Below are 144,179 nucleotides of genomic sequence, written 5' to 3' on the forward strand. Positions count from 1 at the left end.
ATGATTCTTGCAATGGGAGAAGTGTTTGGTTTTGGGTTCAAACCGTGCAGTGACCTCACCCAGTGACAGATGGGGTAGCGAGGCACGCATCGTGTTGTTGCCATCAAGGGTAAAAAGATGGGGTTTTCATCATTGGTTTGAGTTTATCCCTCTACATCATGTTATCTTTCTTAAGGCATTACTCTATTCGTCATGAACTCAATACACTAGATGCATGCTGGATAGCGGTCAATGTGTGGAGTAATAGTAGTAGATGCATAAAGCATCTGTCCCGTAGGCGGTTGGAATCCACGTCGCTTTGACCCTCCCATCGGGAGGAGTCGTGCACAACGCGGGCCCGGAGGCTACTGTCGGGCCCCTGGGACCATGGGTGCCCAGGCCCGTCGGCCTGTTGCCCACGCGCGGTATGGCTACTCAAGCCTAGCCCAGCCCATCGACGGTCCAAACAAGGAAGACCCTCGCGAGGGTCCGAGCCTCGCGAGGCGGGCATCTGAGGATCATTGTCAAGAACCGCAAGAGGGCGCTCGCTGCGAGGGCGCACCCTGGGCTACCCCCGAGGCACTCGCAGTGTGGGCTCGCCAAGGGCAGCCTCGCAGGGGCCCGTGGCCGTGTGCCCCGTGTGGGTGATGCGAGTTGCGCAGTAGGTATAGGAGCTGTGCGAGCGGACACGGACAAGAGAACTTTCCACTTTCGTGTTAAGGAAGCGACGTTAACTAGTGGGCCCCCAAAATCAACCCCAAAAGGTTTCCTATTGGTTTCCTAATTGGTGCAAGAGGTCTAAGTCTTGGGGCTCGGCCGGACGGAGGTTACCCCTGAGCGCACGAGCGCGTCATGGGGAAGAGCTTTGGCACGTGAAGACCACTTTTGTCTGGATGATGTATACTCCTTTCCCCTTTCAAAATGGTCGTTCTGGCAACCCTTCCCGCCAAGTGTAAAAGAGAGGCCCAGCCTCTATAGAGCAGGTGGATCTGATCCCCATCATATCCACTAGGGCAAGAACCCACTTTTGTAGTCGTTTTCGACCTCAAGCAATCCAGACAAAAACGAGTAGGGTTTTACACCACAAGGTGGTCCGAAGCTAGGTAAAGTTGCTCGCGTGTTCTTGTTTGCTTCCTTAGATCGAGCCGCCGGCGATTCGCAGTGAAGTTGAGAGGTAAAACACGTGAGGAGGGCGAGCGCACCCCAGAGTCCGAACCTTTCTGGGTCTGAAGAGCCTTGATTCCGATAACCGAGGGAATCATGGTGATCATGGCAAGGAAGAACAGAGAGAGAGAGATAACCATCTAGGTACTAACTACAGACCCTTAGGTCTATGGTGAACTACTCACACATCACCATGGGAGCATCAAGGTTGATGTAGAGGCCTTCCACGATCTACCCCCCCCCCCCTCTAGCAGGGCACAAGAGCAGGGCTATAGATGCGCACATGGCGGAACAAAGACTCATAGCGGCGGAAAAAGTGTTTTAGGAGGTTCTCTAGGGTTTTGGGGATATTCCCGAATTTATAAGCCACACAATGAGGGTTGGAAGGCTGGGAAGTGTCCCCAAGCCATCAGGGCATCGCCACCCCCCATGGGCGTGCGTTGTTGGCTTCGGGCGACTCGTGTGCCCTTTGTTCTTCCTCTGAAGTTTATAGGTCTTTATTTGATCGGTCAACTATTAATCGGTCATTTTTGGCAAATCCCAGGTTCCCAACACTAAAGTATGCAATATTCAATACCCAAATAGGACAACTATACATAGTGCATAACAAGGTCCGCAAAACACAAATAAACAAGGTTTTGTGAACAAAATGTTGTGCACATGCCCGATTTATCAATAAATTCCTGATAAGTTGCTTGTCAGAGCGATAAATGGTTCAAACAATAATTGGTGAAGATAAGGCATAATCTTAAAGGTCGCCCCACAAGTAGCGACAAATCGGATGATAAATCGTTCAATCGGATGATTTTTTGAATAGTGGTTGGATCATATGGTGTTTGTCCCTTGCTATGGTGTTGATGAATTGAATCTTTCCCTTTAAGATCTCGTTATGTTGGATTGAATATTTTGGTTTGAGAACACTTGATGTATGTCTTGCATGCGGATACTCATAGTGACATTGGGGTATTCAAGTGGTTCACTTGATATATGTTATGGCATCAACTTGCGGATTCCGGTGACCTTGGGTATCTATGCATAGGGGTTGATTGTGTGTTTTCATACTATGTTCTCCAATGGAAATATTGGGGTGCTCCTTGAAGTTCTTTGTGTTGGACTGAATATGAAGAATCTGAAATTGTTGTACGCATGTCGTATAATTAGCCCATGGATACTTGAGGTGAAATTGGAATATCTAGGTGACCTTAGGGTTGATTGATATGTATCATGGGTGTTATTCCGATACGAACTCTAGGGATGTTTGTGACACTTACAGGAATAGCTCAAAAGATTGATTAGAAAGAATAACTTTGTGGTGGTTCTACTATCTACACCTATTTCATCTTATTGTCCTCCACTAGATAGGAACTTTGGAGTGATTCTATGTTGCATGTTGAAGGATGATCATATGATTCTATTACGTTAGCATTGTTCACAGATTGTACTAGTGAAAGTATGAACCATAGGACTTATTATCAAGCATTTATACAACATTTTGCTCACTATTTTACACTTTCTACCTTATTTTTTTAGATTTTCAGATTAAAAAATCCTATATCTACTATCCATACTACACTTGTATCGCCATCTCTTCGCCGAACTAGGGCACCTATACAATTTTCCATTGTATTGGGTGTGTTGTGGACACAAGAGATTTTTTGTATTTGAATGCAGGGTTGCTTGAGAGAGACCATATTCATCTTACAACTCCTGAATTGTTAAACCTTAGGTTATACACTTGAGGGAAAATTGCTACTATCCTACAAAACTTTGCGCTTGGAGGCCGAATATAGTCTACAAGAATAAAGTTGCATAGTAGACATCAAGATCTTTTCTCGCTCTGTTGCTGTCGGGACCCCGATCCTAAGCCATAGGAATCCAACCTGTAACACATCGCATCTCTTTACGGTCTCACGCACGGTTATCCCCACGGCTGCAGCCTTACCTTAGCCGGGACCATTTGCACCTTTTGACTCGCATATGCAATTGTCTCGCTAGCAATCCAATGACAAAGAATCCGGATCCACATGTCTAGTCATAAACCAAAGTGGCAGTTCCGCACAGGGACAAGCATACATGGCCCAACAAAGCAGGTGTCGGTCACCAGCGAATGTAGACGAGTTGTAGCAAGCTACAAGGACTCCATTACATCACGTGACATTTCCCCAACGGGGACAGACACAGCACCTAAGAAGGACACATGCCGGTCAAACAATGTGTCCGGAGCAGTAGCGAACTACCATGGCTCATTGGATCACAAAGGGGCATTTCCTGTAAGGAATGCTACTAAAGCCTACGGCTAGGTAATCGAACCCCATACATATCAAGTACGACACACGTACGCATGGCATACTGATATGTATAGATACATCGATGGCATCACAACATAACCATAAACATACGAGCTTTATTTAAAAGGCTCGGAAGAGCCTCACACATAATATTACACAGTAGGGGTCTCAGGACCCATCATAACAGTCATTCAAGTTACAAGCCAGCGGAAGTAGATAAACTGTCTGAGTACAGACAGATGCAAATAGAAGGCACATGGCCTGACTATACTACAGACCCACCCTAGGGCCAGATCGTAGCTGGGATACCAGCTACTCATCGTCGTCGATGTCTAGGAAGAACCCTCCATTAGGTTCATTAACAACCTCTACAACAAATTATTAAGAAAACATAAGTACGGAGCTACTCAGCAAGACTTTAGGATAAGCTATCTACTCATGCAATGTATTAATAAGGAATTGTGGGGTTTCATGCGGAAAGCCAGCATTTGACTCGTGGCTAGACAACTTGCATTTTTAAATAATTTTTGACAACTTGATTTCTTGCACATGAGTCCACTAACACCACAACAATACTCCATCGTGGAATCATTCCGTCTCCATACGGAAATGCCATCCACGACACTCACGCTTATCTTGACAATTTTATGAGTAGCCATTAAAGTTATCTAAGAATAACATATGTCTCCAAGTAGTCCGTATCTGCGGACGCGGCTATTCGAATAGATCATAACCCTTCACAGGTGTACTTCTTCACACACGCTCTCGCCACTTATCGCCATGTGCACGTCATGCACCTCGGCAACCTTCAAGCGGAAGCCCAGCGAGGGAGTCGGCCACGACCGTTAACCACGCTAATACTTAGTCCAGGTCTATCGCCTATCTGAGGGTAACCCGCACGAAAGTCCGGCCGAGGTTTCCGCCACGGCCACAAACGATGTGCACAGGGTTCCCAAGCCCACCATCCGGGTGCCACTTGGTACACCTTGCCACTGCCTACCGCATCACAGCCCACCTCTCAGGTCAGCGCTATGCACGACCTCCAGCATGACTATAAACACCAGAAACTACTTGCAACTCCTGGACCGAGTACTAGACGATTAATAAGTCGAGCGGGATCATATTTCAGGGCCCAGCATGTGGTAGTATCTCGTCTTGGATTACATACACGGAACTTAGTTCCTAAAGACGGTTCCAATGAAACAACCCGCCATGTACTCCTACATAGCCTTTCACCGGTACCTTTACTAAATCAGGTTCAACACACAACCTTTACTTACTGAACACATTCTCACAATTCTGTTCATCTCCCAGATGACAGACCATACACAACTCTAAGCATAGCATGCATAGTAGGATAAGGCACATCGTGACTCAAGCATCTACCAGGTATGCTAGGTTGCAAGGTTCAGCTATTTACTGTGACAAAGACCGATGATGCAAAGTAAGTGGGTTCAACTAACGTGGCAAAAGCATTTGAAGCATTTGATCCTAATGCAATAAGTAAGTGCAGGAGCGAGAACATGGGATTTATCGGGATGATCAAAATGGTTGCTTGCCTTGTTGCTCAGTAGAGGGACAATATCCGTCAGTCGGATATTTGATAGAATCCTGAGGAGCGGAGCCTACCGATAGAAATGACATCAATCAATATCAATCATATGCAACAAAATGATGCATGAGCATGGCATGAAGATGCAAGGTGGTATGCTAATGTAGCTATTATTTATTAAGTTTGAAGTTGATTTGAATCAGATCCAAATATCACTTCAAACGAGGTATTCTCGAATACCATTTTAATTGATTCGACCTGATGCTCAGATCAACTTGTTTTAACATGCATGGCAATGATATGTTAAGTTGCTGGTTGTGATTGAACATTGTTTGATCATAGCATTTGAAGTGGGATTCAAATGATTTTCAAATTCTAACTCCAAAGCATTTATTAAATTTAACCTATTCATCACTTTACATGTTTGGTCTAGTGACATTTTCAAACATGTTTGAAAATGACATATTCAGATTCCTTGGATTTTTTGACACTTTTTCATATATAAATTATTTCCATTGGAGTTACAGATTAATTTCTATGATTTTTAGAAGTTTTGGGCATTTCGTGGAATTCTTTTAAATCAGAAAAACTACTTATTGCGTCACGCCCACGTCAGCATGGCGTCAGCCGTCGGCCGACCTGGTCAGGTCAAACCCGACAGGGCGGACCCACTGGTCAGCCTCACAAGGTTAACCCCGCACTGACCAGCCCCTGATTGCGTTTGACTTGCGACTGGGGCCCACTGTCAGCGACTACGTAGCGTTTAAACGGGTGGATTAGCGAGGCCAGGTCAGATCCTACCGGAACTGAACGGCGGCGACCAGATCCGTGGTAGATCTTTGCCGGAGAGTCGCCGGAGATGGCTGTGGTGCTCGGGAACGAGGACCGAGAGCACTGGGAGGATCCCCAGGCTCGGCCTCATCCAGTTCTGGCCTTAGGGAGGGCTGGGGAGACTCGGAGGTCACCGGCGACGAGCTGAGGCGACGGCTCGAGCTCGGGCTCATAGCTCTAGTGGCTGGAGTTCACGAAACCGAGGGGAAAAAGAGGGGAAACGAGCGCGAGCTCATGGTGAAGGCAGTGGAAGGCTTAGACGGCTCGGGGAGGCGCTGTGGGCGATGAATCCAACGAAGCTCGCCGGCGGCTGAAACTTGAAGACGACGGTGCCGAGGGCGTTGCAGGGCTCGGGGGATCTTCTTCTTTGGCAGGGACAACCAGCTCGTCGAGGTGGAGCGAATGGAGCACTCGGAGGGAAGAACCTGTGGCCAGAGGCTTAGGCAGCTCGAGCTCGAGCTCCTGTCAATGGCGGCAGGAGGAGAGGAAGGAACCGAGAGGAGAGGGGAGCAATAGGTCACGGGGATAGATAGGGTCATGCTCTAGGAGGTTATCCCCGCCTTGCCAGCGCACCGAGACGTCCAGGCAAGAAGGAAGCTGCGTGGAGGCGCCGGGCGTCGCGGCGGCCAGCTCCTGCTGCCCATTGGCGAGGAGGAAGACGACACGGGGGAGCTGGGCCTGGGCCAGGTGACCGACAGGTAAGTGTTTTGCTATTTTTTTTCTTGTTTGGTTTTCTGTTTTGCTAACTATTTTGATTTGCTATGTATTTCAGCTCCAAAATAGTTTATAAAAATATTTTGAACTCACTAGAATAATAGTTTGAATATTTCCAGCCATTCCTGAAGTTTTCAACATTTTTGAAAACTTAAAGTTTTTTATTTCAAATTTAAACTTGAATTCCGTGGTTTTTTGCATTTAAATAAAATGCCGAATGTGTTTTGAAAATAGTTTTCTTCCCTGATTATTTGCTTTCAAGAATTATCAGTAAAGTTGAACTTTTCTTGAGGCCATTTTGGGTTCATTGATTTTAACAAGTTTGGAATTTCTTTGAATTGAGAAGTGGCTAGGGTTTTAGAGTTTTACTTCACCACTAGCTTTGATCTTGTTGCAATTTATTGGATGCAATGCAATGAAGATATGAGCACAATGCTAAACCTTGGTTTGGGTTCCAGGGATGTGACAACTCACCTCCACTCAAAAGAATCTCGTCCCGAGATTTAGAAGTAGTTGGGAATAACGCGGGATACTCAAGTCGGAGACGATCCTCTCTCTCCCATGTTGCCTCCTTTTTGGAATGATTTGACCATTGAACTTTAAGAAACTTGAGGTTTCGAGGTCGAGTGGTACGCTGATCTTGATCAAGAATACGCACATGGTATTCTCGGTATGAAAGGTTATCTTGGAGATCAAGTGTTGCGAGACGTGGAAGACATCATGAACCTTGGAAAGATGCGGAGGAAGTTCCAACTGGTAGGCAACTTCTCCTCGTTTGGCAAGAATGCGAAAAGGACCGATGTAACAATGAGCCAATTTTCCCTTGATACCGAATAGATGGGTACCCTTCAAAGGTGTAACCCAAAGGTAAGCCTTCTCATCAACTTCAAAGGTCACAGCCTTATGGTGACGATCATATTGGCTCTTTTGACGAGACTGGGCTGTTTTCAACTTTTCACGAATAATGCGAACCTGCTCTTCTGCATCCTGGATCATATCCGGGCCAAAGAGTTGCCTCTCTCCTGTTTCTGACCAATTAAAACGTGTTCGACATCTTCATCCATAGAGAACTTCAAAAGGGGCTTTGCCCAAGCTTGATTGATAACTATTGTTATAAGCAAATTCGGCGAATGGAAGACACTTCTCCCAATTCATACTGAACGATATAACACAAGATCGGAGCATATCTTCTAGGATTTGATTCACTCTTTCTACTTGACCACTTGATTGAGGATGCAAAGCAGTGCTAAAAGATAAGTGAGTCCCCATAGCATTCTGAAAACTTTCCCAGAAGCGAGAAGTTAAGATACTCCCACGATCTGAGTTAATCTCCAGGGGAACACCATGAATAGACACTATTCGAGAGAGATATAACTCTGCTAGCTGGCTAGCTGTTATACTCTCACGAACTGGAAGAAAATGAGCTACTTTGGAGAGACGGTCAATGACCACAAAGATAGCATTCTTTCCTTTCTTGGTCTTGGGAAATCCGGTATTGAAATCCATACTGACTTTATCCCATTTCCATTCAGGAATAGCTAAAGGTGAAGGGTGCCAGCAGGCCTTTGATGTTCTGCCTTAACTCGACCACAAAGGTCGCAGTTAGCAACGAACTCAGCAATTTCTCTCTTCATCCTAGTCCACCAAAACCTCTGGCGTAGGTCCTGATACATCTTAGTACTACCAGGATGAATGGTGAGAGGAGAATCATGAGCTTCCTTGAGGATTAACTGCCTTAGATGTGGATTCTTAGGAACCACTAGACGATTGTGGAAGAACACAACACCTTGATCATTCATGGAGAATTTATTTTTTTGAAGGAAAACTGTAAGGGAAACCCCCCAGAGCGAGTTTTTTTTAAATAATAAGAACCCAAATTCGCGCCCGTGGGGACTTGAACCTGGGTGGCTGGGTTGTACATCCACTACAGTAGCCAAGTGAGCTAGGCTCACTTCTTCATTCAAGGAGAATTCATTAGCGTTTCTGCTAATAATATTCTCCTTGATCCGTGATATACCCTTATCACGCTTCTGGCCAGCTATAATTTGATCCTTAAGAGTAGGCTTCGCCACCAGGGTAGAAAGGAATCCTTGAGGAACAATATGGAGATTTAACTTTCGAAATTCCTCATAGAGATATGGTTGACCTTGCTGTAGCATCAAATTGTTACAATAAGATTTATGACTTAGTGCATCAGCCATAACATTGGCCTTCCCCGGGGTGTAAGTTATCCCTAAGTCGTAATCCGAGATCAACTCAACCCACCGTCTTTGCCTGAGATTCAAATCCGGCTGGGTGAAGATATATTTCAGACTTTGGTGATCAGTGAATATTTCACAACGATTACCAAGAAGGTAATGTTGCTAGGTTTTAAGTGCATGGACTACAGCTGCAAGCTCAAGATCATGTGTGGGATAGTTATCCTCATGTGGATGCAACTGTCGAGATGCTTATGCAATCACATGACGATCTTGCATGAGAATGCAACCTAATCCTTAGAAACTATGCTGGTGGTAGCAACAAAGTCCTTAGAAAAATCTGGTGGTAGCAACACAGGTCCGGAAGTCAGGCGTTTGTTCAGTTCCTGGAAACTATGCTCACACTGTCGTGTCCACTCGAAATTTTTATCTTTGTTGAGGAGTTCAGTTAGAGGCTTTGCAACCTTGGAGAAATTCTCGACAAAGCGGCGGCAATAGCTCGCTCGACCATGAAAACTCCTAACTTGCTTAACCGATTCAGGTTGAGTCCAATGAAGGACAGCTTGAACTCTTTCAGGATTGACAACAATACCCTTACCAGAGATTATGTGACCTAGATAGGTCACTTCTGGTAACCAAAATTCACATTTTGAAAACTTGGCATAAAGGCGATGCTCTTGAAATTTCATCAATACCAGCCTTAGATGCTCGGCATGTTCTTGTTCGTTCTTCGAGTAGATGAGAATATCATCGAGGTATACCACGACGAATTTATCCAAATACTCCAAGATGATTGAATTCATCAAGCGAGAGAAGGTGGTTGGGGCATTGGTTAAACAGAAGGACATGACGGTGTACTCGTATTGGCCATAACGAGTAACAAAAGCCGTTTTTGGAATGTCCCCGTTCTTGAACTTGATTTGATGTATCCCAACCTCAAATCCATTTTTGAGAAGACTGAGGATCCAGCGAGCTGATCATACAGGTCGTTGATCCTGGGGAGCGGATACTTGTTCTTTATGGTGACCAGATTAACTGGTCGGTAATCTACAACCATCCGATCCGTTCCATCCTTCTTCTTGACGAAGAGGATGGGACAAGCCCAAGGAGAAGAGCTAGGACGAATGAAACCTTTATTCAAGGCCTCATATAGTTGCTTCTTAAGTTCGGCTAGCTCCAGGGGTGCCGTCTTATATGGTCTTCTGGCTATTGGAACAGTTCTCGAAACAAGATCTATTACGAACTCTACATCTCTGTCACGTGGAATTCCTGGCAGTTCCTCTGGAAAAACATCCGGGAAGTCACGAACTACCGGAATGTCTTCAAGTTCCGGAAGAGGGTTGGCATTGAGGGAATAGAGTTGGCATTTGGCAACTCGAGTTGAGACATTGACTATCTCACCCGAGGGATGGGTAAGCTGAACATTTCTGGAATGAGTATCATTCTTGGCATAGTGAGCTGACATCCGGTCCATACCCAAGATGATATTAATATAAGAAGATTTCAGGGCTATCAATGATGCTAGAAAAACTAGCCTGTCTACTAGAATTTCATTGTCATAGGTTATCCTAGAGGTTTGCCACTTACTACCAGGAGTTTGGACAACCAATGGGATTGGCATATCACAGAAAGACATGTTATGCAACTGTGCATAACTTTCTGAAATGAAGGAATGAGAAGACCCAGTGTCAAAAAGAACAGACGTTGGGTGATGATTAACAAGAAGCATACCCAGCATGACGTCGGGATCCTCTGCAGCTTCTTCTGCTGAAACATAGTTCACACGGCCACGTGCAGGAGTTGGCTTCACATAGTAAGCTTTGCCCGACTTGCCTTGCCCGACGGACTTTCCGGGTTGCTTGGCACCCACATTCTGAGGACACTCACGGGAATAGTGCCCTGGTTCTCCACACTTGTAACAGATCACTTGGTTGGCACGTGGTGCAACGTTGCTAGCTGGACCACCATAGGTTTTTGCTGGATGGTTGGACTGATTCGTCTGAGGCGCCACATAGGATGGCCTCGGAGTGTATCTTGGCGGCAGAGAACTGTTTGGAACCCACAGCCTGTGTTTTGGAAACGCGGAACAAGACGACGAGCCAGAGTCATGGGAGTGCTTCTTTGTGGCTTCATAGTCGGTATGACCAGTCTCGGCACTGATCGCCTTGTTGACCAAGGCTTGGAAGCTTGTACACTCATGGAGGCGCAAATCACGACGAAGCTCAGGGCTCAAACCCTTACGGAATCTTGCTTGCTTCTTGGCATCAGTAGATACCTCCTCTGTTGCATAGCGGGAGAGGTTACCGAACTCGCGGCTATAGGCATCCACGGTCAACTTTCCCTGGGTGAATGCACAGAACTCCTCTCTGTTTCTATCGATCAGGCCCTCTGGAATATGGTGCATACGGAAGGCTGCACTAAAGTCTGCCCATGTGGCTGCTGGATCAGCAGGACGCATAGCTTTAAAGTTCTCCCACCAAAGATTGGCGGGTCCTTCCAGAAAATATACCGCAAAGGTCACCTTGTCAGCCTCAGAAACATTCGCAGAGCAAATCTTACGTGAAATACTACACAACGAATCATCAACGTAGAGGGGATCGACGGAGTGATGGAACTTTGGAGGATTCAGCTTCACAAAGTCATTGAGGGACACTGCAGCATTGCTAGGCTGACGAGCCGTATTTTTCTCAATACGCTCTAACAGTCGGTTGGTCTCCCTTTTGTTTCTCTCTGCCTCAAGCATGACTTCCGCCAGAGAGGGTGGGTGAGGCAGTTCTTCCTACAACGCTTGACTACCCTCGCCTTGCTCATGAGCAGGAGCACGGTTCAACCTGGTGAACACCATCCTGACAAACAAACTCACAGCTTAGACCAATATCAACATCAATACTGGCTATGGATTAAGAATGCACTGAACACATGAAATGCGGAAATGAATATCCGAACAGCATGGTAACAAGCAACTGCTATATATACACCATGGTTCATACACACCATTATATAGTTCAGTACAACCTTAACCGAGGAGCAAACTACTAAAGATATGAAACTACTCATTAGAGGCTTCCAAGCTTCCTATACATTATTTATCTATGCCTCCGGAATTCATTTCACGACACAAGCATACTTCACAAGTCACATAGGACTGTGAAAGTACAGCTACTACCATACTATCCTTCCACTCACGGTTCAGGCATCCGCATAGAACATCTCATAAAGATTTCCTCCATGGCCTGGAAGCTCAACCTGCGGATCAGGAAATACTCTAGCCTGAGATCCCTGGGATCCATAAGGACACGGATGTCGCCTTGGTCCCCTGACAGGTGGTAGTAGGGGTCCCCGAAGAGGGGTGACTCCTCCTATAGCGGGCCAGTCAACATGAGCCGGAAGATGGGTTCTAACAGGGTTCATGTCACGCCCAAGATGCGACCCTATCCTCAATTTGGCGCGAAGGCCTCGTCAGGGATAGAAGCGCATCTCGTCGTGTCGCAAGAATGGATATTGTTACAAGTACATGTACTGAAAAGAAGAGATATATATAGAATTGGCTTACACTCGCCACAAGCTACATTAGAGTCACATCAGTACATTACATAATCATCAAGAGTAAGAGCAGGGTCCGACTACGGACGGAAAACAAACAAGAAAAATAAGAACGACGTCCATCCTTGCTATCCCAGGCTGCCGGCCTGGAACCCATCCTAGATCTATGAAGAAGAAGAAGAAGAAGCAACTCCAAATGAACAATCAACGCGCTCGCGTCAAGTAACCTTTACCTGTACCTGCAACTGGTGTTCTAGTAATCTGTGAGCCATATGGGACTCGGCAATCTCATTTCCAAAGGTATCAAGACTAGCAAAGCTTAATGGGTGAGGTATGGTTAAGTGGTGAGGTTGCAGCAGCGACTAAGCATATATTTGGTGGCTAAACTTACGAGTACAAGAAATAAGAGAGGGAAGATCTACGCATAACGGACGTGAACTACTGATGATCAAATGAATGATCCTGAACACCGACCTACGTCAGGCATAATCCCACCATGTCCTCGATCGGAGAAGGAACTCACGAAAGAGACAGTCACTGTTACGCACACAGTTGGCATATTTTAATTAATTAACTTCAAGTTATCTACAACCAGTGTTAAACAAAGTTTCCACGTTGCCACATAACCGCGGGCACGGCTTTTTGAAAGATTTAACACTGCATGGGTGCTCCAACTAGTCCATCACAAATTACCACAAGCCGCATAGAAATCCTCAATCATGAAGCTCGCAATCTCGTCGGATTCCCTAGTGGAAAACCTCAACTCTCAGATTACCCAAAGCATCACCGGAATACCGATGCACAAGATATCCCATCAAAGGTAAAACTAATCCACCAAGGCCGCCCGGCGTGTCGACAATCCCGATAGGAGCCACGTATCTCGTTCTCAGGACACGACGGATGGAACTAGCTACGGGTGCCAAACCTCGAGTTTACCCATGGTGGCCCCGCAGGCAGACCATTTGGGACCAACACCATCAGCACTGGCCCCCCTGTTTATGTAAAATCACTCCTCGGTTTCATGACGCCCTATGCATTTCAATATTAACAAAATTATTATGTTCGGCAAATGTAGAACCAATGTTGGGCCTTGCCGGACCAGCTTTAATCTAAAACAAATTATCAAGGGGGTCCCCATAACAACCCCGATCGTGTTAGGAGCGCTCATTTATGGAACATAACACCGGTAGCCGAAACTAAGGGGGCAAAGGTGGAATAAAACACCAGGCTAGAAAGGCCGAGCCTTCCACCTTTTACCAAGTATATAGGTGCATTAAATTCAATAGCATTTAATATGGTGATATAACAAAGAAACCATGTTTTCACATGGCAGCATCTACACGTGCAACTAGCAACGCTAACAACAGGGTCAAGCAAGCGGTAACATAGTCAATCAGTGGTTTACTAGGTCGAACAGGTTGAAGATAATCATGGCATTGTTGAGAGGCTGATATTTAACATGTGGTAGGCAACAAGACATAAGCGATAGACGCGATAAAACTAGCATGGCAATGATAGTAATGGTATCTGGGGAAATGGTCATCTTGCCTGAGATTCCGCTTGGAAGAAGAACAACTCGGTGAAGCAGACGAACCAACGTAGTCGAACGGGTCCTCACATTCCGACACTCTTGTGGAACTCTATCGGAACGGAGCAAACCGGAAACAAACATCAACACAACTATTCACCACACGATGCACAACATGATGCATAACCTACTATGATGCATGATTAGTTCAAAGGTGCAAGGGATGGCATGGCAACTCATCTCACGCAAACTCTACACATTAAGTGAAGCTCGATATGCAACGAGTTGCATATCGACGAAACTCCACGATTAATTATTTAATTCACTCTCGCTAATTTACACGACAACATTAAATTGTTGTTAACATGGCAAGGGTGTAGCGATGATCCTACATGTCCTAGTCGGTTAACACGCGGAGCATAGAACGGAGCTACGGCACGAGAGACATGCAACACAAGATAACATGCCATGAATGCGACATGCATGCAAGTTCAAACATCACGGGCAAGAAGAGAAAGAAACAGGTGTCGCCATGACGAGCAAGAGGGATCCATGGCCGCAAAACGGAAACGATGCCACGGCAACGTTCCTATCCCGATGACTTGTCGAGATATCGTGCCAACGTACTGGGAACGTGTGCGGGAACGGTAAATAAAGAATGGGGTGATCCCGTATATCGGGTTCCCATGTGTCGGGGCGCGACGGAAAGAAGACAACGTGCAACGGGCTAATATACGGTGCATACATACATATATTCATGCATCACTTGTACACGGTACACGACAACGTCTCAATGTTATACCTTCGGAGCGTGCACATCGGAGCGGTTCGGTTCGGTGAAGGGGAACAACGATCGTCGTGGACGTCATGGAAGTAGTGGTACCCGGTCTCGTCGACGGTAGTTGTACACGGTTCTTCTCGTCGGGACAGGGTCTTCGGCGTCGGTAGTCGAACACGTCTCCGTCGATGTTCGGGGTTCGTCGAGGACGTCGTTGTGCTCGTGAATCTTCTCGATGACCCACGACAGCGGGGATGGTGCACGCGGCGGCGGCACGCGACACATCAGCAACTAGCTAGCAGCTAACCAGCAACTAGCAACTGCAACATAAAGCGGCGACTAGCACTAGCAGCAACACTCTGGCAGCAGCACGCTATAGCGTCGGCTAGCAAGGGCAACAACTAGCAGCGGCAAGCAACTAGGCAGCACGCATCGGCACAACTATCAGCAAGCCTAGCAGCAAACGGCTAGCAACTAGCTACGCAAGCACCAAAGCATCTACAGCAAGCACTAACAGCAGCTACACGGCAAGGCAAGCAGCAACTAGCAACATGCATCAGTCGGCACAACACTAGGCAACGCAACGCGGCAACAACATCCGGCACAACAACCCGGCAGCGTCAGCAGGAGAACAACACAAACAACAATAGCACAGCCACAGCAAACGGCAGCAAGCAGCAGCAAAAGACATAGCAGCAGCAGGCAGGCAAAATGCAACAGCAGTAGGGCGCAGGCGACGGGCGGCCATGGCGAGCACGTCGGCCGGCGCGAGAAGAGGCGAGGGCGAGGGGCGCGGCGACCTGGGCGGGCAGCGAGGCGACCACGCGGGTACGGGCCAGCACGGGGGCACGGCGAACACCAGCGAGCTTGGCGGCAGCAAGCCATCTCGAGGCCATGGCAGGGCAGCACGGCGCGGGGAGGGGCGAGGTCGGGCACGGGGAGGCGGGTGAGCGCCGGCGGCGGGCATCGGCGCTGGAGACGGCCACCGGCGGGGAGAGGGAGGCCACGGCGGGGCACGGGCGAGGGGCTCGAGGAGGAGGGGCGCAGGAGAGGGAGGCGGCGACGGGGGCTTGGCGGCGACCGGGAGGCGAGGCCGAGGCCGGCGGCGCGCGGAAGCCATGGCGAGCGAGAGGCGGCGGGGCCATGGTCGGGGTGGATCGAGGAGGAGGGAATCGGGACTTGGGCGGCTGGGGGTGGACGACGCGCGCGGAGGACATGGATCGGGGACTGTCGCTTAGGGCAGGGGAGGGAGTCCGCTGGGCCTGGGCCGGCTCGGGAGGCTGACTCTCTCCCCCCATTGTTTTTAAAGCTTTTTTTAAATCACACAATTTAAAATGAAGAAATCTTTTAACAAAAAAAAATAAAATAAAATAAAGGCTTTTGACTCTTTTGAAAAAATATCCCCAACTATAAGAAATAGTTGGGCATTTTTAAAAGAAATAAAATAAAAACTTTGAAGAATTAACATTAAAACCCTTTTTTATTGAAAGAATAAAATAAAAGCGCTTTAAAAGAGAAAATAAATGAGACGGGTTTTTTAAATAAAACAAAAGGAGAAAATAAAGAAAACCCAATGGGTTGTCCCCACATTTAATAAAATTGATTTTTCTTTAAAAGTAGACGAATCTTTATTTTTAAAATAGGGGTTGAAACTAAAGTCTTTAGCCAAACCACAAAAAGGAAATAAGAGGGGAGAGAGGGAGCTACTATCGCACTACGACTCGGTGATCACTCGAAGCACAAAACTCAAAACACCGCACGTGACAGACGATGCAAGATGCCATGCATGATGCGACGGTGCAAACAAAATGACGATGCCACAAATAAAACTAATCACATGACGGAAACGGAAATAAAGGGAGAATCTTCTAGAACGTCGGTCTCGGGCTGTCACAGTTCAGCATCTCCATATCTCTGTACCCTGTCTGGACTACCGGTGCCAGCTGCATCAAAACCGTCCACAGACGCGCACGTGTAGCATAAAGCTCCATGCGGAGGGCACGAGCATCCCTGTCTCTATTCTCTAGCATCTCAGCAGTGGACTGCAGCAGCGGATCCTCCATAGAGGAATCAAAGTAGACCCCGCTAAGGTATCCTTCTTCATCTTGCTGAGAAGCAGGAACATAGCAGAACTCTGAATTCTGCAGCAGTGCATGTCTAGCCCTCATGATGGTCAGCATTGAATAGGCAGCATCTTGTACTTCCATGTGAACAGTGACTCCCAATCCATAAGACAAATGGATTGGCTCCTTAGCTCCAGGGTATTCTGGAAATACCCTAACAGTGCAGATATACTGGCTCTGGTTGAAGTCTCAGTACTGTTCCTCCACTGTGTACTCTGGGTACCAGCGGTAACCGCACACCGACATCACCCTGACTAGCATGGCCGTATGAGCCGGCACATAAATGCACCTAGTCAGACGAACCACCTGACGAGAAGGACGGCCAGGCATCTGGAAATAGAGAGTAGTGCAAAAGCATTAGATCTCTGAATGCAAAATTGGGCAGCATAACGGATGTAAATGCTCAAAAACAATTTTGAGGCAACCCAAAAAATAGAATAGCATAACCACTCAACTATCAAGTTCAATTCTCTGGTCATCAAACTTACTTCCTTATCCTAGGGATAAAAGAAACCAAAAATAACTCTCGACCCGTTGTCCTATAATCTACCGATGAGAAACACGAGCCTAGAAGAAGATGAGTAACCTAGTCCTTAATCCCCGCAGAAAAGACAAGGATGACCAGAATAGAATAACTTGAGAAGAGAACAAGAGTCTTATGTTCCCTTCCACAAACAATTCCCTTATATATAACTAAAGCAATTCTAGACTCAACTTCGACCAGTTTGGCTTAGTAAGCCTACAGTCAGTCAGGCTCTGATACCAACGCTGTCGGGACCCCGATCCTAAGCCATAGGAATCCAGCATGTAACACATCGCATCTCTTTGCAGTCTCACGCACGGTTATCCCCATGGCTGCAGCCTTACCTTAGCCGGGACCGTTTGCACCATTTGACTCACGTATGCAATTGTGTCGCTAGCTATCCAATGACAAAGAACCCGGATCGACATGTCTAGTCATAAGCCAAAGTGGCAGTTCCGCACAGGGACAGGCATACATGACCCAGCAAAGCAGGTGTCGGTCACCAGCGAATGTAGACGAGTCGTAGCAAGCTACAAGGACTCCATTACATCGCGTGACATTTCCCCAACGGGGACAGACACAACATCTAAGAAGGACACATGCCAGTCAACCAATGTGTCTGGAGTAGTAGCGAACTACCATGGCTCATTGGATCACAAAGGGGCATTTCCCTATAAGGAATGCTACTAAAGCCTACGGCTAGGTAATCGAACCCCATACATATCAAGTACGACACACCTACGCATGGCATACCGATATGTATAGATACATCGATGGCATCACAACATAACCGTAAACATACAAGCTTTATTTAAAAGGCTCGGCAGAGCCTCACACATAATATTACACAGTAGGGGTCTCATGACCCATCATAACAGTCATTCAAGTTACAAGCCAGCAAAAATAGATAAACTGTCTGAGTACAGACAGATGAAACTAGAAGACACATGGCCTGACTATACTACAGACCCACCCTAGGGCCAGATCGTAGCTAGGATACGAGCTACTCGTCGTCGTCGATGTCTAGGAAGAACCCTCCATTAGGGTCATTAACAACCTCTGCAACAAATTATTAAGCAAACATGAGTACGGAGGTACTCAGCAAGACTTTAGGATAAGCTATCTACTCATGCAATGTATTAATAAGGAATTGTGGGGTTTCATGTGGAAAGCCAGCATTTGACTCATGGCTAGACAACTTGCATTTTTAAATAATTTTTGACAACTTGATTTCTTGCACACGAGTCCACTAACACCACAACAATACTCCATCGTGGAATCATTCCATCTCCATACGGAATGCCATCCACGACGCTCATGCTTATCTTGACAATTTTATGAGTAGCCATTAAAGTTATCTATGAATAACATATGTCTCCCAGTAGTCCATATCCGCGGACGCGGCTATTCGAATAGATCATAACCCTACAGGGGTGTACTTCTTCACACACGCTCTCGCCACTTATCGCCATGTGCACGTCATGCACCTCGGAAACCTTCAAGCGGAAGCCCAGCGAGGGAGTCGGCCACGACCGTTAACCACACTAATACTTAGTCCAGGTCTATCGCCTATCTGACGGTAACCCGCACGGAAGTCCGGCCGAGGTTTCTGCCACGGCCCCAAACGATGTGTGCAGGGTTCCCAAGCCCACCATCCGGGTGCCACTGCCTAGCGCATCACAGCCCACCTCTCAGGTCAGCGTTGTGCACGACCTCCAGCATGACTATAAACACTAGAAACTACTTGCAACTCCTGGACCGAGTACTAGGTGATTAATAAGTCGAGCAGGGTCATATTTCAGGGCCCAACATGTGGTAGTATCTCGTCTTGGATTACATACACGGAACTCAGTTCCTAAAGACGGTTCCAATGAAACAACCCGCCATGTACTCCTACATAGCCTTTCACCGGTACCTTTACTAAATCAGGTTCAACACACAACCTTTACTTACTGAACACATTCTCACAATTCTGTTCATCTCCCACATGACAGACCATACACAACTCTAAGCATAGCATGCATAGCAGGATAAGGCACATCAAGACTCAAGCATCTACCAGGTATGCTAGGTTGCAAGTTTCAGCTATTTACTGTGACAAAGACAGGTCATGCAAAGGAAGTGGGTTCAACTAACGTGGCAAAAGCATTTGATCCTAATGCAATAAGTAAGTGCAGGAGCGAGAACATGGGATTTATCGGGATGATCAAAATGGTTGCTTGCCTTGTTGCTCAGTAGAGGGACAATATCCGTCAGTCGGATATTCGGTGGAATCCTGAGGAGCGGAGCCTACCAATAGAAATGACATCAATCAATATCAATCATATGCAACAAAATGATGCATGAGCATGGCATGAAGATGCAAGGTGGTATGCTAATGTAGCTATTATTTATTAACTTTGAAGTTGATTTGAATCAGATCCAAATATCACTTCAAACGAGGTATTCTCGAATACCATTTTAATTGATTCGACCTGATCCTCAGATCAACTTGTTTTAACATGCATGGGAATGATATGTTAAGTTGCTGGTTGTGATTGAACATTGTTTGATCATAGCATTTGAAGTGGGATTCAAATGATTTTCAAATTCTAACTCGAAAGCATTTATTAAATTTAACCTATTCATCATTTTACATGTTTGGTCGAGTAATATTTTCAAACATGTTTGAAAATGACATATTCCGATTCCTTGGATTTTTCTGATACTTTTTCATATATACATTATTTCCATTGGAGTTAAAGATTAATTTCTATGATTTTTAGAAGTTTTGGGCATTTTTTGGAATTGTTTTAAATCAGAAAAACTACTTATTGCGTCAGGCCCACGTCAGCATGACGTCAGCCGTCGGCTGACCTGGTCAGGTCAAACCCGACAGGGGGGACCCAATGGTCAGCCTCACAGGGTTAACCCCGCGCTGACCAGCCCCTGATTGCGTTTGACTTGCGACTAGGTCCCACTGTCACCGACTACTTAGCGTTTAAATGGGTGGATTAGCGAGGCCAGGTCAGATCCTACCGGAACTAACCGGCGGCGACCTGATCCACGGCGGATCTTTGCCGGAGAGTCGCCGGAGATGGTTGTGGTGCTCGGGAACGAGGGCCGAGAGCACTGGGAGGATCCCCAGGCTCGGCCTCATACAGTACTGGCCTCAGGGAGGACTGGGGCAGATCGGAGGTCACCGGCGACGAGCTGAGGCGACGGCCGGAGCTCGGGCTCGTTGGTCTAGTGGTTAGAGTGCACGAAACCGAGGGGAAGAAGAGGGGAAACGAGCGCGAGCTCACGGTGAAGGCAGTGGAAGGCTTAGATGGCTCGGGGAGGCGCTGTGGGCGACGAATCCAACGAAGCTCGCCGGCGGCCGAAACTTGAAGACGACGGTCCGAGGGCGTTTTAGGGCTCGGGGGATCTTCTTCTTTGGTAGGGACGACCAGCTTGTCGAGGCTGAGCGAATGGAGCACTCGGAGGGAAGAACCTGTGGCCAGAGGCTCGGGCAGTTCGAGGTCGAGCTCCTATCAATGGCGGCAGGAGGAGAGGAAGGAACCGAGAGGAGAGGGGAGGAATGGGTCACGGGGATGTATAGGGTCGTGCTCGGGGAGGTTATCCCCGCCTTGCCAGCGCACCGAGACGTCTAGGAAAGTAGGGAGCTGCGTGGAGGCGCCGAGCGTCGCGACGGCCACCTCCTGCTGCCCACTGGCGAGGAGGAAGAAGACACGGGGGAGCTGGGCCTGGGCCAGGTGAGCGACAGGTAAGTGTTTCGCTATTTTTTTCTTGTTTTGTTTTCTGTTTTGCTAACTATTTTGATTCGCTATTTATTTCAGCTCCAAAATAGTTTATAAAAATATTTTGAACTCACTAGAATAATAGTTTGAATATTTCCAACCATTCCTGAAGTTTTCAACATTTTTGAAAACTTAAAGTTTTTTATTTCAAATTTAAACTTGAATTCAGTGGTTTTTTGCATTTAAATAAAATGCCAAATGTGTTTTGAAAATAGTTTTCTTCCTTGATTATTTGCTTTCAAGAATTATCAGTAAAGAGGAACTTTTCTTGAGGCCATTTTGGGTTTATTGATTTTAACAAGTTTGGAATTTCTTTTAATTGAGAAGTGGCTAGGGTTTTTGAGTTTTACTTCACCACTAGCTTTGATCTTGTTGCAATTTCTTGGACGCAATGCAATGAAGATATGAGCACAATGCTAAACCTTGGTTAGGGTTCCGGGGATGTGACAGTTGCCAAGGAGGTGAGTGCTTGAAGGTATATCTTTAGGTCTTGGGATTAAATATTTTGGTTTCTTTTTTATCACGAGTTTGATTTATAAACTAAAACTACAAAAATTGGAATTTAGCTTACCTCATTTGCTTCGTATCTATAAAGTCTTTTGTGAAAATGCTGCTTTGGAAAATTGTGCTCAATTGTAGAGGAAGAATTTATGAAAATGCTTCATGTGAAGTCCTCGAATGATTAGGATGATAGAAATATTGTTGTTATGAATTCTCTGAATATCCATGATGCCAATGATATGCAAAGCCACAAGATTGGGGATGCTATGCTTGATGAAGAAGCTATTTTTAGTCCCCCAAGTTTTGATGAGCAATTTTATTATGATGAAATCATACCTCCTGCCTATGATGATTATTGTGATGGCATTTGTGCTATAAATAATAAATATACCCATGAAACTTGTCATGATTATTTTAATTTTCACATGGATTTTATCAATCAAATATCTCATGATATTCATTTTGTTGAGTTTCCTCCCACTACTATGAATGATAAGAATTTTGCTTGTGTGAGTAGTAGTAAAAGTTATATGCTTGTGCATCATGAAAAGAATGCTTTATGTGCTAGTTATACTGTTGAATTCCTTCATGATGCTACTAAAAGTTATTATGAGGAAGGAACATATGCTTGTAGGAATTGCAATAATACCAAGTTTCCTCCCTATGTGTTCAAAATTTTGAAGTTATGATCGTTTTGCCTACCTATGCAAGAAGATTCTTGCTACAATAAATTGTTTTCTTGCAAAATTCATATGCATAGGAAGTGGGTTAGACTTAAATGTGCTTGTCATGTGATTCATGATCCTCTCTTGCATGCCTCAGTTACTACTTTTATACGAGCAGCATTGAAGTCATGATGCTTAGCTAAAACGAATTGAAGAAAAGCACATGTTGGGAGACAACCAAACACTTTTATGTTTTGTTTTTGTGAGTTCAAATGATCAAACTACTGTTGTAATCTTGTTTTGTGTCCTTTCTTTCAATAAACTGGCAAGTAAACCCTTTGGGATAGTGTGGATACTTGGTTGTTTGATTTTGTGCAAAAACATAAACTTTTACGTCCACTGCAGGATTTCTCTAGTTTTACTGGAGCGCCAAAATTTCTGAAATTTTGATAGAGTTGAGGTATGCAAATTTTCTGCGCTTTCCTAGTTTTTCAGAATTTTTAGAGCCACAGCAGTATGGTGTTCATTCATATCGTCACACACTATTCTATTTTTGACAGATTCTGTTTTGCATGCATAGTTTGGTTGTTTGAATGTTCCCATAGCTTATATTTGGTGATAAAAATTATGGGAATTATATAATATAGTAGGTATCCTGTGATAACAATTATGAATCTTTTCATGATAGTACCTAACTGAACTTTCTATCTTTATTACACTAAATCATCTAACGATGTTCCGTTAAGTTCTGTGTGATTGAAGTTTTCAAGTTTTGCGTGAGATACTAATAGCAGGAGAATAAGGAGAAAAAATGACCTAAGATTGGGGATGCCCAAGGCACCCCGAAGGTAATATCCAAGGAATACTCAAGCGTCTAAGCTTGTGGATTCCCCGAAAGGCATCCCCTCTTTCGTCTCCAAAATTATCGGTATATCTTACTCGGGGCTATATTTTCACATGATATGTGTTTTGCTTGGAGCAGCATTTTATTTTTTATTTCTCTGTTAGATGTCATTAAAAGTCTTGTTTTCCAAAAAAAAGTTCCAAGAATTTCCTTTAGAATGTTTGAATTGCGTGTGTGATGTGTGTTGTACAAAACATAAACTTTTGTTGTCGTATTTGAATTATCAGATTTTACGGGACGTGAAAAGTTTCTGAAATTTTTACACAGGGCTGTCATACAAATTCTTTATCATGTCCTAAATTTTCATAATTTTGGAGTTATAGAAGTACATTGTTTAAATAGATTGCTACAAACTATTTTGTTTCGACAAATTGCTGTCATAGTTTTGTTATCTACTTATCCTAGAGTTTTCATGGCTTATATTAGTGGATATAAATTGTGGAAATGATAGTATACAATACTTAATGTTTGAAAATTATTATGCAACTTGCCTTGGAAGTACATGAGGTGTTGATTTACTTTTATGTGTGCTAATATATCTCACTATTTCTTTTCAAGTTTTATGTGGATGAAGATTTTGAGACTTAGGTGAAACCGGGATATGAGAGGATTGAACGAGATACAAAAGCTCAAGCTTGGGGATGCCCAAGGCACCCCAAGTAAATATTTCAAGAAGTCTCAAGAATAAATTTTGAATGAATGAAATATCATAAATCTGAAATTATCATTGTGCTTTATGTTTAGTAGTAGTTCTACATTTCGTTTAGAAAGTAAAATCTATTTAAGTTTGACAATCATCAAATTCGCCATACAAGCAATTCATAAATGATTAGTATAAGAAACATACCTTTCACATACAAATATATTATCTTGGACATCTTTTATGATTGTGAATTCCCATTAACTATTTTCAAACTTGATCAAACATTGTACAAGGAAGACAACGTAATGGTCATGTTTGGGTATATTTTCATAGAAGTTATATTGTTATGGATCCTCCAACGTGTGGTACTTGTTTAGAACCTTTTGCTAGCCAAAACTTTGTACTAAGTAGAGATACTACTTGTGCATCCAAATCCCTTATCCAAGTTTATTCCATGAGAGTCCACCATACCTACCTATATATGGTATTTCACTACCATTCCAAGAAAATTTGCATGTGCCACCTCTAAACATTCAAATAAACATCAGTTTTGTGTGCTTGTACCGCTCATGGAGCGACGGGGCGGTCTTTATCTTCCATGCTAAGAGAGTTATTCTCATGTTGAGTGTTTATTTACATGTCATTGCACAAGAGAGGCTGGTAAAAAAGGATTTCTTGTCCTACATAATACAAAAATAAATAAACAAGAACTCCCCCTAGAATTTTAATTGTTTGGAGGGCACCCGTGGATATGGCTAGCCATGGAATGTGATTGAATGGTTGAGGGGGAGTAAAATTTTAATTCTGTTTGGGAACCGCCAATAATGTGATTAGCATGGAAGATATTGAAAACTCTTTAGTGAAATTGACATGAAAGCCACACCACCCAAAATTACATATTCATCTCTATTTTAAAACAATGAGCTCTCTCACCTATGTGAATGCTTGCTTCCCTCTGCGAAAGGACAAACTATTTTCTTTCATGTTGAGTAAACTTCTTGTTCCTACATCAATCTATTTGTTGGCAAGCATCATGTGGTGGGGAAATCCAAACATATATATCCACTCAAATTTATTTGATCATGATTTTATTATTGTTGGCATTTATCTTTATCATAATTATGTTGGGAGGCAAAACTGTAAGCCCCTATCTTCTTTATGTTTAATGAATCTGGTTTGTTCTAAAAATATACCTTGAATATTAAAAATCATAGAAGACTATATGATAATTGAGTATGTGGAGCTCTTATTTAGACTTGATGATGCATCGAATGTGTTTGATCACTTTCAATAGAATGCATTGTTTAAACCGTGACATGTGAACTGATTGATACTCAACCATGATAATTTTTATGAAAAAGTTGCTAGTTATGATGTTAGAAAAAGTGACTGAAATTTTAATGATCAAAACTATTCACTATGCTAGCATTCACACTTCATATATTATTTCTTTTCTCATTTTCCTACTCGAGGACGAGTAGGAATTAAGCTTGAGGATTCTGATACGTCTCCAACGTATCGATAATTTAAGAAGTATTCATGTCATGTTTGCCTATGTTTACAATACTTTTATATGGTCTTGATGCACTTTATATGATTTATTTAGAACTAACCTCGACTGACGTTGTTTTTATCAGAATTACCATGGTGTTGTTTTTCTGTAGAAAACAAAAGTTATCAGAATTGCCCGAATTTTTTTTATAATTTTTCTCGAGGAAGTAAGAAATAATGGAGGGAAGAACCACCGGAGGGGAGCCACTTGTCAACCACAGGCCAATAGGGTGTGACCCCCCCCCATAGGTCACGCCCTGATAGCTTGTGGGGACCATGTGGCTGTTGGAAATATGCCCTAGAGGTAATAATAAATTAGTTATTATTATATTTCCTTGTTCATGATAATCATTTATTATCCATGCTAGATTTGTATTGATTGGAAACTCAAATACATGCTTGGATACATAGACAACACTCTATCCCTAGTGAGCCTCTAAGGACTAGCACATTGATCAAAGACGGTCAAGGTTTTATAACCATAGACATGAGATGTCGTTTGATAACGGGATCACATCATTAAGAGAATGATCTGATGGCCAAGACCCAAACTATGAACGTATCATGTGATCGTGTCAATTTATTGCTACTCTTTTTTCTGCATGTCAAGTATCTATTCCTATGACCATGAGATCATGCAACTCCCATGCACCGTAGGAATGCCTTGTGTGTATCAAACGTCACATCATAACTGCGTCACTATAAAGGTGCTCTACAGGTATCTCCGAAGGTGTTTGTTGGGTTGGCATGGATCTAAACTTGGATTTGTTACTCCGGTGACAAAGAGGTATCTCGGGGCCCACTCGGTAATACAACATCACAACAAGCCTTGCAAGCAATGTGACTAAAGATCTAGTCATGAGATTTTTTATTACGGAACGAATAAAGAGACTTGCCAGTAACGAGATTGAACTAGGTATGGAGATACCAACTATCTAATCACTGTCAAGTAACATACCGATGGACAAAGGGAATAGCATAATGTGACAGCCCGAGACCGACGTTCCAGAAGATTCCCCTTCTATTCCATTTTCGCCGTGTGTCTATTTTCTTTTGTCGCATCATCATCGCATCATGCACATCATAAGCATTGCATCGGCATCTCCGTGCCGCCAGTTTTCAAACTTGCATCCGTTGTTAGTTGCCGGTTCGCGTCGTTGTCCGTTCTGTGCCCGACCGCACTCGCACGCGCCCGCGGCATCGTCAAATCTTGTTTTTAAAGTGTGCGTAAAAATTTTTCTGATTGGCGAGAGATTTGAAGTGCGGTGGTATTTTTATTTAGCTAGGCCGCCTGTCGAATTTCGTCGCGATCGGAGTTCGTCTGGTACCCGAGCGGTCGACCATAGAGGCACCGTCTACGGTTATTCGTCGAACGTGTCCTGGTGTTTTTGAATATCGTGTGTTGATTTGTGTTTCCGGTGTGCTTCATCTCGATAGAGTTCCGCAAGCGTGCCGGATTGTGAGGACCCGTTCGACTACGTCGGTTCGTCTGCTTCACGGAGGCATTCTTGTTCCAAGCGGGATCTCAGGCAAGATGACCATTTCCCCAGATACCATTACTATCATTGCCATGCTAGTTATTTCTATGCTATCGTTATGTCTCGTTGCCTACCACATGTTAACTATCAGCCTCTCAACAATGCCATGACAACCTTCAACCTGTTCGACCTAGCAAACCACTGATTGGTTACGTTACTGCTTGCTTAACCTTGTGTTAGCGTTGCTAGTTGCAGGTGCAGTTGCTTCCATGTGAAAACATGGGTTCCTTGTCCTATCACCATATTAATGCTATGTAATTTAATGCACCTATATACTTGGAAAAAGGTGGAAGGCTCGGCCTTTCTAGCCTGGTGTTTTGTTCCACCTTTGCCCCCGTAGATTCAGCTACTGGTGTTATGTTCCATAATTGAGCGCTCCTAACACGATCGGGGTTGTTATGGGGACCCCCTTTATAATTCGTTTTAGATTAAAGCTGGTCTGGCAAGGCCCAACATTGGTACTACATTTGCCCAACATAATAATTCTGTTAAATTGAAATGCATAGGGAGTTAGCGCTATCCGAGGAGTAATTCTACATAATACAGGGAGGGCCAGTGCTGATGGTGCTGGTCCAAAACAGAGCACCGTGCGGGGCCATCGCGAGGAAACTCGATGTCTGGCACTCGTACGCTTCGCTTATCCGTCGTGTCCTGAGAACGAGATACGTGGCTCCTATCGGGATCGTCGACATGTTGGGCGGCCTTGCTGGATTAGTTTTACCTTTGACGAGATATCTTGTGCATTGGGATTCCGGTGATGCTTTGGGTAATCTCAGAGTCGAGGTTTTCCACTAGAGAATCCGACGAGATCGCGAGCTTCGTGATTGAGGATTTCTAGGCGGCTTGTGGTAATTTGTGATGGACTAGTTGGACCACCCCTCGAGGGTTAAATATTTTCGGAAAGCCGTGCCCGCGGTTATGTGGCAACGTGGAAACTTTGTTAAACACTGGTTCTAGATAACTTGAAGTAACTTAATTAAAATATGCCAACCGTGTGCGTAACCGTGATTGTCTCTTTCGTGAGTTCCTTCTCCGATCGAGGACACGGTGGGGTTACGCATGATGTAGGTAGGTGTTCAAGATCATTCATTTGATCATCCGTAGTTCACGTCCGCTATGCGTAGATCTTCCCCCTCTTATTTATTGTACTCGTAAGTTAGTCACTAAATATATGCTTAGCCGCTGCTGCAACCTCACCACTTAACCATACCTCACCCATTAGGCTTTGCTAGTCTTGATACCTTTGGAAATGAGATTGCTGAGTCCCCTGTGGCTCACAGATTACTACAACACCAGTTGCAGGTACAGGTAAAGGTTACTTGACGCGAGCGCGTTGATTGTTCATTTGGAGTTGCTTCTTCTTCTTCTTCATCGATCTAGGATGGGTTCCAGGACGGCAGCCTGGGATAGCAAGGATGGACGTCGTTCTTATTTTCTCGTTTGTTTTCGTCCGTAGTCGGACCCTGCTCTTACTCTTGATGATTATGTAATGTAATGTCGTGACTCTGATGTAGCTTGTGGCGAGTGTAAGCCAATTCTATAATATATCTCTTCTTTTCAGTACATGTACTTGTCACGATATCCATTCTTGCGACACGATGAGATGCGCTTCTATCCCTGACGAGGTCTTTGTGCCAAATTGAGGATAGGGTCGCATCTTGGGCGTGACAAGTTGGTACCAGAGCAGTACCGACCTAGGAGCCCCCTTGATTGATCGAACTTGGCCGAGTCGAGTCTAGTGAAAAACTACTTTGAGTCTAGTTATATATCGGAGAGTAGGATTCTTTTTTCTCCTCTTCTATGCTCTGGTGAGGAATCTTGACGTAATAATTTATTCTACTCCTCTTCCCACTCAAAAAAAATTTAGGATCACGCGGATATTCTTGGAATCTATATGATGCCGATGTGACGGAGTTCTTTCTTGGTGCCTCCTATCTGCTTTGAGTTTCACGGGAGTTGAGCTCTAGGAGATTCTTGAGCACATCATTATCATTCAGATTTCTTAGTATCTCACAACGAAGGATGTTCCTAATTGCTTCAATACTAGTAGTGGCGAGATAACCCCGATGTCCCCTGTACTGGTGCAGATTGTTCGAGAGTACTGCCATACTTTGTATCATTGTGATCACGAGGGTCTGTAGTAGATGAAGGTCCGAGATTCTGGTTGTGTGTTGACGAATGTGATACAGGTGACGGGTTATTATAGGAGTTGTGTGATATTACTCCTTGTATCTGTGTACCAGATTGCATGACCAAAAATTTCGGGAATTCATAGGTGGGAATCCAATTAGTTGCTTATAGGACTATCTTCCAACAAACGCATGATGTTAGGTTGGGGTTCGACATCTAGTGGATTCCTGTCCACGAAAATATCGAACGAAATCTCTCTCATGAGTTTGTTCTGGCTTGTTTCATAAGCCTCATCCCTTTGTTTTGCTGAATATGGTAATTCGTTATGCTTTGGTGTCAAATGATTATTTCAGATATTTCCGCAGAGGTGTTCTCGTATTTTTATGTGAGAGTGCTAATCCTTTTGCTCAATCAATTGTCTCATCAATTTTGTCAACCGGAGTCGTCATGTTAATTCTTTTCCAACCGGTGTGCTTCTCTGTAACTGAATTCAATCTTCTCCAGTTGTTGCAGATCATTCTCTCATTTTATTCCGGAGTTCATCTCATCTGTCCCATGTTGTCTTTGTTTTTTCCCGCCCTCCCACCCTTTTCTTCAGTGATTCAATTTTCATCCAAGAGTTTTCTTTTCATTGTGCTTCCGCTATGTGTTCTTTTCTCCCTTACCCGGTGATTCGTTGTGAAGAGTCTCAGGAGCTTCCTGTTCATCTTTATTCAATATTGTTATCTTTTCCGGTGAATTCAATTCAGTTATCCGTGTTCATCATATCCCTGTGATCCTTTAAATTCTCTCTTGTGTTATAAATTCTTATCAGTCTTCTTGTTATACATTCCTCTCTTTTCTACCCGGAGTGTTAAAGATATTTCAGTAGTTTCTCGTTTTCAATTCTTTTAGTTATTTCGAGGTGCTAACCTCATCTAGTTCTCTTCATACCGGTGCAATATCTCTCTTCTAAGCAATCTTTTCTAACGGTGGTTTCTTTGAGTGGGCCCATAACCCACAGGTTCTTTCCTAGGATCTTTCCTGGCTCTTTTAATTCTTGCCCGGAGATCATTAATTCTATTCAACTATGACGTAAGTATGATTTCTATCAGTCATATCCCTTCGTCAAGATCTATTTGAATTAATTCTCATATTTATCTCAACCTTTCATTCTTCATTATTCTGGAGTGTCTTAGTAATTCTTGGTGTTGTTCTCGTAATCATTCTCAGCTTGCAATTTGAAGGAGGTTTGTCTCGAATTTTGGTCCTTTCTCTTCGATATTCGTCATTTCAGCCTTGTGGCATCATCTTGATTTGTTCCCAATCATGGGAATCTATTTCTTGCTATCCGGTGCATTTTTGAGTTGTGTTCATTTCTTGATCCTCCGAAGGCCATCATTTTAGAAGAATCTTCGTTCTCGGCTTTTAGGTTTCATCCTCAATTCTTCTCAATTGTTTTCTATTCGTTCATCTCTCGATTGTCCGGTGCCTTCTTTAAGTTGTGTTCTCTCAGGTGGCTTATAATCTCTTCATTCTCTTGTATCTCCATTAATTCGTGGTGTTCCCATTTATTTGCGAATTCTTACCGGTGCGTCCGTCAATTTTGCTTCAAGTGGTGCTTATCTCTCTATCTCTTCAAGGTTCCTTCAAGAATAACAAGTTGTATATTAAATTCGTTGCTTGTCATCAATTTAACTTGATGAAGGATAAGCATAACATAATTCTTATTCTTGTTCATAGTGATTTAATTCTTCTTCCGGATTGGCTAACGATATAAATTCTTTTCTCAATTGTGCTTATCTTTCTTTTCCAGAGTTTCAAGTTCTTTTAGTATCTCTTTGTGAGGCTTCATCTAAATCTTGGCAAGGTCATAATCTTATTCTTTCATCCTTTATATCTTTGCATCATTCATTTGTATACGGAGGTCCTTCATGGTGGTTCCTCATGATATCAATTCATTCTCAAGTGTTCTTCAAGATTCTTGTTGGAGTACCTCAAGTATCCGTTCTCTTGCATTCCCAAGTGCATTTGTTCTTCCTTTATCCTTTGAGGTGGTATTATAGCATTCTTGTTACTGTAGGAGCCTCGAAGAGATTTCCTTTCAAGAATGAGATAATTAAATCCACCAATGCTATGTTCATGAGACATATTTCAACCCATGATTTCTTCATTGAGCTATCTTGGTTTGGATTTCACCTAAAGCTTTTCCTATGGATTTTTGCTATCATGGTGCTTGTCATTAATCCAAGTTCTCAGTGTATCCTCTTGGTGTAAGAATTGTTCATATCTTGTTTCTCCCAATCAATCCTTGTTTCTTTTAGTGGTTGGTTGTCACCTCATATTTGTTGAGCTGATTTTCACAAGGCCACTACTATCTTGTACTTTTCGTTGTTGGTTTTCCAACTACTAAGTCAATTCTCCGTTCGGAGGCTCTTCAATTCTATTATGATGATAGTTGTCATTCTTTCGTTCATTCTCTTCTTCCACTTGAGTTAGTTCATATTCTCTTGTTCCGGAGGCATTGTGATGTTGCTCTTTGGGTCAATCATGTTATCCTATCAAGTTCATGGTGTTCCCTTGTTCTATTTACTTGTTTGTTATGAATATTGTCTAATTCTCCTATCTTTTTGAATTTTTGTCCCTTTTTCCTACCGAAGTGCTACTGAAATTTTCCGTGAATTTTTGCTTGTTTCTCATATCATTCCTCATCGCTTTGCAACCTTCAAGGATAGTTGGTTTCACTCGTTTGTCAAAGAAGCAATTAATTTTTACCTCTTGTTCGTTCTCATCCTCTCCCCCTTTCATTCTTGGATCTCAGGGCGAGATCCTCTTGTAGTGTAGGAGAGTTGTGACAGCCCGAGACCGACGTTCCAGAAGATTCCCCTTCTATTCCATTTTCGTCGTGTGTCTATTTTCTTTTATTGCATCATCATCGCATCATGCACATCATCAGCATTGCATCGGCATCTTCGTGCCGCCAGTTCTCAAACTTGCATCCATTGTTAGTTGCCGGTTCGCGTCGTTGTCCGTTGTGAGCCCGACCGCACTCGCCCGCGCCCGCGGGATGGTCAAATCTTGTTTTTAAAAGTGTGCGTAAAACTTTCTCTGATTGGGGTGAGATTTGATGTGCGGTGGTATTTTTATATAGCTAGGCCGCCTGTCGAATTTCGTCGCGATCGGAGTCCGTCTGGTACCCGAGCGGTCGACCGTAGCGGCACCGTATTCGGTCTACCTTCGGATGGTTGTCGGTGTTTTCAAAATCGTTGCCACGCCACCTGTTTTCCCTCTCATCTCCGCCTAGCCCCTCTGCACAGTGCATCGACCCTACGCGCAGCCCAGTCCAAAACCTCCCGGAACCCGAACCCAGTGGTCGTAACCGTTGGGTCCGGATCAACCCCATTTTACCCTAAACCATCATCGGTTTGTTAAATGGTCTCCCTAACCTAGCCATTTCCGACCGTCCGATTTAATCAGAAGGTCCTAATGCCCCTTAAGCTAATCCATTTCCGGCATTTAGTCCAAACCCTAGATCCTAGGCTCTTGTCCCATCGCCCGCCACCACTCCTCGTTTTTTCCATCGGGCCAACCAGAGCCACTCCCCCGCACCCGCAGCTTCCCTCCGCAAGCATTGCGTGCAGCAGCAGCTCCAGCAAGCCGTCACGATCCTGTGCTCTCGCCGTTCCTCTCCTCCAGTGCTCTCTCTTTTCTTCCCCTGATTCTTCCCCTCTCTCTCTAACTGCTGGTTGCTCCTCTCTCTCTTTTCTACAAGGGAACGAGCTGGAGCTCGCCCATGGCTGCCTCAACCTCAGGGCCTGTGGAGTCGTCCATACATCGCGGGATCTGGCTATGCCCTGTCCGGATCTGGCGAGTCCAAGGCCTCCGCTTCCCTCTGGGACCTCGCCCCTCTCCCTCCCATAACACGTTTTCTCTGTCTCTCTCTGTTCCTCCAGGATAGTCATGGTGCATCCAGACGAGGCCCCATCACCGGATCGAGCTCCCGCGGGCGGGAATGGATTTGTGCCGACCGGGCCCGTCTGTTCTGCCGCTCAAGACCTCGCCTGCATCTGACCTTGCCCCGCGCAAGCAAGCTGCAGCCATGTAGACATTGCCCCGTCGCCGATCTGCTTCCTGCGCTAGTAGAACAACGAGAGCTCGCCTTCGTCATCGCGTGGGTGGGCTGGGATGATCCCCAGCCTCCACCGCATCCCGAGCCATCCCAGCGCTCGCCGGCTCCTGTTTTCCCCGCTGCAGGTAATCCCGTCATGGCTGGAACTTTGGTTCTTTCCTAGATTCGTTCTATAACGCATAAATAAGATAGATCATATTAGCACTACTTTTTTGTACACGAGCATGCCGTAGCTGAGCTGGTCAACCCACAGCTCTACCAACCTGGAGGTCTTCGGATCGAGTCCCGGGCGACCATATTTTTGTGCAGCCTTTGTTTTTTTTTCTCGAACGTTGTCACATGCTCATGGGCGTGATATGCTGCTGGGTGGCACTATGCCTCCAGATTCGGCCCACTTATTTTTTTCCCTCTGTTCTTGTGAATTTGTCTAATTTCAGTATAAATGCATTTTTTTCAAACCGTGCGGCGGATCACGACAAGTGATATATGTATATCGTGTAGAATTTTGCATAGAGTAATATTTTCCCAACTCTCATGCATAATTAGAACTGTTTAGTGTGTTGTTTGCATCGGTTTGCGTGTCAATGTGTTGAAAACGGTTTAGGTCGTAAGTATTTGTCCGTAGCTCCGTTGGAGATGTGCCATATATGTAAATGCAGCAGAACAACGAGTAGAATCACGTGAACCACTTTGTTTTTCCGTTTAACAAACCTAAAATGTGATTAGGACAAATCTGGACAGAATTAAGATTTAACACGTGGGGTCATTTCGGAGATGCTATATGTCATTTCCGGTCTCATTTAAAATGCCTAGTTAGGTATATTAATATGTGCTTCACCCTCGTGCCATGTTTAACAACATTTAATATTGTCATGGACCTAATCGGGATAGAACTAAATAATTAACGTGGAGTTTCGTCAATATGCAACTCGTTGTATATTGAACTTCACTTAATGTGTAGTGTTTGATTGTGTGAATTGTCATGTCGTGTCTTGCATGTATTCAGCTGCTCATGCATCATTTGTGTTGTGCATCGTGTGGTGAATATCGTGTGTTGATTTGTGTTTCCGGTTTGCTTCGTCTCAATAGAGTTCCGCAAGCATGCCGGATTGTGAGGACCCGTTCGACTACGTCGGTTCGTCTGCTTCACGGAGGCATTCTTCTTCCAAGCGGGATCTCAGGCAAGATGACCATTTCCCCCAGATACCATTACTATAATTCCCATGCTAGTTATTTCGATGATATCGTTATGTCTCGTTGCCTACCACATGTTAAATATCAGCCTCTCAACCATGCCATGACAACCTTCAACCTGTTCGACCTAGCAAACCACTGATTGGCTATGTTACCGCTTGCTTAACCTTGTGTTAGCGTTGCTAGTTGCAGGTGCAGTTGCTTCCATGTGAAAACATGGGTTCCTTGTCATATCACCTTATTAATGCTATTTAATTTAATGCACCTATATACTTGGAAAAAGGTGGAAGGCTCGGCCTTTCTAGCCTGGTGTTTTGTTCCGCCTTTGCCCCCTTAGTTTCGGCTACCGGTGTTATGTTCCATAATTGAGCACTCCTAACATGATCGGGGTTGTTATCGGGACCCCCTTGATAATTCATTTTAGATTAAAGCTGGTCTAGCAAGGCCCAACATTGGTACTACATTTGCCCAACATAATAATTCTGTTAAACTGAAATGCATAGGGAGATAGCGCTACCCGAGGAGTAATTCTACATAATATAGTGAGGGCCAGTGCTGATGGTGCTGGTCCAAAACAGAGCACCGTGCGGGGCCACCGCGAGGAAACTCGAGGTTTGGCACTCGTAGGCTTTGCTTATCCGTCTTGTCCTGAGAACGAGATACGCGGCTCCTATCGGGATCGTCGACACGCCGGGCGGCCTTGCTCTATTAGTTTTACCTTTGACGAGATATCTTTTTCTTCGGGATTCCGGTGATACTTTGGGTAATCTCAGAGTCGAGGTTTTCCACTAGGAAATCCGACGAGATCGCGAGCTTCGTGATTGAGGATTTCTATGCGGCTTGTGGTAATTTGTGATGGACTAGTTGGAGCACCCCTACAGGGTTAAATCTTTTCGGAAAGCCGTGCCCGCGGTTAAGTGGAAACGTGGAAACTTTGTTTAACACTCATTCTAGATAACTTGAAGTAACTTAATTAAAATATGCCAACGGTTTGCGTAACCATGACTGTCTCTTTCGTGAGTTCCTTCTCCGATCGAGGACACGGTGGGGTTATGCCTGACGTAGGTAGGTGTTTAGGATCATTCATTTGATCATCCGTAGTTCATGTCCGCTATGCGTAGATCTTCCCCCTCTTATTTCCTGTACTCGTAAGTTAGTCACTAAATATATGCTTAGCCGCTGCTGCAACCTCACCACTTAACCATACCTCACCCATTAGGCTTTGCTAGTCTTGATACCTTTGGAAATGAGATTGCTGAGTCCCCTATGGCTCACAGATTACTACAACACCAGTTCCAGGTACAGGTAAAGGTTACTTGACGCGAGCGCGTTGATTGTTCATTTGGAGTTGCTTCTTCTTCTTCTTCTTCATCGATCTAGGATGGGTTCCACGCCGGCAGCCTAGGATAGCAAGGATGGACGTCGTTCTTATTTTCTCGTTTGTTTTCGTCCGTAGTCGGACCCTGCTCTTACTCTTGATGATTATGTAACGTACTGCCATGACTCTGATGTAGCTTGTGACGAGTGTAAGCCAATTCTATAATATATCTCTTCTTTTTAGTACATGTACTTTTAACGATATCCATTCTTGCGACACGACGAGATGCGCTTCTATCCCTGACGAGGCCTTCGTGCCAAATTGAGGATAGGGTCGCATCTTGGGCGTGACACATACAGGATTAACTGAATCCTTGACATGTAGGAGCCAATTTGGGCATCCATCTCCCCCTATTGGTTATTGATCAGAGAGTGTCTCGATCATGTCTACATAGTTCTCGAACCCGCAAGGTCTGCGCACTTTAGGTTCGGTGAAGTTTTGGTATTATTGAGTTATGTATGTTGGTGACCGAAAGTTGTTCGGAGTCCCAGATGAGATCCAGGACATCACGAGGAGCTCCGGAATGATCCGGATGTAAAGATTGATACATAGGAAAATTGCATTTGGCTTCTGGAAATTTTAAGGCATTACCGATAAAGTAAAGGGAGTGACGAATGGGTTCCGGGGTTTCATCGGGATGGGCCACCCACCCGGGAGGGGACCTAGCACGCCTAAAGGTGCCGCACCAGCCCCTAGTGGGCTGGTGAGGCCACTCAATAAGACCTATTTAGGCCAAGTGTAAAAAAAGCAAAAAGGAAAAAATAGGGAAGGAGGAGACCAACTAGGAAGGGAGTACTCCACCAAACCGAATTGGAGGAGGACTCTCTCCCTAGCACGGCCGAACCTCTCCTCCTTCGAGGAGGAGGTAAGGCAGCCCTCCTACCTCTTCCTCCTATATATAGTGGTGGTTTAGAGGGCAACACACACCTGAAAAGCCATATGATGCCCTCTCCTCCATAGATTGTCTCCTTTGTCTACATTAGTCCGACATAGCTTGGCGAAGCCCTGCTGGATTAGTCAGCACCACCACCACCACGCCGTCATGCTGCCAGAGATCTCATCTACCTCTTCGCCCCTCTTGCTAGATCAAGAAGGAGGAGATCGTCATCGAGCTGTACATGTGCTGAACGTGGAGGTGTCGTCCGTTTCTGTATTATTGAGTTATGTATGTTGGTGACCAAAAGTTCATCGGAGTCCCAGATGAGATCCAGGACGTCACGAGAAGCTCCGGAATGGTCCGGAGGTAAAGATTGATACATACGAAAGTTGCATTTATCTTCCAGAAATATTTAGGGAATTACTGGTAAAGTACCGGGAGTGACGAATGGCTTCCGAGGTTTCACGAGGAGGGGCCACCCACCTAGGAGGGGACCTAGTAGGCCTAAAGGTGGCGCACTAGCCCCTAGTGTGCTGGTGAGGCCATCTCAATGAGACCTATTTAGGACAAGTGTAAAAAGAAAAGCAAAAGGGGGAAAATAGGGAAGGATGAGACCAACTAGGAAGGGAGTCCTCCACCAAACCGAATTGGAGGAGGACTCTCCTCCCTAGCTCGGCCGAACCTCTCCTCCTTGGAGGAGGAGGTAAGGCAGCCCTCCTACCTCTTCCTCCTATATATAGTGGAGGTTTAGAGGGCAACACACACGTGAAAAGCCACATGATGCCCTCTCCTCCATAGATTGTCTCCTTCGTCTAGATTAGTCCGGCATAGCTTGGCGAAGCCCTGTTGGATTAGTCAGCACCACCACCACCACGTTGTCGTGTTGCTAGAGAACTCATCTACCTCTTTGCCCCTCTTGCTGGATCAAGAAGGCGAAGATCGTCATCGACCTATATGGGTGCTGAACGCGGAGGTGTCGTCCGTTTGGCACTAGATCGGGATGGATCGTGATGGGATCGCGGGACGAATCGTGATGAGATTGCGGGACGGACTATGATTCGGATCACGAAGATGTTCAACTACATCAACTGCGTTATATACGCTTCTGCTTAGCGATCTACAATGGTTTGTGGATCCACACTCCCCCTCTCGTAGATGGTCATCGCCATGGATAGATCTTGCGTATGCGTAGGAAATTTTTTGTTTCCCATGCAACGTTCCCCAACAGTGGCATCATGAGCTAGGTCTATGCATAGATGACATCTCGAGTAGAACACAAATGAGTTTGTGGGCATTGAAATTCAGATTGCTTCCCTCCTTCGTTTTTCTTGATTCGGCGGCATTGTTGGATGTAGCGGCCCGGACCAACATTACTCATACGTTTACTAGAGACCGGTTCCATCGACTAACATGCAACTTGTTGCATACATATGGCTGGAGGGTGACTATTTCTCCTACTATAGTTGAATCGGATTTGACAAAGGCCGTCCTTGGAGAAGGTTAAAGAGAAACTTGTGTATCACAATTGTGGTTTTGCATAGGCAAGAATCGTTCTTGCTAGATACCCATAGCAGCCACGTAAAACATGCAACAACAAATTAGAGGACGTCTAACTTGGTTTTGTAGGGCATGCATGTGATGTGATATGACCAACGACATGATGTGATATATTTGATGTATGAGATGATCATGTTGTAATAGTTAAATATTGATTTGCATGTTGATGCTACGGCAGCTGACAGCAGCTATTGGGTTGTCTTTAATTTATTTTGGTGCTTGGTGATGCTTTTCTATATTGCTAGTTCAGTAGCTTTAGTAGCAATAGCATAGTTAGCATGTCAACCTCGATGACAGCACAATGATGGACATCATGGTGTGGCGCCGGTGACGATGGAGATCATGCCGGTGCTTTGAAGATGGAGATCAAAAGCACAAGTTCATGACCATATCAAGTCACTTATTTATTTGCATCTGATGTTAATCCTTTTATGCACCTTATTTTGCATAGGACGATGGTAGCATTATAAGGTGATCCCTCACTAAAATTTCAAGACAAAATTGTGTTCTACCCGAGTGTGCACCGTTGCGAAAGTTCATCGCTTCGAGACACCACGTGATGATCGGGTGTGGTAGACTCTACGTTCACATACAACAGGTTCCGAACAGTTGCACACGTGGAACACTCAGGTTAAACTTGATGAGCCTAACTTGTACAGACATGGCCTCGGAACACAAGAGACCGAAAGGTCGAACATGAGTCATATAGTAGATATGATCAACATTGAGATGTTCACCGTCTAAGCTAACTTAACTCACGTGATGACCGGACTTGAGTTAGTGAATTTGGATCATGTGTCACTCGAATGACTAGAGGGATGTCAATTTGAGTGGGAGTTCTTAAGTAATATGATTAATTGAACTCATTATCATGAACATAGTCAAAATGTCTATGCAAATTATGTTGTAGATGATTAGCTTGCGGTGTAGCTCTCCTATTTTTGATATGTTCTTCGAGAAAACTAAGTTGAAAGATGATAGGAGCAATTGTGCAGACTAGGTCCGTAAACTGAGGATTGTCCTCATTGCTGCACATAAGGCTTATGTCCTTAATGCACCGCTCGGTGTGTTGCCCCAAGCATCGTCTATGGATGTTTTGAACATCTAACATACACGTCTTGATGACTACATGATAGTTCAGTGTGTCATGCTTTACGGCTTAGAATTGAGGAACCCAAATGTTTTGAATGTCATGGAACAGATGAGATGTTCCAAGAGCTGAAATTAGGATTCGAGTATCATGCCCGTGTTGAGAGGTATGAGACCTCCGACAAAATTCTTTGCCGGCAAAGTAAAGGAGAAAAGCTCAATTGTTGAGCATGCGCTCAGATTGTCTGGGTGCTACAATTACTTGAATCAAGTGGGAGTTGATCTTCTAGATGAGATAGTGATTGACATAGTTCTCCAAAGTCAGTTCCACCAAGCTACTCAGATTCGTGATGAACTATACCATACCAGGGATGGAGATGATGGTCCTTGAGCTATTCGTGATGTTTGACAACGTGAAGGTAGTAATCAAGAAGGAGCATCAAGTGTTGATGGTTAGTAAAACCACTAGTTTCAACAAGGGCAAGGGAATCAAGGGAAACTTCGAGAATGACAAGTCAATTGTCACTCCAATGAAGAAACCCAAGGTTGAACCCAAACCCGAGACTATGTGCTTCTATGATGAGGGGAATGGTCACTAAGGCGGAACTGCCCTAGACACTTGGTATATATGAAGGCTGGCAGCGTCAAGAGAAGTATATTAGATATACAAGTTATTGATGTGTACTTTACTAGTACTCCTAGTAGCACATGGGTATTATTTACTGGTTTAGTTGCTAAATGCTAGTTACAAGAAATAAAAGCTACGGAATAATCAGAGACTGGATAAAGGCGAGGTGACGATGTGTGTTGAAACTGTTTCCAAGGTTGATGTGACCACCATCGCACGCTCCCTTTACCTTCGGGATTAGTGTTGAACCTAAATGTTGTTTGGTGTTTGCGTAGAGCATGAACATGATTGGATCGTGTTTATTGAAATACAGTCATTCATTTAAAGAGAATAATGGTTACTCTATTTTCTTGAGTATAATACCTTCAATGGTCATGCACCTAATATGAATAGTTTATTTAATCTCTATCGTAGTGATACACATGTTGATAGTATTTATGCCAAAAGATGCAAAGTAGTAATGGTAGTACCACTTACTTGTGGCACTGCCACTTAAGTCATATTGGTATGAAACGCGTGAAGAAGCTCCATGCTTATGGCTCTTTGGACTCACTCGTTTTTCAATCGTTTGAGACATGCGAACCATGCCTATTGGTGTAAACGCATGAAGAAACTCCATGCAGATGGAACTTTTGGACTGACTTGATTTTGAATCACTTGAGACATGCAAATCATGCCACATGGGCAAGATGCATGAAGGCCTCGTTTTCTAGTGAGACGGAACGAGCAAGTGACTTATTGGAAATAATACATTTTGATGTATGCAATCCAACGAGTGCTGAGGCACGTAGTGGATATCGTTATGTTCTTACTTCACAGATGATTTGAGTAGATACATGTGTATTAGATTTATGAATCACGAGTCTGAATTATTTAAAATTTCAAGCAATTTTAAAGTGAAGTTGAAGATCGTCGAGACAGGAGGATGAAATGTCTACAGTGTGTTTGTTGAGATGAATATCTGAGTACATGGCTGGAGGCCATGAAATCTGGGATAGGATCTATGTATGAAAACAAAGTGTGGACTTTGGAAGAACTACTTGATGGTCAAAAGACTATTAAGTACAAATGGGTCTTCAAAAGGAAGACAAACAATGATGGTAAATGTCACCATTTAGAATGCTCGACTTGCCGCAATGAGGTTTCCGACAAGTTCAAGGAATTGACTACGATGAGACTTTATCACTCGTAGCGATGCTAAAGTATGTTGGAATTATGTTAGCAGTTGCTGCATTTTTAAATTATGAAATCTTGCAGATGGATGTCAAAACATTGTTTCGTCGATGGTTTCCATGAGGAAAGGTTGTATGTGATACAACCAGAAGGTTTTGTCGATCCTAATGATGCTGACAAGTACGCAAGCTCCAGCGATCCTTCTTTAGGCTGAAGCAAGCATCTCGGAGTTGGAATATACGCTTTGATGAGATGATCAAAGTTTTTGGATTTATACAAAGTTTATGAGAAACTTATATTTACAAGAAAGTGAGTGGGAGCACTATAGAATTTCTGATAAGGATATGTAGTTGACATATTGTTAATACGAAATGATGTAGAATTTCTAGAAAGCATATAGGGTTGTTTCAAAGTTGTTTTTCAAAGGAAAACCTGGAGTAAGATAATTGAACATTAACATCAAGATCTATGGAGATAGATCAAGATGCTTGATAAAACTTTCAACAAAGACATGCCTTGACAAAAAAATTGAAGTAGTTCAAAATGGACCAGTCAAAGAAGGAGTTCCTGATTTTATTGTAAGGTGTGAATTTGAGTAAGACTCCAAACCGACTATGACAGAAGAAAGATAAAGGACGAAGGTACTGCCCTATGCCTTATCCATAGGCTCTATAGTATGCCAAATGTATACCGCACCTCATGTGTACCTTGCCATGAGTCTATCAAGGGGTACAAAGAGTGATCCAGAAATGAATCAGTGAACAACGGTCAAAGTTATCCTTAGTAACTAGTGGACTAAGGATTTTTTTTCTCGAATATGGAGGTGATAAAAGAGTTCATCCTAAAGGGTTACGTCGTTGCAAGCTTTGACACCAATCTGGATGACTCTGAGTAGCAAACCAGATTCATATAGTGGAGCAGTCATTTGGAATAGTTCCAAATGGCGCGTGGTAGCAGTATCTACAGGATGACATAGAGAGTTGTAAAGCACACACGGATCTGAAAGGTTGAGACCCGTTGACTAAAAACCGCTCTCACAAGCAAACAAGATTATTGGGCGTAAATCACATAGTGATGTGAACTAGATTACTGATTCTAGTGCAAGTGGGAGACTGTTGGAAATATGCCCTAGAGGCAATAATAAATTAGTTTTTATTATATTTCCTTGTTCATGATAATCTTTTATTATCCATGCTAGAATTGTATTGATCAGAAACTCAAATACATGTGTGGATACATAGACAACACTCTGTCCCTAGTGATCCTCTAAGGACTATCTCGTTTATCAAAGATGGTCACGGTTTCCTAACCATAGAAATGAGATGTCGTTTGATGACAGGATCACATCATTAGGAGAATGATGTGATGGACAAGACCCAAACTATGAATGTAGCATGTGATCGTGTCAATTTTTTGCTACTGTTTTTTCAGCATGTCAAGTATCTGTTCCTATGACCATGAGATCATGCAACTCCCATGCGCCATAGGAATGCCTTGTGTGTATCAAACGTCAGAACGTAACTGGGTGACTATAAAGGTGCTCTACATGTATCTCCAAAGGTGTCTGTTGGGTAGGCATGGATCAAAACTGGGATTTGTCACTCCGTGTGACGGACAGGTATTCTAGGGCCCACTCGGTAATACAACATCTCAACAAGCCGTGCAAGCAATGTGACTAAAGAGTTAGTCACGGGGATTGTATTACGGAACGAGTAAAGAGACATGCCGGTAACGAGATTGAACTAGGTATGGAGATACCGACGATCTAAGCCCGGGCAAGGAACATACCGATGGACAAAGGGAACAACATACATGATTAGCTGAATCATTGACAAAGAGGTTCAACCGATAAAGATCTTCGTTGAATATGTAGGAGCCAATATGGGCATCTAGGTCCTGCTATAGGTTATTGATGGAGAGTGTCTCGGTCATGTCTACATAGTTCTCGAACCCGCAGGGTCTGCGCACTTAAGGTTCGATGACGTTTTGGTATTATTGAGTTATGTATGTTGGTGAAAGAAAGTTGTTCGGAGTCCCAGATGAGCTCTAGGACGTCACGAGGAGCTCCGGAGGTAAAGATTGTTATAAAGAAAAGTTGCATTTGGCTTCCGGAAAGATTTCGTGCATTATCAGTAAAGTACCGGGAGTGATGAATGGGTTCCGGGGTTTCACTCGGAGGGGCCACCTACCCGGGAGGGGACCTAGTAGGCTTAAAGGTGGCGCACCTGCCCCTAGTGGGCTGGTGCAGCCAGCCCAATAAGACCTATTTCGGCCAAGTGTAAAAACAAAAGTAAAAAAAGGAAAAAAGGGAAGGAGGAGACCAATTAGGAAGGGAGTCCTCGACCAAACCGAATTGGAGGAGGACTCTCCTCCCTAGAACAGGGGAACCTTTCCTCCTTGGAGGAGGAGGCAAGGCAGCCCTATTGTAACTATGCCCTAGAGGCAATAATAAAGTGGTTATTTTTATATTTCCTAGTTCATGATAATTGTCTATTGTTCATGCTATAATTGTATTAACCGGAAACCGTAATACATGTGTGAATATATAGATCACAATGAGTCCCTAGTGAGCCTCTAGTTGGATAGCTCGTTGATCAACAGATCATCATGATTTCTTGATCATGGACATTGGATGTCATTGATAACATGATCACATCATTGGGGAATGATGTGATGGACAAGACCCAATCCTAAGCGTAGCACTAGATCGTGGTGTTCGTCTGCTAAAGCTTTTCTAATGTCAAGTGTCATTTCCTTAGACTCTGAGATTGTGCAACGCCCGGATACCGTAGGAGTGCTTTGGGTGTACCAAACATCACAACATAACTGGGTGATTATACTGCAAGGGAACCGGTCACTGGAAGCGGAATTGCCCCAAGTACTTAGCGTACAAGAAGGCCGACAACATCAAAGGTATATATGATATACTTGTTATTTATGTGTGCCTTAACAGCGCTCGTAGTAGCTCCTGGGTATTTGATACCGGTGTTGTTGCTCACATTTGCAACTCTAAGCAGGAATTGCGGAACAAGCGTAGGCTGGCTAAGGATGAGGTGACGATGCGCGTCGGGAATGGTTCCAAGGTCGATGTGATCGTCGTCGTCACGCTACCTCTACATCTACCTTCGGATTAGTTATAAACCTTAATAATTGTTATTTAATACCAGCTTTAAGCATGAACATTGTATCGGGATCTCGCTTGATGCAAGATGACTACTCATTTAAATCTGAGAATAATGGTTGCTCTATTTATATGAGTGGAATGTTTTATGGTCATGCCCCGCTGGTAAATGGTTTATTCCCGATGAATCTCGATCGTGATGATAATGTTGGGTAACGTAGCAAAATTCAAAAATATTCCTACGCCATATTCAGATCTTCCTATGGTGAAACCAGCAACGAGAGAGGGGTGAGAGCATCTTCATACCTTCGAAGTTTTCTAAGCGGAAGCGTTGCTAGAACGCGGTTGATAGAGTCGTACTCGCTGCGATTCAGATCGCGGTGTGATTCTGATCTAGTGTCGAACCACGGCACCTCTATGTTCAACACATGTGCAGGCCGGTGACGTCTCATGCACCTTGATCCAGCAAGGAGGAGGGAGAGGTTGGGGAACAGCTCCGACAGCACGACGGCGTGGTGGCGATGGAGCGACGAGGTCTCCTGGAAGGGCTTCGCCAAGCACCGTGGGAGAGGAGGAAGAAGAGAGGCAGGGCTGCGCCGAGAGAGAGAGAGAGCAATTGATGTATCTCCAATGGCCAAAAACCCCACTATATATAGGGGAAAGGGAAGGGTGGTGCACCCCTTAGGGTTCCCCCCTAAGGGGTGCGGCAGCCCTAGATGGCGCAGCGAGGTGGCGGCCAGGAGGGGAGGAGGGGGTGGCGCAACCCCTGGTGGGCCTAAGACCCACCTGACTTAGGGTTTCCCCCCTTCCCTCTCTTGGGCACCTTGGGCTGGTGGTTCGCTCTCACACTTGGCCCATGTAGACTCCCAGGGCTGGTGGCCCCTCCTGGTGGACCCGACACGTTGCCGGTGGTGTCTGGATATGACCGACACACCTCTCCGGCCAATAACCATCAGTGGGATCTGGATACCCATGGTGGCTCCCACATGTTCCACGATTATCTCATCGGATGAACCACGATGTCAAGCATTCAATCAATCCCGTATACAATTCCCTTTGTGTGTCGGTATAGAACTTGCCCGAGATTCGATCGTCGGTATCCCTATACCTTGTTCAATCTCGTTACCGGTATGTCTCTTTACTCGTTCCGTAGCACATCATCACGTGACTAACTCCTTAGTCACATTGAGCTCATTACGATGATGTTCTACCGAGTGGGCCCAGAGATACCTCTCCATCACACGGAGTGACATATCCCGATCTCGATTCGTGCCAACCCAACAGACACTTTTGGAGATACCCGTAGTGCACCTTTATAGTCACCCAGTTACGTTGTGACGTTTGATACAACCAAAGCACGCCTACGGTATCCGGGAGTTGCACAATCTCACGGTCGAAGGAAAAGATACTTGACATTAGAAAAGCTTTAGCATACGAACAACACGATCTAGTGTTATGCTTAGGATTGGGTCTTGTCCATCACATCATTCTACTAATGATGTGATCCCGTTATCAATGACATCAAATGTCCATGATCAGGAAACCATGATCATCTATTGATCAACGAGCTAGCCAACTAGAGGCTTGCTAGGGACACATTATGATCTATTTATTCAGACATGTATTAATGTTTCTTGTTAATACAATTATAGCATGAACAATAGACGATTATCATGAACAAGGAAATATGATAATAACCATTTTATTATTGCCTCTAGGGCATATTTCCAACAGTCTCCCACTTGCACTAGAGTCAATAATCTAGTTACATTGTGATGAGTCGAACACCCATAGCATTGTGGCGTTGATCATGTTTTGCTCAAGGAAGAGGATTAGTCAATGGGTCTGCAATATTCAGATCTGTGTGTACTTTACAAATATCTATGACTCCTCTGTGGACCTGGTCCTGGATGGAGTTGTAGCGGCTTTGGATGTGATTGGTCTTCCGGTGAAATCTGGGCTCCTTGGCTACGGCAATGGCTCCAGTGTTATCACAGAAGAGTGTCATTGGACCAGACGCGCTTGGAACTACTCCAAGGTCGGTGATGAACTCCTTCATCCAGATGCCTTCATGAGCTGCTTTCGAAGCAGCTATGTACTCCTCTTCACATGTAGATGCTGCCAGGACGTCTTGCTTGCTGCTGCACCAGCTCACTGCCCCACCATTCAAAACATACACGTATACGGTTTGTGAATTAGAGTCATCCAGATCTGTGTCGAAGCTAGCATCGGCGTAACCCTTTACGACGAGCTATTCGTCACCTCGTAAATGAGAAACATCTCCTTAGTCCTTTTCAGGTACTTAAGGATATTTTTGACCGCTGTATAGTGTTCCCTATCGGGATCACTTTGGTACCTCCCTACCAAACTTATGGCAAGGTTTATATCAGGTCTGGTACACAGCACGGCATACATTAGAGAACCCACGGCTGAAGAGTAGGGGACAATACTCATCTTCTCTCTATCTGCTGTCATGGCTGGTGACTGAGTCTTACTCAATCTCTTACCTTGCAAAACTGGCAAGCACCCCTTCTTTGAGTTTTCCATATTGAACTTCTTCAATATCTTGTCAAGGTATTACTTTGTGAAAGACCTATGAGGCGTCTCAATCTATCTCTATAGATCTTGATGCCTAATATGTATGCAGCTTTTCCAAGGTCCTTCTTTGAAAAACTCTTGTTCAAGTAGGCCTTTATGCTCTCCAATAACTCTGTCATCCACATATAGTATGAGGAAAGCTACAGAGCTCCCACTCCCTTTCTTGTACAAACAGGCTTCTCCATAAACCTGTATGAACCCAAACGCTTTAATCACCCTATTGAAGCAAATGTTCCAACTCCGAGATGCTTGCACCAGCCCATAGATGGAGCGCTGGAGCTTTCATGCCTTGTTAGCACTCTTAGGATCAACAAAACCTTCTGGTTGCATCATATACAACTCTTCCTTAAGATACCCGTTAAGGAACGCTGTTTTAACGTCCATTTGCCAAATCTCATAATCATGAAAAGCGGCAATTGCCAACATGATTCGGACTAACTTCGGCTTCTCTACGGGAGAGAAGGTCTCATCATAGTCAACTCCTTGAATTTTGTGAAAACCCTTTGTGAGAAGTCGAGCTTTATAAATGGTCACATTACCGTTTGCGTCAGTCTTCTTGAATATCCATTTATTTTCTATTGCTCGCCGATCATCGGGCAAGTCCACCAAAGTCCATACTTTGTTCTCATACATGGATCCTATCTCGGATTTCATGGCCTCAAGACATTTATTGTAATCCGGGCCCGACATCGCTTCTTCATAGTTCGAAGGTTCACCGTTGTTTAACAGCATGATTTCCATCACAGGGTTGTTGTACCACTCTCGTGCGGAACGTACCCTTGTGGACCATCGTGGTTCAGTAGCAACTTGAGCCGAAGCTTCATGATCATAATCATTAACTTCCTCTTCAGTTGGCGTAGGCGCCACAAGGACAATATCCCGCACTACGCTACTCTTTGGTTCGAGAGGGGGTACAATTACCTCATCAAGTTCTACTTTCCTCCCACTTACTTCTTTTGAGAGAAACTCTTTCTCTAGAAAGGATCCGTTCTTGGCAACAAAGATTTTACCTTCGGATTTAAGATAGAAGGTATACCAAATAGTTTCCTGAGGGTATCCTATGAATACGTATTTCTCCGCTTTGGGTTCAAGCTTTTTTGGTTGAAGTTTCTTCACATAAGCATCGCAGCCCCAAACTTTTAGAAACGACAACTTAGGTTTCTTGCCAAACCGTAATTCATACGGTGTCGTCTCAACGTACTTAGACGGTGCCCTATTTAAAGTGAATGCTGCAGTTTCCAATGTGTATCCCCAAAATGATAGCGGTAAGTCGGTAAGAGACATCATAGATCGTACCATATCTAATAAAGTGCGATTACGACGTTCAGACACTCCGTTACGTTGCGTGTGCCAGGCGGGGTCAGTTGTGAAACAATTCCACATTTCCTTAGGTGTGTGCCAAACTCGTGACTCAAATGTTCTCCTCCACGATCAGATCGTAGACACTTTATCCTCTTGTCATGTTGATTCTCAACCTCACTCTGAAATTCCTTGAAATTTTCAAATGTTTCAGACTTGTGCTTCATCAAGTAGATATATATCCATACCTACTCAAATCATCGGTAAGAGTGAGAACATAACGATAGCCACAGCGAGCCTCAACGTTCATTGGACCACATACATCAGTATGTATTATTTCCAATAAGTCGGTTTCTCTCTCTATTATTCTTGAGAATGGAGTCTTAGTCACCTTGCCCATGAGGCACAGTTCGCATGTGTCAAACGATTCAAGGTCAAGAGACTCTAACAGTCCATCAGTATGGAGTTTCTTCATGCGCTTGACACCGATATGACCAAGGCGGCAGTGCCACAAGTATGTGGGACTGTCATTATCAACCTTACATCTTTTGGTATTCACACTATTAATATGTGTAACATCACGATCGAGATTCATCAAGAATAAACCATTCACCAGCAGAGCATGACCATAAAACATATCACTCATATAAATAGAACAACCATTATTCTCTCACTTAAATGAGTAGCTGTCTCACATTAAGCAAGACCATGGTACAATGTTCATGCTCAAAGCTGGTACTAAATAAAAATTATTAAGGTTTAAAACTAATCTCGAAGGTAGATGTAGAGGCAGCGTGCCGACGGCGATCACATCGACCTTGGAGCCATTCCCGACGCGCATCGTCACCTCGTCCTTGACCAGCCTCCGTTTATTCCGCAGTTCCTGCTTTGAGTTGCAAATGTGAGCAACAACACCGGTATGAAATACCCAGGAGCTACTACAAGCGCTGTTAAGGTACACACCAGTAACATGTGTATCACATATACCTTCGACGTTGTTGGCCTTCTTATCCGCTAAGTATTTGGGGCAGTTCCGCTTCCAGTGATCGTTTCCCTTGCAATAGAAGCACTCAGTCTCAGGCTTGGGTCCATTTTTTTTCTTCTTCCCGGCAGCTGGCTTACCGGAAGCGGCAATTTATTTGCCGTATTTCTTGAAGTTCTTCTTACCCTTGCCCTTCTTGAATCTGGTGGTTTTGTTGACCATCAACACTTGATGCTCTTTCTTGATTTCTATGTCTGCTGATTTCAGCATCGAGTACAACTCGGGAATGGTCTTCTCCATCCCTTGCATGTTGTAGTTCAGCACAAAACCCTTGTATCTTGTGGGGGAGATTGGAGGATTCTGTCAATTACAGCGTCATCCGAAAGTTTGACTCCAAGCTGAGTCAGTCGACCGTGCAACCCAGACATTCTGAGTATATGCTCACTAACAGAACTGTTCTCCTCCATCTTACAGCTAAAGAACTTGTCAGAGACTTCATATCTCTCGACCCGGGCATGAGCTTGAAAAACTAGCTTCATCTCCTGGAACATCTCATAAGCTTCGTGTTGCTCAAAACGCCTTTGGAGCCCTGTTTCTAAACTGTATAGCATGCCACACCTAACCAGGGAGTAGTCATCACTCTGCGTCTGCGAGACGTTCTGAACATATTGGGCTGCCACCGGAACAGGAGGGTCACCTAGCAGCGCATCAAAGACATACACCTTCTTGGATGCAATGAGGATGAGCTTCAAGTTGCGGACCCAGTCCGCATAGTTGCTACCATCATCTTTTAGCTTGTTTTCTCTAGGAATGCGTTGAAATTCAGGTTGACAGGTGCGTTGTCCATTGGATCTACAATATTTGTAAAGACAACTATTAGACTAAGTTCATGATAATTAAGTTCATCTAATCAAATTATGTATGAACTCCCACTTAAATCGACATCCCTCTAGTCATCTAATTGTTGCATGATCCATGTCGACTAACCCGTGTCTGATCATCACGTGAGACGGACTAGTCGTCGATGGTGAGCATCTTCATGTTGATCAAATTCAACCATATTACTCATGTTCGACCTTTCGGTCTCTCGTATTCGAGGCCATGTCTATACATGCTAGGCTCGTCGAGTCAACCTAAGTGTTTCGCGTGTGTAAATCTGGCTTACACCCGTTGTATGCGAACGTTAGAATTTATCACACCCGATCATCACGTGGTGCTTCGAGACAACGGTCCTTCGCAATGGTGCACACTTAGGGGAATACATTATCGAAATTTTATGAGGGGTCATCTTATGCTACCATCATTCTAAGCAATAAGATGAAAAACATGATAAACATCACATGCAATCATATAGTGACATGATATGGCCATTATCATCTTTGCTCCTTCGATCTCCATCTTCGTGCATCGCATGATCATCATCGTCACCGGTGTGACACCACGATCTCCATCATCATGATACCCATCATCGTGTCTCCGTGAAGTTGTCACGCGAACTACTACTACTACTACAGCTAACAGTTAGCAATGAAGTAAAAGTAGTAAACACATGGCATTGCATCTCATACAATAAATTAAGACAACTCCTATGGCTCCTGCCGGTTGTCATACTCATCGACATGGAAATCGTGAATCCTATTACAAGAACATAATCATCTCATACATCACACATGAAACATCACATCCTTTGGCCATATCACATCACATGTCAAACCCTGCAAAAACAAGTTAGACGTCCTCTAATTGTTGTTGCAAGTTTTACGTGGCTGATTTGGGTTTCTAGCAAGAACGCCTTCTTACCTACGTGACAACCACAACATTGATATGCCAAAGCTATTTACCCTTCATAAGGACCCTTTTCATCAAATCCAATCCGACTAGAGTGGGAGAGACAGACACCCGCTAGCCACCTTATGCACCGTGTGCCTGTTAGCCGGTGGAACCTGTCTCACGTAAGCGTACGTGTAAGGTCGGTCCGGGCCGCTTCATCCCACAATACCACCGGAAAAGAATAAGACTATTAGCAGCAAGCGGTTGACAAAATCAGTGCCCACAACCTTTTGTGTGCTACTCATGCAAAGAATCTACGCATAGAAAACCTGGCTCTGATGCCACCGTTGGGTAACGTAGAAAATTCAAAAAATTTCCTACGCCATATTCAGATCATCCTATGGAGAAACCAGCAACGAGAGAGGGGTGATAGTATCTTCATACCTTTGAAGATCTCTAAGCGGAAGCGTTGATAGAACACGGTTGATGGAGTCGTACTCGCTGCGATTCAGATCGCGGTGTGATTCCGATCTAGTGCCGAACCACGGCACCTCCGCGTTCAACACACGTGCAGCCCGGTGACGTCTCACGCACCTTGATCCAGCAACGAGGAGGGAGAGGTTGGGAAAGAGCTCCGGCAGCATGACGGTGTGGTGGCGATGGAGCGACGAGGTCTCGTGGCAGGGCTTCGCCAAGCAGCGTGGGAGAGGAGGAAGAAGAGAGGCAGGGTTGCGCCGAGAGAGAGAGAAAATTGTCGTATCCCCAATGGCCAAAACCCCCACTATATATAGGGGGAAGGGGAGGGTGGAGCATCCCTTAAGTTTCCCACCCCTAAGGGGTGCGGCTGCCCTAGATGGCGCCAGGAAGTGGCAGCGAGGAGGGGAGGAGGGGGTGGCGCACCCCCTGGTTGGCCTAAGGCCTAGGGTTTCCCCCCTTCCCTCTCTTGGGCGCCTTGGGCTGGGTGTGTGGGGTGCACCAGCCCACCCAGGGACTGGTTCCCTCTCACACTTGGCCCATGTAGCCTCCCGGGGATGGTGGCCCCTCCTGGTGGGCCTCCGGAACCCTTCCGATTGGTCCCGGCATGTTGCCGGTGGTGTCTGAAACATTTCCGGCGTCCAAACCCATCCATCCTTTATATCAATCTTTACCTCCGGACCATTCCGGAGCTCCTCGTGACGTCCAGGATCTCATCCAGGACTCCGAACAACCTTCGGTAACCTCATATAACAATTCCCTATAACCCTAGCGTCATCGAACCTGAAGTGTGTAGACCCTACGGGTTCGCACTACAGGAATAAGCTTCTTTGCCGTCTGTCATCACAGACGGCAAAGACAATATCCCAGACGGCAAAGACCATATCACAGACGGCAAAGATTCTCACGGCCGGCAAAATTTCTGCGTCAGCCTACGACGGCATAGGACCTTCTTTGCCGTCTGCCCCACCAAAGCGGACATCAAAGCTCTTTGCCGTCAGCTTTCCTTAGGAGCAGTCAGCAAAGTGCTCGAGACGGCAGTCGAGAGGCGTTGCCTCCGTTAGGGGTTAAAGGAGGCTTTGCCGTCTGCCTCCCCGTCCATCTTTGCCGTCTTCCTTCTCTTCTGCTCCCCTCCCCCTCCATCTTTGTTGTCTGCCTCCCCGTCCATCTTTGCCGTCTGCCTTCTCTTCCCCTCCCCTCCCCCTCCACTCTTTGTCGTCTGCCTCCTCCTCCACCCTCCCATGTTCCCTCTTCTTTGCCGTCTGCCCACCCTGGAGGCTGACGGCAAAGAGACTACATAGACACCCCAGAATGCACAGTTGGGTGCCATGTGCCATCAGCTGGCAGACGGCAAAGAGACCATATAGTTCCTGTTTTTTTGTTTTATATTATTTCACAGCACATATATATATATATATATATATATATTTGACAGCACATTTATATAATTCACCACACATATACTTGCCAACACATATATATAATTCACCACACATATATGATTCACCAATGTACATCCCCATATATCCAAAGAACCAACATACCAAGTATTGCACTGTTTATCCATATATACATATACATATAGTTCGACATTGTTCATCAACTCAAATGAAAACTAGATGATATACATATAAAGTTCATCCATCGACATTGTTCAACTCCATGAATGCCAGCTTCCATGCATGTAGTATATCCAATCTACAAAAATGTGAATAAGAAAGTTAGAAGAAGAACAAAATCTGATGTTTTTTAGCTAATTATGTCATTTTTAGCGGAAAACAAGCTAAGTATATGTGTGGTGAACTATATATCATTTGTTGGAGCTAAATTACCTAATTATGTCTTTTTTGAGCTAAATGGGCTAATTATGTCATTTTAGAGGAAAACAAACTAAGTATATAATATTCATGAGCTAACCAAAGTTCTTATGCCATTTTGAGGTTATTATGGCATTTTGGAGCTAAATGGGCTAATTATGTCATTGTTGCGGAAATTAAAGCAAGGATAATATGAAAGAGGAGAAGAAAGAGGAGGAGGAGGAGAAGAAGAAGAAATCAAGAAGAAGGAGGAGGAGGAGGAGAAGGATAGAAGGTCCTTGTCCTTCTCCATCTCCTCCTCCTCCTCCTCCTCCTCCTTCTTCTCTTCTTCTTCTTTTCTTCTTTCTTTTCATTTTGCCTATTTCTTCTCCTCTTCTCCTCTTGTTGGAGCTAAATTGCCTAATTATGTCTTTTTTGAGCTAAATGGGCTAATTATCCCATTTTAGAGGAAAACTAGCTAAGTATATAATATTAATGAGCTAACCAAGGTTCTTATGCCATTTTGAGCTTATTATGGTATTTTGGAGCTAAATGGGCTAATTATGTCATTGTTGGGTTAATTAAAGCAAGGATAATATGAAAGAGGAGAAGAAAGAGGAGGAGGAGGAGAAGAAGAAGAAATCAAGAAGAAGTAGGAGGAGGAGAAGGATCGAAGGTCCTTGGCCTTCTCCTCCTCCTCTTCCTCCTCCTCCTCCTCCTCCTTCTCCTTCTTCTCTTCTTCTTCTTATTCTTCTTCTTTCTTTTCATTTTTCCTATTTCTTCTCCTCTTATCCTCTTGTTGGAGCTAAATTACCTAATTATATCTTTTTTGAGCTAAATGGGCTAATTATCCCATTTTAGAGGAAAACTAGCTAAGTATATAATATTAATGAGCTAACCAAGGTTCTTATGCCATTTTGAGCTTATTGTGGCATTTTGGAGCTAAATGGGCTAATTATTTCATTGTTGGGTTAACTAAAGCAAGGATAATATGAAAGAGGAGAAGGAAGAGGAGGAGGAGGAGAAGAAGAACAAATCAAGAAGAAGGAGGAGGAGGAGGAGAAGGATAGAAGGTCCTTGGCCTTCTCCTCCTCCTCCTCCTCCTCCTCCTTCTCCTTCTTCTCTTCTTCTTCTTCTTCTTCTTGTTTCTTTTCATTTTGCCTATTTCTTCTCCTCTTGTTGGAGCTAAATTACCTAATTATGTCTTTTTTGAGCTAACCAAGGTTCTTATGCCATTTTGAGCTTATTATGGTATTTTGGAGCTAAATGGACTAATTATGTCATTGTTGGGGAAATTAAAGCAACGATAATATGAAAGAGGAGAAGAAAGAGGAGGAGGAGGAGAAGAAGAAGAAATCAAGGAGGAGAAGGAGGAGAAGGAGGAGGAGGAGAAGGACTAGAAGGTCCTTGGCCTTCTCCTCCTTCTCCTCCTCCTCATCCTCCTCCTTCTCCTCCTCCTTCTCCTCCTTCTCATTCTTCTCTTCTTCTCCTTCTTATTTCTTTTCATTTTTCCTATTTCTTCTCCTCTTCTTGGAGCTAAATTACCTAATTATGTCTTCTTGGAGCTAAATGGGCTAATTATCTCATTTTAGAGGAAAACAAGCTAAGTTTGGAGGAGAAACTTACCGTAGTGGTCATCAAGGAGGAGAAACACCACGGTTGCTCGAGCCGGCTTCGTTTGGAGATGGTTGCCCTGGAGAAGGGTCATGCGATGCCGCTCGGGAGTTATTCTGTAGAAAAGATATTTTGCAATGTCTCAGTTAGCATGATGACACTTAATTATTAATACTAGTTTATAATGAAACTCATCGTGCCAATCGAAGAGAAGACGGGCATCGGCGGAGGGACTTGACCGCTCTTCTCGCACAAACCCTGAAGAGTGGCTCGTATTAGTTAGTATTGAAACAGACATTACACACATGATTTGGCTAATGTGAAAAAAAACATACCACAAAAAGCTCGTACAGGGCCCGTTGACCCGCCTCATTCCGGGCCCTCTCCTCCTCAAGCAATCGTGTCGTGGTCTGGTCCCTCTCATCAAGAGCAGCCTGAAGAGCAGCCTGGCTTGCCAATCTCTCTTTGTCAAGAGCAGCCTGGTTTGCCGCTCTCTCTTTCTGAAAAGCAGCCTGAAACACCATTCCTCGTTACCACAGTAATGATCTATGGTGACACACATAATGAAATGGATGAAAGTGTTCTTAGTCCGTACAACTAACCTCGATGGCAAGTTCGACTGGTCGTGGACGAGACGTTATCACAGGACATCTACTCGACTGGCGCGCCTTGATCTCCGGAAGAGTGAGTGGACAACGTATTATCCCATCTCCAATGGCTATCGAGCCATGGGGCCTCCCGCCACCAGATATCATCACCAGCTCTGGATCCAAAGGTTCCTGGCTAGGGTTAAAGTCATCCCCTTTCGTAGCCTTCCCCGCGTCCATGTATGCCACGAGCTTCTGGTGGGATGATATGTTGGTGAAGTTATTGGGATCATCCAGGTCAGACTCAGAGAATGCCTTCGCCTTCTTGTACGAGGCAGTATGGGCCATGCCATAAAGGTCGTACAAGTGTGGCATCTCAGTCTTATTGTGATGCGCGTAAAAGAGAGGAACAAAATATTAGCATCAAGAATGAATTGCATGAATCATGAAGCAAATCACATACCCAGTTTCGTCCAAACTGAAGTAAGTTGGTGCTGCCTTGATGGTGTGGCACACCAACCATTTGGCTACATCGATCCTTTGCATTCTCGTGGACGGCTCGCCAGCTGCCTGTGCACCACTCATCAACCAACGCCTCCCAACAATCCATCTTATCCGCACACCATCTCGAGGGCACCTGTAAGTTATTAGAAAGAATTTTCAGCGCTACGCCTATGAATGAAATCAAGAAAACTACGTAGAAGGACTTAAGAATAGGTAATTACCTTCATGTATTACTCCTTCAGAAACTTTCCGCGGCAATCCTTCTTCTCCTTCTTAATACCACGCGTGGCGTAATAATCTCGAATAGCCTGTGGCCGAGCCTCGTGGCGCAAGTTCTATAGTAACCGCCTACACTCGACTTCGAGAACCCTGGCCGCCACCTCCTCATATCCATTCTCACACCTATAGAAGGTCTGCAATCAAGCGTGAAAACACCGATTAGTAGAATAATTAGCTATATTGTTAATTTTAGATTCTGTAAAAGGATAATTTACCCAAAAGCTCTTGATCACCATATCGGCCCTCGTGTGGCACAAGACACCATCTATAATCTCCTCCGCCGGGGCCTGCGCAGCCTGGTAGTGCTCCCAGGTAAATCCTAGTGTAGGAACCTGACCCTCACCAAGCAACGTGACAAACCCCGGGAAATTTGTCCGGCAAAGCACACCAAGGACGGAGTTCGGCCTGCGGACTCCAAGAGGGTGTACCCATCCCCTGCAGGATGATAAGGTCAGCACATTAGATATTTGAACAAACTTGAAGGCAAAAGCTAAAAAAAGGGTAAATGTACTTACCTATCTCCTTCAGGTTTAATCATCGGCCTCTGCTCGCGGGTAACCGGGGCGACCGGGACACGTGTACTACGACGCTTGTACACTGTGGCCCCGTCCACTTGCACATCGCCCTCACTATCCGTAAGCTCATCCCCGCCATCCCCGCCCCCTGAGCCACCCGGACCCTCGGTCCAATCCGGCAACTCGGTACCATCCGGCCAAGGCTCCCATCTGGGCCTCTCCACGTCGGGTGAAGCCTCCGAAACCGTAGTCTCCTCCGGCTGCTCCTGGGCCGAATGCACCTCGACCCGAGGCTGCTCCTGGACCGGAATCTCATGGGACGAATGCCCGTGAACACCAGGCTCCTGGACCGAAGTCCCCGTAGCCTCCTCCGCAAACGGGTCGACCATACTAGTCCTATGCTCGGGGTGAATGAGCTGGTGGTGGTGGCGAGGACGGCTCAACAGTCCTCCTAGATCTTCCGCGGCCACCACCTCTGCCTGTACCCTTCCCCTTCCTCCCTACCCGACCAGCACCTCTCCTAGTGGGCAATGCCGCCGACGAAGAAGAACCCCCGGCTGGTGTCGAAAGACTGTCTGCCAAGGCTCTACGGAGAGATAGGGGTGGAAGGGAAGTACCACCCCTCGTGCGGGGCGCCTGGGAAGAACCCGTCGAGCACTCTGGACCCGCGCCCACCATCTTTCAACACCTGCCATGATAAAGATTAAAAGAAATTAGTACAACATAAAAAAATTGAATGAATGACATGAATAATAATATGTACATGAATAATAAAGATTAAAATATATATAATTTAAGTTGTGAATCTTACAAACTAATAATCATCATCAATAAATGCATCATCATCATCACTATCACGCATGTCTTCATGAATGACGTGCTCATCGGGTTCAATAGCGTGAAGTTGTGAAAGGCCTTCCTTTAATCGTTGAAGCATTGACAGGTCATCCGCATCAGTAACCTCTACAAGTTCCAGGTCCTCTGGTTCCGGCTCAGGGCTGGAGTCGGATTCATTGTCGTTGTCTACTTCCATGTTCTTGGATGAAGCATGGCGGTTCTTGAAACGTTTCTTGGAAAGACGTGTTTCTTGGAAGAATTCTCCATCATATGTGTCTGGGTTAATGTGAGGTTCATAATCCTGTTCATTTGGGAGAGGTGGTCTGACATGTGGCGGCACTTCATAAACAACATACCAACCTTCCAGATTCTTATCCGTTTGGCATGCCCACGGTAGATAGAAAACTTGGGTCGTCTGTTGAGCTGTAATATAGACATCGGGAACATCTAAATGGGTGTTTGGATTGATTTCGACTAGTCCTATATGTTCATGAGTCCTTCTAGTTTTTTTCGGCTGGAACCAATAACATTTGAAGACTACGACGTTCGGTGGGTTTTCACCATAGAATTGAAGTTCATAAATTGCTTCAACTCTTCCATAATACTCGATAACACCTTCGCCGATAGCAGAGACACCACAATTTGTAGATTTCCGGTCGGGCATAGATAGCTCTTTGCCAAAGGTACGAAAGAGATACCCGTTGATGTTGTATTTCTCAAATGAACAGACCTTATAGTCAAAACCATTAGCGACTTGTCTCAATTCGGCGTCCATAGACTCTGAATTAGCCTACAAGTTTAATACGAAACGGTTGTTGCATTAGCCGCAAGTTAGACCAAGAATGAAATGGTCCATTATTGATAATTACCGTTTGTTTGAACCAAGAGATGAAACCGGGATAGCCGCCTCCTGTCTTTGATAGAAGCTCATACTCTTCGACGGAATCATTTTCGATCACCGCTCCATCCGAGAATTTGACGACGTAACAGCTGTTTGAAATATCCGGGAATTAGAGCAGTTCAAATGATTAGAAGTTACGGGAAAATGTGCCGAGAACTCACTCGATGTACGGCCGCACTTCTGTTAGGTTGTTAAAGATATACAACAAAATGTTCCGCCATTCTTCGATATCCAACGTTATTGGTTTCGAAGCACCGGCTGGTGCGAGCTTCCCTTTGAATAGGCTGAGGTTGGACCCACCTTTTTTATGGTCTCCATCATTGTGCCGAGGCTTCGGATTATGCACATGATGATTTTTGGCTTCGTAGTGTGCTGTCACAAAGTTTGCCACCTCCTCAGTAATGAATGCCTCAGCCATCGATGCTTCAATTCTACGCTTATTTTTACATTTAGCTCGAAGGGTCTTCTGCATCCTCTCAGTTGCATAGCACCAACGATCTTGCATGGGCCCACCCAATCTTGCCTCGGTCGGTAGATGTAAAATCAAATGCCGCATTGGATTAAAGAAGCCCGGTGGAAAGATCTTCTCTAACTTGCACAACAACTCTGGTGCAAACTCCTCCATGTCTTCTACCACGCCAGGCGACAATTCTTTCGCACAAAGAACATGGAAGAAATAGCTCAGCTCCGCCAGTACTAGCCATTCATCCTCAGGAATAAAGCCACGTAACATCACCGGCATTACAAGCTCTAGCCATATGTGCCAATCATGACTCTTGAGACCAAAGATTTTTAATTTTTCAAGACTCGCTCCCCTCTTTAGATTCGCTGCATACCCATCGGGGAAAATCAAGTGCATTTTGACCCACAAGATAATTTCCCTCATAGCTGGCCTTCCAAGATTGAACCAGGCCTTTTGCTTCGACCACTTGTGCTTTCCTTTGCCTTCTCGCATGTTTTGTAACGGTCTATGACATAGTGTCTCTTGATCGACTCTAGCCTTAATATTATCCTTTGTCTTCCCATCTATATCGAACAATGTACCAAAAATAGCCTCTCCGATATTCTTTTCAGTGAGCATCTTTTCGATATTGTGTGGAAGAAGGAGGTCTTTGAAGTAAGGCAGATCCAAGAAGCATAGCTTGTGAGTCCAGGCGTGTTTTGAATTATACCCCTTGAAATACCCTGGATGCTCTGGATCAGGATCGAGGGCGTTTAACTGATCCAGGATCTGTTGGCCTATGAACGCAGGTGGTGCCAAGTTTTTGACAACTTTATCTTTGGTAAAGTTCTTCTTATCTTTTCTGAACTGATGGTCGGGATCCAGGAACTGTCTATGCAAGTCAAAGCAAGAATACTTCCGACCCTCCTGCAACCAATGAAACTGAAGAGCTGCCTTGCATTGGGGGCACGGGAACCTTCCATGCACACACCATCCAGAGAATAGCGCATACGCTGGCAAGTCATGCATAGAGTACATGTACCACACATGCATTTTGAAGTTTTCTTTTCTAGCGGCATCGTATGTCTTGAGCCCATTTTCCCAAGCTTCTTCCAATTCATCCTTAAGCGGTTGCAGGTACACATTCATATTCTTCTCCGGATAATTGGGCCCTGGAATTATCAACGTCAGAAATATGTTCTTTCTTTGCATAATCTGCCCGGGGGGGAGATTGGGTGGAATGACAAATACAGGCCAACAACTGTATTGGGTTGTCGTCATGCCGAAGGGATTAAAACCATTCGTGGCGATGCAGACTCGAGGATTCCTTGGATCTGCTGCTTTATCCTGATGCAATCCATCGAAATGTTTCCACGCTTCCCCATCTGATGTGTGTACCATCATCTTATTCCCATCCGCATCTAGTTCGGTTCTTTTGCCCAATTTGTGCCATGTCATCTGTCTGGCTGTCTCTTCGACCATGAAAAGACGTTGAAGTCTTGGTACGATTGGCATATACCAAAGAACACTAACTGCGATTTTGGTATGCATCTTCTCACCCATACCGTTGTCTACCACAGGATTCCTGCAAGACTCGCAATTGGGACAATAGTCCAAGTGTGCATACTCCTTCCTAAATAAGACACATCCTTTCTCACATGCATCTATCTTCTCATAGGGCATCTTAAGTACACGAAGTATTTTGTCCGACTGGTACAGGTTTGCAGGCATGACATGGCCTTTGGGTAGGAAACGTCCAAATAGTGTCATCATCACGTCGTAGCATTCTCTTCCCAAGTTGAAGTGAGCCTTCAGAGCCATTACTTGTGCAATTGCATCCAGCTGACACAGCTCAGTGTGCTCATGGAGAGGACGTTTTGAAGACTCCAACATTTCATAAAAGGCCTTTGCAGATTCCTCCATCTCATCTTCCGAATCCCGAGCATCATCAAAGTCTTGCACCGTGTCTTCGATCCCGGTACCATGCTCGTCCGTGCGACGACGGACCACCTCAGCTCTTCTGCGTTGTATAGACTCACCATGAAATGTCCACACCGTATAATTAGGCTTAAAACCCCTCCTCTGCAGGTGTTTAATCATTACAGCCTCTGTCGTCTTTTTATAGTTGTCGCATCCAGGACAGGGGCAATAGTTTCTTTCCTGGCCATTTGCGAATGCGGCTTTCACAAATTCCTTTGTTTTTAAAAACCATTCTTTCGTCATCTCTTTCTGACTAGGGTGACCGGTATACATCCACGCACGATCACTCATCTTGCATAGCTACTAAAGACAGAAGAAATATATTTATATATAATTTAGCATTTATATTCATCGGTTAATCAGGTTCCCCATTTTTATTACGTCCAGGCAACCTACACGCTAATAGGTAAAGATAGGTCCTAATCCCACCCGAGTATGTGTAGATTGGGTTCATTTTCCCATGCTCTGCTCCGGATCCAACGGAAAATTTTGGCAGCACCTCCCGGCTGTTCTCCTGATACACGTCTCCGCAATAAACAGAGAGGATGTGCATCCGAAGAACAACAGGGAGGCACTGACGAAATTCCGCATCGGATCCAGAGCACAGCATACGGGAAAACGAACCCAATCTACACATACTCGGGCTGTCCATGGATAATGTTGGACAATTCGAAAGGATGGCGGTTATAAATATGCAAAGACATGCATATTTATAGATGTCGCCCTTTCGAACAGGAGACGCATACTGGTCACACATACTGATAAATTAATTGAATTACCTAAATCTAGAAAGTTTCATCCGGAAACCGAGCCATAGTAAATGAAGGGGCGGGGAGGAGATGAAATTTGTACTGACCCACGAATGCAGGGGCGGAGCTCGTACAACGCACGGGCAGGTCTTCGCACAGCAGACCTCACAGCGACGAGACAACTATCACATGTAAATCCACCCGATCAACACAAATATTCCAATTATGTCATTTTAGAGGAAAACAAGCTAAGTATATAATATTCATGAGCTAACCAAGGTTCTTATGCTATTTTGAGGTTATTATGGCATTTTGGAGCTAAATGGGCTAATTATGTCATTGTTGCGGAAATTAAAGCAAGGATAATATGAAAGAGGACAAGAAAGAGGAGGAGGAGGAGAAGAAGAAGAAATCAAGAAGAAGGAGGAGAAGGAGGAGAAGGAGGAGGAGGAGAAGGACTAGAAGGTCCCTGGCCTTCTCCCCCTCCTCCTCCTCCTCCTCCTCCTCCTTCTCCTTCTCTTCTTCTTCTTCTTCTTCTTTCTTTTCATTTTGCCTATTTATTCTCCTCTTCTCCTCTTGTTGGAGCTAAATTACCTAATTATGTCTTTTTTGAGCTAAATGGGCGAATTATCCCATTTTAGAGGAAAACAAGCTAAGTATATAATATTAATGAGTTAACCAAGGTTCTTATGCCATTTTGAGCTTATTATGGTATTTTGGAGCTAAATGGGCTAATTATGTCATTGTTGGGTTAATTAAAGCAAGGATAATATGAAAGAGGAGAAGAAATAGGAGGAGGAGGAGAAGAAGAAGAAATCAAGAAGGAGGAGGAGGAGGAGGAGAAGGTCCTTGGCCTTCTCCTCCTCCTTCTCCTCCTCCTCCTCCTTCTCCTTCTCTTCTTCTTCTTCTTCTTCTTCTTCTTCTTCTTTCTTTTACTTTTTCCTATTTCTTCTCCTCTTCTCCTCTTGTTGGAGCTAAATTACCTAATTATGTCTTTTTTGAGCTGAATGGGCTAATTATCCCATTTTAGAGGAAAACAAGCTAAGTATATTATATTCATGAGCTAACCAAGGTTCTTATGCCATTTTGAGCTTATTATGGTATTTGGAAGCTAAATGGGTTAATTATGTCATTGTTGGGTTAATTACCCTGGTGCATGGACATGCACCTACCACGCAAAGTTCGCAGGTCCAGAAGTTGCCCTTTTTGTCCAGAGGACTTTCCACGTTACCTATACTACTTCTCAGTTTATATAAAACTTCTCGATATTTTCTACATTTGAGGATGGCAATATTATTTAAGTTGTCCTGTTTTGCTCCGGTACCAATAAATATAGACGATACATTATTTTGACAGACTTGATTTCAACAAAAGAACATGTGATCTTCTTTGAAGTAGTCTTGAACCTAAGCAATAATGATGGGCGAATAAACTAACAGAATCTACCACTAAATCTACTAATTAACTAACAGAATCTACCACTAAAACTACTAATTAATTCCAAAAAACTAAATACCAAACATGTGACTTCTTTTTGTCTTGTCCTCCTCCTATTCTTCTTCTTCTCCTCCTCCTCCTCCTCCTCCTCTTCTCCTCTTCTCCTCCTCCTCCTCTTTTTCTTCTTCCTATTCTTTCTAGTAAGCTAACTAACTAACTAACCTAACTAACCAAGCTAACTAAACCTATCGCTAAACCTAGATAGCACTAAACAGCAAAAAAATAACAAAAACAGAATCTACCACTATTACAAAAACAGAATCTACCACTAAGTAACTAAAAAGAATCTAGCTACCACTAAATACCAAACAATAAAAAATCAACTTCTTCTTCTTTTTTCTCTTCTTCTCCTTCTTATTTTTTTCTTATTCTCTTCTTCTCTTCTTCTTCTCTTCTTCTCTTCTTCTTTACTCCTTCTCCTCCTTATTTTTGTCTTCTCTTCTTCTTCTTTTTCTTCCCCTCCTCCTCCTCCTACTACTCCTCTTCTTCTTCTCCTCTTCTTGTCCTCCTCCTCCTCCTCTTCTCCTCTTCTCCTCCTCCACCTAAGTAACCAAGCTAACTAACTAACCTAACTAAATCTACCACTAAAACTACTAACAATAACAACTAATAAAACTACTAAAAAATAATAAAACTAGTAAAAAATAATGCGGGTGGGGGGTGGGGGTGGGGGTGTGGGGGCTCACCGAGAGGGACGGCTGTGGAGGGGCCAGGGTGTTGGGGGTGGCCGGGCGGTGCCGGGGGCGCCAGGGGCGGCGGCGCGACGATGGTGGGGCAGCGGCAGCGGCAGCGGGGGCGAGGTGGGAAGAGAGAGAGGGGCGGCGGCGGGGGCGACAGGGGCGGCAGTGGGGCGCGATAGGGGCGGCGGCAGGGTCGATAGGGGCGGCGACGCGACAGGGGCGGCGGCACGACGGTGGTCCTGGCGGCCGTTACAGATTGAGGAGCGCGCGGGGTGGGGAGAGAGAGCGAGGGGCGAGTGGGGTGAGCCGTTACAGAGAGAGAGGGGCGGGGTGGGGGGGAAGGAGCCATTAACGGAGTTAGCGCTTTGCCGTCTGCCGGTGGACGACAAAGAGTCTAGACTCTTGGCCGTTTGCCTCTGGACTCTTTGTCGTCCGCTAGCAGACGGCAAAGGTCCGACTCCTGTTTGACCTAGCCACCCCGCGGTCAGGTGGTCCTATCTATATCTTTGCCGCCTGCCCCTGGACTTTTTGTCGTCCGCTAGCAGACGGCAAAGAGGTGACAGATGGCAAAAAGACTGTATGCCATCAGCTAGTACTGTGCCGTCTGTTTTGCTGAAGCTCACGGCAAAGACACTCTTTGCCAACAGGTAGCAGACGGCAAAGACTAGGCAGATGGCAAAAAACTGTTTTCCAGTAGTGTCGGGAGGCATGCAGACATGACCGACACACCTCTCCGACCAATAACCATCAGTGGGATCTGGATACCCATGGTGGCTCCCACATGTTCCACGATGATCTCATTGGATGAACCACGATGTCAAGGATTCAATCAATCCCGTATACTATTCCCTTTGTCTGTCGGTATAGAACTTGCCCGAGATTCGATCGTTGGTATCCCTATACCTTGTTCAATATCATTACCGGTAAGTCTCTTTACTCGTTCCGTAGCTCATCATCCCGTGACTAACTCCATAGTCACATTGAGCTCATTATGATGATGTTCCACCGAGTGGGCCCAGAGATACTTCTCCGTCACACGGAGTGACAAATCCCGATCTCGATTCATGCCAAGCCAAGAGACACTATCGGAGATACCCGTAGTGCACCTTTATAGTCACTCAGTTACCTTAAGACGTTTGATACACCCAAATCACTCCTATTGTATCTGGGAGTTGCACAATATCACAGTCGAAGGAAAAGATACTTGACATTAGAAAAGCTTTAGCATACGAAGAACACAATCTAGTACTATGCTTAGGATTGGGTCTTGTCCATCACATCATTCTACTAATGATGTGATCCCGTTATCAATGACATCCAATGTCCATGATCAGGAAACCATGATCATCTATTGATCAATGAGCTAGCCAACTAGAGGCTTTCTAGGGACACGTTGTGATCTTTTTATTCACACATGTATTTCTGTTCCCTATTAATACAATTATAGCATGAACAATAGACGATTATCATGAACAAGGAAATATGATAATAACCACTTTATTATTGCCTCTAGGGCATATTTCCAACACATACACATATTCATAGTGTGAGTGCTAAAAGATGTAAGGTTGATAATGATAGTCCCACATACTTGTGTCATTGCCGCCTTGGTCATATCAGCGTAAAGCGCGTGAAGAAACTCCATACTGATGGACTTTTGGAGTCTCTTCATTTGAACCATTTGACACATGTGAGTGGTGCCTCATGGGAAAGATGACCAAGACACCGTTCTCCGGAATAACGGAGCAATCAACCAACTTATTTGAAATAATACATACCAATGTACGCTGTCCAATGAGTGTTGAAGCTTGTGGAGGCTATCGTTATGTTCTCGCCCTGACTGATGATTTGAGTAGATATGGGTATGTCTACTTAATGAAGCACAAGTCTGAAACCTTTGAAAAGTTCAAGGAATTTTAGAATGAGGTGGAGAATCAACATGACAAGAAAATAAAGTTTATAAGATCTAATCGTGGAGGAGAGTATTTGAGTCACGAGTTTGGCACGCACCTAAGGAAATGTGGAATTGTTTCACAACTCACGCCACCTAGCACAACGCAGCGTAACGGTGTGTGTGAACGTCATAATCATACTTTATTGGATATGGTGCAATCTATGATGTCTCTTACCAATTTACTGCTGTCATTTTGGGGATATGTATTCGAAACGGCCGCATTCACTTTAAATAGGGCACCGTCTAAATCCGTTGAGACGTCATCGTATGAATTATGGTTTGGCAAGAAACCTAAGCTATCATTTCTGAAAGTTTGGGGTTGTGATGCTTATGTGAAGAAACTTCAACCAGAGAAGCTCGAACCCAAAGCGGAAAAATGCGTCTTCATAGGATACCCTAAGGAAACTATTGGGTGCACCTTCTATCTTAGATCCGAAGGCAAGATCTTTGTTGCTAGAACGGACCCTTTCTAGAGAAATAGTTTCTCTTGAAAGAAGTAAGTGGGACGAAAATAGAACTTGATGAGGTAATTGTACCTCCTCTCGAACTGAAGAGTAGCGCAATGCAAGAAAATGTTTCTGAGGCGCGTGCACCGGCTGGAGATGAAGTGAATGATGATGATCACGACACTTCGTATCAAGTTGCTATAGAACCTCGAAGGTCGACAAGGGTACGTTCCGCACCAGGGTGGTACATCAACCGTGTCATGGAAATCATGTTGTTGGACAACAGTGAACCTTCAAACTATGAAGAAGCGATGGCGGGCCCGGATTCCAACAAATGGCTTGAGGCCATGAAATCTGAGATAGAATCCATGTATGAGAACAAAGTATGGACTTTGGTGGACTTGCCCGATGATCGGCGAGCCATAGAAAATAAATGGATCTTCAAGAACAAGACTGACGAAAATGGTAATGTGACCATCTATAAGGCTCGACTTGTCGCTAAAGGTTATCGACAAGTTCAAGGGATTGACTACGATGAGACCTTCTCATCCGTAGCGATGCTGAAGTCGGTCGGAATCATGTGAGAAATTGCCGCATTCTATGATTATGTAATCTGGCAAATGGTTGTCAAAGCGGCATTCCTGAATGACTTTCTTAAAGAAGAATTGTATATGATACAGCCGGAAGGTTTTGTTGATCGTAGTAATGCTAACAAGGTATGCAAGCTCCAGCGCTCCATCTATGGGATGGTGTAATCATCTTGGAGTTGGTACATTCCCTTTGATGAGGTGATCAAAGCGTTTGGGTTTATACAGACTTATGGAGAAGCTCGTATTAATAAGAAAGTGAGTGGGAGCTTTGTAGCATTTCTCATATTATATGTGGATGACATATTTTTGATGGGAAATGATACAGAACTATTGGAAAGCATAAAGGCCTATTTGAATAAGAGTTTTTCAATGAAGGACCTTGGAGAAGCTGCTTACAAATTAGGCTACAAGATCTATAGAGATAGATCGAGACGCCTCATAGGTCTTTCACAAAGCACATACCTTGACAAGATATTGAAGAAGTTCAATATGGAGAAGGCTAAGAAGGGGTTCTTGCCTGTATTACAAGGTGTGAGGATGATTGCGACTCAATGACCGACCACCGTAGAAGATATAGAGAAGATGAGTAGCATCCCCTATGCTTCAGCCATAGGCACTATTATGTATGACATGATGTGTACCAGACCTGATGTGAACCTTTCCATAAATTTGGTAGGGAGGTACCAGAGTGATCCAGGAGTGGATCACTGGACAGCGGTCAAGAATATCCTTAAGTACCTGAAAAGGACTAAAGATGTGTTTCTCGTTTATGGAGGTGCCGAAGAGCTCGTCGTAAAGGGTTACGTCGATGCTAGCTTCGCCACAGGTCCGGATGACTCCAAGTCACAAACCGGATACGTGTATATTTTGAATAATGGGGCAGTTAGCTGGTGCAGTTGCAAGCAAAGCATCGTGGCGGCATCTACATGTGAGGCGGAGTACATCACTGCTTCGGAAGCAGCACAGGAAGGAGTCTGGATGAAGGAGTTCATCAGCGACCTAGGAGTGATTCGAAGTGCGTCGGGCCCGATGACTCTGTTGTGTGACAACACTGGGGCTATTGCTATTGCAAAGGAGCCCAGGTTTTTACAAGAAGACCAAGCACATCAAGCGTCGCTTCAACTCCATATATGGATACATTCAGGATGGAGATATAGATATTTGTAAAGTACATATGGATCTGAATGTCGCAGACCCGTTGACTAAACCTCTTCCACGGGCAAAGCATGATCAGCACCAGAACTCTATGGGTGTTTGATTCATCACAACGTAACTAGATTATTGACTCTAGTGCAAGTGGGAGACTGTTGGAAATATGCCCTAGAGGAAATAATAAAGTGGTTATTACTATATTTCCTAGTTCATGATAATTGTCTATTGTTCATGCTATAATTGTATTAACCGGAAACTGTAATACATGTGTGAATATATAGATCACAATGAGTCCCTAGTGAGCCTCTAGTACATTGATCAATAGATGATCATGGTTTCTTGATCATGTACATTGGATGTCATTGATAACGGGATCACATTGATGGACAAGATCAAATCCTAAGCGTAGCACTAGATCGTGTTGTTCGTATGTTAAAGCTTTTGTAATGTCAAGTATCATTTCCTTAGACCGTAAGATTGTGCAACTCCCGGATACCGTAGGAGTGCTTTGGGTGGACCAAACGTCACAATGTAACTGGGTGATTATAAAGGTGCACTACGGGTATCTCCGAAAGTGTCTGTTGGGTTGTACGAATCGAGACCGGGATTTGTCACTCCTCATGACGGAGAGGTATCTCTAGGCCCACTCGGTAATCCATCATCATATTTAGCTCAGTGTGACTAAGGAGTTAGTCACGGCATGATGTGTTACATAACGAGTAAAGAGACTTGCCCGTAACGAGATTGAACAAGGTATAGGAATACCGACTGAATCTCGGGAAGTATCATACCGATAAACAAAGGGAATTGCATACGGGGTTGATTGAATCCTTGACATTGTGGTTCATCTAATGAGATCATCGTGGAACATGTGGAAACCAACATGTATATCTAGACCCCGTTTTTGGTTATTGGCCGGAGAGATCTCTCGATCATGTCTGCATGCCTCCCGAACGCGTAGGGTCTACACACTTATGGTTCGGTGACGCTAGAGTTGTAAAGAGAATGGTATGTGGTTCCCAAAGGTTGGTCGGAGTCCCGGATGAGATCACGAACGTCACGAGGAGATCCGAAATGGTCCGGAGGTAAATATTGTTATATAGGAAGTCCTGTTTTGGTCGCCGGAAAAGTTTCGGGCTCATCGGTAGTGTATCGGCAGTGCCGGGAGGGTGTCGGAGGAACCCAGGAGGGGTGTGACGACCAAAGCGGTGCATGGGCTGTTATAGGACGTGGACCAGCCCTTAGTGGGATGTCCAAGGCCTTCTCTAAAGGCCTATGCGCATAGGGATAGAGGAGATAAGGCAAAAGGCTTAAAAGGAAAGGGAGGAAGAGTCCTATCAAAGTAGTCCACCTCCCTTGTGGGAGGTGGCCTCCTTCCTAGCTTCGGCCGAAGCTCCTCCTCCTTGGAGGAGGGGCCAAGTCAGCCTCCCTCTCCCTCCTCCTATATATAGTGGAGGGTTTTGGCCTTTTGGAGACTCACAATTCATCTCCCATGGTGCAGCCCTACTCCTCCTCCTCGTCGCCGTCCGCAGCGCTTGGCGAAGCCCTGCCGGAGAACCACATAGATCCACCGACACCACATCGTCGTGCTACCGGAGCTCTCCCTCAACTTCTCCTCTCTCTTTGCTGGATCAAGAAGGAGGAGACATCACCGGGTTGTACGTGTGTTGAACGCGGAGGTGTTGCGAGTACGAGTCTAGCAACCGCGTTGATAGTAATGCTTCCGCTTAGCGATCTTCAAAGGTATGAAGATGATCCACAACCTCTCTTGTTGCTGGTTTCTTCATAGATAGATCATTGTATGGCGTAGGAATTTTTTGAAATTACTACGATTCCCAACAAGCCCTCCCACCACTTACGCCTATATATAGTGGAGGTTTTGAGGGCAACAGACACCTGAAAAGCCACGTGCTGCCAGTCCTCCATATATTGTCTCCTTCGTCTAGATTCATCCGGCATAGCTTGGCGAAGCCCTGCTAGATTAGTTCACCACCACCAACACCACGTCGTCATGATGTCGGAAACTCATCTACCTCTACGCCCCTCTTGCTGGATCAAGAAGGCGGAGAACGTCATGGAGCTGTACGTGTGAGGAATGCAGAGGTGTCGTCCGTTCGACACTATATCGGGATGGATCGTGATGGGATCGCGGGATGAATCGTGATGAGATCGCGGGATGGGCTGTCGTTTGGATCGTGAAGATGTTTGACTACATCAACCACGTTATATACGCTTCCGCTTAGCGATCTACAAGGGTATGTGGATCCGCACTCCCCCTCTCGTAGATGGTCTTAACCATGGATAGATCTTGTGTGGGGGGATATTTTGTTTCCCGTGCAACGTTCCCCAATAGTGGCTCCGTTTGGAGTGATTTCAACACTGAAAAATCCCATATATACCAAAAACCCTAGAAGTAAAAAATAGAACTTCCGCTCTGTTGCCACAACTCTTTGTATCGGTGAAAAAACCCATCTGTAGCCTTTCAAGAACCCTGTAGGAGAGGGTAAATCATCTCTGGTGGCCATATTCATCATTCCGATGGAGGCCATGATGAGGAGGGAGTAATTCACCCTCGCGGCTAAGGTTTTTGACTACTAGCTATGTGTTTAATCTCTCTCTGTCTCTCGTGTTCTTGAAATGTTAAAATCTTGAAGTATCATGGGCTTTGCTAATAAAGTTGGATCATATGGTTTCTTCCCTTTTAGATCTCGTTATGTTGGATTGAATATTTTGGTTTGAGAACAGTTGATGTATGTCTTGCATGCGGATACCCATAGTGCCATCGGGGTATTCAAGTGATTCACTTGATATATGTTATGGCATCAACTTGTGGATTCCGGTGACCTTGGGGATCTATGCATAGGGGTTGATTACGCGTTTCCATACCATGTTTTCTGACAGAAATCATGGGGCGCTCCTTGAAGTTCTTTGTGTTGGATTGAATATGAAGAATCTGAAATTGGGTGATGCATGTCATATAATTAGCCGACGAATTCTTGACGTGACATTGGAGTATCTAGGTGGCATTAGGGTTGATTGTAATGTATCATTGGTGTTATTCTAGTACGAACTCTACGGCTGTTTGTGACACTTATAAGAATAGCTCAAAAGATTGATCAGAAAGAATAACTTTGAGGTGGTTCTACTACATACACCAATTTCATCTTATTGTTCTGTGCTATATAGGAACTTTGGAGTGATTCTTTTCTGCACATCGAGGGATGATCATATGATTCTATTATGTTAGCACTGTTGAGAGATTGCACTAGTGAAAGTATGAACCCTAGGCCTTATTACCAAGCATTTATACAATGTATTGCTCATTGTTTTACACTTGCAACTTCGTTGTTTTTATATCTTCATTTTACAAAATCCTATATCTACTATCCATACTACACTTGTATCACTATCTCTTCGCCGAACTATTGGACCTATGCAATTTGCCATTGTATTGGGTGTGTTGGGGACACAATAGATTTTTTGTATTTATTGTATGGTTGCTTGAGAGTCCATCTTCATCCTACACCTCCCATGGATTGATAAACCTTATGTCATCCACTTGTGGGAAAATAATGTCCTACAAAACTTTGCACTTGGATGCCCAACATAATCTACAAGAATAAAGTTGCATAGTAGACATCACTCACCTCTGCCTTGGGTATGGTTGCCGCTGGTTGGTTTTCTACCTAGTTGCTATCGTTGGATCACCTCTGCCCCAAGTTCGACCTTGCCTCATGCATGACGTCCCATGTGGCCTATGTTCTAGGCTTGGATATCTCATGCCTGCAACCCCGACCAACACGAGCACGATGATGCGATGGCCAGCCACCTCGACGCCTCTGTGCCACCGCTGCGACCACCGTGCATTGCCTCCTTCACTAAGAACTACAATTTCTTGCCTGCCTCGACGGATTATGTTCCAGACCTCCCCACCTAGATCACACACCCCGCCACCTTCGTCCCCTTACCGATGCCAAGACCGCAGGTCTATGTCCCCATCGGGCTAGTTCTATTTCTAGGATCTCCGGTACCTTTGGTTCATCAAGACCGACAAGTCTGGGCTCGAACGATCAACCACTCATGGACTCCTCGACCATGTGCCACCACTAGTGTAGGCGGTTGCTATAAAAACGGTTTTTACCCCCTTTCTGTGATGTAGTTATAAGCCATCACCATGCTAGTGTGGGTGATAGGTGGCCTATCACACACGATACTGATAAATCGTCGCCCGTCGATGATGCCTATAACCAGAATGTGTGAGTTTTAGAGAGCCATTACAAACAGTCATATTATAGAAGTCATGTGAGATGTGCATAGCATCCCACACAGGGAATCCCAAAGATACGCTTACGTTCGTATTATACATCACACACAATTTTCTACATAACATCGTGTGTGGTAGGGGTGGCTATAACACACAAGGCCAAGAAGAACTTATGTGAAAGTGTTGCCTAACGCACACAATTGTCATACGGAAGTCGTGTGTGATTGTTCATTGATCCAACACGCCAAATTTTCAAAAATCGTGTGGGTTTGTTGAGCTCATCGCTCATGGTGTTGTGTGAGAAACGTGTGCAATTGGAAACCCCAGTAATCAGACTAATTTCTCTATTGTTTATAATCATGTTAGTAATCAAATTGACACTTCATATCAAGCACACACTATATATCATATTCATATTACAGCAACTAGGATTTCATAATTGAAATACATGAGAGTACAACATCATACAGGCATATACTACTTAGCTAGCCAATTACACGACAGGACCAAGTTGCACATGCAACTTCTTAAGACCATTGGAAAGTAGCATCATAGATAGTAAATAGACAGATGTATCACGTCTAGAAAACTGTTGAAGCGGAAGGCAAATATTGAGCCTTCACTGGTGATGAAGGTCCTTGCAACATTAGGCTAGTGCATGTGGATGGTTGCTCGCCCATCCTTTATCCTCCTGAGGAATACTTCAAGATTGTACCATGCGTCTTGTATGAATACCGTCCTCGCCTCTTGACCATGCGGTTGGTTTGTGACGTACTCATCGGTGAACTGCTTTGGAACGGACTCAAAATAAAGATATGCATACATTTCATTTTGAAAGTTTGAAATGTCACAGAGGGAAAAAGACAGGGTAAAAGAGGTAGTACCATCCTATATTTCACTATTGTCTTCTTCATTGTGCACACAAACATCTTGTTGTTTTTCGTTGCTAGTTTAGTTATCATAACAATCTTTTTGAGTATCTTGATTTTAGTGATATTCATGAACACCTCATTTTTCCACATGCAAAATGGGTCGAATAGTGGGTTTAAACCTCTTACAGGAGGACCTACATGTACAAGACCAGATTATTAGAAACCTAAATATTATAATGGTTCCTGCAATTCCAAAATAATGTGCTATTAGCCAAAGGATCATCAATGTGCAAACCTCGATGGTAAACTTTAGTGCCACCCATTGTTCCCCACTATAACATATTTAAGATAGATATTTCTCAGGTTATAAGTGACATTTGGCGTGCTATCAATAAAATATTTTACTAGAAAATAAACACATTGCAAATCCAACATATTAATTCGAGCCACATACAAAAGACAGTCGTTCTAAGAACTAAGAAATATAGCAATTGTATGTTTCACATGTATTTAGTATATACAAATTCGATTTAGTTCTCACATGCATAATGATACAAAATTGTACCAACAACAATCGAACATCACATTGCATATCATCACCAAAACAAATGAACCAAACAGTTAACCGAGGATCACAATGAACAATAGAACGAACTAGAAGGTCAGATTGCATAGTAGCATTACATTGGACATTTCACTAGAATTTCTTCAGGAAAGGTAGGAGCAGAACATGCAATAGGTAAACCAAACATGCTTAACAGGCGGAGCTAGCTAAACATAGGTCATTACTAATAAAGCTAAAGAACAAGCTATTCCTCATTGTCGGAGATATCGATAATGATGGGCTTGGAAGAGGGCAAGGCCTCCACATCGTGGGTGCCTTCCTCGTAGTGGTGAGTGGCCTGAGCCTCTCCGGGCACCAACCTGTCGGCTCTGGAGCTGAGGAAAGCATGGTCACTCTAAGAAAATAACTCATAGTCTTTGTGGAAGGCAGGAAGTTAGCCCTCGAGAAAACACCACGAACTAATGAGTAGTCATCCTTATGCGACTGCCAAGCGTTCAAAATGTCTTGGGTTGCCGTTTTGGGTTGTGCAACACCTAGCGCCGCATCAAGGACATATTGCTTTTGGGCAGTCGTGAGGATAAGCCTCAGATTACGGTCCCAGTCAACAAAGTTGCTTCCATCATCTTTGAGCTTAGCTTTCTCTAGGAACACATTAAAATTCAGGGTTGCTACTGCGCGAGACATTGATCCACAACATAAAATTTTGCAAATATTACTTAGACTATGTTCAAGATAATTGAGTTTAGCTAATCATATTACTAATAAATTCCCACTCAAATTGACATCCCTCTAGTCATTCAAGTGTCACATGATCCAAATTCACTAACTCAAGTCCGATCATCACGTGAGTTGAGTTTAGTTTGAATGGTGAACATCTCCATGTTCATCATATCAACTATATGATTCATGCTCGACCTTTCGGTATCTTGTGTTCTGAGGCCATGTTTGTACATGCTAGGCTCGTCAAGTTTAACCCAAGTATTCCGTGTGTGCAACTGTTTTGCACCCATTGTATGTGAACGTAGAGTCTATCACACCCGGTCATAACGTCGTGTCTCGAAATGATGAACTGTCGCAATGGTGCACAGCCGGAGAGAACAAAATTTTATCTTGATATTTTAGTGTGGGATCACCTTATAATGCTACCTTGTCCTTAGCAAAATAAGGTGCACAAAAGAATTAACATCACATGCAAATCATAAGTGACATGATATGGCCATGAACTTGTGATTCTTGATCTCCATCTCCAAAGCACCGACATGATCTCCAACGTCACCCGCGCCTCACCATGATCTCCATCATCATGCTGCCATCAAGGTTATCGCGCTAACTATGTTGTTACTACTAAATCTACAAGTAGCGATAAAGCAAAGCATCTCCAAGCGCAAAAATAATTAAAGACAACCATATGGCTCCTGCCGATTGCCGTAGCATCGACATGCAAGTCAATATTTAACTATTACAACATGATCATATCATACATCCAATATATCATATCATATCATTGGCCATATCACATCACATGCATACCGTGGAAAAACAAGTTAGACATCCTCTAATTTGTTGTTGCAAATTTTACGTGGACGCTATGGGTATCTAGTCTGATCGCATCTTACTTACTCAAAGCCGCAAGGTGATATGCAAATTGCTATTTAACCTTCTCCAAGGACCGCCTCAGTGAAATTTGATTGAACTAAAGTTGAATAAACAGACACCCGCCAATCATATTTATGCAACAAGTTGCATGTTAGTCGATGAAACCGGTCTCTCGTAAGCGTACGAGTAATGTTGGTCTGGGCCGCTTCAATCCAACAATACTGCCAAATCAAGAAAATACCAAGGAGGGTAGCAAATTGAACATCAGCACCCACAAACTCTTTTGTGTTCTACTCGAGATATCATATATGCATGAACCTAGCCCATGATGCCACTGTTGGGGAACGTCGCTTGGGAAACAAAAAAAAATCTACGCACACGCAAGACCTACCATGGTGATGATCATCTACGAGAGGGGAGATCGAATCCACATACCCTTGTAGATCGTTAAGCGGGAAGCGTTAAGAAATGCAGTTGATGTAGTCGAACGTCTTCGCGATTCGAATCACAAGCGTCCCACGAACTCTTTCCCGATCTAGTACCGAACGGCCGACACCTCCACGTTCAGCACACGTAAAGCTAAATGACGATCTCCGCCTTCGTGATCCAGCAAGAGAGACAAAAAGGTAGCTAAATTCGCCGGCAGCATGACGGCGTGGCGGTGATGGTGGTGGAGCTACTCCGCCAGGGCTTCGCCGTGTCGTACCGAACTAGCTACGGGGTGCCATGAAGTGGTGGGGCGAGAGAGGGTTGCACTATGGCTTGGGATGCCAAAATCCTCTCTCACCTCCACTATATATAAGTGGGACGGAGTGTGGCGCCCTAGGGAGAAAAACCCTAGGGTCGGCCGGCGCAAGAGGAGAGGGAGGTGTCCTCCTCCAACACAAATTGGAAGGAGGACTCCTCCTTCCCCAATTCGGTTTGGCCTCCTCTCCTTTCCTTTCTCCCTCTTTAGGCCGAAGTGGCCTTCTTGGGCTGGCCACCAGCCCACTAAGGGCTGGTGCATCACCCTTGGGACTCTTTGGTTCTCTCCCGGATGGGTGGCCCCTCCCGGTGGAACTCCGGAAGCCATTCGTCACTCTTCGTACTTTACCGGTAATGCCCGAAAACCTTTCGGAAGCCAAATGGATACTTCGTATATATCAACCTTCGTCTCCGGACCATTCCGGAAACCCTCTTTATGTCCGAGATCTCATCCGGGACTCCGAACAACATTCGGTTACCAACATCAATAATTGAACTATACCAAAACATCACCAAACCTTAAGTGTGCAGACACTATGGGTTTGAGAACTATGTAGACATGACCGAGACACTCTCCAGTCAATATCCAATAGCAGGACCTGGATGCCCATATTGGATCCTACATATTCTACGAAGATCTTATCGGTTGAACCTCTATGTCAAGAATTCAGCTAATAACGTATATCATTCCCTTTGTCCTTCAGTATGTTACTTGTCGAAGATTTGACCATGAGTATCTCCATACCTATTTCACTCTTGTTACCGGCAAGTCTCTTTACTCGTTCCGTAATGCAAGATCCCGTGGCTAACTCTTTAGTCACATTGCTTGAAGGCTTGTTTGTGATGTTGTATTACCGAGTGAGCCCCGAGATACTTCTCCCTCATACGGAGTGACAAATCCCAGTCTTGATGCATGCTAACTTAAAAGACACCTTCGGAGATACCTGTAGAGCACCTTTATAGTCATACAGTTACGTTGAGGTTTGATACACACAAGGCATTCCTCCGGTGTTAGTGAGTTACATGATCTCATGGTCATAGGAACGTATACTTGACATGCAGAAAAGAATAGCAACAAAATAACATGATCACATGCTACGTTTATAGTTTGGGTCTTGTCCATCACATCATTCTCCTAATGATGTGGTCCCGTCATCAACTGACAACACTTGTCCATGGCTAGGAAACCTTAACCATCTTTGATCAACGAGCTAGTTAACTAGAGGCTCACTAGGGACATTGTTTTGTCTATATAACCACACACGTATTTGTGTTCTATTCAATACAATTATAGTATGGATAATAAACGATTATCTTGAAACAGGAAATATAATAATAACTATCTTATTATTGCCTCTAGGGCATATTTCCAAATGGTACGTGGAAGTTGTGGATTACCTCACTGGATGGAGGAGTCCGAGCAACATCATTAGGAAAGGAAGGAGGAGCAGGGGAAATGTAGCTTTTGGCTAGTAAGAGGGGTGAGGGGATAGATATCTACGTGGCAGCCCAAAATTTTCTTTCGGTGCGGTGAGAAACTGGTGCGTGTAGTCACATAGGACACACTATTTTTATCTGAAATGTGTGATATCCAACATCACAAACGAATTCTATAGTTTATCCCGTGTGTATGAGACTTGACATGGAAATTTTGGTCACTTTCATTTGGAAGAGAAATGGGGATACGATGGCACATTTTGGTCTCCATTTCCCTTGTTACAGTGGTCATACCCGTCATTCCTTAATTTAAAATCACTTGCAAATTTGAGTACTACACAAAAGAGCCTACAACACTTCCCGCACTTACTCAATCACGCAATTAAACATATTAGTTGACCTAAACAATATTACTATAACAAAAGAGAGTGCTCTAACAAAAGACCATGTATGAGAATTGGCCCAAGATAGTTTTCACTGCATCACACACGATTCATGCACATAACTATTTGCGATATACTTGATTTTCGTATTGTTTTTAAAAAGAAAAATAAGGTTTCTTCAACAAAGGAATGTGTTTGAATTGCAATAAGATTTTTTTAGTGAACACGGACCAATAGTGGTGTCGGGATAAAATATGAAAATATTAAGGGGTTGGTAGAACATTTTTCTATACATTAATTGAGTTATCTAAAATTTAATGTGTATAATTCAATTTTCAACTACACTCACAAGGTCCGGTGCATCATAATGGGTTGAAAAATCATATAAGTGTCCATGGCTTCATCTTTTATGTCAGAAGAAAGAAATGGGAATGAATTTCAAACATCTCGGGGGTCTTGGCTCACTAGAAACATTGAAAAACTTGGTTTTAATTTACTATAAATCCAAAACAAGACAAAAATTCTTGGCACTTGGCATGTTGTCATGACATGTCACATATGTTACATGGTAATTTTTTGTCAATTCGGTACAAGTTTTGGCACAAGCCACTTACAAATCGGAGCTTCTCACGAGAATCTTTGTGGTTCTCGTAGGGAACATTTCACATTAATTAAATATGTGGGCAAAATGACATACGTCCTCTTCTCACCTTGAAATTTTTCTAGAGAGAACGTCGACTAATGAGCGTCTCTTGCTAAAATATAGAATTATTCAGGGTTCACTTTGCATTTTTATACATAAATTGAGTTTTCTAGGCATTTAATGTGTATAAATAAAATTTGATATACAATAACAAGGTCTGGTGGATCACAATGGGTTTAAAAATTATATAAGTGTCCACAACTGCATCTATAGGGGGACATGTAAGAAATGAGAAGCTTTTTAAATTCATGTAAGTCAAAAACTCATCAAAAATTCATGAAACTTGGCATGGTGTCATTACATGGCTCATATATATGGCATGGTAATAAAATTGTCCAAATTAGGTCAAGTTTTGGCAGAGGCCCCATACAAACCAGAGCTTCTCATGGGAAGCTCTTTGTGGCTCCGATATGGAACGTGCCACCTTACATGATGGGCGAAATGACATCCACTAACTCTTCTCACCTTGAACTATTTTTAAAGGCAACATAGACCAACATGAGTGTCGTGCTAAAATATGGAATTATACATGATTTGTTTGGTCTTTTTATATTTTTATTGAGTTTTATAGGCATTTAATGTGCATAATACAAATTTTAACTACAATCACAAGGTAGAGTGTATCAAAATGGGTTAAAAATAATATAAGTGTACATTGTTGCTTCTTCAGGTCCCATGCAAGAAATGGGAATGTATTTCGTACAACTCGGGGGTCTTGGCTTGGCCACACAAACATTGAGACACCCTGGTGTTAAATTCATGTAAATCAAAAATTTGTCATAAATTCACTACACTTGGCATGGTGACATGACATGGCACATATGTGTCGTGGTAAAAAAACTGAGCAATTGGGGACAAGTTTTGGCACAAACCCCTTACAAACCGGATCTTCTTAAGGGGAGCCTATGTGGTTCCGATAGGGAACACACGTAACATGCCATTATGTGGGCGAAATGACATCTGCCACCTCTTCTCGTGTTAAACTAACGTAGACTAGTAGGAGTGACGTACTAAAATATGGAATTATAACCATGATTTTTTGCCCTTTTATTATTAATTGAGTTTCATGGGCATTTAGTGTGCCTAATTCAAATTTGAACTACAATCACAAGGTCTGGTGCATCAAAATGGGTTAAAAATCATATAAGTGTATATAGCTGCATCTTTAGGTTCCATGCAAAGAAATGGAAATGAATTTCAAACATCTCAGGTTTTTGGCCCGGCCACAAACATCGAGAAACTTGGGTTTTAAATTCGTGTAAATCAAAAACTCATGAGAAATTCATGAAACTTGGCATGGTGTCATGACATGCACATAATGGCATCATGGGATTTTGTTTATCTATATGAGACACGTTTTCAATATATTTTTCTCTTTTAGAGACAACATTGATAATATTGGTTTAACTATAATAAATCTAAAACTCACGCAAAATTCAAGAAATTGGGCATGCCGTCATGATATAGCACAAATATGATGTGATATTTTTGTGGGAAAAGGAACACACATTAATAGCCAACAAAAGCTTTTTGGAATAAAGAATTGTTACGTTACCACACAAACGGTTGCATTATTTATAAAACGTGGGTATTTTAGTGTCCATTTACATGCTACCATGTGTCGCACTCTTTAATGGTGAGGAGGTGCCGTGCAAGTAGTTGTTTAAGTTGACGGGATGCATGCGAGCTAGCCTTTGCTCCGCAAGCTCACCAGGAGGCGTGCGGCCAGTACGCTACAGGCTCACAGGGAAGCAAGCCCTTTGACCTCCATATCGGCCCATCTCGCTTCCAACCTGTACATCAATGGCACCCGAGCTGCTATTTGATAGGCAGCTTTACTGCAGGTCACTCACAATCCTCTCTCGTCGCCTCCCATTCCTCTCCACCATTCAAAACTCCACGGACCTACAAGATGGTGCACGAGGATCATATGACAGTAGTCTTCTGGTTTGGTGAAGTCGACACTGAGACGGAGGAGATAGAACATAAATACGAATGGGACGACATGACCATGGCCTTGGAAGAGTTGCATGCCGCAGCGGTTGCTGCCCCGACGCACTAGCCAGCAACCATCCACGGGCCCGCGTCGGCAACAATCCCCGTAGCGGGCTGGTCACTGAACATCATCCCACAGCTGGATTTTGCACACTTAGCAAGGTCCCACGGACCCAAGTGATCTCGTGTACTTGCAAGCATCAGCGCCTCCTCCTGCGCATGTGCTCATGCGCGCCCCTACACAGGTCGTGCCGGTCCGTGTGCCCGCTTCTGCACCCACTGCTATCGTGCACGTGAGCGTGCCTGCACCCGTCACACCCCCTTAGCGGATTGGGATGCTCCTATTAACAGATTCCTCATAATGCCGCTAGTCGCCGCCCCCAGCCCCCCGCCCGTTGATTGCAAGACGACCGACTCTTTGAATTGGAAGTCCATACCATTGTGGTCTCGTTTGAAGAATTGAACAACTGCGCCCCGGAGCACGACATCACCGGGGGAGGATGTCGTCGCCGCCACAACTAGTTATCTTTATCTTGTATCTCGATCTTGTGATTGTAATGTCAAAGCTTGACTAAATGAAATCTATGGTTTGATCAACTAAGTATTTAACTTTGAATTCACATAGTAAACAAAAACCATCATTGTTTCCTGTGAATAAACACTCATCACAAATAGTTCAGGTTGAATACCCGTTTGCAAATCAACAACTATGTTTCCTTCGCCCGTAAGCCAAGTGAAAATTTGGCATGGAGGATTGGTGCAATACGCCATCGCAAACATTTCTCCAATATGACCAGTGTGCTTAGTACACACAATCCGGGAAGATTTGCATCTATCATATTGGGTGAATTGCCATATGTTAAATCGGAAACATTGGCATTTATCAACCTAGTAACATTGGCATTTGTCAACATTGTAGCACTCACATTTGTCAAATTTTTAAGGAACTAAATCACAATTAGGGTGCAATTTTGCAACTAAAATTCACTGAACATGGATTTCATTCATACATTAAGAAGTGGTCATTGTACAAAACAGTTCGACTCGAGAGCTGAACCGCACAAACTTTTCCCTAGTTATTGCCAACCTCGTACTGAAAATAGCTAGTTCAACTATATATACTAGCTAATTTAAAGTAAATGGTACAGTTCAACTATATCTATAGTTAGATGAACTGAAAAAAAATATCCCCTAAATACTAGTACTGCACAGGGGCTTTGTACTACTTCCATCAGAATCAAGAGCGCTCAGTAAGAGCGAGTGGAGGAGGACCTATCGATGAGTTAGTGGAGTCGTGTTCGTTGCTTGCTAGTGCTACCCTCCGGCGCTCAATATGCTCCCCTCGAAGCAGCGGGACTCAGCGTAGGTCTCGGCATTATGCGCTGCTGCTACAACTTCTCATGTAGCCATGGTGTCGATGATCTTCTTCGCATGCGTGACCTGGCGCTCCACCTCCTTCTCTAGGAAGTGTTGGGGAACGTTAAATGGGAAACAAAAAAAATCCTATGCACACGAAGACCTATCATGCTGATGTTCATCTACGAGAGGGAGATCGGATCCACATACCCTTGTAGATCGCTAAGCGGGGAGCATTAAGAAACACGGTTGATGTAGTGGTACAGATTCGTGATTCAAATCACCGTCATCCCATGATCCGTTCCGATCTAGCACCGAACGGATGGAACCTTTGCGTTCAGCACACGTACAGCTCGATGACGATCTCCGCCTTCTTCATCCAGCAAGAGATACGGGGAAGTAGATGAGTTCTCCGGCAGCGTGACGGTGTGTCGGTGATGGTGATGATCTATTCCAGCAGGGCTCCGCCCGAGCTCTGTAGAAATCCGATCTAGAGGAAGAACTACGAGGTATAGGTTTGAGTTGCACATGACAAAGTTGTGTCTCAAAAACCCTGAAACCTCTAGTATATATAGGAGGAGGGGAGGGTACCGGCCAAAAGGAGGAGGAGGACTCCCACTCGAATTTGGTTTGGGAAGGAGGAGTCATCCTCTTCCTTCCCACCTCCCTCTTTTTTTCTCTTTTCTTTGGTTTTCTTCTTGTGGTGCCATATTCCACATGGGCTGGCTTCAGCAGCCCACTAAGGGCTGGTGCGCCACCCTAGGACTATTGGGCTCACTCTCGAGTGGGTGGGCCCCTCCCGGTGAAAACCCGGAACCCATTCATCACTCCCGGTACACTCCCGGTAATGCTTGAAATCTTTCCGGTGACCAAATGAAACCATCATATATATTAATCTTCATTTCCAGACCATTCCGGAAACCCTCGTGACGTCCATGATCTCAATCGGGACTCCTAACAACCTTCGGTCACCAACACCTATAACTCAACTATACTAAAACGCCATCGAACCTTAAGTGTGTAGACCCTGCAGGTTCGAGAACTATGCAGACATGACCCGAGACACTCCCTGGTCAATATCCAATAGCGGGAACTGGATGTCCATATTGGATCCTACATATTCTACAAAGATCTTATCGGTTGAACCTCTGTGCCAAGGATTCATATAATCCCGTATAACATTCCCTTTGTCCTTCGGTATGTTACTTGCCAGAGATTTGATCGTCGATATCTCTATATCTATTTCAATCTCGTCACAAGCAAGTCTCTTTACTCGTTCCGTAATACAAGATCCCGTGACTTACACTTGAGTCACATTTCTTGCAAGGCTTATATGTGATGTTGTATTACCGAGTGGGCCCCGAGATACCTCACCGTCACACGGAGTGACAAATCCCAGTCTTGATCCATGATAACTCAACGGACACCTTCGGAGATACCTGTAGAGCACCTTTATAGTCACCCAATAACATTGTGATGTTTGATACACACAAGATATTCCTCAGGTGTCAGTGAGTTACATGATCTCATAGTCATAGGAATGAATACTTGACACGCAGAAAACAATAGCAACAAAATGAGACGATCACATGCTATGTTCATAGTTTGGGTCTTGTCCATCACATCATTCTCGTAATGATGTGATCCAGTTATCAAGTGACAACACTTTGCATATGGACAAAAAACCTTAACCATCCTTGATCAACTGGCTAGTCAACTAGAGGCTTACTAGGGACATTTTTTTGTCTGTATATCCACACATGTATCTATGCTTTCATTCAATACAGTTATAGCATGGATAATAAACGATTATCTTCGAACAGGAAATATAATAATAACTATTTTATCATTGCCTCTAGGGCATATTTCCAACAGTCTCCCACTTGTATCAGAGTCAATAATCTAGTCTCACATCGCTATGCGATTTACATTGGAATGAATCTAACACCCATACAGTTCTGGTGTTGATCATGCTTCGCTCGTGGAAGAGGTTTGGTCAGCGGATCTGCTACATTTAGATCCATGTGCACTTTGCAAATATTTACGTCATCTCCTTGGACGTAGTCGCGGATGAGGTTGCAGCGTCGTTTGATGTGTCTGGTCTTCTTGTGAAAGCTTGGTTCCTTTGCTAAAGCAATGGCACCAGTGTTGTCACAGAACAAAGTTATTGGATTTAGTGTGCTCGGCACCACTCCAAGATCCGTCATGAACTCCTTCATCCAGACACCTTCCTTAGTTGCCTCTGAGGCAGCCATGTACTCCGCTTCACATGTAGAATCTGCTACGATGCTTTGCTTGGAACTGCACCAGCTTACCGCACCCCCATTAAGAATAAATACGTATCCGGTTTGAGACTTAGAGTCATCTGGATCAGTGTCAAAGCTTGCATCGATGTAACACTTCACGATGAGCTCTTCGTCACCTCCATAAATGAGAAACATTTCCTTAGTCCTTTTTAGGTACTTCAGAATATTCTTGACCGTCGTCTAGTGATCCACTCCTGGATTACTTTGAAACCTGCCTGCCATACTTATGGCCAGGCTGACGTCCGGTCTAGTGCACAACATTGCATACATGATAGACCCTATGGCTGAAGCATAAGGGACGGTACTCATCTTTTCTCTACCTTCCGCAGTTACTGGACATTGAGTCATACTCAACTTAATACCTTGTAATACTGGCAAGAACCCCTTCTTGGACTGCTCTATTTTGAACTTCTTCAAAACTTTATCAAGGTATGTGCTTTGTGAAAGTCCTATTAGGCTCCTCGATCTATCCCTATAGATCTTAATGCCTAATATGTATGTAGCTTATCCTAGGTCCTTCATTGAAAAACATTTGTTCAAGTACTCTTTTATGCTCTTTAAAAACTCCACATTGTTTCCAATCAGCAATATGTCATCCACATATAATATTAGAAATGCCGTAGAGCTCCCACTCACTTTCTTGTAAATACAAGATTCTGCAACAACTTGTATAAACCCAAATGCTTTGATCACCTCATCAAAGCGTTTATTCCAATTTCGACATGCTTGCACCAGTCCATAAATGGATCGCTGGAGCTTGCATACTTTGTTAGCATTCTTTCCATCGACAAAACCTTCGGGTTGCATCATATACAACTCTTCCTTAAGAAAACTGTTAAGGAACGCCATTTTGACATCCATCTGCCAGATTTCATAATCGAAAAATGCAGCTATTGCTAACATAATTCGGACAGACTTAAGCATCGCTACCGGTGAGGATGCCTCATTGTAGTCAACTCCTTGAACTTGTGAAAAACCCTTTGCCACCAGTCGAGCTTTATAAACGGTCACATTACCGTCTGCGTTCGTCTTCTTCTTAAAGATCCATTTGTTCTGAATAGCCTTGCGACCTTCAGGTAATACTTCCAAAGTCCACACTTTGTTTTCATACATAGATCCTATCTCGGACTTCATGGCCTCTCGCCATTTGTTGGAATCCGGGCCCACCATTGCTTCTTCATAATTCGTAGGTTCATTGTTGTCTAACAACATGATAGATAAGACAGGATTACCGTACCACTCACGAGCAGTACGTGATCTTGTCGACCTGCGAGGTTCGATAGTAACTTGATCTGAAGCTTCATGATCATCATCATTAGCTTCCTCCTCAATCGGTGTCGCCTCGACAGAGGTTTCCCCCTTCCCTACACCACCATCTAGAAGGAGCAGAGGTTATACAACCTCATCAAGTTCTATCTTCCTCCCACTCAATTCTTTTGAGAGAAACTCCTTCTCAAGAAAAGCTCTGTTCCTAGCAACAAACACTTTGCGCTCGGATCTGAGATAGAAGGTGTGTCCAACTGTCTCCTTTGGGGAACCTATGAAGACGCACTTCTCCGCTTTGGGTTCCAGCTTTTCAGGCTGAAGCTTTTTGACATAAGCATCGCATCCCCAAACTTTAAGAAACGACAACTTTGGCCTCTTGCCATACCATAGCTCATATGGTGTTGTCTCAACGGATTTTGATGGTGCCCTATTTAAAGTGAATGCAATTATCTCTAATGCATAACCCCAAATTGATAATGGCAAATCAGTAAGTAACATCATAGATCGCACCATATCTAACAAAGTACGATTATGACGTTCGGACACACCATTACGCTGGGGTGTTCCAGGCGGTGTCAACTGTGAAACGATTCCACATTTTCTTAAGTGAGCACCAAACTCGAAACTCAGATATTCGCCCCCTCGATCAGAATGTAGGAACTTGATCTTCTTGCTACAATGATTTTCAACTTCACTCTGAAATTTCTTGAACTTCTCAAACGTTTCAGACTTGTGCTTCATCAAGTAGATATATCCATACATACTCAAATCATCAGTGAAGGTGAGAAAATAACGATATCCGCCGCGCGCCTCCAAACTCATTGGACCACATACATCAGTATGTATGATCTCCAACAAGTCACTTGCACGCTCCATTGTTCCGGAGAACAGAGTCTTAGTCATCTTGCCCATGAGGCATGGTTCGCACGTGTCAAGTGATTCAAAATCAAGTGACTCCAAAATCCCATCGGTATGGAGTTTCTTCATGCGCTTTAGTCCAATATGACCTAAGCGGCAGTGCCACAAAAACATGGCGCTATCATTGTTAACTCTACATCTTTTGGTCTCAATGTTATGTATATGTGTGTCATCACAATCAAGATTCAATATGAACAAACCTCTCACATTGGGTGCATGACCATAAAAGATATTACTCATAAAAATATAACAACCATTATTCTCTGACTTAAATGAGTAACCGTCTCGCAATAAACAAGATCCACATATAATGTTCATGCTTAACACAGGCACTAAATAACAATTATTTAAGTTCATAACTAATCCTAATGGTAATTGAAGTGAGTCTCTGCCGACGGTGATTGCATCAAGCTTGGAACCATTTCCCACGCGCATCGTCACTTCATCCTTCGCCATCCTTCGTTTGTTACGCAGTTGCTGCTTCGAGTTGCAAATATGAGCAACAGAACCGGTATAAAATACCCATGCACTACTACGAGAGTTGGTTAAGTACACACCAATAACATGTATATCACATATACCTGGTTTTTCTTTGCCCGCCTTCTTATCAGCCAAATACTTGGGGCAGTTGCGCTTCCAGTGACCCATCCCTTTGCAATAATAGCACTCTGTGTCCGGCTTAGGTCCAGCCTTGGGTTTCTTTGTCGGATTGGCAACAGTTTTGCCGCTCTTCTTGGAGTTACCCTTCTTGCCTTTGCCGTTTCTCTTGAAACCAGTGGTCTTATTGACCATCAACACTTGATGCTCTTTCTGGAGTTCTGACTCTGCAACTTTCAGCATCGCGAATAACTCGCTAGGTGACTTGTTCATCCCTTGCATGTTATAGTTCAACACAAAACTCTTATAGCTAGGTGGCAATGATTGAAGAATTCTGTCAGTGATAGCCTCTTGCGGGAGTTCAATCCCCAGCTTAGCTAGACGGTTTGAGTACCCAGACATTTTGAGCGCATGGTCACTGATAGACGAATTCTCCTCCATCTTGCAAAAATAGAATTTATCGGGGGTCTCATACCTCTCGATCCGGGCGTTCTTCTGAAAGATAAACTTCAACTCCTGGAACATCTCATATGCTCCATGACGCTCAAAGTGTCATTGAAGTCCCGGTTCCAAGACATACAATACTACACATTGAACTACTGAGTAGTCCTCCTTACGCGATTGCCAAGCGTTCAAAACATTTTGGTTAGACGTAGTGGGTGGTTCATCTCCTAGCTCAGCATCAAGGACATAATTCTTTTTGCCAGCTTGTAGGATGATCCTAAGACTAAGAGCCCAGTCTACAAAGTAGCTACCATCATCTTTCAGCTTTGCTTTCTCTAGGAACGTATTGAAATTCAGGGTTGCTACTGCGTGAGCCATTGATCTACAACATAAAATATTGCAAAGTGGACATAGACTATGTTCAAGACAATTAGAGTTTAACTAATCAAATTACTAATAAACTCCCACTCAAATAGACATCCCTCTAGTTACTTGAGTGTGTCATGATCCAAATTCACTAACTCAAGTCCGATCATCACGTGAGTTGAGCATAGTTTCAGTGGTAAACATCTCTATGCTAATCATATCAACTATACGATTCATGCTCGACCTATTGGTGTATTGTGTTCCGAGGCCATGTCTGCACATGCTAGGCTCGTCAAGTTTAACCTGAGTGTTCCACGTGTGCAATTGTTATGCACCCGTTCTATGTGAACATTGAGTCTATCAAACCCGATCATCACGTGGTGTCTCAAAACGAGGAACTGTCGCAATGGTTCACAGTCGGGGAGAACACAATTTTATCTTGAAATTTTAGTGAGGGATCACCTTATAATGCTACCGTCGTTCTAAGCAAGACAAGGTGAACAAAAGGATTAACATCACATGCAATTCATAAGTGACATGATATGGCCATGATCTTGTGCTTCTTGATCTCCATCACCAAAACACCGGCATGATCTTCTTGTCACCGGTGCCACACCATGATCTCCATCATCGTGCCGCCATCGTTGTTGTCGTGCTATCTATGCTATTACTACTAAAGCTACAACCTAACAATATAGTAAACGCATCTGCAAACACAAACGTTAGTTTAAAGACAACCCTATGGCTCCTGCCAGTTGTCGTAGCATCGACGTGCAAGTCAATATTAACTATTACAACATGATCATCTCATACATCCAATATATCACATCATGTCTTTGGTCATATCACATCACAAGCATACCCTGCAAAAACAAGTTAGACGTCCTCTAATTTGTGATCGCATCTTACTTACGCAAAAACCTCTCTCCAAGGACCGCCTTGGTCAAATCCAATTAAACTAAAGTTGAAGAAACCGACACCCGCCAGTCATCTTTATGTAATGATTTGCATGTTGGTCGATGAAACCGGTCTCTCGTAAGCGTACAAGTAATGTTGGTCCGGGCCGCTTCAATCCAACAATACCGCCGAATCGATAAAAGACTAAGGAGGGCAGAAAATCGAACATCAACGCCCACAAAAACTATTGTGTTCTACTCGAGATTACATCTACGCATGAACCTAGCTCATGATACCACTGTTGGGGAACGTTGCATGGGAAACAAAAAATTTCCTACGCACACGAAGACCTATCATGGTGATGTTCATCTACGAGAGGGAGATCGGATCCACACACCCATGTAGATCGCTAAGCAGGAAGCGTTAAGAAATGTGGTTGATGTAGTGGTACAACTTCGTGATTCAAATCACCGTCGTTCCACGATTCGTTCCGATCTAGCAGCGAACGGACGGCACCTCCGTGTTCAGCACACATACTGCTCGATGATGATCTCCGCCTTGTTGATCCAGCAAGAGAGATGGGGAAGTAGATGAGTTCTCCGGGAGCGTGATGACGTGCCGGTGAAGGTGATGATCTATTCCAGTAGGGCTCCGCCCAAGCTCCACAGAATTCCGATCTAGAGGAAGAACTACGAGGTATAGGTTTGAGTTGCACGTGACAAAGTTGTGTCTCAAAAACCCTAAAACCTCTAGTATATATAGGAGGAGGGGAGGGTCCAGCCTTGGGGCTCAAGAGAGCCCCAAGGGCACCGGCTGAAAGGAGGAGGAGGACTCCCACCCCAATTCGAATTGGGAAGGAGGAGTCCTCCTCTTCCTTCCCACCTCCCTCTCTTTTTTTCTCTTTTCTTTGGCTTTCTTCTTGTGGCGCCATATTCCACTTGGGCTAGCTTCACCGGCCCAGTAAGGTCTGGTGCACTGCCCTAGTACTATTGGGCTCACTCCCGGGTGGGTGGGTCCCTCCTGGTGAAAACCCGGAACCCATTCGTCACTCCCGGTACACTCCCGGTAATGCCCGAAATCTTTGTGGTGACCAAATGAAACCATCCTACATATCAATCGTCGTTTCCGGACCATTCCGGAAACCCTCGTGACGTCCGTGATCTCATCCGGGACTCCGAACAACCTTCGGTCACCAACACCTATAACTCAACTATACTAAAACGTCATCGAACCTTAAGTGTGCAGACCCTGCGGGTTCGAGAACTATGCAGCCATGACCCGAGACACTCCCCGGTAAATATCCAATAGCGGGACCTGGATGTCCATATTGGATCCTACATATTCTACGAAGAGCTTATCGGTTGAACCTCTGTGCCAAGGATTCATATGATCTCGTATAACATTCCCTTTGTCCTTCGGTATGTTACTTGCCCGAGATTTTATCGTCGGTATCTCTATACCTATTTCAATCTCGTTACCGGCAATTATCTTTACTCGTTTCGTAATACAAGATCCCGTGACTTACACTTGACTCACATTGCTTGCAAGGCTTATATGTGATGTTGTATTACCGAGTGGGCCCCGAGATACCTCTCCGTCACACGGAGTGACAAATCCCAGTCTTGACCATGCTAGCTCAACGGACACCTTTGGAGATACCTGTAGAGCACCTTTATAGTCACCTAGTAATGTTGTGATGTTTGATACACGCAAGGTATTCCTCTGGTGTCAGTGAGTTACATGATCTCATGGTCATAGGAATGAATATTTGACACGCAGAAAAGAATAGCAACAAAATGACACGATCACGTGCTGCGTTCATAGTTTGGGTCTTGTCCATCACATCATTCTCCTAATGATGTGATCCAGTTATCAAGTGACAACACTTTGCATATGGTAAAACCTTAACCATCCTTGATCAACTGGCTAGTCAACTAGAGGCTTACTAGGGACATTGTTTTGTCTATATCCACACATGTATCTATGCTTTCATTCAATACAATTATAGCATGGATAATAAACGATTATCTTGAAACATGAAATATAATAATAACTATTTTACCATTGCCTCTAGGGCATATTTCCAAGAGGAAGTAGATGTAGCGCACAAGGTTTGCGACGTACAAGCTCGCGGGGGGCCTTTGGAGACCTCCACCTCCTGCTTTCGGGCCGCGGTAGCGGAGCAGGTGATGACCCCGCCGACTGACGGCGGGGTCATGTCCAAGGAGGACGATAGTGTGGTGGCGGCACCAGCGGCTGCCGGTGGGGTGGAGGCCACGGCAGCCACCGACACTAGCTTCTTTCGGGCAGCGGTGGTGGAGCGTGTTGTCGGCGGCGTGCGCACACCTACGAGGGATGCCAGGTGCACTACACATGTCAGAGGACTACCATGCCAACATGGTGAAGCCTCCCAGCTGGAGTTGTCGTATGCCGGAGTGGCTGACTGACGATGGACGGCCGGTGCCACTGGTGATTAGGGGAGAAGCAAAGTAGATAAGCAATGGGGAGGGAGGGGATGAAGGCAATGTGGAGTCGGTGGCCGTGACGGTTTATATAGATGGCCGACAAGCATTGGGGATTTCGCCGAGCTAGTCGGGAAGCTAGATCGTAGCATGGTTTTGTGCGCAGGAACCTGCATGGTTGTTTGCAGGAACGGGCTGATCGAGCCGACGCATGACCAAAAGCAGTGCCGAAGCATGCACTACAATCCTTGGGCGGCAACGCGATGGCAAGACATGAAAGAGGAGGACGAGGTGATGCGCAGGAAGACGGGCCATAATAGTAAAACGTGTGCGATGTTAATACACGCAAATGACACTTCCCAATGTAGCATTGATAATGATTTCATTAATTGCTAACAATTGTTTGACAACAATCGTCTGCCCACTACACAGACAGCTTGTGGGGATGACCCGACTATGTTATTATGGGTCTTCCCACACAATTCTGATGAATGAACTATTTGTCGGTTATCTCACACACCTTCTTATGCTAACTTATTTGTGTTTTGCTAGATCAGAACAAACAATTTATTTCAGTGAACCGTATGTCATACTTCACACACATCTGTATTTCCTTCACCGTTTGTGTTAACTTGGCTAGTAACAGATAGTTCCTAAGAACCAGATGTATGCCACACATCGCACACACAACTCGTGTATTTTTGAATTATGTTTTTGAATTATCTTGGCTAATAATAAACAGTTGTGTTTTTGAATTGTGTTTGATGGATCGGACATTGCACATAGTTCGTGCCATTGGCGACAAAGGTTGAACTATATCGTTTTCGATTGGTGGATCGCACACAGTTTCGTTGAAGGGTCCCTCATTGTAGTGTCGTGTTTGGACCATCCTGTAGTAGTGCACTACCATTGCCTGAAGACCATGCCCATGACCAGGCTTGCCGAACGACTAATACTAATGCCAAGTGTCATGAATTATCTTTGTCGCCGCACGCGAGTACCACTACGGGAAGTGTACATCCATCATCGTCGGGGATCCGACAAGACTTTTGCCGTGTACCACTACTTCCACAATGTGTGCGGCGACCCTTGAACATCACCACCGCGTCGACTCGGTCTGCTTCGTGCATGCTTTGAAGGTATAACAACAAGACAACCATCCGTGGATGACTGCATAGTTGTTGAGATGTAAGGATATATGTTTTGTACATGCCATGTTAGTTGCAGATACCTCGTCGGATATTTTCACTTGCACGTTTCTCAATTCTCATGCCACATGGGACACCTGGTAACTGGGATCACTCCCCGTCACTCTTGCATGTTCCGCACATCTCACTTATTCTTTTGCAATGACGTCTCGATGAGTTGTCGGAACCGGAATGTTGTCGGGGCACCAAATTCTGTTTTCGTTCCCATGGCACTCAATTCTTTCTGGCATGGCGGCGAATACTCCATATCGTATTATATACCGGTATGTTATTAAAATTGTATCAAAGTTGATCGTGCTATCCTCATGCATGTTAAAAACATTTAAAATTGTGTTTTCATTAAAACTTCCTAATGCGATGCTAAATGGTTTATCTCATATCTAAGAAACCGTAACTACGAATTAAATAAACCATATATTTATTTTTATTAAAAAATGTGTAGAATGACATAGTGCAGTTTATTTTCCTATTTAATAAATATAAATATGGTTTAGCAAGATCCGTACCAAATTCAAAAAATGTATGTGGGATCGTTCCGGAAGTGCTATATGTTGTTTTCGGCCTCATTTTAAATGTGTGTATAGATAGTTTGATTATGCTTAACCTCTTGCCATGATAAATAACATTTAAACTTGTTGGGTACCTAAATGAGAGTGAACTAAATATTTGAATCTGGAGTTTCGTCAATATGCAACTCGTTGCATATTGAACTTCACTTAATGTGTAGTATTTGTTTGTTGTCTTGCCATGCCTTGCATATTTAAACTTGATATGCATCATGCTTGTTTTTGCATCATGTCATGAATATGTTGTGGTCTTTATCGTGCCATTTGTTTGTTACCGGGTTTGCTTCTCCTTGATAGAGTTTCGAAAGTGTTTCATAGTGTGAGGATTCGTTCGACTACCCCCATTCGTCTACTTCATGGATCTGTTGTTCTCCCAAGCTGGATTACAGGCAAGATGATCATTACATTGGATATCACTACTATATTTGTTATGATAGTTGTCTCATTTCTATCAGCATGTCTCGCTACTTACCACTTGTTTGTCGAGCCTCCCAAAAATGCCATTATTAGTCTCCAACCTCCACCTTCCGTGCAAACCGTTGTTTGGCTATGTTATTGCTTGCTCAACTATAGCATTGGTAGTTGCAGGTGCAGGTTGTTCCATGTGATAGCATGGATATCTTTGGGATATCACCTTATTTTTTTCTATTAGTTAATGCATATATATACTTGGTAAAAGGTGGAAGCCTTGGCCTTTCCCCGGTGTTTTATTCCACCTTTGTCGCCTTAGTTTCGCTGGTGTTATGTTCCATATTGAGCGCTCCTAGCATGCTCGGGTTATTGTGGGGACCCCTTGATTATTCGTTTTGGGATAAAACTCTTTCGGAAAGACCCAACATTGGTACTACATTTGACTAACTAATAAACTTGCACAAGGAGTAATTAACCCATGGATAATTAATCAACAAACAGGGTCAGTGCTCCTCATTAGTGATGGTACAAATAGAGCATTGTGAGGGGCCATCCTCAGGAAACTTGGATATTTAATTTCGCCATGTACACTAGCTTATTTGGTAGTCCCTTAGAAAGAGAAACGTGCGACTCCTTTCAGGATCTGTCCTGCCAGGTGGTCTAGTTGAATTTGTTTTACCTTTAGCGAATGCCTTATGCACCAGGATTTCGGGGACACTTTGGGTTATCTCGAGGTTGAGGTTTTCCATCGCAGCTTGTGGTTAACTTGTAATGGATGAGTTGGAGCACCCCTGTAGGTTAATTCTTTTGGAAATTTGTGCCCGCAGTTATGTGGCAACTTGGAAATTTTAAAATACTCCGTTATAGAAAACTCAAAGTAAACTAATTAAAATAAACCAACCGTGTGCGTAATCGTGATCTTCTCTTTCGAGGGAGTTCGGGAAGATAACATGGCGGGGTTATGTTTGACTAGTAAGTAGGTGTTAAGGATCACTTCTTGATCATTACTAGCACAAGTTTGTTTACGCGTAGAACACTCTTCTTATTCTACTTGTAAATTAGCTAGATATCAATTTCTTAGTGCTTGATGCAACCTCACCACTTAAGTATTACATTCCCGTTATGCTTTGCTGGTCTGGTACCCTTGGTAATGAGATGGATGAGTCTTTGTGGCTCACAGATTACTACAACAATGGTGCAAGTATAGGTAAAGCGACACTTTGACGTGAGAGCGATGCTTGTTCTATTTGGAGTTCTTCTCCTTCGTTGTCGATCATAGGATGGGCTCTAGGTCGGCAGTGTGGGATAGCATGGTGGACGTCGTCTCTTTTTTGTTTATTTTCGTCCGTAGTCAGATCATACTCTTCTGTATGATGATTGCAATATACTGATGTATTGAGGTATTCTTGTTTTATCTTGTGGCGAGTGTAAGCCAATATCTTGTACACTCTTCTCTTTAGTACATGTACTTGTGATGATATCCACCTTGCAAAAGCGTCTCCAATATGCTTCTATCCCTATTGAGACTTTCAAGTTTTCGCGAGGATATGACCGCGTATTGGACGGGTACATTCATTTATAATTTTGTGCTCCTCCAATGCCTTCACCTTAGAGCACCTCAAATACTTTTCTAGTTTTTATGCTCCGTCCAACTTACTTTTTTTGCTACGATCTCTTTCGTTGCAGTCTTGAAAAAGATCGCGTATCCTCCACTCTTCTGTTTATCTTTGTCACCTCTCCTTCTGGGTGGCTTATTTTCAGTGATGCTTGAAGTAACGGTGGGATTTTGATTTGGGACTTCATCAACATCATCAGCTGAAGCATCCTAGTTTGGCACATGTGCTACAAATTTAGCCTTCTCATTCAGTTGAATTGGATAATTGTCCATGTACTTCCACTTCTCATTCTTGTGGAGCAAGCCCAAGAATGGAAGAATGCAAAAGACTCTTTTTTGGTTCCCTTTGCATGTACGAATTGTTTGTGAATCTTAGCTATCAAGATAAAAAATAGACGTTAGAAATAGGAAGGTACATAACTTATAAAAAGAACAAAAATAATTTCTCACGAACATGTTCTCTAGCATTCCACTTGGCTTGGCACATTCCACTTGAGTCACACACCCAACCCGACTATTCCAAGATTTCAGAATTAAGCTCCAATGATGAGAGAGTGACTTAATGGAGTGCTACATCGAGACAGACACATTGCGATGATTGTGTTCTAAAATGTGCTTCTAGTATGTTTTCATGGTTTGAGAGGTCCGTGCAATTGGACCAATGCTTATACTCTACCATGCCATAACCAAAGTGTTATCCTCATTAGTCCAGAAATTGCTCCCAATCTTCTTTGTCTTTGAACCAAAATCAACTAGATCGGAATGGACAAAGATATCACATCTATGCCACGTACATGGTTCATCATTTTTATGTACGACCGTTCACTACATTATCATAATTTTTGACACCAGAACAATACAAATTACAATTGTCATTGCAACACACACAAAAAGGCTTTTCAATTGGGTCGTCATGGACCTCATTGGTTTGGTACATGTTGAAGTCCATATCGGTCTCGCAGAAGGAGGACATGGCCATGAAGGACAAATGTGGGTCAAGGTTGAAGTTTAGCGATGGGTGCGGCAACAGGGAAGAAGGACGGACCATGCCCGCATCTGCCTTCATCTTCTTCGATGCATGTGGCTTCTTAGGCACTACGGTGGTGCAGTGTTGGTGAGTGTTTTTTAGTTATGTATAATGGCAGTATCGTGTCGGGCCAAAATTCCATGCCCATGGGCCGGCCCTTGAATCACGACCCATATGGCTAGCTTTTCCCTTGACTCAGAAAATTAACATGATGGCCGCCAACTTGGAGGCATTGGCTTTCTCAGAGGCGCTAGCACTAGCACATGATTTGATGCTCCACAATTTGTCATTTGATATGATTCGAAGGTCGTAGTCAATGACATCTAGAGAGGTGCTAAGAGCAACTCCAACCACGCGACCCATTTCGTCCACGCGTGTCCATTTGGGTCTCCGAGGACAAAAAAGGTGGCCCAGCGCACGGATGCTAATCCAAATCGTGTCTGTCACCTGTCCGTGCTGACCCATTTTAGGCCCAAATTTGGGCCAGTTTTGTGTCCTCACGCACATGAACCGGACGCACCTCGCGTCCTCATCGTGTCCACCTCGGCTCCACATGTAGGCCGCACAACCACCACCAACGGTCATATCAAACGTGACAACCAACCTCGGGCCCACCTGGCAGCTGCTGGAAGCTGATGGTCATCGTCATTTTTAATCCAAACATGCGGTGGGACTAGCCTCATCCACTTCTCCTTCCCATCCCTATCTGGCAACTTTTGCTCCGCCACCATCAACCAGCAACCGTGAACCCTAGCCAACTAGTACTACCGTCTGCCATGGGTTTCTTCAATAAAGGCAAGGGCAAGCTCACCTGCGTGCAAGCTCGTCTCGGACGCCAATGCCACCTCACCGTGGTGCGCCACTTCTGGAGCGTGAGCGCTTGTACATCCCAGTCCACGAAACTCGGTGGCACTGTCACTACAGGCAAGCTCTGGCCTACCCAGATGTCAACCTCCCGCATGGTTGGAATCTAGACCCCCACCCATCCCTGTGCCAACAATGTCGTGGTCTGCACATGCATACTTGGAGGAGGTGTGGCAACAATGCAAGCTCCTCACCCCCGAGCAGAGGCGGGATCCCACGTACGTGGCCAACTCGCCAAACTGGGAGGTTTGGTTCGCCATGGAGCATGAGTAGGAGCACCTCCATGGTGTCCAGCTCAATCTGGCTGCCCCACCCTCACCGCCTGAGGTGAAGCCAGAGGAGCAGGAGGAGAAGGCTGCCTACCACGCCATCAAGGAGAGCGGGCGCGGTGAGGACGCGCACTTGGAGGGCCTCTAGGAAGCCGTCGCATTGTCCGTGGGGGCTGACTGCGTCTTACCTCCTCCTCCAGCTCCACCGGTGCCTTCAGCGCTTCCCGTGCCCAAGGTTGAGGCGGAGGAGCACCAGCCGGAGCTCTAGAAGTGGACCGACCAGCTCTGGGAGTGGGTTTCCACGCCTCCCATCTGGCTTGGCGCCACTTCGGAGCAGGAGACGACGTATCTCCTGCACTGGAAGACACGTGCGCTAGCGGAGGAGCGCGCCCAGGCCTAGGCTTAGATGGCACTGAAGCGCCGGTGGGCGCACGAGGAGGAGGAGGAGCGTCAGGACCGATGGGTGGAGGAGTGTGCCCGTCAGCCTGTGCCCTAGCCACCAGCATTGTCGGCGTGTGATGCTGCTTAGTCCTCGGAGGCGGCATTCCCCTAGGATGGGCCGGGGCCAAAGCTCATCGACCTTACCGCCCCCGACAATGATGAGGATGACGACGACTAGGGTAGGCCATGCGATGGGGACTTTTTATGTTTAATTATTCTTAATTAAGTTTATGTGGACTTAGGCAGGGTTTTTACCGGTGTTTTAATGTTTAATTATGTTTAATTAATGAAGTTTGGGAAGTTTTTTTATTCCAAGTGATATTTGGGTCAAGGCCTGCGTTGGGTGGATTAGCCGACCCATTTGCAAAACCGAAACACCAACTTTTGCTCGTCCGACCCAAACGGACAAAAGGCGGACAAAAACAGCATCCGTTTCGGTTGCACGGTTGGAGTTGCTCTAAGGCCAGCTATAGTTCCATGATTAATGAGATAAGAAAGAGATTCTTAATTTTCAAATGTAATTTCTTTTGAAAGTCGAGCAACAAATATAGATGCTAATAGATTAGCCAAGTGTTCTTATTCTTTGGATCTGGGTAGACATCAATGGTTGTTGCAATCCCACCACCCTTTTTGTATCCCACATCATGTGGCCTTTGAGTAATAAAACTTGGCATTCCCCTAAAAAATAACATAAAAAATAACATGATGGTCTCCCTGCTTCGGGGCTTTGCCATAGCGTGTGTACTGGAGTAGAAAATTTCCATGAATATCCAGCGACAAATTTTCATGGCATAAGAAATTATGCGTAGCACCTAGCCAGGCCTCATGAGCCTCCATCCCCTGAAACCCAAATATCCTCTCCTTGCGTCGTCCCCGTGGACGGCCGCTGGGAGTCTAGATCTGCCACCCCTCGCCCGTCCTCTCTCGTCCGCCACTCCTCACTGCCGCCGGCGCAGGTTGCCGGGCAAAGCCCACTCGGCCTAGGCAGCGGCGGGGCCTTCTATTCCTCCTTTCCGAGGATGGCAGCATGGGACACTTTCTTCTAGTGGTGGCGAGGCGCGACCGTTGGGCGCGGCGACGCGACGGCACAAGCTGGCAGCGGTGTCTGTTGGGCGACGTGGTGTCGGCCTCTCCTGGGCCGATGGTGGGGTCTGGTGTAGGGTTCTTTGATGGCACGGGCGGCATTGGTGCTCGCGCAGCGCGGCTGCTGGCTGGTTAGGCGACGCAGGCCTGGAGACTACTTCTAGTCTCTGGTTGAGATGGCGGCGATCTGTACACAAGACTTGATGCAAGTTCTTCAAACAGATGTGGGTGAAAACATTGCGTTCTGCTAGATGCCAAGGCCGGCGATGGAGGCGCTCTTCTGTGTCATTCTCTTCTTGAAGACATCACCATGGAGAAGTTCCAAACCTTTATCTGTGATAGCCCACAAGTGTAGGGGGTCATTTGTATCCTTTTTCAATAAGTGTGTCGAACCCAACGAGGAGCTAAAGGTAGTATTAATATTCTCTCAAGTTTTGTCGACCATCAATACAACTCTATGCACACCAACACTTACTTTACCTAGAACAAGTATGAAAATATTTTGTGAGAAATAAAGTAGAAATACTTAGTAGGTGTAATAGATAGGTTTGCAAGATAATAATGAGCAAGTAAATAAAAGTTAGTTGCTATTTTGCAAGAAAATAAAGAGCGTGTTAATAAAATTTAGGGGTTGTTTAGTAGAAAGCTTTGTGTGTAACGCAAGAGAAAGATTGTCCATAGGTAATATAATATAACATGATAGATACTTATCATATGCAATGAGGGAGAGACATACACTAACACACTTTTCGTACTTGGATCATATGCACTTATGATTGGACATCTAGCAAGCATCCACAACTACTAGAAATCATTAAGGGAATCCCAAACATCGTATTAAACATCAAGTCCTCTTTACTCCCATACGCACACAACTCCCCTACTCGGGTGTAAGCTTCTGTCTCTCTAGTCACCCACTATAAGCGAATCATGAACACATTGTGTTGGGGATATAACCTGTTAATAACCCACCCTAATTGGGCCGGGTCACTAAATCAGGCGATTCACCTGAGCGTGGTTTGGGCCTTGGCCTGGCAAGACCAAAGGTTGTATGGCGGTTTATAATTTCTGGAAGGTCTCCAAGCTTTAGAGGATGGTGACTTAGAGACCTTAGAGGTCACGATTTGTTTGGAAGGAAAGTATCCTTGTAAACCCTAGGGGTTCGACCTGTATATAAAGGCAAGTCCCAAGGAAGAAGAGGGCAGGTTAGAAATCATCGATTGCTAGGTTTGGCGAGTTACGCCCTCCTTGTAATCGAAACTACATCAATACAACTTAGAGCAGGACGTAGGCCCTCCTTACGAGGGGCCGAACCTGGGTAAATCGCCGTGTCTCTCCTGCTCAACCCCTTTGAGTCGCCACCAAGGTGCGATGGCTCTAGTACTAAGTCCTTTCATGAGGACATCTTCCGTGACAAAACCACGACAGTTGGCGCCCACCGTGGGGCCTACGCACGGTGGAGTTGAGTTCTCAAAGGGAGCCCTACCAGGGTTTGGGAGTTACGCGACGGGGCTCATGACCCGGAGCCGCCGCGGGAAGATCTACATCGACAACCAGCAATGGGGGCCCGAAGCAGACTCGATCGAATCTGGTTACAGGGTCCCCTTCGGCAAGATCAACATCTTCATCGGCATGATCGGATCATCCGTGCCTGAGCCGGACATCTCCACCGACATCGTCGAGACGACCAGGTACGTTCGCCCAGTGGTGACGCCGAATCTGACTCGCCCGGTTTTTTTTGGGTTCACGCAGGGATCAGAGGAGCCAGAACGTTCGGCGACCCAAGAAACTACACCAGTCAACTCTGATGACGAATCATCCATGGGCGATTCAGATTCAATCCGGTCTCTACATGGGGATTGTCTTGGGGGCTTGTCGCTAGCCATGGACCCCGAAGTCCTTGACCGAACCCGCCGCCAGATCTCCATTTATATGGCGGGGGCGACTCAGCCTTCCCAAAACCCTACGGGAGGCGATGGAACCGGCGAGACGTCTAGAAGCCCGGCCGCTGTCCTGGTGGAATTAGCGGCGGAGATCACAAGGCTGATGGCGACTCCCCTAACACCGGAAAACCAGGAGGGGATAAATGTGGAGCTGGCAAAACTCAAAGAGGCAGTTGCAAAGGCTCATCGGGATGCTGAGGTGGAATCCGCCAGGATCGAGACTCGGCAAGCTCAAATTGCGGCCGAAAGGATGCGCTTAAATACTCACAACTGGCGGCTCGAAAGACACCAGCGCGCATCCGACGTCGTCCATCAACGGAGACACCAAGGTCGCCTGCCCCATGATCTCAACCCGACCCGCCTGTTCGACACTCCATGAACCCCCGGGGCGGGAGCCGCCCCAGGGGGAGGGCCGGGTAAACCGCCTAACCCGCCGGTTTAGACGGCTAAGGATCGCATTCCCTGATTCCGGACGCCTCAAGGCCACTTTTCCAACCCGGTGGACAACGGCCTTGCTGCGACTCGCCATCTGGAGTCTCTCCCGACTCACGGCAACACCCCTGCCGAGATAGAGGCAAGGAACGCCATCGAGATGTTGAAGACGGCGGTGGTTCAAAACGCCCAGTTCTCACATAGCCTAGATATGCTGCATTCCACCACCCCCCCAGGCGAGTTACACCAGGAGTCGGGCAGAGGACCAGCCCGCCGTGAACAACGGGCCGCGACCCGTCCCTCAAGACAACCCGCCTGATCATCAGAACCCGTCGGGCCGGGATCTCCCGAACACCCAAGTTTCCCCGGCCCCTCTCGTCGGGAGCGGTGGGCGAGTGGGGGTGCCATGCTTGGCCCTCGCCCTTTGTAACGAAAGGATGCCCAAGGATTTTAAGGGACCAAGAAAGGTGCCTAACTACACCCCAGACCTTGAGCCGGCATCGTGGGTCGAGAGTTATGAAATCGCCATGGACATGCTCGACGTAAACGAGGCAGTTTGCGTGAGGTACTTCACGATGATGCTCGAGGGGTCAGCACGTACTTGGTTGAAAAACTTACCCCCCAACTCCATCCAGACCTGGGCCGAGTTGAAAGAGTGATTCATCAAGAACTTCCGAGGAACTTGCAAACGTCCGATGACGATCGTCGATCTGCAGCATTGTGTTTAGCGCCCTGATGAGTCGGCCCACCATTGGTCACGGCGGGTTGCGGAAATTATCCATTCATCATACGGTATTGCGGCGGCTCAGGCTGTGTTGATCCTCGAGCAGAATTGCCATTATGAACCCTTGGTGCAAAAATTGGGGCGACTCAAACGAAAGGTCCAAGACATGGGAGAATTGATGGACACCCTCACTAGGTACACTGAAGCAGATGACACCAAAGATCCTGGCGAGGACGGTAAGGCTAATTCGCCCAAGAAGGGCGAGTCATCCAAAAATCATACCCGGTTCCAGGGACGTAATCGCCACAATCAAGGAGCCAATGGCAAGCGAAGACCGCAAGAGGAGCCCTCGGATTTAGTCGCCAACACCAACGCCAACACTGGCAACCAACGCCAGAAGAAAAACAGGGGCTTCAGCGGGAAGAGGTCGCGTAACTATGAAGAGCTACTCAAAGGCCCTTGCCCGCACCATGCCACGGCAGACGGTCCGACGACTCACTCATGGGAGAACTGCTTCATGATGCGGGAGTTTCGGGTGGAGGCGATCAAGAAAAGCCAAAGCGATGACCCGGACCAACGCCAGGAGAAGTTTGCCGCACCCAACCAACGACAGAACCCCTTTGGCGGTTTTCCCGAACAGGGGCCTTAGGGAGGCACGCAGCCAAGCAGCGGCCAGTATCCGGTACACCATCAGTGGCGGTATAACCCGCCAGGAGCCTTTCAGCAGCCGCCTCCAGAGGGGGCTCCGTAGGGACAGGATGACAACGGAGGTTTCCGCAGCAATCCCAAACAGTTAAGCAATGGGCAGTATCACGTTTTCACCACCAATGCTTGCAGACGTGATAAGAAGGTGAGTCACCGGGAGTACAGTGTGTCTGAGCCGGCCCTTCCCAGGTACCTCCACTGGTCTGAACAGACCATATCGTGGAGTAGGGAGGATCACCCGCCAAGAGTTGACAATCCGGGCAATTTAGCTATGGTCGTGGCTCCCCAAGTTGGGGGCTACACCCTGTCCAAAGTGCTAATGGATGGTGGCAGCAGCATTAATATCTTATATTTTGACACTTTCCAAAGGATGAACTTATTGGAAAAGGACCTGATGCCTTCAATCACGGTTTTCCACGGAATTGTCCCGGGCAAGTCGGCCTACCCCATAGGCTCAGTCAGACTCACAGTAGCGTTTGGAACGGCGCAGAATTATAGGTTCGAGTCACTGATATTCGAGGTGGTCAAATTGAAAAGCCCCTACCATGCGTTACTTGGGCGGCCGGCTTACGCCCGCTTCATGGCTCGCCCGTGCTATGTTTACCTTAAGCTCAAGATGCCCGGTCCCAAGGGACCCATCACGGTCGAAGGGGATAGAAGGATTGCAAAGGAATGTGAAGAAGGGGACGCGGTTTATGCGGGAAGTCACCTGCGCTGCGGAGGAGCTCAAACACCATTGGGCCAATGTTGACCCGGCAGACATGTCACCCCTGAAGAAGCCAATGACAGATGTTGAGTCACCCCTCAAGTTCAAACCAACGGATGACACTAAAACAATCGATTTCGTTCCTGGCAACTCATCCAAGCAGTTCACCATCGGGACGGGTCTGGACCCCAAATAGGAAAGTGCGCTCATCGAATTCATCCGTGAGAATCAGGACATCTTTGCATGGAAACCCTCTAACATGTCTGGTGTGTCGAGAGAATTCGATGAGCACCATCTTAATGTTGACACAAAGGCAAAACATATTCAGCAGTATCTTCGCAGGTTTAACGAGGAACGATGCAAGGCAATCGGGGAAGAAGTCGCCCGTCTCTTAGCCGCCGGATTCATCGTGGAAGTTTTTCACCCCAAATGGTTGCCTAACCCGGTTTTGGTGCTCAAGAAGAACGGTACCTTCCGTATGTGCATTGATTACACGGACCTCAACACGGCTTGTCCAAAACACCCCTTCGCTCTTCCCCGCATCGACCAGATCATTGACTCGGTGGCGGGATGCGAACGATTGTGCTTTTTGAACGCCTACTCAGGATATCACCAGATCAAGATGGTCGTGGAGGATCAAGAGAAAACAGCTTTTATAACCCCCTTTGGGGCCTTTTTCTATGTGTCCATGCCTTTTGGACTCAAGAGTGCGAGGGCGACTTATCAGCGCTGCATCCAGAATTGCCTTCACAGCCAAAACGGCCGCGACGTCCACGCCTATGTCGACGATATTGTGATCAAAACCCGCCAGGGGGAGACGCTGCTGGAGGATCTCAAAGAAACTTTTGATAATTTGCGGGTATATCAGATGAAGCTGAATCCCACCAAGTGTATTTTTGGTGTTCCTGTAGGGAAATTGTTGGGCTTCCTGATGTCGGAGCGTGGCATTGAAGCTAACCCGGACAAAATCGAAGCAGTTACATCCCTTGGAAAACCGGCAAACGTTAATCAAGTTCAACGACTGGCGGGTCGCATTGCGGCCCTGAGTCGCTTTGTAAGTCGCCTGGGAGAAAAGGCGATTCCTCTTTATCAGTTACTAAAGAAATCTGACCGGTTCGTTTGGACAAACGAGGCAGACGAGGCGCTCGAAGCTTTGAAACGGCAATTGGTTAACCTGCCGGTCCTGGCCGCCCCGACTGAAAAGGAGCCCATGCTTCTGTATATTGCGGCGAATTCCAAAGCAGTAAGAGTGGCAGTGGTTGTTGAAAGAAAGGAGGAAGGGAAGGAGTACCCAGTGCAACGCCCGGTGTATTTTATCAGCGAGGTGCTAACCCTTTCCAAGAAACGTTACCCACACTGGCAGAAGTTAGTGTATGGGGTGTTTATGGCGAGTCGGAAACTTAAGCATTATTTCCAAGAACACCCTATCACAGTGGTTAGCTCTGCTCCCCTTGGGGATATCATCCAGAATCGGGAGGCAATAGGGCGGATTGCCAAGTGGGCGATTGAACTTGGGCCGCATCACGTGCAGTACACCCCCCGCACAGCCATCAAGTCTCAGGCTTTAGTTGATTTCGTCAATGACTGGACGGAGTTGCAGGCTCCGGAAGACAAGCCTGATCTTACTTACTGGACTACTTATTTTGATGGATCTAGACAGCTGGAAGGCTCGGGGGCTGGTGTGGTATTGGTATCCCCTCACGGAGATAAATTCTGTTATGTTCTCCGACTCATGTTTCCATGCACTAACAATGCTGCAGAATACAAAGCTTTGCTTCACGGCTTGCGACTCGCCAAGGAGATGAATCTAACGCGAGTCAGGTGTTTTGGCGACTCTGATTTGGTGGCGCAGCAAGTTTCGGGTACCTGGGATTCTCGGGACCCCATGATGGCGGCTTACAGAAGAGCTGTGTCTGACGTGGCCGGTCATTTTCATGGTTATCAGGTGGACCACATTGATCGGCGCCTCAACGAGGCGGTTGACGCCCTCTCACGACTTGGTTCCCAGCGAAAGCCAGTTCCTCCCAATGTTTTTCTAGACATTTTGCATAAACCATCCATGATTTTACCATCGGAGGAGGAGTTGGCAATACCGGATCCTGAGTCTCAGCTCATGGCGGCTCTCCACGCCACGCCGGATTGGGTTCTTCCCTATCTGGCTTATCTCGCCCGGGGCGAGTTACCAGCAGACGAAGTTTCGGCCCGTCAAATCGTTCGGCGCAACAAATCCATGGTGATCATTAATGCCGAGTTATATAAACGAAGTGCCTCTGGAGTCTTTCAACGATGCCTTTCCTCCGAAGAAGGATGCAGAATCTTAAATGACATTCATACCGGAGACTGTGGGCACCATGCCGGGTCACGCTCTCTGGTGTCAAAAGCTTTCCGTCATGGTTTCTTCTTGCGGACGGCCCATGCAGATGCAGAGGATATAGTTCGTTGGTGCGAGGGATGCGAGCATTATGGACGATAGGCTCATGTGACGGCTCAAGAATTAAGAATGATTCCCATCACTTGGCCTTTTGCGGTCTGGGGGTTAGACATGGTCGGCCCCTTTAAAATGTCATCCAATAAGAAAACCCATTTGCTGGTGGCGGTTGATGAGTTCACCAAGTGGGTTGAGGCGGAACCTATTGGAAATTGCGATGTGGAGACAACGATCAAGTTCTTCAAAAAGCTGATTTTCCGGTTTGGATATCCACATAGTATCATTATTGATAATGGTACTAACCTATCCCAAGGGGCGATGCAGGAGTTTTGCCGTCGAGAGCATATCCGGCTTGATGTTTCTGCGGTTGCTCACCCACAATCTAATGGGCAGGCGGAACGGGCGAATCAGGAGGTCTTACGAGGAATTAAGCCCCGACTCATGGTTCCCCTGGAGAAAACCCGAGGATGTTGGGTCGAAGAATTGCCTTCGGTGTTGTGGAGTATCCAGACTACCCCGAACCGGTCCACGGGTTTTACCCCTTTCTTTTTGGTCTACGGAGCAGAAGCCGTTCTTCCTACTGACATAAGGCATGATTCGCCTAGAGTCGCCGCATATGTGGAGCAAGACAATGAGCTGGCGCGTCAAGATTCCTTGGACGCCTTAGAAGAGGCACGTGACCTGGCTGCGGCCCGTTCGGCCATCTACCAACAAGATCTACAGCGTTATCACAACCGCCAGGTTAAGAGCCGGACCTTTCAGGAAGGCGACTTAGTTCTTCGGTTGATACAAGATCGAGCTGGCATGCATAAGTTGTCACCACCATGGGACGGACCATCCGTCGTCAGCAAGAATCTTCGCAACGGCTCTTATTATCTGGTGGATCTTCGGCCTAACCGGCCAACCACGGAGGTCGAGTCAACTCGCCCTTGGAATATTGCCCACTTGCGGCCTTATTACACTTGAGCTCTTAAGCTCTGCATTTTGTAAGTTTTTCAGTTTCGTTATGAAGTAATAAAGTTAAAATGCTTCCCAACTTGGGGGCTTCTTCATTAAAAGATCAATTTTCTCATCCTGTTGCGACCTTATGAGCCGGCAGAATCATCATCTTAGGGTGACGCTTGAGCTTTCTGACTCGCCACATCCTGTCGCGATCTTATGAGCCGACGAAACCATCATCTTAGGGTGCGTGCTTGAGCTTTCTGACTCGCCCCATCCTGTCGCGACCTTATGAGCCGACGAAACCATCATCTTAGGGTGCGTGCTTGTGCTTTCTGACTCGCCCCATCCTGTCGAGACCTTATGAGCCGACGAAACCATCATCTTAGGGTGTGTGCTTGAGCTTTCTGACTCGCCCCATCCTGTCGCGATCTTATGAGCCGACGAAACCATCATCTTAGGGTGCGTGCTTGAGCTTTCTGACTCCCCCCATCCTGTCGCGACCTTATGAGCCGACGAAACCATCATTTAGGGTGCGTGCTTGAGCTTTCTGACTTGGCCCATCCTGTCGCGACCTTATGAGCCGACGAAACCATCATCTTAGGGTGCGTGCCTGAGCTTTCTGACTCGCCCCATCCTGTCGCGACCTTATGAGCCGACGAAACCATCATTTAGGGTGCGTGCTTGAGCTTTCTGACTCGGCCCATCCTGTCACGACCTTATGAGCCGACGAAACCATCATTTAGGGTGCGTGCTTGAGCTTTCTGACTCGGCCCATCCTGTCGCGACCTTATGAGCCGACGAAATTGCTATTTTTATTCTCCTTCATTTGATGAAACCATCATTTAGGGAGCCAGTCACTTTTGAAGACGGTGCCCATGCTACAAAGGTGTAAAGTACGGGTGAATTTACATGCCTTGAACATCTACCGTAAGGGGTGCAATAAGTTCATTTGACTCGCCAAGTAATTTGTTCACGGACTAAGGGAAAATCTTGACCCGCCATATAAAGATCCGGGTTGGGTTGCTATGGCGACTTACGAAGTTTGGCTATTCACAAGAGTTATTTTTAAAGGTGTCGGAGACATTTGTTCGAAACGGTGAAGTGTGAAGACTACAAACAGCTTTTACGCAATGAGCAGGTAAACTATGGATCTACTAGACAGTCGAAAAAACATGAGAAAAATGACTGGACGCAGCAATTTACTACCGGGATAAGGTGATATCGTTCGTTTGACGGAATATTGTTCTAAACACGCAAGTCAAGGGCAGATAAATGAAGGTATTAAAAACATTGTCTATCTCATCGTCATTAGCATTAATCAGTCAAGGACAGGTAACAGATATTCACGAGGGCATCAAGAACATATCAATGTTGAAGTTTCGGACAGGGATGGGATCTGTTCTTAAAAGAGCGGTGACCTAACCTGATGGTTTCGGTCGGACGTGGTCGACGGCGACGGAGGCTGTTGGAGGAGCACGAAAGTCTTGGTCGAGCGCAGAGATCTTCGGCGGCGACGGAGTGCTTGTCAAACAGCGAGGCGGTCGACGGTGACGCGGTGGTCGATGGCGGCGAGCAGCTCGGTCGCGGTACAGAGCTTGACGGCGGCAAAGATCTGTGGGCGGCGCCGAAGCTTTCGTGCGACGACAGGAACTGCGGTCGGCGGCGGAGCCCTCGGAAGGCAATAAGGTTTCCTTGTTGTGATAACGGGGAGGAGATTGATGAGACTGGTACGTGGGAAGCGCCAGTCCTGTCCCCCCCACCTATTTAACAGGGCGGGCGCTGGAATCGAGGCGCCATGAGCGGGAACCGCCGGAGGATAAAAGATTCGCTATAATGGCGCTCCAAAAATTTTGGGATAACGATACTAAAGGATCCGTTGGGATTATGTCAGTCTTCCCAGAATTCAAGGGATAAGAAGATGCCGACGAGAAATGGTTTGGGGATTTAAAGATTTTCAGCGCCAGATGGCGGGTTAAAGTTTCTGACGTATAGAGAAGGATGAAGAATGAATCGCCTTTAACCGAGCAGAAATATTGGCGTGAAAAGAGTTCAAATCAATCTGGAGCCTAATGTTGGGGATATAACCTGTTAATAACCCGCCCTAATTGGGCCGGGTCACTAAATCAGGCGATTCACCTGAGCGTGGTTTGGGCCTTGGCCTGGCAAGACCAAAGGTTGTATGGCGGTTTATAATTTCCGGAAGGTCTCCAAGCTTTAGAGGGTGGCAACTTAGAGACCTTAGAGGTCACGATTTGTAGGAAGGAAAGTACCCTTGTAAACCCTAGGGGTTCGACCTGTATATAAAGGCGAGTCCCAGGGAAGAAGAGGGCAGGTTAGAAATCATCGAGTGCTAGGTTAGGCGAGTTACGCCCTCCTTGTAATCGAAACTACATCAATACAACTTAGAGCAGGATGTAGGCCTTTACCTCCTTACGAGGGGCCGAACCTGGGTAAATCGCCGTGTCTCTCCTGCTCAACCCCTTTGAGTCGCCACCAAGGTGTGATGGCTCAAGTACTAAGTCCTTTCACGAGGACATCTGCCGTGACAAAACCATGATACATTGCAAACTCTCCAGCGTTATTCCTTCACGTGTGCACCTCACAGAAGGCACCTTAGGACATCACCATATCAACACACAACTTATATCAATAACATCATATCATAATTAACCCATAGGACAAAATAAATATACTCAAACATCATAGGACAGCCACACATCATTGGATAATAAGATATAGCATTAAGCACCATGTTCAAGTAGAGATTACAGCGGGGAAGAGAGGTTTTACACCGCTGCATAGAGGAGGAGAAAGTTGGTGGTGGTGATGGCGGCGAAGTTGTTGGTGTACATCGTCGTCACGATGGTTGCCCCGGCGGCGCTCCGGCGCCACCGGGGGAGAGGGGGAGAGAGACCCCCTCCTTCTTCTTCTTCCTTGGCCTCCTCCCAAGGTGGGAGGAGGGTTTATACTCTAGTCCATGGCCGCCATGGCACCCGGAGGGCAGCAGCCCCTCCGGATTGGATCTCTCTCTTTGTTTCTCTCCTTTTTTCGCGACCTCTTTTCTAGCCCTTCACCGTTTCTTAAATATCCGGAGATCCATAAATCTGATAGGGCTAAAATTTTGAGGGGATTTTTATCACTAAATATCTTCCTTGCGCCAGAAGGAGAGCATCAACCGACTTAAGGGGTGGCCACAAGCCATCAGGCCGCCCCTCCCCGTAGATCGCGGCATGTTGGCTTGTGCCTCGCTCGGGCATCATTTTGCGTTGATTTTGACTCCCAAAATTCACATATATTCCAAAAAAAATCTCCGTAAATTTTATTATGTTTGGAGTCCGTTTAATATGGATTTTCTGCGAAACAAAGAATACACGAAAAATAGGAATTGGCTCTCGGCACGGGGCCAATAGGTTAGTGCTTAAAAATAATATAAATTGGTAAATAATTACTCAAAAAGTATCCTAGAATGATAATATAACAGCAAGGAAAAATAAAAAATTATAGATACGTTGTAGACGTATCAATCTGTTACCTCCGGGGGAAACCCTAGATTGATCGATCGGATGACGACGACGCTCTTGCGTCGGTTCCTCCTTGGGGGCGTCAGTATTGGAGGTGTACATGGGCTCGAGGGACCAGCGGACAACATCTTTGGTGGAGCGGTGTTTCGTCTTAAGCATTGACGACTCTGGATCTCGGCGGCTCGGCGTAGTGGAGTTTCGGTATTCGATGTGTGTAGACAGACTCGCGCAGGAGGATGGCGTTGTCTGACGTCGTCGTGGCGTCGATGGCAGACCCGGCAAGGTGGTGGCGTCAGTATCTGTTGTGAGGATGGATCGGTGGAAGATGGTGGCGACGATCTCTAAGAGTGCGCTGGACTGGTGTGTGCCCAGATCAGTATATGGCTTCGCTGGGGCCTCCGAATTTAGATGTTAGACTTAGGTGCGACGTCTATTTGGTATTGGTTTGGACTATCGACACCACTTCATTAGTTGGATAGAAGTAGCGACAGATGTTGTCAAGATGATAAATTCAGACTTACTATGTACTACTTTATAAGATTTATTTAAATAATTAATAGAGTTGCAGCATGCATGCTCAAAATGCAGGCCGGGGTTCTTTTCTAAAAGAAAAACGTAGCTAAGCCTCCCTCTTTTACTAAGCCTGCAGTATAGTAAGAGCAGATTATTTTCTCTTGTCATTTCCACATAGAATGGCAGAAACGCCCCTTGGCCTGTGCATCTACTACCGTCCTTTTGATGGCCATTAAATATTGTATTGTGATCCTGGCAACCTAAGAAAAAGGTTGGTTTGCAAAATTTGTCCATATGTTGCAGCAGATTCTTTCAGAAAATGGAGATGGTCCCTTTGCTAGCTGCATAACTAGGGGTGAGAATACGAGTTAAGTGTGTAATGAGCAAGAAGCAGACAGCTGCATTTTGACAAGAAAAGACTAATGGCATGGATGAAAGATAAAAAGGAGGCGGATACAACGATGGAACATGTCCATATGTAGCGATGAGCTGCAACTTCCTATCCATAAAGAGGTAGCCGTAGCCCAGTGCAGTGCAGGGCTACCCCTCCCAGAACAACAAAAGCTCATTCATGCCAACAAGTAGAAGATGAAGGGTAAAATGAGGTAGTCTTGGCAAAAGGGGCAGCAAGGAACAATTTCTGTGTGAGTGAGAAAGAGAGAGAGGTTACAGTTTGTTACTGCGTCAGCACAGCGTGGTGGTGGTGGCAGTGTAGGGGTGTGGGTTTAGTACTTTTGGTTAAAGATGTCGCAGGGCTATGGCGTAGGCCGGTAGCATAGGGCCTCGGTGCACTGCAGCTGCTACAGCCACACAACGCTCTTCCCCCCCCCCCCCCCCCCCCCCCCTCTCTCTCGTTCTCCTTCTCTTTCAGTCCCTCTATGTATTATTGCAGGTGTCAGGGAGACAGCAAAGCAAGTTGCTCCCTCCTTTCCCCTCAACTGTTAAGCTTTTCATCTCTGTTTCCCACCCCGCCCCCGTTTATCCCTCCCTCGTTTCCCTTCGGATCCATTTACCACTACCACAGAGAGACAAGGATATACTGTATAATTTTTCTAAAGAAATCTTTAAAAAATATATTTAAAAACGGAGGAGTAGTAAAGAAGGAGAAATGATCCGGCGGTAGAGTCAAGCAACGAAATACGCGGACAGTGAGAAGCCGGTCAGTACAGTAACATATTTGTATCCCTCGGTGGTCTGTCACGTCCGTCCGAGCCAACAGTGTGTAGGCCAACCGCAGAAGGCGACAAGGCGGACCCGCCAAGCCCATCCCTGACACAAGCGCACGCGCACACGCACACGAACGCAGGCGCCAGCTTTCCCTCGGACGCGCCCGCACGTGCGGCTACCCGCAGACGAGGGACCGACCGTTTCGAGGACGGCCGAACGGACGGACGCCCCTGCCTGGGTATGTGTGGGTTAACGACCGGAGGTAACGGTGCCGTCTACCTGGGCGGTTTATGCTTTTCCCTTTCTTTATCGCCACAGGTTTCGAGGCCACACGTGTGGAGGGCCTGATATGATACGGGCGGCAGGGATGGAGGCCGCCTCGTGGTGCGGGCCGGAACGGGATGGGATTGGCATTGAGAGAATAATATCGGGCTTCCACGATTTGGTCTCGTGCGGGGACTGGGCCCACCCCACCACTCCTGCTGCCCCCTCACTCACTGCTTTTGGAGCATGGACACACCGTTTGGTGAGGCCAACTCCACCGTGTGACCATCATCCAGACGTCCGTTTTGTTCGGATTCTGTCCATTTGGGTGAGCGCTGAATTGTATCCGGATCATTTTTGGGATGCAGTGGCCGTGCAGCCAACGCGCGGACGCATCCTTGGTTGTATCATGTCCGCCTCATTTTCAAACACAAGCATTCGAATAGTCACGTCCCATAGTTCATGCAAGCGGTCCTAAATCACGTCGGCAACACAGTCAGCCTACACGTCCTTGCCGGCAACACAACCGGCCTTCAAAAAAGAATAGGTTTTTAGCCAGCAACACAGCTGGTGGCTAGCAACAATGCCACCGGCCAGCTCATCATGCCAGCCTACAAAAAAAGAATGGACACGGCCGATCTGACGCCCTAGTTCAGGCCATCGGCGTCGAACATCCCTTTCTGTCGGGCCTCGAACCAGCTCCTTGTCTTCTCGCTCATCTTTGCTGAAGTCATTATCGTCTTCTCGTTGTCGTCTTCATCATCTCGTGGCTGTAGACGGCGGTCGGGCTGGCTTTCTTTGCATCTCCACGGACGAACGGCCATCGCTGCAGGACCCCGACGTGACGTTGAGGTCAATGACGACCGAGGGACGCGGCGTGGACGGCACGATCATGCTGACTTCTGGCGGCCCCGACAAACGGGTTTGGGTTTGGCACCTTGGTAAAGGGAAACCGGGCGACAATGGTGTGGTCGACGATGTCGGGGAGGGGCACTACGGAGGCCGGACGGCCGACGAGCCGGTGCTCGCCGGCCCGACGAGCGCAGTCGTGAATCTCGTCGGACAGCACAACCCCATCATGAGGAGGGCGTGCGCTTTGCTGACGATGGCCTCCTTCAATTGAGCATCGGCCTTGTGCCGCACGGCCTCCGACACAGCGCACTCGATGGCGTACGCGGCCACGACGTCCTTCCTCTTCACCTCCGCCCGCCGATTCCGCCTCTTGGCAGATTCTGCGTCCAACTTTGCGATCTCCTCTGGCGTGAGTTCCTACCGTGGCTTCTTCGTACCCTTAGGAGCCTTCTTCTTCACCTTGGTGGCCGGGACGACGGACGGGTCGCCGGAATTCGGCGGGGGGTCGGCCATGGCAGGAGGGCGGCGGGCTAAGGGGAGGGCGGGGCGTGGGAGGGTTTTGGGTGGAAATGAAATGGAATGGGGCGTGGGGGCGGGAAGGCCGTGCCGCTTTGTGCCACCGACGGGCGGGCCAGGGGAGGACAAGAGCGCGCGTCTCGCCCGTGCGCGCGATGTCTACACGCTATCCGTTTCACCTCAAAACCGGACCAAGTTTGGGCCTGGAATGGGTCGAAAAGCGGATAGAAAAAGAACAAATGTCCGTTTGCGCCCGCGCGCTGGGCCGCCTCATGTGTCCGTTTTAACCCAAATGGACGCAAGCGGACAGGATAGGGTCGCGTGCTGGAGTTGGCCTCACTGACCCCTTATAAAATTTTAACCTAGGTGGACAACTCAAATGAGCCTTAAACCTTCGGTTCACCGGTATCACTTATATCCAGCTCAAATATAGAATGAATATAGGGCGTTCGACGCGTCTGAGCGCGTTCGACATGTCGTATGATAATGGGGCCCCACGTGAACTCACCAGGAAACCCGACGGTTCGACGGACGCATCGATCGTCGCCGCGCTGTGAACGCCACATGACGCCCCTCTCGCTCGTCGTCCGAGGCCAAATCTGACTATTTCAGCCGGTCGGCATCCGCAGCCCTAGCACATTCACCTTCTCTCTCTGTCATCATTCACGTCTGTCCACCTCCCCTCTCCTGCTCTCTCATGCTCTTCGGCATCGATATGGTCCGACGTAGGGTCACCATCTACGCGATGCTCACACTAGAGCATCAGATGCAGATCAATGTAGAGTCCAGGTTTAGGTGTGGCGCCCGCATCGCTGTGGGTCTGCCTTTAGACTCACTGGAGCCAGAGAAGGATGAGCAACAGAAAGAATAGCTGTCGAAGCCGATGAAGGTGGTCAATGCGGACCAGCCTGCTCCGGGCTTCAACTTGGCGCAGGCGGATGCGTAGTTCGCCGTCGCCCAAGCCGAGAAGATAGCGGAACAAAATGCCATCCTGAAGTCCATCCATGATGAGGCCGAGGTGTCGGCCAACCAGGAGCTCATCCGACAGAGGTGGTCAGAGGCTGACGCGCTCTTCAACGAGCTCGACGCACGTGCGAGTCACTTATGCGACAAAGCACGTGCGTCTGTTTGTGCCAAGATCCGTGCACTTGTGTGTATAGAAGAATCATTAAAAACACTAGTAATTCAAATACGATATGAAGACAGTCCATTATACATGTCCATCTTCTACATATACGTCGTACTACTGTTATCTTATATTTCTGTTTTTACAACGGGTGGACCTTATATGTTTACTTCTTTATTTCATGTTCATCTCATTCCTCCTGTTTCTGTATTCTTAATCTCAACAAACTATTTGTTTCCTTCCACACTATAGGATAACATCGAATGGAAAACAAAAGGTTTTCTAGGCACACGTAAGATCTATTCATGAAGATGCATAGCTACGAGAGAAGGAGTGTATCTACATACCCTTGTAGATACTAAGAGGAAGCATACATAACAGGGTTGATGTAGCCGAGCGTCTTCACGATCCAATCGTGACCCGTTCCGATCTAGCGTTGAACGGACGACACCTTTGCGTTCAGCACACGTGCAGCTGAATGACATCTCCTCCTTCTTGATCCGGCAAACGAGGGAAGAGAAGTAGATGGGATCTCAACCCGCATGATGGTGTGGTGGAGATGCTGGTGAAGCAATCCCGGCAGAGCATCGCCAAACGCTACGTAGATGCGATCTGAGGAGAAAACGGGCAAACGGAAGGGAGAGGGTTGCCGTCGGGGCATGGGAATTGTTGTGTGCAGCACTCCCACTAATATAAAACATGGTTGTAGTCCCGGTTGGTAAGGGCTTTTAGTCCCGGGTCATCAACCAAGACTAATAACTTGGGACTAAAGCCCCCCCCCCTTTAGTCCCGGTTGACCATGACCCGGGACTAATGCCCTTCCACATGGCACGCAGCGCTTGCTGGGAGGCCGGGGACCTTTAGTCTCGGTTGGTTACACGAACCGGGACTAAAGGCTTTGGGGTTTTAGGGTTTTCTGGTTTTGGGGTTTTGGGGTTCATTGTTAATTTTTGCTTTTTATTTTGTGTTTTCCATTTAATTCCTTTTCATTTCTAACATATTTTATGCTACTGCATATTGTACACGTTATGCATATATCATAGAATTTCTCGTAGGACCAATCATATATCATATAATTTCTTGTACAATCATATATATATATGCGCGCGCGCGCGCGCACACACACACACACACACACACACACACATATATATATATATATATATATATATATATATATATATACACTCTATTCATCACCCAGGGTGCAGAATAATTTATTCTTCACTCGAGATAATCTTAGGATCAATTTACAAAAAAATACTTTCGAAATACAAATAGTTACATTTATACTAACGCACAACGTAAAATTTGACAAAAGAAAAACAAAAACATAGGTCGCTAGACCAGAAAATATTGAATTTCTTGTATGTTTTGCACTATTTTTGTATGTTCTTAATTTTACGTGACATAAAATATTTTTACGTTGATTATATTTTTTTACGGTCTTTTTTACATATAAAATAAGACAAAATTTACGGAACATAAAATTACGGTGCATTGATATTAAAAATAGAGGGGGTGAAGAATAACTATTCGTCACCAAGCGTGACGAATAGCGCAACCCTATATATATATATATGTATATATATATATATATATGTATATATATATATATGTATATATGATTTGGTACATACATTTTCTCCTACAATGTGCATATCATTACATGCAGACATTATGTGTAGTGGTATTCTCCGTCGGGAGATATGACCTGATCAAGCAAAAATCATGCCATTGCCTCTTGAAGTGCTCGGATGCGGTCCTTTGCTAGGAGACGTTACTCCATCTCCGACATCTTTACAGAAGGAGACCAATATAAATATATTAGTTGTGTGTATATATATTAGACCATGATAAAAAAATATGAATAGTGTTTACGTACCGAACGATGTGTGCTATCTTTGTGCCGTTCGGTGTGAAAGAAAATGTCCCCGCAAACATAATATGTACATAGATTAGTCCCGTGTGGCTGCTGCATGCACCACTTTACAAGAATAGAATTCAGTCGGATAAAAATCAAGCATGATAATGGTATTAGAACTAGAATTAAAGAGATGCGCGGATGTAGCTAGTACTACTTAATTACCTTGGGCCATGTCCATCTCAGCTCTTTTTTCCATTCATCGGGAATATCCCACATGAACCGTCTGCAAACCCTGTATGACAAAGAAAAAGAATAAAGGAGTTATTGATTACTTGATATCAAGAAATGAACTAAAGAGACTGACATAGCGCGATAATGATTGAAGTTACCTATCGAGCATCAACTTCAGGTCCATGTACTCCGCCAGGTCTTTTTTTAGTGAGTCCACTACTTCAACTTTTCCCTCGTCAACACTAATGATTAGCAGGATCCAGTGGAACCTACATTGTATAAGCGGGCATGCATAACTCATCAAGTACTACGTACACTTAACACCGAGTAAGCAAAATAGAATTTATGGTACAAGACAGTAACACTCACTCGAAGTTGTAAGGAAATAGTATTTCTGGCTGGGTATTTAGTTCCTTAAAAACGTATACAAGTTGTCCTTTGTTTCATCTTTGAAATCTGTTACCATCTTATCATAAATGGTATTTGGGTCAATGAAGCCAATGCCAAAGACTCCATATCTTTTCATTTCAAACATCTTCATTCTGCATAACACCACATAAAAGAATATAGTGAGGATAATTATAGGCAATGAACGAGTTGATGAGCTAGAGACTTAAATTACAAAAAGAAATCACTTACAAAGAATAGCAACTGACGAGAGATTTGTCGAGTGCGTCTTGATTGAATAACTGAAACAATTCTGGATTTTCAATCCACAAATCTTTTTAATTGATGAAATGCTCTCGCTTGACTTTCACCATGAGGCCGTGTCGCCCGACTTTTATTTCACTCATGTAACAGGTATGCAATTTGTACACTTGTGTTGATAGACACGGGATCTCCTTAGGCCTGACCAAAGGTTGCTCGGGGACATATTTCCGTGCTAGTTTATCCTCTTCCACCCTGGGCATTTCCTCATCGCCTAGGAGTTGTTCAATAGTAACACCAGCCTCTCTAGCCATCTCTCTAATAGCAGCAGCGTCGACTCCCTCTGTACTCACCTTAAGCGTCGAGATCGATTAAACTGCCTGTTCTCCCGTCTAGGGAACAATTTTCCTGCTTTTCTTAGTACCGCCTGAGTCCTTATTTTGCTTTTCATGATATGACTTGCTAATAGAGCGTTCATAGTCTGATCGCTTTCTCTCCGAAGGCGGTTTAGCAAGATTCTTCATAACACGTTGTACGGTTTTCAGAGGTACTGTCTCCTTTGGCCACGGGGGCGGTTTCGATCCAAAAAGGGCCTGCAATTCAGAAGCTGATTGGGCCTTGAGTTCCTTCTCGGACATTTTATAAGCCAAATTCATTTTTCCAGGAGGAGGGTGTCGGCATCAAAACCGGCAGATCTCAGGTAGGGGGTCCCGAACTGTGGAGCTTAGATCGATGGGTTGCAGGAGAGAGGGGAGACGATGTATACCCAGGTTCGGGCCCTCTTGAGGAGGTATAAGCCTACATCCTCCTTGATTGTATTGATGGGGAACGATGGTTACAGAGTTGATCTACCTCGAGATCGTACGAGCTAAACCCTAGATGAGATAACCTGCCTCTACGATAAGAGCCTCTAGTTTATATAGACACGAGGGCCCCTAGGGTTATATGTTACAGACATAGATTGGGGGTAGTGGGACGAAGTGGTCCTCCTTCCTTGGAGTACATGCCTGGTCTTTGAAGCTTTCCATCTTGATTACACAGTCGTTAGATAATCCGATCTTCAATGACACAACCCATATGATCGACCCATAAGGGAGAACCCAACTGCCCCAGGACCCCTTAATCCGGAACTCCCTTAGTATCCCCGAACTGGCCTTCAATGCTGATGTATATGGTCTTCGGCAGCCGAGCACATAGAAAAACCGGCTTGCACGACGAGTTCCCTTTCTATTCGGGTGGTATCGGCTTAGTTGTTCCAATGACATGGTATTCTCAAAAACACACGTCATTAAATCCAAAGGCTTTTAAAGGCCCGAAGGTGAATAGTAACCCATCCGACAACTCTTCTCATGAAAAGCCACAATAACAAATAATGAGTAAAATTCGAGTCGCGGCTCGAGGCCACTTTCCGTGCGGCACGTTCTATAAACAACAAAGATTGTGTCCCGTATTCAAGGGGATTTTGATTTAATGACCCGAGCCAACCTATGCACGTTCCAATGGCGCAGTTGTTTCGGGAAGTGGTAGAGCTGGTGGCGTGGTGAGAGAAAACCCTTGGTTTCACGATCTCCCTTTAAAAGGGGGAAAAAGATCGAAAGCCCACCACAAGCATTCCAAACCCTTGCTCCTTCTCCTCCCAAGCTCAAGCGCCCAGATCCATTCCGCCTCCCATCCCCTCCAATCGCCCTCCATCTCAAGCCCTGCAATAGGCAGCTCAGGTGCTCATGGCAAATGGGAGGTCTCATGTTCCTCCGAAGGAGATCTCCATGATGAAAGCACATTGCTCCCTATGGTGGTTTTAATAATTGATCACAACATATACATCATTGGACTAATGTGTTTTCCATGTATATTTCAGAAAAGTCCAAAAGATGCTATGGCTTAATGTTTATGTGGAGATACCCCTGGATGCAAGAAACAAATAATATTGGCTCAAGCTTCAAGCTAGAAGACCCTTCATTTTATCTTTGTGAGAAATCACTTTTGATTCCATAGGAAAGCCAACACTATTAAAAGGGGGTGAGATAGTAAAATGAACTGATTGCTCAAATGCTCAAAGTTAGCCACCAAAACACTTAGTCATTTTTCCCACATATCCACTCTGTCAAGTTCCACATACACAAATTCGGTGTCACCAACATTTCTATATCGGACCCACCGAGTTTGAACCGCACATAGAACCCTAGCCATTCCCACCAAATCGGTGCAACCGAAACTGCATCGGTGCTATCGAGTTCAGTGTGACCAACATTCTGTTGCCAAGATACACAAATCAGAATTTCCGAGTTTGAGTATAGGTACCATTGAGTTTGGCTATCTGACCGTTAGTCACCTTTTCGGTGCCACCAAGTTCTATATATCGGTCTCACCGTGATTAAAAGTTCACACTTTTAGTACTAGTCGGTACCATCGAGTTTTCACTTTTGTGTGTAACGGTTGGATTTTGGCTGCTGCCTATATATACCCCTTCACCCACCTCTCATTCGTGGGAGAAGCACTCAGAACACACACTTTATTTCCAGATCCATTTTCTAAGAGAGAACCACCTACTCATGTGTTGAGACCAACATATTCCAATCCTATCATTTGAATCTTGATCTCTAGCCTCCCCAAACTGCTTTCCACCAAATCAATCTCTCCTACACATTCATATCCTGTGTGAGAGAGATTTGTGTTGAGGAGACTATCTTTAGAAGCACAAGAGCAAGGAGTTCATTGATCTACTCCATCTATTACCTTTTGGAGGGTGGTGCCTCCTAGATTGGTTAGTTTTCGCTTGGGAGCCTCCTACTTTGTGTTGTGGAGTTGAACCAAGATGTTTGTAAGGACAAGGAGATCGCCTACTTCGTGAAGATCTACCATGAGTAAGGCTAGTCCTCCGTGGACGGAAGCCGTGGTGGGATAGACAAGGCCGCTTCTTTGTGGACCCTTCGTGGTTGGAGCCCTACGTGGACTCTCGCAGTCGTTACCCTCCGTGCGTTGAAGTCTTCACTAACATGGACGTACGATAGCGCCACCTATCGGAAACATGCCAAAAATCGCTGTGTCAACCTCATGCGTTTGATCTCCCTACCTTACTCCTCTACTTTACACTTGCATGTTTTACTTTCCGCTGCAATACTATTAGAACTGCATGTGTAGGGTGTACTTGACTTGTTATAATTGCCGTAGGTGCCTCTCAAGTAAAATTGGGAAAAGGCAAAAAAATTATCTTGTCAAGTAGTCTAATCAACCACCCTCTAGACATACTTTGTATCCTACAAGTGGTATCAGAGCTTTGGTCTCCATTTCATTGGTTTAGCAACCTAGGAGAGTATGGCATCTAGTGAGGGAAATTATCATCGTAGAGGTCCTTACTTCGATGGCACTAATTTTGCTAGTTGGAAGCATAAAATTAAAATACATATACTTGGCTTTAATCCTCATGTTTGGGCTGTTATCGATGTTGGTGCGCAAGGTAACTTATTTGGAGAAGGGCATGAACCAGATCGTGACGCGACAACTGATGAACTGAAGATGTTGCAACTTAATGCTCAAGCCTGCGATATCATCTTCAACTGCCTTTGCCCCGGAGAATTCAACAAAATCAGTCATCTTTAGAATGCAAAAGAGATTTGTGATACTTTGGTTGATATGCACGAATGTAATGATTCTATGAGAGAATCTAAGTTGGATGTGCTTCAACGTCAACTTGACAACTTCAAGATGAAGGATGGTGAAGGAGTCGCTGAAATGTAATCTAGGCTAGCTCTCATCACCAATGAGATTGCTGGCTTAGGAACTGAAGAGATGACCGTCAAATTCATCATCAAGAAGATACTTAGAGCTCTTGATGGCAAGTATGACAGAGTGTGCACATTGATTCAAATGATGCCAAATTACAGAGATCTCAAGCCAAGTGAAGTCATTGGTAGGATTGTTGCTCATGAGATGTCACTCAAAGACAAAGATGAGCTGCACAACAATTCAAGCGGTGCTTATAAAGTTTCATGCAATGCTCCCGCTACTTCAAAAGACAATCTTGTCACTAATGAAGAGATAAGCCTCATGGTCAGAAAATTTAACAAGTTTTACATAAGTATTGGCAAAGATAGAAGCTCAAGTTCAAGACATGATGAGAAGCGTTCGTCCAGTCGTGACTGAAACTGCTACAATTGTGGGAAACCCGAACACTACTCAAATGAGTGCTTGGCTCCCTACAAAAGAAGAGAAGAGTCACCTCGAAGACAAAGCTCAAGAGATGAGCCACCTCGCAGAGAGAGAAGGAGTAGAGAAGATCACTATGAATGAAGACACTCACGGAGAGGCAAGGAATCGGAGAAGAAGGACAAATACACGAAGAGAAGTTCAAGAAGAAGACATCAAGCTCATGTTGGTGAATGGGTTTCTGACTCCGAATCTGATCAGCACTCTGAGAGAAGCTATCACTCCCACTTTGACTATATTCAAGATGAAGGTGTTGCCGACATTGTAGTTGTTTCCACCAACTCCTATGACTTATTTGATTCACCAAATGAGGGAGTCGGAAACTGTTCATGGCTAAAGGCCCCAAGGTATCACACCCCGAGTATCTTGATTTCAATAGTGACGAGGATGACTTGTTAGGAGAATATGACTTGCTTCTAGATAAAGCTACTGATTGCACTAAAAATGAACTTGCTATTTATCATGCTAGTCAAGAGAAATTGAATGATGATGATACGAAAGAGATTGAACGACTAACTTAAGAATTAAAAACTCTTAAGTTAGCTCATGAGACTACTCTAGAAGATCATAGAGAGCTTCCAAGAACCCATGAGAAGCTACGCTTCGAGAAGCTCAACTTGGAGCAAGAGCATGAGTTCTTAAAAGCAATCAATAATGATCTTTGAAAGAAGAGTTCTTCTTATCTAGCCAAACGATTACTCTTGTCTAACTTTGTTCCACAAGTTAAGCCTAAGAACACTAGTAACAAAGGCAAGAAGGTTTCTTAATCTAGTAACAACGATGTTAAGGCCTTGTTTGGTACTAGTGTATTTTAGGGAATTAGTGGGGATTATCCCGGTCAAACCCCTAAATCCCCACATATCCCATAACACCATTTGGTTCTAGTGTATTTGACATGTTTCATCCCCACATTTCCCCACAAATCCCCAAATTCTAGTGCATTTTTCTCAATACCCAATACACTACCCCTACCTAGCATATTGGGGATAAATGGAGATTTGAAGGGATTGGGTGAAGGTTGGGGTTTCACCCAATCACTGTGGGGATTATCCCTCCAATCTCCTAAAAAACCCTAGTACCAAACAAGGCCTAAAGCTAAATCCAATAATGTTGTTGCTAGTAACTCTATTGATTCCACTAATGATTCTCTTAGCCAAGTTACACTTGAGCAAGAAAATGATTTATTGAAAGGGATTGTAGAGAGAGGTGTCTTCAAGAGTCTTGCCGGAAGTAAGCAATTCGAGGAAATTGTGCGTTGCTACTTCTTGAGTTTGCGTTGGTTTTTCCCTTGAAGAGGAAAGGGTGATGCAACAAAGTAGAGATAAGTATTTCCCTCAGTTTGAGAACCAAGGTATCAATCCATTAGGAGTATCAAGATGAGGCACCAATGAACCTGCGCAAAAACAAACAAACTTGCACCCAACGCGATAAAGGGGTTGTCAATCCCTTCACGATTACTTGAAACGTGAGATATGATAGTGATGAAAGGTAAATATATAAAAGTGAGCAAGTTATTTTTGGTATTTTTGTATGTAGATCTGAATATATAATGTGTAAAATAGACCCGGCGGCCATACTGTTCACTAGAGGCTTCTCTCATGATAGCAAGTATTACGGTGGGTGAACGAATTACTGTCGAGCAATTGATAGAATCGCGCAAAGTCATGATGATATCTAAGGCAATGATCATACATACAAGCATCACGTCCGAGACAAGTAGACCGATACTTTCTGCATCTACTACTATTACTCCACACATCGACCGCTATCTAGCATGCATCTAGTGTATTGAGTTCATAACAAAGAGAGTAATGCCTTAAGCAAGATGACATGATGTAGAGGGATAAATTCATGCAATATGATATAAACCCCATACTTTTACCCTTGATGGAAACAACACGATGCGTGCCTCGCTACCCCTTCAGTCACTAGGTGAGGACACCGCACGATATGAACCCAAAACCAAACACTTCTGCCATTTCAAGAATTATAAATCAAGTTGGCCAAACGAAACCCATAACTCGAAGAGAAATACAAGGATACGAAATCATGCATATAAGAAATCAAAGGAGACTCAAAAAATATGCATAGATAATCTGATCATAAATCCACAATTCATCGAATCTCGACAAACACACCGCAAAAGAAAGTTACATCGGATAGATCTCCATGCAGACCATGCAGCAATTTTTATTGAAGATCCAAGAGAGAGAAGAAGCTATCTAGCTACTAGCTATGGACCCGAAGGTCTGTGGTGAACTACTCACGCATCATTGGAGTGGCCATGGTGTTGATGAAGAAGCCGTCCGTGTCCGAATCCCCCTCCGGCAGGGTACCAGAACGGTCCCCAGATGGGATCTCACGGAGACAGAAGCTTGCGGCGGTGGAAAAGTATTTTCTTGGCTCTCTGTGTTTGTTTCGGGATTTTAGGGAATTTATAGGCGAAAGAGGTAGGGCAAAGGAGGCAAGGGGGCTCACGAGCCTGCTCGGCGCGCCCCCCTAGGGCGTGCCTAGGGGGCTCGTGACCTTCCACGAGACCTCCTGCCTTCGTTCTCAAGTCTTTTGGGTATCTTCTATTATGGAAAAAAATCATTCCGCATGTTTTATTCCATTGGGACTCCGTTTAATATTCTTTTTTGAAAAAGGTCAAAAACACGGAAAAAACAGAAACTGTCACTAGGCACTGAGTTAATAGGTTAGTGCCAAAAATGATATAAAAGGCATATAAATGCATATAATACATCCCAAGTTGATAATATAATAGCATGGAACAATAAAAATTATAGATACATTGGAGACGTATCAAGCATCCCCAAGCTTAACTCCTGCTCGTCCTCGAGTAGGGAAGTGATAAAGACCGAATTTTTGATGTGGAATGCTACCTAACTTATTTGTTCTTTGTAACTTCTTTATTGTCGCATGAATGTTCAGATCCATAAGATTCAAAACAATAGTTTAATATTGACATGAAAACAATAATACTTCAAGCATACTAGCAAAGTAATCATGAACTTTTGAAATAACAAGGCCAAAGAAAGTTATCCCTACAAAATCATATAGTCTGGTTATGCTCCATCATCCCCAGACAACGAATTTAAATCATGCACAACCCCGGTATTGGCCAAGTAATTTTTTTCGCACTCTTACTTTCTCGACTTTTTCAACTCTCACGCAATACATGAGCGTGAGCCATGGATATAACACTATAGGTGGAATAGAGTGTGGTGGAGGTTGTGAGGCAAAAAGGAGGGGATGGTCACATCGACTCTGCGTATCAATGGGCTATGGAGATGCACATCAATAGATATCAATGTGAATGAGTAGGGATTTCCATGCAACGGATGCACTAGAGCTATAAGTGTATGAAAGCTTAAAAAGAAAACTAGTGGGTGTGCACCCAACTTGCTTGCTCACGAAGACCTAGGGCAATTTTGAGGAAGCCCATCATTGGAATATACAAGCCAAGTTATATAATGAAAATTCCCACTAGTATATGAAAGTGACAAAACAAGAGACTCTTGATCATGAAGAACGTGGTGCTATTTTGAAGCACAAGTGTGGAAAAAGATAGTAGCATTGTCCCTTCTCTCTTTTTCTCTCATCATTTTTTTGTCTGGGGTCTTTGCCCTCTTTTTTTCATTTCATTTTTTTGGTGGGCATCTTTGGCCTCTTTTTTTATTTCCTCACATGGGACAATGCTCTAATAATGATGATCATCACACTTTTATTTACTTAAAACTCAATACTTAGAACAATAATGACTATATGAAATGCTTCCTATTGGTAACGTAGCATAAATTCAAAAAATTTCCTACGCATGTTCAGATCTTCCTATGGAGAGACCAGCAACGAGAGAGGGGTAAGAGCATCTTCATACCTTTGAAGATCGCTAAGCGGAAGCGTTTGCTAGAACGCGGTTGATGGAGTCGTACTCGCGGTGATTCCGATCTAGTGCCGAACAACGGCACCTCCGCGTTCAACACACGTGCAGCCCGGTGACGTCTCCCGCACCTTGATCCAGCAAGGAGGAGGGAGAGGTTGGGGAAGAAGACCAGCAACACGACGGCGTGGTGTTGGTGGAGAGACGAGGTCTCCCGGCAGGGCTTCGCCAAGCGCCGGCAGAGAGGAGGAGGGAGAAGTGCAGGGCTGCGCCGAGGGAGAGGGAAAACTGTGTCCTCCAAAGGCCAAAAGTGCCCACTATATATAGGGGAAGGGGAGAGGGGGTGCCACCCCTAGGGTTCCCACCCTAGGGGGTGCGGCAGCCCTCCCAGATGGGGTTTGTGGCGGCCAGATGGGGAGGAGGGGGTGGCGCACCCCTCTGGTGGGCCTAAGGCCCACCTAAGTTAGGGTTCCCCCCTCTTTTTCTTTCCCCTGCGCCATGGGCTGAGTGGGGAGGCGTACCAGCCCAACTAGGGTCTGGTTCCCACCCCCACTTAGCCCATCTTACCTCTTGGGGTCGCAGCCCCCCTTCGGTGGTCCCGGTACGTTACCGGTGATGCCCGAAACACTTCCGGTGTCCGAAACCATCCGTCCTATATATCAATCTTTACCTCCGGACCATTCCGGAGCTCCTCGCGACGTCCTGGATCTCATCCAGGACTCCGAACAACTTTCGGTAATCTCGTATAACAATTCCCTATAACCCTAGCGTCATCGAACCTTAAGTGTGTAGACCCTACGGGTTCGGGAGACAGGCAGACATGACCGAGACACCTCTCTGGCCAATAACCATCAGCGGGGTCTGGATACCCATGGTGGCTCCCACTAGCTCCACGATGATCTCATCGGATGAACCACGATGTCAAGGATTCAATCAATCCCGTATACGATTCCCTTTGTCTGTCGGTATAGAACTTGCCCGAGATTCGATCGTCGGTATACCTATACCTTGTTCAATCTCGTTACCGGTAAGTCTCTTTACTCGTTCCGTAGTTCGTCATCGTGTGACTAACTCCTTAGTCACATTGAGCTCATGATGATGTTCTACCGAGTGGGCCCAGAGATACCTCTCCGTCACACGGAGTGACAAATCCCGATCTCGATTCGTGCCAACCCAACAGACACTTTCGGAGGTACCCGTAGTGCACCTTTATAGTCACCCAGTTACGTTGTGACGTTTGATACACCCAAAGCACTCCTACGGTATCCGGGAGTTGCACAATCTCACGGTCGAAGGAAAAGATACTTGACATTAGAAAAGCATTAGCATACGAACAATACGATCTAGTGCTAGGCTTAGGATTGGGTCTTGTCCACCACATCATTCTCCCAATGATGTGATCCCGCTATCAATGACATCCAAATGTCCATGATTAGGAAACTATGATCATCTATTGACCAACGAGCTAGCCAACTAGAGGCTTGCTAGGGACACATTGTGATCTCTTCATTCACACATGTATTACTGTTTCCTGTTAATACAATTATAGCATGAACGATAGACGATTATCATGAACAAGGAAATATGATAATAACCATTTTATTATTGCCTCTAGGGCATATTTCCAACACTTCCGGCAGTGCACCGGGATGTGCAACGATCTAGCTTAGCGTATGATGTTGAAACATCTCGCTAGCTATCTTACGATCATGCAATGGCAATATGAAAATGACGACACATGTCATGAGACGGAACAGTGGAAGTTGCATGGCAATATATCTCGGAATGGCTATGAAAATGCCATAATAGGTAGGTATGGTGGCTGTTTTGACGAAGGTATATGGTGGGTTTGTGCACCGGTGAAAGCTGCGCGGCACTAGAGAGTCTAGCAATGGTGGAAGGTGGGAGTGCATCTATACCATGGACTCACATTAGTCATGAAGAACTCATATACTTATTGCGAAAGTTTTATTAGTAATCGAAACAAAGTGCTAAACACATACTCCTAGGGGAAGGGTTGGTAGGTGTTAACCATCGCGCGATCCCGACCGCCACACAAAGGATGACAATCAATAAATCAATTATGTTCCGACTTCCTAACATAGCGGTTCACCATACGTGCATGCTACGGGAATCACTAACCTCAACACAAGTATTTCTAGATTCACAACACCCTACTAATATGACTCTAATATTACCATATCCATATCTCAAAACTAATTGTGAGGAATCAAAATTCTCTTACTAATCAATGCACTTGAATATGAACGTTTTTATTATATCCTCTTTGGGTGCCTATCATATTTAGGACTAATTTCATAGCACACGCCAATTACCAAGTTACTTAGAGAGAGCACTCTCAAAATGATATAAGTGAAGATCGAGAGTTTTTATTTCTACAAAATATGACACCGCCGTGCTCTAAAAAGATTTAAGTGAAGCACTAGAGCAAATTTATCTAGCTCAAAAGATATAAGTGAAGCTCATGGGAGCTAAATTGCCTAGCTCAAAAGATATAAGTGAAGCTCATTGAGTATTCTAACAAATTCACGATGAGTGCATGTCCCTCTCAAAAAAGGTGTGCAACAAGGAAGATTGTGATAAAAAAAAGTAAAGACTCCTATAATACACAACGCTCCAAGAAAAACACATATCATGTGGTAAGTAAAAATATAGCTCCAAGTAACGTAACCGATGGATTGAAGACGAAAGAGGGGAAGCCTTCCCGGGGCATCCCCAAGCTTAGGCTTTTTGGTGTCCTTGAATTTGGCTTGGGATGACTTGGGCATCCCCAAGATTAGTCTCTTTCCACTCTTTATTCCATTGTCCATAAGAACATCACGCAAAACTTGAAAACTTCACAACACAAAACTTAAACAAAAACTCGTGATATCATTAGCATAAGAAAACAAACCACCAACTTTTTAGGTACTGTAGTAAACTTAATTTCCATTTAGATTGATGTTGTATTACTGTATTCTCACTTCTCCATGGCTCGTACCCCCCGATACTAACCATAGTTTCATCAAAATAAGTAATCAACACAACAAAAATAGAATCTGTCAAAAACATAACAGTCAGTAGCAATCTGTATATTTCGTATACCTCTGCTATCCCCAAAATTCTCACAAATTATGAAAATTAGGGAAATTTGCATATAAATCGGCAGCAAAAAGAATAAACTCAAAAGCTCTTTCTGGATAGGAATTAAAAATAATTTCGTGAGCGCAAAGTTTCTCTCTTTTTCAGCATGATGAAACAAATATCACCAAAACTAATCATAAAGGTTCTACTTGGCACAAACACTAATTAAAACATAAAAAACACAATCATAGCATAATCATGATGATGTGTACTCAACAAAACATAAAGTGAAAAGCAAAAATAATTTTATTCATTGGGTTGCCTCCCAACAAGCGCTATTGTTTAACGCACTTAGCTAGGCATAAGGCAATAGAGTCAAGTATCGTCATCTTTAGTGCTCAAACCATAAGTAGCTCTCATAATGGATTCATAAGGCAGTCTTATTTTTTTCTAGGAAAGTGTTCCATGCCCTTCTTTAATCGAAATTGAAATTTAATATTCCCTTCCTTCATATCAATAACAACACCAATAGTCCTAAGGAAAGGTCTACCAAGAATAATGGGACATGTCGGATTGCAATCAATATCAAGCACAATGAAATCTACGGGCACATAGTTCCTATTTGCAATAATAAGAACATCATTGATCCGTCCCATAGGTTTCTTAATAGTAGAATACGCAAGATGCAAATAAAGAGAGCACTTATCAATCTCATTGAAACCTACAACATCACATAAAGATTTTGGAATTGTGGAAACACTAGCACCCAAATCACGCAAAGCATGGCATTCATAATTTTTAATCTTGATTTGTATAGTAGGTTCCCACTCAACATGAAGTTTTCTAGGAATAGATATTTCCAACTCAAGTTTCTCTTGAAGAGACTTCATCATAGCATCAACGATATGATTGGTAAAAGCCTTATTTTGTCTATAAACATGTGGATAGTTTAGCATGGATTGCATCAAGCAAATACATTCAATCTAAGAGCAACTATCATAATTAAATTCCTTGAAATCCAAAGTAGTAATTTCATCATTACTCAAAGTTTTGATATCCTCTACTCTACTTATAGTATTTTTAGCATCAAGATAAAAAGACTCCGAATCATTGGGGGCGTTTCTCAACCAAAGTGGATTCACATCCAGCCCCATCATTATTAGGATTGACATTAGAAAACAAGGATTCAATAGGAGTCACACCAAGTACTTTAAGATCTTCGTGATTCTCATCACGTGAACACGCCTTTTTAAGCCATTCATGTCTAGAACGAATTTGGGCGGTTCTTTATTTACTCTCATTCATAGAAACACACATAGCTTTCAAAGTTTCATCCATATTAATCTTGGGAGGAACGAATCTCGATTTCAAAGCATCAATATCAAGAGACATTCTATCAACAGTCCTAGCCAAGTTGTCGATTTTAAGCAGTTTTTCTTCTATGGGAGCATTGAAAATCTTTTGCGAAGTAATAAACTCCTTAATATTACTCTCAAGATCAGAGGGTATTTTACTATAATTTCCATGAGCATTGTTGTAGGAATTGCCAAAATTATTAGAGGGATTACTAGGAAAAGGCCTAGGATTAAAGTTACCTCTATAAGTATTGTTGTTACCAAAATTATTCCTACCAACAAAATTAACATCCAAATTTTCATTGCAGTTCTCAATCAAGGAAGATAAAGGCATATCATTTGGATCTAGAGGAGCACTTTTACTAGCAAACAACTTCATTAACTCATCTATCTTAGCACTCAAAGAGTTAATTTCTTCTATAGCATGCACTTTTTTACTATTAGGTGACCTTTCTATGTGCCATTGAGAATAATTTGTCATGATATTATATAGGAGTTTTGTACCTTCTCGTAGTGTGATTTCCATAAAAGTTCTACTAGAGGCGGAATCCAAGATATTTCTAGAAGCAAAATTCAAACCAGCATAGAAAATTTGTATAAGCATCCAAAGACTCAGGCCATGAGCGGGACAGTTTCTAATCATCAGTTTCATTCTCTCCCAAGATTGTGCAACATGTTCGTGATCTAGTTGCTTAAAATTCATGATATCATTACGGAGAGAGATAATCTTAGATGGTGGAAAATACTTGGAAATAAAGGCATCTTTACACTTGTTCCATGAATCAATGCTATTTTTGGGTAAAGATGAAAACCAAGTTTTTGCTCGATCTCGTAATGAGAACGGAAATAGCTTCAATTTAATCATATCATGATCCACATATTTCTTATTTTGCATATCGCATAACCCAATAAAGGTATAAAAATGGGATGCGGCATCTTCACTAGGAAGGCCGAAAAATTGCTCTTTCATAACAAGATTCAACAAGGCAGCATTAATTTCATATGAATCCGCACTAGTGGCGGGAGCAATTGGAGTACTAATAAAATCATTGTTATTAGTATTGGAGAAGTCACACAATTTAGTGTTTTCAGACATGGTGACTTAGCAAGCAGACAAGCACACAAGCAAACAGAAAGCAAGCAAAAGAAAGGGCGAACGAAAAAAGGCAAATATTTTTGTAAATTTTGTTTTTTTAGAAGTGGGGGAGAGGAAAACGAGAGGCAAATGGAAAATAATGTAAATGCAAGAGATGAGTTTGCGATAGTTACTTGGTAGATATGCTTCACTTGAATACTCCCCGGCAACGGCGCCAGAAATTCTTCTTGCTACTTCTTGAGCTTGCGTTGGTTTTTCCCTTGAAGAGGAAAGGGTGATGCAGCAAAGTAGAGATAAGTATTTCCCTCAGTTTGAGAACCAAGGTATCAATCCAGTAGGAGTATCAAGATGAGGCACCAATGAACCTGTGCAAAAACAAACAAACTTGCACCCAACGCGATAAAGGGGTTGTCAATCCCTTCACGATTACTTGCAAGGTGAGATCTGATAGTGATGAAAGGTAAATAGATAAAAGTGCAGCAAGGTATTTTTGGTATTTTTGTATGTAGATCTGAATATATAATGTGTAAAATAGACCTGGGGGGCATAGTTTTCACTAGAGGCTTCTCTCATGATAGCAAGTATTACGGTGGGTGAACGAATTACTGTCGAGCAATTGATAGAATCGTGCAAAGCATGACGATATCTAAGGCAATGATCATACATATAGACATCACGTCCGAGACAAGTAGACCGATACTTTCTACATCTACTACTATTACTCCACACATCGACCGCTATCCAGCATGCATCTAGTGTATTGAGTTCATAACAAAGAGAGTAACGCCTTAAGCAAGATGACATGATGTAGACGAATAAATTCATGCAATATGATATAACCCCCATCTTTTTACCCTTGATGGCTACAACATGATGCATGGCTCGCTACCCCTTCTGTCACTAGGTGAGGACACCGCACGGTATGAACCCAAAACCAAGCACTTCTCCCATTGCAAGAACTATAGATCAAGTTGGCCAAACGAAGCCCATAACTCGAAGAGAATTACAAGGATACGAAATCATGCATATAAGAAATCAGAGGAGACTCAAATAATATTCATAGATAATCTGATCATAAATCCACAATTCATCGGATCTCGACAAAGACACCGCAAAAGAAAGTTACGTCGAATAGATCTCCATGAAGATCATGGAGAACTTTGTATTGAAGATCCCAGAGAGAGAAGAAGCCATCTAGATACTAGCTATGGACCCAAAGGTCTGTGGTGAACTACTCACGCATCATCGGAGAGGCAATGGTGTTGATGAAGAAGCCCTCCGTGTCCGAATCCCCCTCCGACAGGGCACCTGAACGGTCCCCAGATGGGATCTCCCGGAGTCAAAAGTTTGTGGCGGCGGAAAAGTATTTTCGTGGCTCTCTCTGTTTGTTTCGGGATTTTAGGGAATTTATAGGCGAAAGAGGTAGGGCCAATGAGGCAAGGGGGGCCCACGAGCCCGCTAGGCGCGCCTCCTAGGGCGCGCCTAGGGGTCTCGTGACCTCCCACGAGACCTCCTGCCTTGGTTCTCAAGTCTTCTGGGTATCTTCTGTTATGGAAAAAAATCACCCCGCAGGTTTTATTCTGTTTGGACTCTGTTTAATATTATTTTCTGAAAAAGGTCAAAAACACGGAAAAAATAGAAAGTGACACTAGGCACTGAGTTAATAGGTTAGTCCCAAAAATATATAAAAAGGCATATAAGACATCCCAAGTTGATAATATAATAGCATGGAACAATAAAAAATTATAGATACGTTGGAGATGTATCATGCGCAAGCAAGGAGGACATCGGAACAAACAAGGTGTTGGCTATTTCAATGTCAACCGAGATGTTTGGGAAGAAGGTCCATATCCCACTCCCATGATTGTTCCCCAAGAGGAGAAGTCCACTCATTCCGAAAGAACAAGCTCACAAGATGACCTTCCAGCACAAGACCACAAAGGCAAGGGAAAGCTTCAAGTTGACATTGACCTATTTGAAGAATACCCCCAAGCCAAGGTGAAGTGGGTTCCCAAGTATACTACTAGCTGTACCTCAACAAGTGCTACAACAACTCCAAGGATTCCCATCAATTTGGTGTGGATTTCCAAGAGGAAGAACTAGAAGTTCTTGAGGGTTGACTCTGCCAATGAAATTCACTCTTATTCATTTGGCAAGAGCTATATGCAATCAACCTCAACCTTATGCATTAGTTCAAGGAGTCACACATTTCCTCAAAGGTAAGCAAGGAACTAGGTAATCAATGCATCTTTGGACATAATTCCATTTGTGCTTCACTCCATGTCCATAGATATACTTGCATATGTTCCCTTTTTCTTTGGGACTAACCCATGTAGGTGAGAAGAGTATGAAAACAACAAGGATTGCTCCCAACTCAAGATGATCTTCATCAACTTTGAGCATCCACCGCTACTTCACCTACTTGAAGTCTTCTGCGACAAAAACCCAAGGTTAGTTGAACCCTCTTAGTGGGGATATCATATCAAGGGGGAGATTTACTCTACTACTTGAGTATAAGCATCTCCTAAGGATATGAATACATTAATGATTATATAAAAGTGGTAACCCCACTTGTTCTTAACGGTGAGTATGACCTATGATCAAGTATTCTTGCTTGGCTCCTATGTCAATATACTCATATATAGATGACCTTGTCATCGCCCAAGTGCTTGATAGCTGCTAGGATGTTTGTGCAGGTTCACCATGTTTGTATCATGATTCTGTGTGAGCATGTTGGTCTGCATGAATTTAATCATTCGAGGACATCCAATGGTTGTTATATGGCTTTTGTTTTATGTTTTGCTAATTGGATGGACAAGAATGCCTAGGACCCTTCTCTAGCTATCTATGCTATCTCATCTCAAGTTCTATTCATGGTTCATCACAAAACTTGAACAAGCACTAGTCGATCCCTCTGTGTGAAGGTGCACTCGGAGTTCAGTATCGTCAAAGGCTGCCTTCCAAAACCTCTGGAGAAACTCGGTGTGACCAACTCCACAAACTCGGAGCCACCGATTTTCCAATGTTGATCAGGTTTTCTCATCACGGTACCACCGGAATCGCCAACTCGGTTACAACGAGTTTCCTTGTCTACTGACAGTTGAGGAACTCGGTGACACCAATTTTGCCATCTCGGTGACACCGACAGCGCACGGGTATATATACCTGCGGACCAGACCTTTTGATTTCACATCTTCAAAACGGTTCGTTCCTCAAACCCTCGTTGTCCCTTGAGACCCCAGGTCATCGCCTTGACTCCCCGAGCGCCGCCGCCGCTAGGATTCACCGCCGTCGACGCAATCTACCCTACCATCGTCGCCATAGCCGAACGCAACCAAGTTAGGGTACGGTTTGATCTCCCTTGCGGTCCCCATCTGATTCTTACGCATTGGGACATATTTTCCTTCTTTCCACCATGTGCAAATACTTCCATCCACCAGATAAATCGTGTAGAGTAGAAGAAGTAGGAAATTTCGGATCTCATCTACCGCAGAATGCAACTCGGTGAGACCGAGTTTGCAAAATTGGTTCCACCGATTCCTTTTTTAGGGTTCCTGAGAAGCAACTCCGTGAGGCCGAGCATCTATTTTTCGTGCCACCGAAAATGACTACCAATTTCTGTTAAGAGAGTCCGTTTTCTCGGTGACTCCGAAAATGCCAACTCGATGCCCCCGATTTACATCGTGCAGAAGATCATACCCTGAGTTTCAGACTTCAAGTTCTCAAAAATATCTGAATTTTGTGATGCTCATCCATTTTGTCTCTCCTACATCCACTTCATAGGTTATGTTGTTTGCTGCTGTGCTTGTCAGTCAATATGTCAGGTTCAGATGTCAGTCTGAATGATTTTAGAGAGCAGAGTGTTGACTTGGAAGCTGGCACTAGTCTAGAGAGGACTGCTTCATACCCTAGTTCTCCTAGTTCCCATGGCTTGCCCAAGGCAGCCACCACACAAAGGAGGAAGATAATTTCTGATGACGAAGACTCAGACTTTTTTCCAGAAGAAACTTCATCCCCTCCTAAGGCTCCTCCAAGGAAATCTATCAGGAAGATGTCTGCCAGTGATGCTGAACAAAGAGCACCTAAGTATGTCAGGAAGGGCAAAGCTACTACCAATTTAGCACCTGCAAAGAAGGCTGGCATGAAGAGGCCCAGAAAGAGAACTATCCATCTTGTTGGCAGAAAGACTTCTATGTTTGAAGACCCAGAAGAAGCTGAGGAAGAAGCTCCTGAGGAGATCCCAGTTCCTCCCAAGATAACGCTTAGTCGTTTGCTGCAGCCTCACCACTTAACCATACATTACCCATTAAACTTTGCTAGTCTTGATACCTTTGGAAATGAGATTGCTGAGTCCCCTGTGGCTCACAAATTACTACAACACCAGTTGCAGGTACAGTTAAAGAATATTAACACGCGAGCGTGTTGATTGTTCATTTGGAGTTTCTTCTTCTTCTTCATCTATCTAGGATGGGTTCAAGGCCAGCAACCTGGGATAGCAAGGATGGACGTCGTTATTTTTCTCATTTTTTTCGTCCGTAGTCGGACCCTACTCTTCTTCATGATATTTATGTATTGTACTGATGTGACTCTGATGTAGCTTGTGGCGAGTGTAAGCCAATTCCATATATCTCCTCTTTTCAGTACATGTACTTGTAACGATATCCATTCTTGCAAAACGACGAGATGCGCTTCTATCCCTGACGAGGCCCTCGTGCCAAATTAAGGATAGGGTCGCATCTTGGGCATTACAGTAGTAGTACCCGGCACCAGCGTTAGTCTCAGGGTTTACCGGTAAGAAGAGGGGGGAAGAAACAATAAATATAACACTGATGTAAACACTAAGCATGACATGTCAAAGCAGGGTTAGGCATGAGCTAACGCACTGTTATCCGTCATAGACGGGTTGGGAAAATGTCGGAAGATATTCCCCGGGTCTTTGGCTACTACCGGTCACACGAAAACGGTGGAAAAGTTCAATGTTTGCTATGCTAGGGACGCGAGACAAACGAACACACAGCGTATCCGGGTTCGTCCCGTTTTGCAGATGAACTTTCATGTTCAAAATATTTTCATCTCACTTACAGTTTATTTTATATTAATTTTTAAAGTATTATTATTTATGAGGAATTAAACAGATTTAAACAATTTAGCTAACTAAATATGACACCATGTGATGTCAGCATGACATCAGTAGTCAATAGGATTTTGACTGTTCAAATATGACCAGTGGGTCCCATCTGTCATAGTCACTTTTATTTTTAGGGTTTAAAAAATATTTAATCAGGTTAATTAGTGGGGTGGGACCCACATGTCATGCTCTGCTTAGAGCATTTAATTTATTTTAATCAACGAATTAGCTAATAATTTATTTAATTAAATATATCTAATCTTTTAAACATTATATTATCTAATTAATTAATCCACTAGTTAATTAATTATAATATTAATTATTATTTTATTATCATTACTATCATTATTTATGTAAATATTAAATCCTAATTGTCCAAAATAGTAACTACTGTTTAAACAACTAATTAGTCCAATTAATCAATTTATTAATATCATTACTAATTAGTCCTAATTGTCCAATTTATTAATTTAGGGGCGAGGTAGTGGGGCGCGGCCACGGTTCATGCGAGCACGGAGCCGGCGGCTCGCTGGAGTAGGGAGATGATGTTGGGGAACGTCGCATGGGAAACAAAAATTTTCCTACGCGCACGAAGACCTATCATGGTGATGTCCATCTACGAGAGGGGATGTGTGATCTACGTACCCTTGTAGACCATACAGCAGAAGCATTAGTGAACGCGGTTGATGTAGTGGAACGTCCTCACGTCCCTCGATCCGCCCCGCGAACCGTCCCGCGATCAGTCCCACGATCTAGTGCCGAACGGACGACACCTCCGTGTTCAGCACACGTATAGCTCGACGATGATCTCGGCCTTCTTGATCTAGCAAGAGAGATGGAGAGGTAGAAGAGTTCTCCGGCAGCGTGACGGCACTCCGGAGGTTGGTGATGATGTTGTCTTGGCAGGGCTCCGCCCGAGCTCCGCAGAAACGCGATCTAGAGGAAAAACCGTGGAGGTATGTAGTCGGGCTGCCGTGGAAAAGTGGTCTCAAATCAACCCTAAAACCTCCGTATATATAGGTGGGAGAGGGGGGCCTTGCCTTGGGGCTCAAGGAGCCCCAAGGGGGTCGGCCGAACCAAAAGGGGGGAAGGTCTCCCCTCCCAAACCGAATCCAACTTGGTTTGGAAGGTGGAGTCCTTCTTCCCTTTCCCACCTCCTTCTTTTTTTTCTTTTCTCTTTGATTTTTTCCTATGGCGCATAGCGCATTCTTGGGCTGTCCAACCAGCCCACTAAGGGCTGGTGTGCCACCCCCAAGGCCTATGGGCTTCCCCGGGGTGGGTTGCCCCCCCTGGTGAACACCCGGAACCCATTCGTTATTCCCGGTACATTCCGGGTAACTCCGAAAACCTTCCGGTAATCAAATGAGGTCATCCTATAAATCAATCTTCGTTTCCGGACCATTACGGAAACCCTCGTGACGTCCGTGATCTCATCCGGGACTCCCAACAACATTCGGTAACCAACCATATAACTCAAATACGCATAAAACATCGTCGAACCTTAAGTGTGCAGACCCTACGGGCTCGAGAACTATGTACACATGACCCGAGTGACTCCTCGGTCAATATCCAATAGAGGGACCTGGATGCCTATATTGGATCCTGCATATTCTACGAAGATCTTATCGTTTGAACCTCAGTGCCAAGGATTCATATAATCCCATATGTCATTCCCTTTGTCCTTCGGTATGTTACTTGCCCGAGATTCGATCGTCAGTATCCGCATACCTATTTCAATCTCGTTTACCGGCAAGTCTCTTTACTCGTTCCGTAATACAAGATCCCGTAACTTATACTAAGTCACATTGCTTGCAAGGCTTGTGTATGATGTTGTATTACCGAGTGGGCCCCGAGATACCTCTCCGTCACACGGAGTGACAAATCCCAGTCTCGATCCATACTAACTCAACTAACACCTTCGGAGATACCTGTAGAGCATCTTTATAGTCACCCAGTTACGTTGCGACGTTTGATACACACAAAGCATTCCTTCGGTCTCAGTGACTTATATGATCTCATGGTCATAGGAACAAATACTTGACACGCAGAAAACAGTAGCAACAAAATGACACGATCAACATGCTACGTCTATTAGTTTGGGTCTAGTCCATCACATGATTCTCCTAATGATGTTATCCCATTATCAAGTAACAACACTTGCCTATGGCCAGGAAACCTTGGCCATCTTTGATCAACGAGCTAGTCAACTAGAGGCTTACTAGGGACAGTGTTTTGTCTATGTATCCACACAACTATTATGTTTCCAATCAATACAATTATAGCATGGATAATAAACGATTATCATGAACAAAGAAATATAATAATAACTAATTTATTGTTGCCTCTAGGGCATATTTCCAATAGTCTCCCACTTGCACTAGAGTCAATAATCTAGTTCACATCACCATGTGATTCCAACGAACCCAACACCCATATATTTATGGGGTCTGATCACGTCTTGCTCGTGAAAGAGGTTTTAGTCAACGGTTCTGAAACTTTCAGGTCCGTGTGTTCTTTACAAACCTTTATGTCATTTTATAGATGCTGCTACTATGTGCTATTCGGAAATACTCCAAATATCTACTCTACAATACGAATCCGTTTCACTACTCATAGTTATTCGGATTAGTATCAAAGCTTGCATCGACGTAACCCTTTACGACGAACTCTTTAACCACCTCCATAATCGAGAAAAATTCCTTAGTCCATCAGTTACTAAGGATAAATTTTGACCGCTGCTAGTGATTCAATCATGGATCACTCTCTGTACCTCTCAACATACTTGCTGCAAGGCACACATCAGGTGCGGTACTCAGCATGGCATACTTTAGAGTCTACGGCTAAGGCATAGAAGACGACCTTCGTCTATTCTCTTTATTCTGCCATGGTCGGGTTTTGAGTCTTACTCAAATTCACACCTTACAACGCAACCAAGAACTCCTTCTTCGCTGATCTATTTTGAACTCCTTCAAAAACTTGTCAAGGCATGCATCTTGTTGAAACTTCCATTAAGCGATTTCGATCTATCTCCGTAGATCTTTGATGCTCAACGTTCAAGTAGCGCAATCCAGGCACTCCTTTGAAAACTCCTTTCAAACAACCTTGTATGCTTTACACAAATTCTACATTACTTCTGATCCACAATGTGTCAACCACATATACTTATCAGAAATTCTATAGTGCTCCCACTCACTTCTTTGGAAATACAAGTTTCTCATAAACCTTGTACAAACCCAAAATCTTTGATCATCTCATCAAAGTGTATATTCCAACTCCGAGATGCTTGCACCAGTCCATTTAAGGATCGCTGGAGCTTGCATGCTCGCTAGTATCTTTAGGATCGACAAAACCTCATGGTTGTATCTCATACAATGTTTGCTCAAGGAAACCGTCGAGGAAACAATGTTTTGACATCCTACATGCAATATTTCATAAATAATGCAGCAACTACTAACATAATTCTAACATACTTTTAGCATCGCTACGAGTGAGAAAGTCTCATCACAGTCAACTGTTTGATCTTGTCGGAAACATCTTTGCGACAAGTCGAGCTTTTCTTAATAGTGACTTATCACTATCATCGTCTGTCTTCCTTTCAAAGATCCATCTTTACTCAATAGTCCTATGACCATCAAGTAGTTCTTCCAAAGTCTACTCTTTGTTTTCATACATGGATCCTCTCTCGGATTTCATGGCTTCCAGCCATTTGTCGGAATCTGGGCCCACCATTGCTTTCTCCATAACTCGTAGGTTCACTGGTGCTCAACAACATGACCTCCAAGACAGGGTTACCGTACCACTCTGTAGTAGTACGCGACCTTGTCAACCTACGAGGCTTGTAGTAAATTGATCTGATGCTCGATGATCACCATCATCAGCTTTCACTTCAATTGGTGTAGGCGCCACAGGAACAACTTCCTCCGCCCTGCTACACACTGGTCGAAGTGATGGTTCAATAACCTCATCAAGTTCTACCACCCTCCCACTCAATTCTTTCGAGAGAAACCTTTCCTCGAGAAAGGATACGTTTCTAGAAACAAACACTTTGCTTTCGGATCTGAGATAGGAGATGTACCCAACTGTTTTGGATATCCTATGAAGATGCATTTATCCGCTTTGGGTTCGAGCTTATCAGACTGAAACTTTTTCACATAAGTGTCGAAACCCGAAACTTTCAAGAAACGACAGTTTAGATTTCTCTAAACCTCAGTCTATACTGTGTCATCTCAACGGAAATACGTGGTGCCCTATTTAAAGTGAATGCGGTTGTCTCTAATGCTTAACCCATAAACGATAGTGGTAATTCGATAAGAGACATCATAGCATGCACCATACCAAATAGTGTGTGGCTATGACATTCAGACACATCATCACACTATGATGTTCTAGGTGGCATGAACCGCGAAACAATTTCCACATTGTCTTAACTGCGTACCAAAACTCGTAACTCAGATATTCATTTCTATGATCATATCGTAGACACTTTATCCTCTTGTTACGACGAACTTCACTCCGGAACAGAATTGAACTTTTCAATATTTCAGACCTGTGATTCATTAAGAAAATACTCTAGTATCTACTCAAATCGTTATTGAAGTAAGAACATAATGATATCCACTGCGTGCCTCAGCACCTATTGGACTGCATACATCAAAATGTATCACTTCGAACAAGTTACTATCTTATTTCATCTCAATGAAAACAAGGCCTTGCTCATGTGGTATGATTTGCATGTCACTAGTGATTCAAAATCAAGTGAGTATAAAGATCCATCAGCATGGAGCCTCTTCATGCAATTTATACCAACATGACTCAAGTGGCAGTGCCACAAGTAAGTGGTCCTATCATCATTACCTCGTATCTTTTGGCACCAATATCATGAACATGTGTAACACTACGACCGAGATTCAATAAACCATTGAAGGTGATTATTCAAGAAAATAGAGTAACCATTATTCTCTTTAAATGAATAATCGTATTGCAATAAACACGATACAATCATGTTCATGCTTAACGCAAGCACCAAATAACAATTATTTAGGTTTAACACCAATCCCGATGGTAGAGGGAGCGTGCGACGTTTGATCATATCAACCTTGGAAACACTTCCAACACGTATCGTCACCTCGCCTTTAGCTAGTCTCCGTTTATGCCGTAGCTTTCATTTCGTGTTACTAATCACTTAGCAACCGAACCGGTATCCAATACCCTCGTGCTACTAGGAGTACTAGTAAAGTACACATCAACATCATGTATATCAAATATACTTCTTTCGACTTTTTGCCAGCCTTCTTATCTACCAAGTATCTAGAGTTGCTCCGCCTCAGTGACTGTTCCCCTCATTATAGAAGCACTTAGTCTTGGGTTTGGGTTTAATGTTGGGTCTCTTCATTAGTGCAGCAACTGTTTTGCCGTTTCACGAAGTATCCCTTCTAGCCCTTGCCTTTCTTGAAACTTGGTGGTTTTACTAACCATCAACTATTGATGCTCCTTCTTGATTTCTACTTTCGCAGTGTCAAACATCGCGAATCGCTCAAGGATCATTGTATATATCCTTGATATGTTATAGTTCACCACGAAGCTCTCACAGCTTGGTGGCAGTGAGTTTGGAGAACCATCACTATCTCATCTGGAAGATCAACTCCCACTTGATTCAAGCGATTGTCGTACCCAGACAATCTGAGCACATGCTCAACGATTGAGCTTTTCTCCTTTACTTTGTGGACAAAGAATCTTGTCGGAGGTCTCGTACCTCTTAACAAGGGCACAAGCATGAAATCACAATTTCATCTCTTTAGAACATCACTTATGTTCCGTGACGTTTCGAAACGTCTTCGGCGCCTTGCTTCTAAGCCATTAAGTATTTTGCACTGAACTATCGTGTAGTCATCAGAAACGTGTATGTCAGATGTTCACAGCATCCACAGACGATGCTCGAGGTGCAGCACACCGAGTGGTGCATTAAGGACATAAGCCTTCTGCGCAGCAACGAGGACAATCCTCTGCAAAGTGTGCTACTATCAAGTTTCAACTAAATTTTCTCTAGGAACATATAAAAAACAGTAGAGCTATAGCGCAAGCTACATCGCAATTCGCAAAGACCATTAGACTATGTTCATGACAATTAGTTCAATTAATCATATTACTTAAGAACTCCCACTCAAAAAGTACATCTCTCTAGTCATTTGAGTGGTACATGATCCAAATCCACTATCTCAAGTCCGATCATCACGTGAGTCGAGAATAGTTTCAGTGGTAAGCATCTCTATGCTAATCATATCAACTATACGATTCATGTTCGACCTTTCGGTCTCATGTGTTCCGAGGCCATGTCTGCACATGCTAGGCTCGTCAAGCTTAACCCGAGTGTTCCGCGTGTGCAACTGTTTTGCACCCATTGTATGTGAACGTTGAGTCTGTCACACCCGATCATCACGTGGTGTCTCGAAACGAAGAACTGTCGCAACGGTGCACAGTCGGGGAGAACACAATTTCGTCTTGAAATTTTAGTGAGAGATCACCTCATAATGCTACCGTCGTTCTAAGCAAAATAAGGTGCATAAAAGGATTAACATCACATGCAATTCATAAGTGACATGATATGGCCATCATCACGTGCTCCTTGATCTCCATCAGCAAAGCACCGGCACGATCTTCTTGTCACCGGCGTCACACCATGATCTCCGTCATCATGATCTCCATCAACGTGTCGCCATCGGGGTTGTCGTGCTACTCATGCTATTACTACTAAGCTACATCCTAGCAAAATAGTAAACGCATCTGCAAGCACAAACGTTAGTATAAAGACAACCCTATGGCTCCTGCCGGTTGCCGTACCATCGACGTGCAAGTCGATATTATCTATTACAACATGATCATCTCATACATCCAATATATCACATCACATCGTTGGCCATATCATATCACAAGCATTCCCTGCAAAAACAAGTTAGACGTCCTCTAATTTTGTTGTTGCATGTTTTACGTGGTGACCATGGGTATCTAGTAGGATCGCATCTTACTTACGCAAACACAACAACGGAGATATATGAGTTGCTATTTAACCTCATCCAAGGACCTCCTCTGTCAAATCCGATTCAACTAAAGTTGGAGAAACTGACACTTGCCAGTCATCTTTGAGCAACGGGGTTACTCGTAGCGATGAAACGAGTCTCTCGTAAGCGTACGAGTAATGTTGGTCCAAGCCGCTTCAATCCAACAATACCGCGGAATCAAGAAAAGACTAAGGAGGGCAGTAAAACGCACATCACCGCCCACAAAAACTTTTGTGTTCTACTCGAGAAGACAACTACGCATGAACCTACCTCATGATGCCACCGTTGAGGAACGTCGCATGGGAAACAAAAAAAATTCTACGCGCACGAAGACCTATCATGGTGATGTCCATCTACGAGAGGGGATGTGTGATCTACGTACCCTTGTAGACCGTACAGCAGAAGCATTAGTGAATGCGGTTGATGTAGTGGAACGTCCTCACGTCCCTCGATCCGCCCCGCGAACCGTCCCGCGATCAGTCCCACGATCTAGTGCCGAACGGACGGCATGTCCGTGTTCAGCACACGTACAGCTCGACGATGATCTCGGCCTTCTTGATCCAGCAAGAGAGACGGAGGGGTAGAAGAGTTCCCCGGCAGCGTGACGGCGCTCCGGAGGTTGGTGATGATCTTGTCTCGGTAGGGCTCCGCCCGGGCTCCGCAGAAACGCGATCTAGAGGAAAAACCGTGGAGGTATGTGGTCGGGCTGCCGTGGAAAAGTCGTCTCAAATCAGCCCTAAAACCTCCGTATATATAGGTGGGAGAGGGGGGGGGGCCCTTGCCTTGGGGCTCAAGGAGCCCCAAGGGGGTCAGCCGAACCAAAAGGGGGGAAGGTCTCCCCTCCCAAACCGAATCCAACTTGGTTTGGAAGGTGGAGTCCTTCTTCCCTTTCCCACCTCCTCCTTTTTTTTCTTTTCTCTTTGATTTTCTTCCTATGGCGCATAGGGCCTTCTTGGGCTGTCCCACCAGCCCACTAAGGGCTGGTGCGCCACCCCCAAGGCCTATGGGCTTCCCCGGGGTGGGTTGCCCGCCCGGTGAACACCCGGAACCCATTCGTCATTCCCGGTACATTCCCGGTAACTCCGAAAACCTTCTGGTAATCAAATGAGGTCATCCTATATATCAATCTTCGTTTCCGGACCATTCCGGAAACCCTTGTGACGTCCGTGATCTCATCCGGGACTCCGAACAACATTAGGTAACCAACCATATAACTCAAATACGCATAAAACATCGTCGAACCTTAAGTGTGCAGACCCTACGGGCTCGAGAACTATGTAGACATGACCCGAGTGACTCCTCGGTCAATATCCAATAGAGGGACCTGGATGCCCATATTGGATCCTACATATTCTACGAAGATCTTATCGTTTGAACCTTAGTGCCAAGGATTCATATAATCCCGTATGTCATTCCCTTTGTCCTTCGGTAT

This window comes from Hordeum vulgare, chromosome 3H (genome assembly GCF_904849725.1).
Source record: "Hordeum vulgare subsp. vulgare chromosome 3H, MorexV3_pseudomolecules_assembly, whole genome shotgun sequence".
In the NCBI taxonomy this organism is placed as follows: Eukaryota; Viridiplantae; Streptophyta; class Magnoliopsida; order Poales; family Poaceae; genus Hordeum; species Hordeum vulgare.